This window comes from Bos indicus x Bos taurus, chromosome 5 (genome assembly GCF_003369695.1).
Source record: "Bos indicus x Bos taurus breed Angus x Brahman F1 hybrid chromosome 5, Bos_hybrid_MaternalHap_v2.0, whole genome shotgun sequence".
Lineage (NCBI taxonomy): Eukaryota > Metazoa > Chordata > Mammalia > Artiodactyla > Bovidae > Bos > Bos indicus x Bos taurus.
Genome location: NC_040080.1, coordinates 6,387,399 through 6,530,930, shown reverse-complemented (window position 1 = coordinate 6,530,930; position 143,532 = coordinate 6,387,399). Strand labels below are relative to the sequence as shown.

The 143,532-nt window shown below is 48.4% G+C and overlaps 2 protein-coding genes and 2 pseudogenes across 15 annotated transcripts in view; 1 reads left to right on the top strand and 3 right to left on the bottom strand.

Annotated features, from left to right (window-relative positions):
- Positions 1-24,145, bottom strand: part of A4GALT (alpha 1,4-galactosyltransferase (P blood group)) — a 26,057-nt gene extending 1,912 nt beyond the window's left edge. The window contains exons 1-4 of one of the 13 annotated variants that reach the window (XM_027540596.1): positions 24,027-24,145; positions 18,736-18,813; positions 3,696-3,770; positions 1-2,173 (exon numbers count right to left, since the gene is read on the bottom strand). The exon at positions 1-2,173 is cut by the window's left edge and continues 1,912 nt beyond it. In XM_027540596.1, coding sequence (XP_027396397.1) covers positions 1,066-2,173; positions 3,696-3,770; positions 18,736-18,809 — 1,257 coding nt within the window. In that variant the 5' untranslated portion in view covers positions 18,810-18,813; positions 24,027-24,145 and the 3' untranslated portion in view covers positions 1-1,065. The other 12 variants (XM_027540589.1, XM_027540594.1, XM_027540597.1 and 9 more) reach the window with 12 other exon arrangements.
- Positions 24,146-28,817: 4,672 nt separating this feature from the next.
- On the top strand, positions 28,818-29,452 carry LOC113892143 (annotated as a pseudogene).
- A 52,991-nt stretch (positions 29,453-82,443) lies between these two features.
- On the bottom strand, positions 82,444-132,454 carry ARFGAP3 (ADP ribosylation factor GTPase activating protein 3). Its single transcript, XM_027540586.1, has 16 exons — positions 132,281-132,454; positions 123,921-124,039; positions 118,499-118,571; positions 115,632-115,763; positions 113,958-114,041; positions 112,610-112,694; positions 110,370-110,432; positions 109,014-109,060; positions 108,376-108,518; positions 102,131-102,259; positions 101,040-101,162; positions 94,459-94,590; positions 90,568-90,691; positions 89,497-89,587; positions 84,708-84,829; positions 82,444-83,515 (listed from the first exon to the last, which is right to left on the bottom strand). The coding sequence occupies exons 1-16, from the start codon at positions 132,347-132,349 to the stop codon at positions 83,498-83,500; spliced, it is 1,554 nt and encodes a 517-aa protein (XP_027396387.1). The 5' UTR covers positions 132,350-132,454; the 3' UTR covers positions 82,444-83,497.
- A 1,205-nt stretch (positions 132,455-133,659) lies between these two features.
- On the bottom strand, positions 133,660-134,511 carry LOC113892140 (annotated as a pseudogene). The gene has a single exon (XR_003510974.1). The product of XR_003510974.1 is annotated as a histone deacetylase complex subunit SAP18 pseudogene (transcript).
- Between the last annotated feature and the right edge of the window lie 9,021 nt (positions 134,512-143,532).

Genomic DNA, 143,532 nt, shown 5'->3' with positions numbered 1-143,532 from the left:
TCAGTTCAGGCCAGAACAGAATCAGGCTGATTATGGGGTGGAGGTGGGGGTGCTGGGGGGACCCAACCGAGGCTGTCTGAGCCTTGAAAAATGAGGTGGGAAGACAGTCTCCTCCCCTTGCCCACCGCAGTCACTCTCAGCACCCAGGCCCGGAGCCCACCCAGCAGCCAGGCCCCCAGACCCCTCTGACCAAGGCAGGCTGTGTACGCTCAGGCGAGTCACCACCAACGCCCGCCCAGATGCCTGCCCGCAGCTGCAGGGTGGGGCTCACAAGAGCGATGCGAATGAATGCATTTCAGCCACCAGAAAGCGCTGGATGTGGGTGACTCACTTTATTTGTTTACTGAGGGCAGGGTAGGGGGTGTTTTCTTTAAAATGCTTTTCCTGAGCCAAAAGGACTCCAGGCCCCTTGCCCCTGAGTGGGCAGCTGGCCCGAGTCACTCCTGCAACGTCTCTGGGAGAAAGGACGGGGTGGGCAGGCAGGGCTTTCCCCAAGAGCTCCCCAGGCCAACTCTGCCGGCTGCCCACCCACCCCGGAAAAAAGAAACCAAACCCCAAAGCACCCCACCCCATGGGCTCTTGAAGCTGGGTCTGCTGCCCAGCCCCGCTACCAGCTGCCTCCTCCCCCTCCTTCCTACCCGCTTCTCCGTGCTCCCCCCGCCCCACCCTGACCTCGTGGGCACTTCAGCCTAGCCTGCCACCCTGCAAGGTGCTTTCATATCCACCGGGCTTGCCCATTGTGAACAAGACCCAGGTGTGCTCACCCGGCCCACTCCAGCTCATTCTGTCTGGAGACGCTTCCCCCACCCCTGGTTGTCTCAACCCTGTGACGGTACATGGGCCCAGGGCTCTGGCTCACCAGAGCAGGCCCCAGGGGCCGCAGCGCACCCTCCAGTAACAGCTCTCTGGCCAACAGTTCCCCGTCCTCCCCACCACCTGCCCCAGACCCTGGGGCTGCAGCGGCCCAGCCTCCCCATCTCCAGCCCTCCCATCTCACCTCCCCTTGGAAGGCGGGCCCCAGAGCTCCTCTCTGCCAGGTGCAGGGAGGTGAGCTGGCAGGCCCCCTCACAAGTACATCTTCATGGCCTTGTGCGTCGTCGGGCAGTAGCGGGCATGGAGCTGGGCCAGCAGGGCCTTGGACGTGGCCTCAAAGCGTGTGCCCTGGCTCTTCTTGTTCCACACGTGGACCGCGAAGGTGGCATTGAGTAGCCGGGTCAGCTCCTGGGGGCTGATGTCTTCGAAGTACTTCTTCCAGTTCTGCCAGGGGATAGGGTAGAAGGCCTCGGGGGGCAGTGTGGTGACGCCGCGGCAGGCGCGGCTCTCGCTCAGGCTGCGGATGGAGCACCATTTCTTGAAGACCCGTGTGAGCAGCTGCGGGCCCTGGTGACCCCAGATCCAGCCGTTGTAGTGGGCCACGAAGTCACGCATGCACTGCGCCATGAACTCGTGGTGCTGCTCGAAGGCCAGGAAGGCGCCGTTGAGGACGTAGCGCGACTGGGTGCCCAGCGCGTTGGTCAGGTTCCTCAGGTCCTTGAGGACGATGAAGTCCGTGTCCAGGTAGATGCCGCCGAACTTCCACAGCAGCGCGATCCTGGAGGCGTCCGAGAGCACCGGCAGGAGGTAGGGCTCCCAGCGCCGCTGCACAGCCGCGTACCAGGCGGCCAGGGGCGTGTCCCGGAAGAGCTCCCCCAGGTCCAGGGGGAGCATCTGGACGTTGGGGAAGCAGCCCAGGAGCGAGAGGCCCAGGTGCCGCGGGCGGGAGGCGTTCCCGCCAGGCAGTCCCTTCATCAGGACCACCACTGGGGACTCGGGGTGCGCCCTGGCAGCTGACTCCACGGAGCACATGAACAGGAAGTTGGGGTTCGTCCGGTCAGAGGTCTCCAGGAAGAAGATGTTGCCTGGAGGCGGGATGCCGGAGGGCGGGGGGGTCGGGGGGACCATGTGGGGGCAGGGGACGTCCACAGGCAGGTTAGAGAGTTGTCCTTGGCCCCCCGGCTCTCCCACGACGTGCCAGTAGACCATGACGGAGACGAAGAAGGTGAGCTTGAAGCCAATGATGAACAGGGTGCAGACCCGCTGCCTCGGGGTGTCCCGGAGCAGCCGCAGCAGGCAGTCGGGGGGCGCCGAAGTCATCTCCCCAGATGTCAGGAGCCTCCAGCAGGAATCGGCTGGTCTGTAAGAGATGAGCACCACACTCAGGCAGCCTGCTGGCTTCCCCGACCCAAGAACACTGCCCACAGACACCAGCCATGGCTGACCCGGGCTTCCAGACCCCACGGGCTGGCCAGATGCTCAGGGCCCCCTGTCTGACCTCGGCTGTACAGTGGGAGCAGCAGGCCATGGGCTGAGATCTGGGCAGAGGCCCTTCCACTCTGATATACTGGTGAGTTCCCCAAGGGCTGGGCCAGTGCCACCCACAATGTGAGGCCAGCATGGGCCCAGCGCAGGCTCTGGCCTCTCTCTGCAAGGTCTGTCCCCTTTGAACTGCCAGCCTCTGTTTTGAGACCCAATGCAGGCATCTCTCAGCCCCATTCGGTTCCACCAGCTGGGCCTGGATTTGGTCTAAGAGGAAGGGCTGCCCGCAGCCACAGGGACTTTCAGCAGGAGGCCTGGGGGGCTAGATGCCGGCATGCAAGCTCACTCAGAGGCAGGACAGGCGGACTCTAGGCACGTGGGCATGCTTGCTGGGTCCCCAAGCCCTTGGAGTGGGCATGACAGAGTCTCCTGGGCCCCTGGCTTTCCCAGCCCTCACCTGGAGGGAGGGGGACAGGGAGGTTGTGCTATATAAGCTGTCACTCTGTCACCTAACTAGCACCGCTGCCCTCGGACCCTCACTCTCTCTTGATGCCCAGGCTGTGGCTGGCCGGCAGGAGGAACATTCCTGGGTGTCTTGCAGGAGGCTGGGAGGAACAAGAGAGGCTTGCAGTGGGATCGTGTGAATCCTGGGACACATGGGACCTGTGTCTGCCTGAACCAGCTGCAGGACGGTCACACTGGAGCAAGGATTATATTCATTCACTCAGCGAATACTGACTGCCCACCATGCACATGTCAGGGGGCCTTCTCAGCACTTCAAACATATTAAGTCATTAAACACGGCTACCCTGCGGGGCGGGAATCATCCTTCTTTTACATGGTGAGAACACTGAGGCACAGAGAAGTCCGGTAACTCATGCAGAGTCCTCTGCTTGGCCGGTAGCAGGGCAGGGGGTTTGAACCCAATCCACCTGGCTCCAGGTCTGTGCTCTCACCACTGAGACATGCTGCCCTGCAGAGAGATGGCGCGGCCATGTGAATGTGCTGGTGCCTGGGGACTCGGTACATGTCGACCCGGACAGTCCTATGAACAGAATCCTGGCCAGCGCTTACTGTCCTGAATCCACATCCATCCAGGCCTCAGTAACGCCAGGGCGCAGTTGTGTAGTTTCCACTTTAGAGGCCAGGAAGCTTGGGTGCAAGCGGCAGGGCACTGGGTGCAACCTGGGGAGCCACCGTCAACCCTTCCCCAGGACAGAGGGGTCTTGTGGTCACAGCGGGGTCCCAGGAGGCTGTGACTTGCCCAGTGGGGCCCGTCCCTCCCCAAGGCTGAGGCCAGGAACCACGGCTATGGCATGGGCTGGAAACTGACCAGCCTGGGCGGCCCATGGTGGCGAGATGGGGAACCGGGCAGCCTGGCCGGCCTCCTGGAGACACACCCTGGGTCAGCAGCCAGCCTTCTCTGCCAGCAGGAACCGGGTCCTTCCCCATGCTCTCCATGCCCGCAAATCCATCTGCAAAAGATGGCGAGAGACAGAGTGAGGCTGGTTCCCAGCCACAGGGGCCAGGCAGGCCGGGCCTGCAGCTCACTTGTTCATTCGGTCCTCCACTTGCTTGGCCCCTGGGGGAACATGCTGGGGAGAAGAGAAGAGTTAGGTGTAGCTCTACCGTGGAGGAGTGCTCGGCTTCAAGGGGAGATCACGTGGAGAGAGGCAATGAACCCAATGATGGCGGAACTGACAGCGGAGCGGGAGCAGGCGGCTTCCTGGAGGAGGTGACACTTGATGAGAAGGGAGTCAGCCATGAGCGTGGAGGAGACCTGCACACCTCTCTCCCCAGGGCCCGGCTCAGCGTCGGGTACACAGAAGTCACACAGGAAACGGACTCATGGGCTGATTCACTCACTCAACAGCCAGATAAGAAAAGAAAGAAAGTGAAGTCGTGTCCGACTCTTGCAACCCCCTGGATTGTAAGCTACTATGCTCCTCTGTCAGAGAAGGCAATGGCACCCCACTCCAGTACTCTTGCCTGGAAAATCCTATGGATGGAGGAGCCTGGAAGGCTGCAGTCCATAGGGTTGCTAAGAGTCGGACTTGACTGGGTGACTTCACTTTCACTTTTCAGATTCATGCATTGGAGAAGGAAATGGCAACCCACTCCAGTGTTCTTGCCTGGAGAATCCCAGGGACGGTGGAGCCTGGTGGGCTGCCGTCTATGGGGTCGCACAGAGTTGGACATGACTGAAGTGACTTAGCAGCAGCAGCAGCAGCAGCAGCATGCTCCTCTGTCCATGGGATTTTCCAGGCAACAGCCAGGGGGACGATTTAAAAACACAAGTGTGGCCAGGCTGCTTCTCTGCTCAGATGATGAGTAAGGTGGGAGGCCTAGTTCATGAGGGGGTGGCACGTCCCCCAACCCAGACCTCACACCCGCTTCTCTCCCCATCACCACCTGGCTTCCTGGTTCTTCCTCAAACCCATCCCCCCACACTGCTGACTCTGGGCCTCCGCACCTGCTATTCCCTCTGCTCGGAATGCTCTCCTGCAGATGTTCACAGGGCTGGCTCCTTCATCTTCCCACGTCCTCCCCGCCCTGGCCCCTCTACGTTCCCAGCTTCCCCCCGACCCCACAGCCTCCTCCTCTGGTCTGTTCTCCCTAGTACTTATTCTAATATACGGTACTTTTGTGTACTTGTCAGTTTGGTTATTTATTTGGAACATAACCCCTATGAGGACAGGTATTTTCGTATGTCTGGTGTAGGTTTATTTATTTTTTTAGTGTCTAGAATACTGCCTGGGTCTTGGTATGTAATAAATAAATACTGAGTAAGTGAGTGACTCAGCGTGTGGGTGTGTACCTATGTAAAAGAGCAAGCGAGTGAATGAAGGGGCCAATCAATGAGTGATCAGTGAATGAATGAATCAACAGATGAATGAGTTAGCAAATCAACAAGTGAGGAAATAGTCAGTGAGCACATGAGGGGAGGAAACTGGGGGGTCAGAGAGAGCTGCCTGGGATCCCCCAGCTGGGCTGTGAGTGGCGGAGCCGTTGATGTCAACCCGTAACCTTGTGTTCCCGGGCCCTGGTTTTCCCCTACAGGGAGAGAGGCTATTTTGGTCCTGAGTATTTTTAATCCTCTGTGAACCACACTGCTGAGTGCACACAGACGGGCGGCGGATGGAGCGAGGTCGGGGCTGTGTGGGGGCCCAGAGGGTCCTGGCTCTCCCATGGGGTGTGTTTTCGGGGTGGGGATAGGAGCCTGTCGAGGAGGCAGGATGTGCTGGCTGTGGCTGAGGAGCCAGACTCGAGCAGCAGTACCGTATTTGGTGCCGGAGCCCAAGACTCGGGAATGGAAACCGTTTATGACGCGAAGCTGGCCACAGCCCAGTAGCCGTGTGACCTCAGGCCCAAAGCACTCTCCAGTCCCCGGGAGAGCCTCACAGCCCAAGTCCTGGCCTTTGTCAGTCCTGCCTGGCGCGTTCCTGCCACCTTCTCCTGTCTCCCGGCCGCCACCTCCAGCCCTGCCCTGGGGAGATATTCCCCGTTAGCACTTAACTGCAGTCATGCCCCAGCTCTAAGTCCTTCTGTGGCTCTCCATCATCAAGACCCACTGTGGTCCAGCTCAGGGAGGAAGGAAGGGTAAGAAGTGCAGGGCTGGCAGAGACAGAAGGCTGAAGGTCCGACCAGTCCCCATCTGAGCTGGCCCTTAGCACCAGCTCTGTGGCTCCTACCTCAGGAGCATGGCATCAGGCTCATATGTCTAGAAAAGGCTCTGGGACCTGGTGCTCATCACCCCTGACCATGGCCTACACCCATCTCTGCCCCCTAGTAGGGAGTCTCCACCTCTGACCCTCGCTGGGCTCCTGCGTCCAGCCCATGGCAGAGAAAAGGGTTATAAGTCATGTATAACTGGGGTCCCCAGGGGAGACAGGGTGGCCGTCTGCTGGTCTGGGTGGTCCAGCATCCATTCCCACTTCTGATAACTGCACCCCGATTTCCTTTGGGGAACCGCCCCTGCCCCACAGACTCCACTCCCAACTCTGGGGGTGGACATGGGATTCGGGTCTGGGCACTGGCTGTGCAGTGCTCGCCAGCCACAGTGATGGCCCCACACTCTGCTCCCAGAGTGCGGAAGGCACCATGGATGCTGGTGGCTTGCTCATCGGGGGAAGATGAGGACAAGACCTGGTAAATGCGGGATGGGAGCTCTCTGGCACTTACTGGGCTTAGGAGCCACCGACTGTCCCAAACTAGAGGCGACTCACCCAGCCCCTCACACAAGAGGGGTTGAAATGGAGGCTTAGTGATGCTCAGTCCCACGCAGAGAATCACAGTCGAGGCAGGACTAGAACTCGGCTCTCACACCAGCCCACATGCAACTAGACATCAGGGTTGCAATTTCTCCAGTGTTTCCCTCCCACTGGCCCTGGGAGCCAGGACGCAGCTCTGGACTCAGCAGATGCAAGCGACTACCTGTCCTCCACTTCTGTGACAGTCACTTAATTTAAAAAGAATGATTTAAAAATTTTTAAATACTTTGTTTTGGCCTTGCCGCATGGCCTGCGGGATCTTAGTTCCCCAACCAGGGATCGGACCTGAGCCACCTGCAGTGGAAGTGCAGAGTCTTAACCACCGGACTGCCAGGGAAGTCCTCTCTTCTTTTTATTAATTTATTTTATTCATTTATTCATTTGGCTGTGCTGGGTCTCGGTCTCAGCACGTGGGGTCTTTGATCTTCGCTGTGGCCTGTGAGCTCTAGTTCTATGACCAGGGATCAAACCTGGGCCCCTCTCCACATTCCCTGCATCGGGAATGTGGAGTCTTAGCCACTGGACCACCAGGGAAGTCCCCGACAGGTCACCCTAAGACCAGGGGCCAGCGTGTTTCTCAGTTCAGCCTGATCCCCAGTGAGGGCTGTAGGGTCATTCCAGCTCATTCCTGCACCCGCTCCCCTGTTTAACCCTCAGAAAATGAAAGGGACTTGTCCAAGGGGCCATTCTAGAGGCACTGGGGCGGGAGGGTGCGTGCAGGTCTGCCCAGCCCCGCTCGAATTGCTCTGTGACTTTAGGCAACTCCCCTTCCTTTGTTGGGCGTCAGGTTCCTCCTGCACCATGGGGAGGGGAGAGCCGGACTGACCGAAAGTTCTAACTGTGGGAACACGGGGCCTGTGCTGATCTACCTCCCTGATAAGTTAATGGCTGAGCAGATATGGAGGCTATACACCGAGGGATCCCGGGGCAGGTCACCCAGCTAGGAAATGGAGTATAGAATTCAAACCCAGGTCCCTGCTGACAGCTTCTGTTCCACCACTGATTGGCTCTGTGACCTTGGGCCTGGGCCTGCCCCCATGCCCTTTACATTAATAAAATTGAGGGGGGTGGGCTTTTGGTCTTAGAATTCAGACCCTCCTTGGTGTGAAAAATCAATATCTCCAGCTTCCAAACCCTACTTGGAGGATCTGCTGTCCGGTCCTCCCGCAGACCCCATCCCCACTCTTTCAGGGCATAAATGATTTCTACTCAAGAAGTAAGACTGACAGATACTAAAAGGCAGTGATCCTGGTACAAGTGGCTGTTTTCAGAGCCGAGGTTACAAAGTGTTCCCCCTCCAAAGCCCCTAAATTGTTCCGAGGACAGAAATTCCTGAAGCCAGACTCCAGCAGGCAGCGTCTTGCTCTTGGGGGGTTATGACAGATGGAAAAATAGGAGGAGGAGCCCTCTGTTTCCAAGAGGAACGAGGCACATTCTTAGTTCTGAGTCTTCCCTCTTCTACTGATGTCAGACTGAGCCATGAGGGAAAGGAAAAAAATAAACCACAAGCTACAGCATTAGGGAAAGAAACCAGGAGCAGGACAAACTCATAAACTCCAAGTCACATGTAAGTGTTGCACAAGGCACCCGAGACCAGCAGATATGGCAGTGGGGGTGGGGAGGAGAGTGGTACCGGGGGTGCCCAGTAGTGCTGGGTCATAGCAATCGCCACTTCTAAAAGGAAGACGAGGGCCGCCCCGTTGTCCAGTAGTTAAGACTCTGCTTTCAATGCAGGGGGCATGGGTGTGATCTCTGGTTGGGGAACTAAGATCCCACATGCCATGCGGTGTGACCAAAAAATAAACAAATTAAAAAAAGGAAGACAAATAAGACAGGAGCCAAGGGCTTAATGAACCAGGAGGGTTCAAGGTTGGAGGTGGTGGCCTCTTGAATCAGGCTGGGTTCTGAGAGGCAACAGAAGGGAAGCTGCAGAGGAAGATCGTATATTAAAGGAACAATCCATTCCTGTAAAAACAGAAGGAGTCTTTCAGTAGAGAAATCTAGAGAACGATCCTGGCCTGTCTCCCAATTTCCATCAAAACCTCCTGTTAGTTGCTGGTCCAGGAAAATTCTGCTAATTCAAATAGAGGGAAAAAAAAAACTGTTAAAGGCATAAACACAACATCCATCCAAAGATGCTACGTGAATGAAGAGGGAAAGGAACACTGGTGTTCCCTTATGTAAAAAGATGAGTCACTATAAAAATATCGCCACAAAACAAACAAAAATTCTAATCCAAAATGGCAGCATGAACTGAAAACAATTAAAATAAAAAACCCTGAGAAAAAAGTAGTTCCCACTTGAAGGAAGACCAGAAAGCAGAAATACAAGAACTGGGGAAGTTCTTGAAAAAGATATGAAGACAACAGGTGAGAACTGATAGGCCTCAGGAAAGAACTAGAAGAAAAAGACAAAAACATTTCAGAAATGAAGGCCAAACTACACGAAACCCAGGGAGAGCAGACATGAAGTACAGTAAGAGGCACAGGGCTTAAAATGAGAAAAGGGAACAAAACCAGATAGAAATAAAGAGATGAAAGAATTCAAGAAGATGGAGAAAAGATGTAAAGGAGATACAACAAATGCATAACTAGGGTTTCTAAAGAAGAAGATGAAAACAATGGACCAGAAGAAACATTTAAAATTATAATTCAGGAAAACTTTTCTGAAATAAGGGAAGATTTCATTTCGTGAATCGAAACAGTACTCCATGTAGTACTGGAGATCAGTGACCCAGAATGGTAAGTCTCAAGACATTTTCTAGCAAAATGAATGAGCTTTATAAAGACACAAGAATAAATCTTTGGGCAGCTACCTGTGGCTCAGATGGTAAAGAATCTGCCTGCAACATAGGAGACCCAGGTTCGAACTCTGGGTTGGTAAAACCCCCTGGAGGAGGGAATGGCTACCCACTCCAGTATTCTTGCCTGGAGAATCCCAGGGACAGAGGAGCCTGGTGGGATATAGTCCCGTAGGGTCACAAAGAGTCAGACACGATTGAGTGACGGAGCATGCACACAGAAAGACCTATGAAGGAAACAGAGTCAGGCTGGTATCAGATTTCTCAGCAGACACTCAATGACAGATAGTGGAGCAACACCTACAGGATATCCTCCAGGAAAGAAATTGTGAGCCAAAAAGTAATATATGGCATCCCTTCGTATCCACGAAGGGAAGTGGTTCCAGGACTCCCACAGCCACCAAAATCCACAGATGCTCAAGTCCATGACATAAAATGGTGTAGTATTTGCATATAAGCTAGACACATTTCCTAAATTCTCTAAATCATCTCTAGATTATCTATTATACCCAATATAAAGTGAAAAGTGAAAGTGTCAGTCGCTCAGTAATGTAAATGCTACATTAATAGTTGCAAGTGTGCAGCACAGTCAGGTTTTCCTTTTTGGAATGTTCTGGAATTTTTTTTCCTTTTAAGAATTTAGACCCACAGTTGGTTGAATCTGTGGATGTGGAACCCAGAGATTTGGAGGGTTGAGTGTATAGCCAAGCTGTTCTTTAAATATAAAGGTTACACACCAAGTTTCAAAGTATAAGGACTTGGGCAATAATGTATTATGAGTAATAAGCACAGCAAACCGAATGGTGACTGGGCTAACTTTAGTAACAGCACTGAATATATTTAACTTCAGCTCCTCTCCATCCCCCCAAAAGGCAGGAACAAGGATGCCAGGATGGAACGACAGTGGTGTCTAGTCAGACGATGTAAGAATGTAAAAAAAAATTGGTAGGACAGGCAAAAGGAAGGTGGAAAGTAGAACAAGTTCTGGTTGCCTCATCTCTAACTGCTAGGGGGTAAAAACTAAAGCGGTAAAAGTTTGAGCATATTTAGAGTGCAAAGGTGATACAAAGAAGGATGATACTACCCAATGTTATTGCATCTAATAAGATGAACCGTCATGAACCACTAAAAAATAAAAACGCTGCCAATTAAGCAAAACCACTCTGCTTTCTTATTATGTAGGATTTTTCTTTTGCAAGAATTTTTTTTTTTAAGTTAGATCTTTAAATCACCTATCACATCTGTGTATACATAGGACGGAAGGAAGGAAGGAATGGTATGAAGGAAGGAATTCCAAAGGAAGGAATATAAGTGAAATAAATTGAGTAAGGCGTTACTGGAAGTTCACCACACGTAAAACCCGATTCTTCTGAACGATTTCACCTCAGTGTCACTGTCTGTGCTTTCCCACACGGCAGCATCGGTCCAGTTTACATGATTGAACTTGAGTGGGGGAGCATTTTGGTAGCTGCTGGGGCTCCCTGCATGGATACTAAGGGGCAACCATATATTAATCTTTGGCTCACACTTTCCATCAACTGTGGGCGGCACAACACTTCTTCAGAGCGCTTCACTCGTGCCTCAAGAGGTTTTTTCCGAGCTGCGGACATCTCTTCAGGTGGTCCTGTCACCGAATGAGCAGGAAGTGGCAAATGTCAGGAACACTGCCTGACTGAGAGCTTCCAGAAGCACTGGATGGAAACAACATACGCCTTACTCAGCACAGTATCGGCTGAAATGAGTAGTGACTAGAGAAAGGGGAGGATGGAGAAGAAGCAAGTTAAATGTATTGTTATTCATAGAAGAGAAACAATAGACACCATCTAAAGAAAGAAGGGACTAAGAGGATTATATGAAGGATAAATATAAAAAAATGGAGCCACTCGAACAAATTACAAGCTTTCCCAAATATCAGAAAGATTCCTATTTTTTGTTTTGGGTTGTTTGTTTTCATCAGAATATAGCCCTCCCAGGGGCTTCCCTGGTGGTCCAGTGGCTAAGACTGTGCTCCCAAGGCAGGGGGCCTGGGTTCAGTCCCTGGTTAGGGAACTAGATCCCACATGTCACAACGAAAGATCCCACATGTCACAACGAAAGATCCCACATGCTGCAACGAAGGATCTCACATGCAACTAAGACCCAGTAGGGCCAAACAAGTAAATACATATGTGTATATATTATATACAAAAAGGAATGTAGCCCTCCCGCAAGCACAAAGGCATGCATACATATGGACACAGCATGACTGGGAAGATCATAGACCTAAGCCATATCAATAAATATAAACAGATTTAACTTATCTATACAAAGGAAAAGGTTTTTTTAGTTTAGATCCAAGCAAATTCCAACTCTATCTTGTGTTTGAGAGACATACATCAAAAAAGTGATTTAGAAGGTTAAAAGTAAAAGAATGAGCAAACGTTTAAAGACACATACAAACAAAAACAAAGCTGAAGCCATAATCTTAGTATCTGACAATGGCAGTTAAAGCCAGGAATCTCTAAATGAACCAAAGAAAGGCCACTTATAGTGCTAACTGGTATAATCCACAAGGCGTCAAACATACTGCAGCAATTTTCAGAAGAAATTACAGGGATGTCAGGATAAACAGACGGCAACACACTAGTAACAGACTGTAATTCACCTTTCTGAGTCCAAGAAACAAGTAGATCAAACACAAAATAATTCAGATCTACAAAATAATCAAGAAGTACTACTCTATATCAAATTCTTGATCCTAATAATAAATAATTCACTTTCAAGAGAACATTTATGAAAACTGAAAACCTCAACAAAACCCATAAACATAAAAAATACATTTTATAAATGCAAAGCAGTGTGTGATGAGAAATTAACGTGAAAGTTAGGAACTTTTTTTTAAAAACAAAACCTCTCTCTTGGACAATTCTTGAGCCAAAAGGGAAGTACAAACGGGATCTGTGGCATTTCTAGAAAACAACCATATCAAGATACCAAGAATCTGAATCTACAAGACACAGCTGCAGATTTATCAGAAGAATGTTTATAGCCTCCAATCATGTGACAAGTAACACAGGGCCGATAAGAAGAAAGCAAGCAGCAGGCGAAAAATGGGAGAAAAAGAACCTAAACATTTCCTTAAAATGTTAGAAAATAAACAAGAAGACTAAGGAAAGAAAAATTACAGTAGAAAAAAGTCAGGAAGCAGATAAGCAGTAGAACTAAGACATAAGGCCAAAAAACAGGCTCTTTGGGAAAAAATTCAATGAAATATATAAATCACAATTAACCTAATTAAGAAGACAAGAGAACTGAGGAGATGAGTGAGCACCCAGTGCAAACTAAGTCATGCCAAATGGCAAAGGAACCAAAGAAGCAGAGGAAAACTTTTTTTTTTTTTAATCGTAAGATAGTGCTTTGCAAATAACATCTGAAACCTGAAAAAAATAATTTCTAGACAAATGTAATAAATCAAGACTGCTCCCAGAACAGTCAGTCTAGACAGGCCAACTTTTACATAAGAAATAGAATTATACAAGATCATTAAGAAACAAAGGAACAAGACATTTTTAGAGAGGAATTTTACGAATTTACGTAACAGAAGATCTCAATGCTTTTAAAGGTGTTAAATAGTAAAATATAAGAAAGAACACTTTTAAAAATTTTAAGTATGGTGGTTTATTCACTAAATCATATCGGAGTCTTGCAATCCCATGGACTGTAGCCCGCCAGGCTCCTCCATCCACAGGATTTTCCAGGCAAGAATCCTGGAGTCGATTGTCACTTCCTTCTCCAGGGTACCTTCCTGACCCAGGGATTGAATCCAGGTCTCCTGCATTGCCAGATGGATGGATTCTTTACTAACTGAGCCACCAGAGAAGTCTAAGTTAAGTATAAAGAATTTAAATTAGTATAATATAGACATCAAAACCTGACAAAGATTGCACAAGACACTCTACTGACCAATATCACTTATGAATACTACTGTAAAAATCCTAAATAAAAAAAGCAGACAGAATTCAACAGCACATCAAAACAATGAAAAATCAAAACCATGTGGGTTGGGCCTTCCTAGGTGGTCTAGTGGCTAAGACTCCACACTCCAAACGCAGGGGGCCCTGGGTCAATCCCTGGTCAGGGAACTAGATCCCACGTGCCATAACAAAACAAAACCAAACCAAGTGGGTTTTATTCTTGGAATTCAAGGATGGTTCAATATTAGGATGTCTTTAATATAATTCACCATATTCATAGATCTAAGGAGAAAAACCATACTATCCCCCAGAAATGCTAAAGTAATTTGACAGGGTTTCCAATACTTCCTGCATAAATTAGGAATCAGTGGATACTTCCTTAAGAAAATTATGTATATCAACATCAAAGCCAAGAGCCAGCTTCATACAGGAGTGTGAACACTCAGCTTCATACATACATACAGGAGTGTGAACACTCAGCTAGAGGTAACTCTAGCTGAAGATAGGAAAAGGACAAAGTGTCCAGCACCCTCACAGGCACTGGAGGTGTTCATCAAAGCAACTCAACAAGAGAGAGAAATTAGAGCTATAAAAACTGAATGAAAGTGGAAGTTGCTCAGTTGTGTCCAACTCTTTGCCACCCCATGGACTGCAGCCCGCCAGGCTCCTCTGTCCATGGAATACTGCAGGCAAGAATACTAGAGTGGGTTGCTATGCCCTTTTCCAGGAGATCTTCCTGACCCAGGGATCGAACCTGGGTCTCTGACATTGCAGGCAGATTCTTTACTGTCTGAGCTACCAGTGAAGCTATGATACAAACAGGGGGCAAACCAACCCCCTCACCAAACCTCAAATAGAAAAAGCTAAAATTACTGCTGTTTTTATACAATACTACTATATACCTAGAAAAGTCAAGAGAAACTGTTGAAAAACTCCTGCTAATAAAGAAATACCATAAGGTGATAGGAAACAGACACATACACAAATATAAAAAAGCAGCTAGAAGCAGAAGATACAATGAAGAGACTCCTACTCACAACCACCGTCACAATACTTAGGGTTACACTTAACAAAAGGTGTTCAACATTCATGTGAACAACAATTTAAAGCCGCTGACAGTACAAAGTACACGTGAACAAGTGGAAACTTGCACCATGTTTTTGGACAGAAGATTCAGCTTTTTAAAGATGTCGATGTTATCTTAGCCGATGGATAAACTGCACTCGGTTCTGCAGTTCAACAAACTGATTCTAAAGTTTATCAAAAATAAGCAAGGGACGTCCCTGGTGGTACAGTGGTAAAGAATCTGCCTGCTCTTGTAGGGGACATAGATTCAGTCCCTGGCCTGGGAAGATCACATACCACAGGGCAACTAAGCCCGTGAGCCACAACTTCTGAAGCCCATGTACCTAGAGCCTGTGCTCTGCAACAGGAGAAGCCACTGCAATGAGAAGCCTGAGCCCAGCAACTAGAGAGTAGGCCCCACTCGCTGCAACTAGAGAAACGAAGACTCAGCACAGCCAAATAGAGAAATAAAATAAAATTTAACAAAGAAAAGTAAGCAAAAAACCTACAGGAAAACTCTGAGGAAAGGAAGACATGAAGAAGGACTGGTCTTTCAGAGACTGACAGATGAAGCACCAATAACTAAAAGAACCTAGTTTTTGCATGTAAATAGGGGAATGAAACAAAGCACAGAAAGAGTATGGTATTTGCATATCCAACACAGGCAGCATCTACAAATGCGTCAGTAAAAATGGACCTTTTAACACAGCTGTTGGGCAAGCAGGGAAGCCAGCAGGGAAAAAGAACCAGATGAGTTGATATCTCAGAATATGCCTAGGATAAATCCCAAATGTAATAATAAATGTTTCAGACAAAACACAAGTGAATTCCTTAATAAACAGAGTTGGGACGGTTTTCTTAATTATGCATGAAATCTAGAAGTCATGAAAAGAAAAAATTTCCCTGCAACCTTTCGCCAAATACCGAGAAAGTAAAAAACACAAGTGACAGCTTGGGATGGCTTTTGTTTCTCTCAGATGCCAGACATCTCATTTTTCTAACTTAGAAAGCAATCCCACAAATCAAGGGGAAAAACGAACAATCCAAAAGAAACTGAGCCAAGGTCACATCACACACACCCACCCCCACACACACGCTGATGCTTAAACAGATAAGCAAGATGGGGGAGCTTTTCGTAAGTAAGAAAAATGCAGGTCAAAACAGTCAGATAGCATCTCTCACCCATCAGATTTGCAGGAATCTAAAACTCCCACAACACATCCTTCAGGCAAGGCTCTGAGGAAACAGGCATCCATACAGTGCTGGTAGGGGTGGAGGGTAAGGGACCAACATCCATCAAAATTACACATTCACGTACCCTTTCGCCTCGCAGTCCCACTCTGTGAATTTATCCTACAGATAAGTGATATTTGTACCAGTCACAAGTTTGTTTGCAACCGCAAGTGATTAGAAACAACCGAAGGTCTTCCTTGAAGGAACTGGTTAAGCACACAGTGACCCTGATATCTTGGAAAACAATGTCCGCTCCCAGGGGGCCAGGAACAAGGCCACTCTGACTCATCACATGGCCCGCACAGACCCTAGCACATCAAAGGTGCTTAATGCATATTTTCTGAAAGAATGCATGAATGATCCCTAAACTGCCCAGAAAGCCAGGATCAAATGAGCAACTAATCTAGGGGAGTGGCATCTGCAAACCGGCAAACCCTGAGCCCGCAGAGGACAACGGTCAGGATGTGTAATTGACGTATCCCGCCTCACCATCCAAGGGCACAAAATATGGTTGCATGCCGTGTCCCTTCATATTCAAGTGCCTGAGTATGCACCTGTCCCAGGAGAGAAAGGTGACCTTCCCAACACTACATGGCTAGTACCTGTCGGGGGGAGGGGTCGAGGGGGGTGGCGCCAGGATCTACTCTCAGGTATGTCTGCATCTGAAAGTCTCAGAGGCTTTTTTCTTCCCTGAGGCCATCCCGGCCCCCCAGGGTCACTCTGCAGTAGAGCCTGGGCTCCAGCTCTCAGGATCAGGGTGAAGTCACCTTCTGCTCAGTGCAGGGAATGGTAACTCACCACGGATCTGGACACCCAGACATCTGCTCTTAGAGACCCTGGACTGGGAGGACCAGGGGTGGGGTGCAGGATGGTTATGGTTGGCTTCTCTTGAAAAGCTGACATGTGTGCAGATGCCAGAAGGAGGTGAGGCACCAGCTGGATGGATTTCTGGGGAAAGGGTGCCCAGGGAAGAAAGTCAGCGAGTGCAAAGGCCCTGAGGCATGTGTGCCTCAGGGACTGACCGTGGAGTCACCAAAGTACCAGGAGAGGCCAGAGAGATAGAGGGGACACTGGGCTGGGGTGGGGAGCAGGCTTGAGGGCCACAGGGAGGACTTGACAACTGATTGGCAGGGGGTGCCATTGGGCAATGTTGAAGAGGAAAGGGTTATAGCTTGACTTTTTGGGGGGGTCACCCTGTGTGGCTTGTGGAATCCTAGCTCCCCACCTTGGCAGTGAGAGCCCCAAATCCTAAGCACTGGACTGCCAGGAAATTCCCTAGTGTGACTGATGTCTTAAATAAATCTTTAAGATCTGGCTGCTTTTTGAGTCTAAATCACAGGGGATGTGTAGCAACAGGAATGTGTCACAGGGCTATTGTGATGATCCGGGGAGAGGGAGGTAGAGAGAGGGAAGTGGGGACACAGCTCCGCTAAACAGATTTCCCCTCTACCCCTCTTTCCCTCTCCCCAGCCCAGCCCAGCCCAGCTCTCTCCATCCCAGCCACCTCCCGTGGCCGCCTCCCGCTGCAGCCCCACACAAGCCCGCAGACCCCACAGTGCTGGGATCCTGCAAGCTCTGCCTCCCCAGCCCTGCCCGCTCGGGCGCATGACCTCCAGACTAGCCGAGCTGACGTCTGCCCTATTGCTCAAGCCACCAGGCTCTGGAAATTCCAAGCTTCTGAAACCCACTCTTTCCTCTTCCCAAAACATCCCTCCATGCTCCCCTGCCCAGGAACTTCCTGAGCAGAAAAGGTACGAAGGAAGTTTCGCCATCTGTCTGGAACACACCGCCTACCAGGCACCCCACTGAACACCACGTGCCCTGGGTCTCCATGTCCACCGCAGTGGCCCCTCTTACAAATGAAAAACTCAGGTGCAGAGCAAAGGGGCTGCTGGGCTAGTGAAGCGGGGAGGTGGGATAGGCACCACCCAGGTATGTGTGCCCCCGTCTCTCCTCACCTAGGAAGCCACCCAGACATTGGCGCTTACTGTGGCTGGGCCCCCATTTCTGCACACATCCACACCAGGAGGAGCTCGTGGCTACCTTCCAAAGGAGTGTGAACAGCACTCACCACAAACCCTGTGCTCCCCCATAGCCCAGACCCCTGGCAGACCTTCAGAGCCCCTGAGCAAGTCCTATGGGGGAACCACCGGGGTGAATTTGGTCTTGGAGTGAACTGGGATTGCAGGAAAGTGGGCACCAAGCCAGATGCTGCCCACTCAGCCTGATATTAAATCCTGGAGGGCCTGGCATACAGCAGGTGCACGATAAGTGCGTGATGCCTGACAGTGGTGAGGGATACAGGACAGCCATCCCAATATATCCTCAATGCCTTTGAAAATGATGGTTAAAAACATGCAAGAAAACCCAGCTCTTCTCTATTGCTCAAGGCACCAGGCTCTGGGAACACCAAGTTTCTGAAACAAGCTCTTCCTTCTTCCCAAAATGTCCCTCCACCTTCCCGACCCAGCAACCTCTCAATCATCGTGGGGAAGACTAGCTGCCATTTGCCAAGAATCCATCAAAATACTGTCATGGTTTTCTTCATACCTTTGAGTATTGCCTCTGTGTTTCCACAGCGAGTATACACAGACACTTAGCCAACAGTGGGATCATGGTTGGTGGGGCTCCCAGTTTTTCTAGAGGGATGTGTGTGTATGTGTGTGTGTGCGCGTGCATGCCTGGGGGGCAGAGGAGGGGACGTCCAGTCACCACTCTCAGTGAACAGCTCTTGCTTTGCTCTTTATCTTGAAGGTTTGAGGTGAGGGTATGTGGCACGTCAGCATTTTGGCATATGCGTTCCAGTCCTTTTCTGCCGCCTCCACTCACACGGAGCAGTGTTTACGCAGGCTGTGTCCAGGAGGTGCACAGAAAGTGATCCTTACCCACACTGTTCTACACCTTGTTTTATTTTTCACTTAAAAATATGCGGGGCCCCTGTCTCCTAAAACCAGGTGGTGGTGGTTACACAACCAGACCCATTTCCTAAAACTCATCAAGCTGGACGCACGCAATGGGCTGTAAATTCTACCTCAATTAAACCCTTTGGAAATACACGCTGTTCCTCTATTATGTCAGTAGACACAGCTCCACACCCTACCTCTCCAGGGTTACCCACCTTGACTGCTGGAGGGGCTTCCCCCTGTGAGCCCCTCTGTGGCTGAGCCCCCTGTGGCTCTGCTGGTAAAGCATCCACCTGCAATGCACAGACCCAGGTTAGATCTCTGGGTTGGGAAGATCCCCTGGAGAAGAGAAACACTACCCACTCCAGTAATCTGGCCTGGAGAATTCCATGGACTATGGGGTTGCAGAAAGTCAGGCTCAACTGAGCGACTTTCACTTTGCACTTTGACTGCTGGAAATGTGGCTTCTTTTTGCTTTTACAGACAACACTGTGGTATCTTAGCACTTAGATCTCTCAACACGTCCTTAATTACTTCTGCAGGACCCTTCCTAGAAATGAACTGCTTAGGTCAAAGGAAATGCCAATCTGTTCTCGATACAGGTCATCACTGGTCTCAAGAACTTAAAAAGTCCAAGTTCTCTCCAGTGTCACGGCTGGTCCTCCTTCCCATCCTCTCATCAGAAGAGAGACGGGTGTGGCCGAGTTAGCATTTATTAAAAGCTCCCCGTCAGGAATGGAGCTATGTGGTTTAATAATAACAATGGTGTATATTTCCTGAGGGCTTACCATGCACAGCCACCGGTTAGAGTGGTTTTTCCTTCAGTAACTCACGTAATCTTCCCAGTAGTTGCGTGAGGCAGGTCCTCTTATCATCGATTACAGTTTAAGATTGGAAACCTAGGCCCAGCTGGGACTCAAACACCCTCTACCAGGTGAAATAACTCTGTCTGTAGCCCAGTCCCATTAAGCTGGGACTGCACTGTGGCCAGGGGCTCAGATCTTGCTGTGGTCAAGAGGAGGCAGCTGACATTCAGGTCCTCATCTGTACGATGGGACTGACAGCTCAAGAGGGCTGATGGGGTTTAAAAAAAAGATCAGGTTAACAAAAGCCCTGGAATCAGGTGGGGGCTTGATCAATGGGAAGAAAAGTGAAAGTGTTGGTCGTGTCCGACTCTTTGCAACCTCATAGACTGTAGCCCACCAGGCTCCTCTGTCCATGGGATTCTCCAGGCAAGGATACTGGAGTGGGCTGCCATGCCCTTTTCCAGGGGATATTCTGGATTCAGGGATCGAACCCAGGTCTCCTGCACTGAAGGCGGATTCTTTACTGTCTGAGACAGTAGCCCGCCATCAAATCAGGAGATTGCCTTGGAAGCTTCTGGAAAAAAGCAACTGATGACTACAGACACCCAGGGTGGGGTGGGGGTGTCTCTGGGCTCCATAGCTGCATCTGGGACGATGGTGTCTGCACTTTGAAATCAAGCTGTTCATGGACTGTAAGGACTACTTTTCTGTTTTACCTTCACGTCTACCCAGCAACTCAGACTCTGCACAGGTGTGATATCCAGAAGGCCCTGCTGCCCCTGCAGCACCTGGTTCCTGCTGGGTGAGAGGAGAGTTTGGGGCACTGCCCGGAGTGGAAGGGGCCCTCCTAGTCCCTGTGGCCAGCTCTGCAGAACTGGAAGCTCCTGGCTCCACTGGGGTCTGTCCAGAGGGAAGACAAACAGAGGCAGGCAGGAGAGGAAGGGATGCTCACTCACCAAGCTCTAGACACAGGAAGATGGGAACTGTTTCTCGCTAGCTACTAGAGATGGAGGCTCGGGGAGGACTCTCAAGGGCAGGTGGTGAGTGCAGGGGGAATTCTTCAAGGCACTTCTCCTCCCTCAATGTCGATGGGGGTGATAACACCTCCTACCTCCCAGGGAAACAAGGAGGACTCAAGGGAAATGAGGTTGGCAAACAGCATAGGGTGCTGGGGGCCTCAGGTCCAGAACCCGCCGATGATGCTTTTTTTACTTTCTTCTCTGGGAAGATCAAAGCCGATTCATAAGATGCCCTCCCAGCCCCTCCCTCGCACCCCCTGTCCTCACCCGCTCAGAAGGCCCCCCTCTGGACCAGTTCCAGCCCTCTCCCGCCTCCAGCATCCTCTGGGACTTCATCTCCTGACCTGCCCCTCCCTCTTCAGGGACTTCAGCCACTCCCTCGCCTGGCTCTTTCCCATCAGCTTATAAATGCAGCCAAGTCTCCCTTATCCAAAAGCACAGATACAGTAAAATAAAAATTTTAAATGTGTTGCTCAAATACACACACCATCAGCAGCAAAAATAGTAATAGCTAGTCATAACCTGGGAGAAGATCTTTGCCACCAAGAGACCAGACAAGGGGCAAACGTCTCACTGATGAACTCAAACAAGTGAGCAGGAATCACCCAAAGATACTAGATGTTCATACTCTTTGACCCCAGTAATTTCATTTCCAGGAAATAACAGGAAATGCACGTTCACAGCCTAAGGAAGTACACAACGGCACAGTTCCTCTGGAGAGCCAGCTGATGCGACGCTGACTACCAGGTAATTCCCTCTCCAGAAAAAAATATCTGGCAATGCATAAATTTATCTATGAACTCAATGTAACACAATCTAAAAGAGCCAAATATTAAAAAAACACCCAACAAAACCTAAATGTCAAATGAAACTCATTGACTAAATATGAAGTCACAATGTCTAAGCATTGAAAAATATGAAAAAAGAATTAGAGGAAGACGAGGAATTTGCAACGTTTGTATAAACAAGGTATCCAAATATGTTGTTTAGTCGCTCAGTCGTGTCTGATTCTTTACTACCCCATAAACTGTAGCCCACCAGGCTCCCCTGTCTGTGGGATTTCCCAGGCAAGAGTACTGGAGTGCGTTGCCATTTCCTTCTCCAGGGGATGTTCCTGACCCAGGGATGGAGCCTGAGTCTCCTGCATTGTCAGGCAGATTCTTTATCACTGAGCTACCAGGGAAGCCCATTCAAATATGTACCAATGTGTTTTTTAAAAAGTCTGGCAAATTTTAACAATAGTTATATCCAGGTGATAACTGGTGGCTCAGATGGTCGTTCGATCCCTGGGTTGGAAGATCTCCTGGAGGAGGGCATGGCAACCCACTCCAGTATTCTTGTCTGGAGAATCCCCATGGACAGAGGAGCTTGGCGTATATATGGTCCATGGGGTCACAGAGTCGGACATGACTGAGTGACTAAGCACAGCATATCTCCAAGTGATGTGAATATGGAATTCCCCCCCCTACTTTCAGTTCATTCATTCAAGCAAAAGGCAGTAAACACCTACTATGTCAGGCTTGCAAGTTTCCTCCCTCCAGGAGCTTCCAATCTGGAGAGGAGGAGGAAGGCAACAGAATGCAGGGCAGGTCAGTCAACAGGAGGTAAGGGCGCACCTCTGAGCATAGTAATGAGCACAGCTTTGGTGGCCAGATTGAAGGTGGAACCATCCCCGCCGGGAGGTGCAGCAGCTGGTGGGGTGAGGGGGAGGGGTTCGGGGCGGGGAAGAGCTATTTTCACAGATTAAGCTCCCCTTTTCTCATCCACTCCTCTTCCCATCTGGTTACAAATGCCCCTGGCAGCCACCTTGTCTCACTCTGCCCTGGTACCAACTCAGACCCACAGGGAACAGCATTCTCTGCTGCCCTGGGTCCCTGAAGAGCTGGACCTCCATGGCCCCATGGAAGGGGCTGAAGGGGGCCAACTTGATGATGCGGTGTGTCACAACTTCCTTAAGTTCCAAGTAAGTCACTTTCCCAAGGCAGCTCAGCTGATAAAGAATCAGCCTGCAATGCAGGAGACCCTGGTTCAGTTCCTGGGTTGGGAAGTTCCCCTGGAGAGGGACAGGCTACCCACTCCAGTATTCTTTCTGGAGAATCCCCACGGACAGAGGAGCCTGGTGGGCTACAGTCCATGGTGGTCTCAAAGAATTGGGATCTGGATGAGCAACCAAGCACAATTCACTTTGAAAGACGCTGCCAGCCCTCGCACACAGCAGGAGCAAGTCCACTAGCCTAGGCAGCTCTAGGGCTTCAACGGGTACAAGGAAGCAAAACAAAATGGTAAAGAATTTCCACTTCGGTGTACGGGGCGGCCACAGTGGACAAGCAGGGACAGGCATGAGGGGCACTGGAAACAGGCTTGGAAGGAAAAGGAGCAACTGAGAAGGTTCCATCTTGACTCTCCTTTTTTATTTGGGCCTGATTTGGCTGCTGGGCTCTTTGGCTGTGGGAACAGGGATGCGAGCAGGAGGGGACAGTCGCCGCCAGCCTGGGTCCTGCTTTGTCCCTCTGGGCAGGGTGATTCCCCCATCTTGGGGAGGTGGTAACAAAGGCAGAGTCCTTGGGCAGCTGGGGTGGGGCTGGAGGGGGTGCCAGAGGGGTAGCACACCAGGTGCCCCGGGGGGTTTGATGGAGGAGGGCACGAAGGAGCCCAGAGACCCCCAAAGGGCCACCACGGAGCCGTCGCTCACTCCGTATTTGGCGGAGACCAAAAGGGTGTCCTCCAGAGAGAGGGCAGCGAGGTCAGGGGAGGTCCTAACCCTCTCAGAGCTGGGGGCTCGGCTGCGTCCGGCCGGGAGGTGGGAACCTCTGCCCCGCACGTGTCAGAAGCGGAAACTGAGGCCGGGGACTCGGCTAGAGCCCAGGGGCGTGGACTGAGACTGGACATTCCCGGAAAGAGCCTCTGCCAGGGCACCACAGCTCCCACTGGGACTCGACGTTTCCCATCTGGAGGAGAGAAGCACGCCGGAAAGAGGGGGTGGTTTGCGGATCCGGATCCCCAGGACGGAGCGCTTAGACCCTGCTCTCCCCACTTCCCAGTTCCGACCCGGGTGGTCCCTCCATCTGGAGAGAGCCCTTCCCCCCTTCGCCGTCCAAAGCCTCAGCATCCTCAAAGGCCCAGGGGGACGCCTCTCATCCCCCGGCAGACTACCCCCCGCCCCACTACTCCCTGCCCCGCAGCTGGCCGTTCCCCTTGACCCCTCTCCCCAGCGGCGCCCCTCGGGGCCAAGGGCGATCGCGGCGGGCGGCGAGGCCTCCGGGACTTTTACACGCCCCCAGGCAGAGCGGCGCGGCTCGCCCAAGGGCACAGCGCGGGCCAGGGGAGCCGGCCCTCGGACCCGGGCTTCTCGCCCCCACGGCCACTTTGCTCCTGCCGCGGGGACCACGGCCCGGGAGGCGCTGCCTGGAGGGCTCCCGGGCGGGGCGCGCGCTCCCTTCTCGGGCTGGGCTCCCAGCCCAGCCGCCGCGCTCAACTTCGGGTGCCTCTGGGGCGGAGGCGGCGGTCGGGAACCAGCGCGCACAGTCGGTGTGCACGAGAGCGACCCTCCCGAACAGGTGGTCCCGGCGGGCGGCGGCCGAACCCTCCGCAGCCCCTACCCCTTCCTTCTCTCGGAGCGCGCCTCCCCGCCCGGGCCCGGAGTGGCCCCCGGTCAGTGCCCCGGAGCCCAGCCACTCGTACCTCTGGCTCCTGCGGCTCCGGCCGGCGGACAACGCGGCCCCGCGGGCCCGGCGGGCGGCAGGCGGCGGACGGGCAGGGCAGGGAGGCCTGCGGGAGGAGCGCCGCTCCTCAGTCCCGGGGCTGCGTCAGCGCTGCCCCGCCCCGCCCCGCCCCGAGGGGGTCCTGCGAGTCCACACCGCTCCCAGCGCCCGGGGCTGGACCCCCATCAGCCCGCGGGCCCACAGGTATGGAGCACTCCCCGTGCCTCCCTGCCTTTCCCCCATTTAACAGATGAGCCAAACGAGGCTCAGAGCGGTGACTTCCACGTCAAGCAGCTGGGCAAGGGCAGTAGCGGCATTTGGACTCGGGCCTGCCTGTTGCCTCTGTACCCCCTTCCTCCGCCGTGTGGTCCCTCCAGCAGGATTTGTCCCTGCTGCCCACTCCCTCTTCTCTGATGCACCCTCTTCTCTTGGCTGCCCTAACACCACACTTGCCTGGTTGTCCTCCTCCTCCTCGGTGACCCCCATTCTCCTCTGTAGCAGCCCCCAGCTTCTAAATGTCACCCCAACCAGCGGCTTCTAGCTGCTGAGGACGGACGCCCGGCGGCCTGGCCCTCTTCCGAAGCTCAAAGATCCATGTGCTGGAGACCTCCCTTATCTTGCTCCATCCCACGTCCCTGTCTTCTTTCCCCAGAGTTGGCATCCTGCATCTTCCTCTCAGTTAATGAAAACTCCATTTTCTAGGTGGCGGTTGTCTAATCGCTAAGTTCTGTCCAACTCTTGAGTGACCCAGTGGACTGGAGCCCACCAAGCTCCTCTGTCTATGGGATTCTCCAGGCAAGAATACTGGAGTGGGTTGCCATTTCCCTCTCCAGAGTATCTTCCCAACCCAGGGATTGAACCCACATCTCCAGCATTGACAGGAGGATTCTTTACCCCTGAGCCACCTGGGAAGCCCATTTTCTAGGTACTCCGGCTCCAGGAGATGGAGAAGGATAGGGATGCATGCAGTCCATGGGGTCGCAAAGAATCGGACACGACTGAGCAACTGAACAACAAAACAACTGGCAAAAAAAACCTGGCTTCCTCGCTCTGCCCACCACCACACACCCCACATCCACTCAATAGCGAATCCCATGGGCTCCACCTTGAAAACACACCCAGAAGCTGACATTCTCGCCCCACCCTCTTGTCCAAGCCACCTGCCCCTCCCCAGGCCCAGTGCAGGGGCCTCTTCACACTCCTATACCTGCCTCCCCCAGACCCTGTCCAAACAGCAGCCAGAGGGATGATGGCAGAACCAGATCCAGCTCACATCTCTCCTCTGTCCCACTCCCTCCAGTGAATTCAGTCCACCTCAGGCTCCTCACTGAACTCCGAAGAAGCACCTTACCCCTGTCCTCTAGCCACATCCCCTTCCTCTCCATGGGTCGGGTTAGCCACACTTGCCTCCCTGCTGGCTCTCTCCCCTCCAGGGCCTTTGCTATTGCCACTCCTCTGCCTGGAACAGCCTTGACCACATATCCTTGCAGCTACTTCTCTCCATGTTCAAGCTTCGTGTTCAGCTCCTTTGTGAGACTTCCTTGACCTCCAGACACACCTATCTTGCACTCCCCACTGCCTTCTTCCTTGACTCCCCCCCACCACACATATCAGCATCACCACCGTGTGACACTTGTTTCCTGTTTCTCTCCTGCACTTATTTTATTGCCAACCCCGTGCCCTAGAATGTGAGTTCCCAGGGCAGGGGGTTCCTGCTGACTTATTATACTTGTTCCCTGCTGTGATTTCCTCCTGAAACGGTGTCTGGAACAGTAACTGGGCAACTCAGCAAATGTCTGTGGAATGGATCAACCTGTACCCCCTCACCGCTGCTATTATAATACTTTTCCTTTATGTTGGCTTTGTGTGTGTGCTGAGTTGCTTCAGTTGTGTCTGACTCTTTGCAACCCCATGGACTATAGCCGCCAGGCTCCTCTGTCCATGGGGATTCTCCAGGCAAGAATACTGGAGTGGGTGGCCATGCCCTCCTCCAGGGGATCTTCCTGAACCAAGGATAGAATCTGCTGTGTTTCTTATGTCTCCTGCAAGTTCTTTACCATTAGCGCCACCTGGAAAGCCCCTTTTGATTCTAATAAACGTATTTTAAAAGGAAACTTTATGTTACTGCCCTAGGTGGAGCACCACTGCTGCTGCTGCTAAATCGCTTCAGTCGTGTCCGACTCTGTGCGACCCCATAGACGGCAGCCCACCAGGCTCCCCAGTCCCTGGGATTCTCCAGGCAAGAACACTGGGGTGGGTTGCCATTTCCTCCTCCAACGCATGAAAGTGAAAAGTGAAAGTGAAGTCGCTCAGTCATGTCCGACCCTCAGCGATCCCATGGACTGCAGCCTACCAGGCTCCTTCATCCATGGGATCTTCCAGGCAAGAGTACTGGAGTGGGGTGCCAATGCTTTCTATCACTAGCTTAAACATGAGAATAACAGTGTTCTAAGGCTCTTGGGGTCCCATCGCCTGTCTAAGGGCTGAGCCACTTCCTGGCCTCTTCCTGTGAAAAAATGAGGTTCACAAGGTGTAGAAAGGCGGTGAAGGCAGGCCAGCACCTAGTAGACACCAACTCTGGACCTGGACCTTAGCAGAGAATTAAAAAAAAAAAATCCAGACTCGAGAAGGCAATGGCTTTCTCCTGGAAGCCATCTCCAGTGCTGTGCTCAGATGTCCCCAGGGAATCTACCGCCTTGCAGCTTGACTAATTGAACAACAGCCCTCTGAGATCATGCCGTCATCACCCCCCTCATCTTATAGAGGAGAACGCTGAGGTCGAGGTGGAAGCCAGCCCAAGCTCACAGAGCATATTAAGGTGGACAGAGACTAGAATTTGAGTTTGCCAGATCCCAAGTCCTCAGTGGCCTCGAAGGCCAAGTCTCTTCTCATTTGATCTGACCTGGCTGCTGGGGCAGCTGTTGGGGGAGTTTGAGAGGGCTGGCTACAGTTTACCCATCTATAAAGTGCTACCTGAGAAGTACAGCCTGGCCCCCCAGGGGCTTTTGTTGAAGTCTGGGAGAGAAGGGTATCCTTTCTTCTGTGTGGGTGTGGGGTGTACTCTCTTTCTTCTGGAGAAGGAGTGGGGAGACCACAGCTGTGCTGCTGCCTGGCCACCACAAGAAGGGAGGGTCCATCTCAGAACAGAGCCCATCCCCAGGGAGGCTAGACACAGGCCGGGGAACATCCCTGAAGCCTCTGCGTCCTTCAGGGCTCGATCTGATTGGCCCTCGGCTTCCCCTTTATACAGCTTGGTTTAGCCAGATGGGCTGGATTCTTTCCCACTTGAACACAGAAGAATCCTAACTGATACAGCTCTCAATTAGGAGAGCTCTTAATTGCAGCACATTCCGCTCCACCTGGAGCCTCTCCCATTTTAATAAAAAGGACAAGAAAACAAAAAGCCAAGTCTGCCCCCGCCCCTTACCCCATTACCTCCAGTTCTCTGCCGCCTCCAACCAGGTTTGTCCAGAGTCACCTCCACGTGCTGTTTCTGATCCTGCCCTTCCCAGTCTCCCTTGCTTGTTTTCTGCTTCCTCTCCTACTGACAGAATGTGGTCCACTGGAGAAGGGAATGGAAAACCACTTCAGTATTCTTGCCTTGAGAACCCCATGAACAGTATGAAAAGGCAAAATGATAGGATACTGAAAGAGGAACTCCCCAGGTCAGTAGGTGCCCAATATGCTACTGGAGATCAGTGGAGAAATAACTCCAGAAAGAATGAAGGGATGGAGCCAAAGCAAAAACAATACCCAGATGTGGATGTGGCTGGTGATAGAAGCAAGGTCCGATGCTGTAAAGAGCAGTATTGCATAGGAACCTGGAATGTCAGGTCCATGAATCAAGGCAAATTGGAAGTGGTCAAACAGGAGATGTCAAGAGTGAACGTCGACATTCTAGGAATCAGTGAACTAAAATGGACTGGAAAGGGTGAATTTAACTCAGATGACCATTATGTCTACTACTGTGGACAGGAATTCCTTAGAAGAAATGGAGTAGCCATCATAGTCAACAAAAGAGTCCAAAATGCAGTACTTGGATGCAATCTCAAAAATGACAGAATGATCTCTGTTTGTTTCCAAGGCAAACCATTCTATATGACAGTAATCCAAGCCTATGCCCCAACCAGTAACGCTGAAGAAGCTGAAGTAGAACGGTTCTATGAAGACCTACAAAACCTTTTAGAACTAACACCCAAAAAAGATGTCCTTTTCATTACAGGGGACTGGAATGCAAAAGTAGGAAGTTGAGAAACACCTGGAGTAACAGGCAAATTTGGCCTTGGAATACGGAATGAAGCAGGGCAAAGGCTAATAGAGTTTTGCCAAGAAAATTCACTGGTCATAACAAACACCCTCTTCCAACAACACAAGAGAAGACTCTATACATGGACATCACCAGATGGTCAACACCGAAATCAGATTGATTATATCCTTTGGAGCCAAAGATGGAGAAGCTCTATACAGTCAGCAAAAACAAGACCAGGAGCTGACTGTGGCTCAGATCATGAACTCCTTATTGCCAAATTCAGACTTAAATTGAAGAAAGTAGGGAAAACCACTAGACCATTCAGGTATGACCTAAATCAAATCCCTTATGATTATACAGTGGAAGTGAGAAATAGATTTAAGGGACTAGATCTGATAGACAGAGTGCCTGATGAACTACGGACAGAGGTTCATGACATTGTACAGCAGACAGGGCTCAAGACCATCCCCATGGAAAAGAAATGCAAAAAAGCAAAATGGCTGTCTGGGAAGGCCTTACAAATAGCTGTGAGAAGAAGAAAAGCAGCCTTTTCCGGTAAGCGGCCTGAGGTGACCCCTAAAAATGGTGCGCTATTCACTTGATCCAGAAAACCCCACAAAATCATGCAAATCCAGAGGTTTAAATCTTCGTGTTCACTTTAAGAACACTCGTGAAACTGCCCAGGCCATAAAGGGTAGGCATATCCGAAAAGCCACCAAGTATCCGAAGGATGCCACTTTAAAGAAGCAATGTGTGCCATTCTGTCGCTACAACGGTGGAGTTGGTGGGTGTGCACAGGCCAAACAGCGGGGCTGGACGCAGGGTCGGTGGCTCAAAAAGAGTGCTGAATTTTTACTACGCATGCTCAAAAATGCAGAGAGTAATGCTGAACTTAAGGGCTTAGATGTAGATTCTCTGGTCATTGAGCACATCCAAGTGAACAAAGCCCCCAGGATGCGGCGCAGGACTTACAGAGCTCATGGTCGGATTAACCCCTACAGGAGCTCTCCCTGCCACATTGAGATGATCCTTCCTGAAAAAGAACAGATTGTTCCTAAACCAGAAGAGGAGGTTGCACAGAAGAAAAAGACATCCCAGAAGAAACTGAAGAAACAAACACTTACGGCCGGGAATAAATGCCGCAAAAAATAAATGCAAATAAAAGTAAAAACAAAAGAAGAGAAGAGAAGCGAAAAGCAAAGGAGAAAAGGAAAGATATAAGCATCTGAATGCGGAGTTCCAAAGAATAGCAAGGAGAGATAAGAAAGCCTTCCTCACCGATCAATGCAAAGAAATAGAGGAAAACAACAGAATGGGAAAGACTAGAGATCTCTTCAAGAAAATTAGAGATACCAAGGGAGCATTTCATGCAAAGATGGGCTCGATAAAGGACAGAAATGGTATGGACCTACAGAAGCAGAAGATATTAAGAAGAGGTAGCAAGAATACATAGAAAAACTGTACAAAAAAAATTTTCATGACCCAGATAATCATGATGGTGTGATCACTCACCTAGAGCCAGACATCCTGGAATGTGAAGTCAAGTGGGCCTTAGAAAGCATCACTACGAACAAAGCTAGTGGAGGTGATGAAATTCCAGTGGAGCTATTTCAAATCCTACAAGATGATGCTTTGAAAGTGCTGCACTCAATATGCCAGCAAATTTGGAAAACTCAGCAGTGGCCACAGAACTGGAAAAGTTTTCATTGCAATCCCAAAGAAAGGCAATGCCAAAGAATGCTCAAACTACCGCACAATTGCTCTCATCTCACACGCTAGTAAAATAATGGTCAAAATCTCCAAGCCAGGCTTCAGCAATATGTGAACTGTGAACTTCCAGAGGTTCAAGCTGGTTTTTGAAAAGGCAGAGGAACCAGAGATCAAACGGCCAACATCCGCTGGATCATCAAAAAAGCAAGAGAGTTCCAGAAAAACATCTATTTCTCCTTTATTGACTATGCCAAAGCCTTTGACTCTGTGGATCACAATAAACTGTGGATAATTCTGAAAGAGATTGGAATACCAGACCACCTGACCTGCCTCTTGAGAAACCTGTATGCAGGTCAGGAAGGAACAATGAGAACTGGACATGGAACAACAGACTGGCTCCAAATAGGAAAAGGAGTATGTCAAGGCTGTATGTTGTCACCCTGCTTATTTAACTTCTATGCAGAGTACATCATGAGAAACGCTGGGCTGGAAGAAGCACAAGCTAGAATCAAGATTGCCGGGAGAAATATCAATAACCTCAGATATGCAGATGACACCACCCTTATGGCAGAAAGTGAAGAGGTACTAAAAAGCCTCTTGATGAAAGTGAAAGTAGAGAGTGAAAAAGTTGGCTTAAAGCTCAACATTCAGAAAACGAAGATCATGGCATCTGGTCCCATCACTTCATGGGAAATAGATGGGGAAACAGTGTCAGACTTTCTTTTTCTGGGCTCCAAAATCACTGCAGATGGTGACTGCAGCCATGAAATTAAAAGACACTTACTCCTTGGAAGGAAAGTTATGACCAACCTAGATAGCATATTCAAAAGCCGAGACATTACTTTGCCAACAAAGGTCTGTCTAGTCAAAGCTGTGGTTTTTCCAGTGGTCATGTATGGATGTGAGAGTTGGACTGTGAAGAAAGCTGAGCGCTGAAGAATTGATGCTTTTGAACTGTGGTGTTGGAGAAGACTCTTGAGAGTCCCTTGGACTGCAAGGAGATCCAACCAGTCCATTCTAAAGGAGATCAGTCCTGGGTGTTCATTGGAAGGACTGATGCTAAAGCTGAAACTCTAATACTTTGGCCACCTCATGTGAAGAGTTGACTCATTGGAAAAGACTCTGATGCTGGGAGGGATTGGGGGCAGGAGGAGAAGGGGACAACAGAGGGTGAGATGGCTGGATGGCATCACCGACTCGATGGACATGAATTTAAGTAGACTCCGGGAGTTGGTGATGGACAGGGAGGCCTGGCGTGCTGTGATTCATGGGGTTGCAAAGAGTCGGACACAACTGAGCGACTGAACTGAACTGAATTCCTACTAAGGATGGAGGTTCCTGCTTGTAGCCCAGTCCCATCAAGATAGGATCAACAACAGTATCCTTAACTTTTGTTCACAAAACAACAAGCTGAAAGAATTGACTGTCAAATTAGATCTCAAAATTAAAAAATATTTCCAGGCTTATTTCTGACAAGAATGACCCAAAAGCCACAGTAGCCTCTGGTCTGCCACCCCCAAGTCTCAGGGGGCACCCCAATGGTGAGACTTTGGTTTCTAAGACCTTCTCCACCAAAGGAAAATGGATTCCTTGGAACATAAATAAATATATGAAAGTGAAAGTCACTCAGTCATGTCCGACCCTTTGCAACCCCATGGACTATACAGTCCATGGAATTCTCTAGGCCAGAATACTGGAGTGGGTAGCCTTTTCCTTCTCCAGGGGATATTCCCAACCCATTGATTGAACCCAGGTCTCATGCATTGCAGGAGGATTTTTTACCAGCTGAGCCACAAGCGAAGCCCAAATAAATAAATATATACATATATATATGTATATATTAATGATCCAGAATGCCCTGTTGTGGCAGGAAGGAAGGCCACTCTCAGAAATATTAGGGAAGCAACGGAAAGATGAGGGAACAATTAGAAGTCTCCCCCAGTGCTAGTCAACCCATAGCAATACAGGCATCAAAGTTGTTAATGGAAATAATTATAGTTAATTTGAATAAATTCACTCCTTGAAAAGCCAGGACTATAATGACACTTTAAAGTGAAACATGACTGTAACACTGCTGTATGACTTGTTTGGATTTTTATGGAGCTTATTAAGTTGGGATGTGTTACTTTGTGTATCTTCTTTCTTTTATTAGTGTTAACTAATTGGAGAGATATGTTTACTTTGTATGTGCAATTACAAGGTAATTGTAATTATCTTGAAGGAGTAGGGGAGGCAGGAACTGTACCACAGAAACAGGGGTAACTCATGTGACCGCACAGAACCTCAGACAGGTGAGGCTCCTTTAGGTTCACAACATGGGGTCAGTCTCAGTTGCCCCGGGAAAGAAAGGTTCACAGAAAATATCCACAATGATTAATTAGCCAAGTGTCACTCTGAGGAGAAGAATTGACGCTTTTGAATTCTAGAGAAGATTCTCGAGAGTCCCTTGGGCAGCAAGGAGATCAAACCAGCTGATCCTAAAGGAAATCAACCCTCAGTACTCATTGAAAGGGCTGATGCTGAAGCTGAAGCTCCGATACTTTGGCCACCTATTGCAAACAGCCAACTCATTAGAAAAGACCCTGATACTGGGAAAGATTGATGGCAGAAGGAGAAGAGGGCGACAGAGGATGAGATGATTGGATGACATCACCAACTCAATGGACATGAACTTGGGCAAACTCCAGGAGATGGTAAGGGACAGGGAGGGCTGGCATATTGCAGTCCATGGGGTCGCAAAGAGTCGTACATGACTTGGCAACTGAACACAAACACACACACACACACACACACACACACACATGCACACTCTCCAGGAAAGGCAGTCAAGCCCTAGTGTCCCAGCCAAAGACCAAGGTCAAACATCTGGGTACAGTGACCTCAGTTAGTTTTGGAAGATTATCACAAACATGAGAGGGTATCCAGATTTCATCAACAAAGCCCTGGAGAGAAACCACAAGTATGGCAAAATCCCTAGGAAGAAATAAAAGCCAGGATGGAAATGATGCTCGTGGTCTTGACATTTTACAAGAGTTTTAAGTATAATTGTTATAACAGTGTTGTTCTTGGATGCAGCCATAAAAAATTGTGTAATTGCACTTTAAATCGACAGAGGGTTACTTACTCGAGTTTGTAATCATATTTGATACCCAAGAAAAATTGGATTTTTAAATTTTATTTGTGAGATAGAAGAGCTTTCACGTCTGCCTAGATCTGGGGAATGAGACGTCTTGATAGCAACAATTGCATCAATAAATGCAGTGGGTGGTTTATAGGCTGCCTCTCTGATTCTCCTGGTGGCATTTGATAGCTGACCATGAATTTTCTGTACCCTTGGCCTCCTGCCCCTTGGACTGGTCATCTTCTGGTGGACTTTTCTTTCTCAATCTACCCCTGCCACACACCGGAGCCCCTGGGCCCTTTTCTGGCCCCTTCTCCCTTGGCCTTGCGCATTGGCCAGGTGTCTCCTACAGCTGTGGCCGGACCTCCATCTCACCCTGGCCTCCTTCCAAAGCTGAAACCTTGTTCAGACCGCAAAGGAGTTGTAGGTACTCAGAGCATCCGCTTGGTCAGCCTCGTGAAAAGGCAGCATCAACCCCCTGGGCCCTCGTCTCTCACTCAGTCTCGCTGAACTCACCTTCTCACTCTTTCAAACAAGCCTTCTCCTTTCTGTCCCCCTACAACAGCCCTCAGACAGCTGTCAGTCCATCCCTCAGTACTCTGTGAGCCCTCACAGTGTTTAAGGTCCTAGAAACACAAGATGGACCAGGTCCTGCCATTCGGAGCCTATGCCAGCCCTTCTCAAACTTCGCTGAGCACACCAGTTCCTGGGGACGGTTAAAATGCAAATTTTGGTGCTACAGGTCTGAGTTGGGGCCTGTGACTCTGCATTTCTAAGAGGCTCCCAGGTACTGCTGCTGCTGCTAGTGATTCCAGACCTATTCTTTGACTAACAAGGTCCCGGGTTACACAGGGGTTTTGAGTCTTGCCAAAGAGTGTAGGCAGAGGGCCATGGAGGGCCCAGGGTGGAGAGTTCTTCTGACCCAGTTAAGGTCTCCAGGACAAATGCAGTCATCTGGGTTCTTTCATCAAATGATCTTCCCTAGGACAGGGTTCTTCTCCTATTCCTGGCTGGGTAGGGGAATTTCCCATGATGCTCAGTGAGCCTCTTGCCTCCTGAACTTGATAACTAAGATGTGCGAGGCCTTTACCCCATTTCCGGAGAAGAAAAAGCGCAGCGGCCTCAACCCCTTTCCCTCTCATGGCATTTACCCCAACCTCTGAAAGGGCCTTGGCCTGGCCAGCCCCGTGCCCCTCGCCCACCTGCAGCTCCCGAATGGTCTCCTGCTTCTAAGACGGCCGATTTAATTTTCTTCTGAGCTTCCCAAAGCTCCCAGGGCTGAGGATGAATCCCAGCCCCTTTACACTGCCCTCCAAAGACCACCCTCCCAGGCTTCCCCACTGCCTTCCCACCCAGGGTTCCCAGGTCGGCTCCAACTAAGATAGTACATCCTGCTTCTCTGCTCTCCTGCAGGGCGTCACCCCCTGAATGTCCCTCCCTATTCCTCGACTGACCCTCTAACTTCTTAGGATTTTACGTGTTTACATTCATTTAATTTCTATACAGGTTTAGGAAGAGCATGTTATGTTGTCCATTTTATAGACAACAAATCTGAGGCTCAGAGAGGCTTGGTCACTTACCTCTGGTCACACAGCCAGGAAGGCATTGAGTGGGGATTAGAGCTAGGCCTTTCGACCTGTCCTTCTGTTGGACCACCAGAGTTTTTGTTTTTGAGCATTTTCTTGTGAGCCATACTTTGTGTGTGTGTGTGTGTGTGTGTGTGTGTGTGTGTGTATTCCTGCCTGGAGAATCCCATCGACAGAGAATCCCATCGACAACCTTTCCACAGGGTTGCAAAGAGTCGGACACGACTGAGCGACTTAGCACGCATGTATGTTCATTTGCTCAGCCGTGTCTGACTCTTTGCGACCCTATGAACTGTAACCTGCGAGGGTCCTCTGTCCGTGGGATTCTCCAGGCAAGAAAACAAGTGGGTTGTCATACCTTCCTCCAGGGGATCTTCCCAACCCAGGGATGGAACCAGGGTCTCCTACACTGCAGGAGGATTCTTTACCACTGAGCCACTGGGGAAGCCGGTGAGCCCTACTTTGATGGAGGGTTATACAAGGTGTGATGTGAACCCCCAAGAGGCTTATCCACCTGGTACGAGCTTGAGCTGACGGATGTCAGCATCTCTTCCCAGCTCAAGTTCAGTGACACCACATTGGTAGCGTGAAATTGGCTATGCTGGGAATATTTACACCACGGAAATTGGCAAACGCTGCAAATCAGCACTCCCTGCAGAGCAAGTGGTTAACACGCGGCTGCAGCTCACCCAGGTCTGGGAGATGGAGACAGCCTCCTGGAGGAGACAACTTCCTAGCTGACCCTGGCAGAATGAGTGGGGGGAGAGGTGGGTGAATGTTAGCTTCATCTGGAACATTCGACCTGCCTTCTGCTTACAGCTCACTCAAAAGTGAGCAAGAACCCTTGGTCTATCCTAGAAAGGAAGTAAGAGGTTTCAGAGGAGAAGAATGCTGGGAGTGCAGAAGGGATTCTGGTGGGAGGACCGAGCAGGTGCAAGGGTCACCTGACCTTGTGTGGCCAGCCAGGAGAAACAGAGCTCATCCCGCATACACTTGGAGGCCACTGGCTGTGCGCAGGCAGGAGAGGCTCCCAGTGAACACTGTGGGGGGCAGATCTACCCTGAAAATCTCCCCTCTCTGAAGGGAGCAGTGAGTAGCAGTAGAGGATGTCTGAGAGGGGTCGATGAGGAGGTGTCTGAGACGACCCACTGAAGAGGCGTTGAGGACTCTAAGAGAGCCACCTGGGGGTGGCTGGGGGCGAACCAGCCTCTGCAAACTCCATGAAACCCGGTGGCTCACAGGTACTGTGGGGGTGGGGAGAGACGAGCATCCAAAAGGAAGCTGGGATTTGTGCCGGCTGCTTGAGACAGGAATCCCGAGCTGTGGATTAGTTTGGGGGAGAGAGCTGGTGAATTTGAGTTAACGCGTGTGTGAGGCGTGTTTGAGGCACCGGTGCCATCCAGGTGGGGGGCAAAGGCAGAAGAACATTGGTGTAGAGCCCCACGCATGGGTCTGGGCTGTCAGAGGTCACTGGCTTAGAGTGATGGACATCTGGGCCTAACCCTAAGGGACATCAGGTTCAAGGTCCGTCAGGAGAGTTGCCAGATGTTTGCCATCAGGGTGGTAACTTGTTTTTTTTTTTTTTCTCTCTTAGAAATAATGAGAACTTCCAGTTTGGGGGTCAAGCATGTAAAGAACTTGGAAGTCATCATTCCCATTCTCACAATAAGAAGAAATATCTGAACAAGCTGAAAATCAGTAACTCTTCTCAGATCCGTCAGAGAACTGAGGTCGCAGGGCAAAGCAGCAGCCTGAAAACCGGAGGGAGAGGTGGATACAGAGGATCACAGCTGTATCTGAACAGAAGCCCGCAGCTGGAGCCAGACAATTACACTGCAGGCAGCTCAGCGTAGCCGAGCCTGGGAGTTAAAGACTCAAAGGAACTCACACGGCGCTTTGGGTAGGGAGAGAGGAAACCAACCATTTTGAAACACATTCTGAAATACACGAGCCATGTTGAAATACATTCCGTCTGTAGTGTAGGGAAAGTAAGAATGGCCCATCTACCCTCTTAAGGTTGCCAGCTGAACTGACATAAAACAGTAACAGTAGCAAAGCAGACGAGTTTTATTTACATAGAAGTGGGAGCCCTCACAGCAAAAAGGCCCAGAGAAGCGATGAGACCCAAGTGCTCTACATACTCAGTCAAAGAAAGAGCAGCAGTTGTGGACAAGTAACCCAGTAACTCTTGCCTGAAGAATCTCCATGGACAGAGGAGCCTGGCGGGCTATCGTCCTTGGGGTCGCAAAGAGTTGGATACGACTGAGCAACAAAGCACAGCGAAATTACACGGGAGGACTATGCCGCTGCCGCCGCCACCGCCGAGTCGATTCAGTCGTGTCCGACTCTCTGCGACCCCGTAGACGGCAGCCCACCAGGCTCCCCCGTCCCTGGGATTCTCCAGACAAGAACACTGGAGTGGGTTGCCGTTTCCTTCTCCAATGCATGAAAGTGAAAAGTCAAAGTGAAGTCGCTCAGTCATGTCTGACTCCTAGCGACCCCATGGACTGCAGCCTACCAGGCTCCTCTGTCCATGGGATTTTCCAGGCAAGAGTACTGGAGTGGGGTGCCATTGCCTTCTCCGGTCATCTGCTTAGTCATGTCCAACTCTTAAGCGACCTCATGGACTGCAGCCCGTCAGGCTCTTCTGTCCATAGGATTCTCCAAGCAAGAATAGTGGAGTGGGTTTCCATTTCCCTCTCCAGGGGATCTTCCCAACCCTGGGATCGAACCTGCATCTCCTGCATTGCAGGAGGATATCAACTGCCGAGTCATCGGAGAAGGCCTCGTTTCCCTCGAGTATTGTTTAAACTTTTCTGAAAGGACCTTTGAGGGATGTGATTTACTGTCCCCCAAGGCAATGGAAATAAAACCAAAAATAAACAAATGGGATCTAAGTAAACTTACAAGCTTTTGAGCAGCAAAGGAAACCATTAAAAAAAAAAAAAAAAAAAGAAAAGGAAAGAAATGGGAGAAAACATTTGCAAATGATGTGACTCAGTTCAGTTCAGTTCAGTATCTCAGTCATGTCCGACTCTTTGCGACCCCATGAATCGCAGCATGCCAGGCCTCCCTGTCCATCACCAACTCCCGGAGTTCACTCAAACTCACGTCCATCGAGTCGGTGATGCCATCCAGCCATCTCATCCTCTGTCGTCCCCTTCTCCTCCTGCCCCCAATCCCTCCCAGCATCAGGGTCTTTTCCAATGATGTGACTAACAAGGGCTTAATCTCCAAAATATGCAGTCCACTCATACAACTCAACAATAATAACAAAAGAAACCAACCAATTCAATTGAAAAGTGGGTAGAAGACTTTAATGGACATTTCTCCAAAGAAGACACACATGAAAAGATGCTCAGTATCACTAATTATTAGAGAAATGCAAATGACAACCACAGTGAGGTGCCAGCTCACACTGGTCAGCATGGCCATCCTTGTATGGCTGAGTTCCCTTGCTGTTCACCTAGAACTATCACGACATTGTTAATCGACTATGTCCCAATACAGAATAAAAAGTTAAAAATGAAAAAGAATGGCCATCACTAAAAAGTCTACATATAACAAATGTTGGAGAGGGTGTGGAAAAGAGGAAATGCTCCTATACTCTTGGTGGGAATGTGAGTTGTTGCAGCCACTATGGAAAACAATATGGAGGTTCCGCAGAAAACTAAAAATGGAATTGTCATATGATCCAGCAACTCCACCCCTGGGCATATACTGGGACATGTATGTATTACACAGAATTAAAACTGTAATCCAAAAAGATGCACACACCTCCAGGCTCACAGCAGTACTATTCACAACAGCCAAGACATGCGAGCAACTCAAATGTCCATCGTTGGGGGAACGGATAAAGAAGATGTGGTACATGCATACAATGGAACACTGAATCATCAAGACAAAAAAGAAGAAATAATGCCATTTGCACAAACGTGGATGCCACTAGAGATTACCGTACTAAGTGAACTAAGTCAGAAAGAGAAAGACAAATACCGCATGATATCGCTTATAGGTAGAATCTAAAACACGGCACAAACGAACGTGCCTACAAAACAGAAACAGACCCACACTCATAGAGATCAGGCAGAAGGAGAAGGGGGTGGCAGAGGATGAGGTGGTGAGATAGCATCACTGACTCCATAGGCTTGAATTTAAGCAAACTCCAGGAGGTAGTGGAGGGCAGAGGAGCCTGGCATGCCACAGTCCATGGGGTCGCAAAGAGTCAGACACAACTTAGTGACTTAATAACAACAGCAACATAGAGATCAGATGTGTGGTTGCCACGGGGAAGGGAGGAGGGAGAGGGATGGACCTGGAGTTTGGGGTTGGTGGATGCAAGCTATTACATTTAGAATGGATAAACAACAAGGTCCTGCGATATAGCCCAGGGAACTATATCAAATCTCCTGGGATATATCATAATGGAAAAAAATATTTAAGAAGAATCTATATATGTGTATAACTGAGTCAATTTGCTGTACGGCAGAGACTGACCCAACATTGTAAATCAACTTTACTTCAATAAACAACATACACACTCACACAAGAAGAGACCATGGAAACCATATTCCTTGCATTCTAGCATGCTTCAGAATATGTGTCCATGGCCTTTACACTTTAAATCACTCAGGCTGGCTATAATATTATTGGATCCTGCTTTCTTTCCTGGAGGACAGCGTCAGCTCACTCCAGCACCAGATGTTGCTATGGAGAATTCTGAGGTCATCCTTATGGATGACATTAGCCTTTTGCCAGGATGTTCAAAGAATTCTTTTATTAAACTTCAGTAACTTTAGTAAGATGAGAATTCTGCATCAGTTTTTCCCAGGACACAATTTACTCTTTCTTTTGTGTGTGTGCATGTGTGCGTGTGTGCCCTTTCTTTTGTGAAATTTAATTTTCATTTTTTAAGTTACATGTTACATACATAAGTTACATGTATACATAGCTTAAAGGAAACTAGTCCTATAAGACTTATAATTTAAAACACCAGTCATCTGTAGTCGCTCCCCAGAAGCAGACATTTTCAACTGTTTCCTTTGGTATTTATCTCTGTGGCTCTGTGGTAAATACTGTGGCCAGCCCACCCAACTCCCATTTCTAACTCTCTTTTCTTTCACAGCACTCCAGCTAGGGTGGGCAAGTGGCCAGCAGACACAGAGAGAAGTCTTGCCATGACGTTCCTGAAAAGATGGTTTATTTCCTGATACAGATGTTACCTCTCTCCTTTCTTCCTGCTGGAATATGGATGTGGTGGCTGGAGCTGCACCTGTCATTTTGTAACTCGAGGTATCAAGCTTAAAGGGCAAGGAGAATCTCAAGACATTGGCTGTCACAGCATCGAGCCTCTAAACTAATCCTAGCAGCTACATACTTCCGTAATTCTTGTTATATGGAGCAGAGAAAGAAAGAGAAACAGTTTAAGCCTTTGAAATTAGCGTTTATGATTTTGTTGTTACAGTTTTTTTTTAAAGGCAAAGGTCTTTCTAACTGATACATCCCTTATAACTTAAAATTATAAATAAATACTGCCATTTTTTAAGTTACAGATAACTTTTGGAAGCTGAGGATTTAGCTCTCTTCCTTACTCCCCCCCAATACCCAGTCTCCTTTCCCCTGCCTACCCAACCTCTGCTCTGTTTATCAGAGGTTCTCCACCTCATATCCTGTATGCAGAATTCTGCAAATATTTGGGGGAGATAGGGGATGTTGGGCTCAGTTCTCTATCCTTCCCTTCTCTCTGAGATCCTAGCCCTTGTGGCTCTAAGTTTTGCTCACCAGCCTCACAAGATGGTCAGAAGCTTTGCTGTCTTCTCTGTAGCCCTCTGCCGAGGCCGTCTGTTCCAGCTGTCCCAATTCCCAGCTTCTAGCCAGACTCCCAAATGAGCAGATGGCCAGAGGGCAAAGCTTCTCTCGGAGGTGGTTCCCCTGCACCTAAGAGCATGCAGGATCTTCGCTCCCTGGCCAGGAACTGAACCTGAGCCCCTTGCACTGGAAGACAAAATCTTACCCCCTGGACTGCCAGGGAAGTCCCCCTTAAACTTGATTTCTTCCAAAGCTTTTAATGCCTTCAAACACATTGCTTTTGTGGTTCTGTTGTTTGACTGGGCATTACATCCGGCTTTTCCAGATCACAGATCTTGGTAGTATCACTGATGCTCTGTAAACTTCCCTATCAGAGCTAGAGAGAGAAATCCCCACAACTCCTTGTCAAGTGGACATCCAACCACTGTCCCCTAAGTTTTTTCTGAGGTGTCAATCTCTCTGGATTCTGCAGCTTCTGGACCTGGCCACATCCGCTTAGGGTTCATCTTCTCTGGGTCTGTTCGATGAGTTCCTCTCATCTATCTGCCATTCAGCTTCCAAAGTGTTATCACCATCTCTTTCCTATTTTCCCTTCTGTCCTTGAGAATTAACGCCTCTAAAAACTTCTGTTTTCTGTCATTTTGGTTGAGATTTGTAAGAAGGGAGAGGTGGTTCTTCAACATAAGATCTCAACCTCGCTGCCAGGCTGTGTAGGAAGGATTAGCATCTTGTTTTACAGATAAAGAAATTGAACCTCAAAGAAATTGCTGGACATGTTGAGGTCAGTGTACCAGTTCAGTTCAGTTCATTTCAGCCGCTCAGTCGTGTCTGACTCTTTGCGACCCCATGAATTGCCTCCCTGTCCATCACCAACTCCCGGAGTTCACTCAAACTCATGTCCATTGAGTCGGTGATGCCATCCAGCCATCTCATCCTCTGTCGTCCCCTTCTCCTCCTGCCCCCAATCTCTCCCAGCATCAGGGTCTTTTCCAATGAGTCAACTCTTCGCTGCAGGTGGCCAAAGTATTGGAGTTTCAGCTTTAGCATCATTCCTTCCAAAGAACACCCAGGACTGATTTCCTTTAGGATGGACCGGTTGGACCTCCTTGCAGTCCAAGGGACTCTCAAGAGTCTTCTCCAACACCACAGTTCAAAAGCATCAATTTTTCGGCACTCAGCTTTCTTCACAGTCCAACTCTCACATCCATACATGACCACTGGAAAAACCATAGTCTTGACTAGATGGACCTTTGTTGGCAAAGTAATGTCTCTGCTTTTCAATATGCTACCTAGGTTGGTCATAACTTTCCTTCCAAGGAGTAAGCGACTTTTAATTTCATGGCTGCAATCACCATCTGCAGTGATTTTGGAGCCCAGAAAAAGAAAGTCAGCCACTGTTTCCCCATCTATTTCCCATGAAGTGATGGGACCAGATGCCATGATCTTCGTTTTCTGAATGTTGAGCTTTAAGCCAACTTTTTCACTCTCTACTTTCACTTTCATCAAGAGGCTTTTTAGTTCCTCTTCACTTTCTGCCATAAGGGTGGTATCATCTGCATATCTGAGGTTATTGATATTTCTCCCGGCAATCTTGATTCCAGCTTGTGCTTCTTCCAGCCCAGCATTTCTCATGATGTACTCTGCATAGAAGTTAAATAAGCAGGGTGACAATATACAGCCTTGACGTACTCCTTTTCCTGTTTGGAACCAGTCTGTTGTTCCATGCCCAGTTCTAACTGTTGCTTCCTGACCTGCGTATAGGTTTCTCAAGAGGCAGGTCAGGTGGTCTGGTATTCCCATCTCTTTCAGAATTTTCCACAGTTTATTGTGATCCACACAGTCAAAGGTTTTGGCATAGTCAATAAAGGAGAAATAGATGTTTTTCTGGAACTCTCTTGCTTTTTCCATGATCCAGCGGATGTTGGCAATTTGATCTCTGGTTCCTCTGCCTTTTCTAAAACCAGCTTGAACATCAGGAAGTTCATGGTTCACGTATTGCTGAAGCCTGGCTTGCAGAATTTTGAGCATTACTTTACTAGCATGTGAGATGAGTGCAATTCTGCGGTGGTTTGAGCATTCTTTGGCATTGCCTTTCTTTGGGATTGCAATGAAAACTGACCTTTTCCAACCCTGTGGCCACTGCTGAGTTTTCCAAATTTGCTGGCATATGGAGTGCAGCACTTTCACAGCATCATCTTTCAGGATTTGAAAGAGCTCAACTGGAATTCCATCACCTCCATTAGCTTTGTTCGTAGTGATGCTTTCTAAGGCCCACTTGACTTTACATTCCAGGATGTCTGGCTCTAGGTGATTGATCACACCATCGTGATTATCTTGGTCGTGAAGATCTTTTTTGTACAGTTCTTCTGTGTATTCTTGCCACCTCTTCTTAATATCTTCTGCTTCTGTTAGGTCCATACCATTTCTGTCCTTTATCGAGCCCAGCTTTGCATGAAATGCTCCCTTGGTATCTCTAATTTTCTTGAAGAGATCTCTAGTCTTTCCCATTCTGTTGTTTTCCTCTATTTCTTTGCATTGATCAGTGAGGAAGGCTTTCTTATCTCTCCTTGCTATTCTTTGGAACTCTGCATTCAGATGCTTATATCTTTCCTTTTATCCTTTGCTTTTCACTTCTCTTCTTTTCACAGCTATTTGTAAGGCCTCCCCAGACAGCCATTTTGCTATTTTGCATTTCTTTTCCATGGGGATGGTCTTGAGCCCTGTCTGCTGTACAATGTCATGAACCTCTGTCCGTAGTTCATCAGGCACTCTGTCTATCAGATCTAGTCCCTTAAATCTATTTCTCACTTCCACTGTATAATCATAAGGGATTGATTTAGGTAATACCTGAATGGTCTAGTGGTTTTCCCTACTTTCTTCAATTTAAGTCTGAATTTGGCAATAAGGAGTTCATGATCTGAGCCACAATCAGCTCCCAGTCTTGCTTTTGCTGACTGTATAGAGCTTCTCCATCTTTGGCTGCAAAGAACATAATCAATCTGATTTCGCTGTTGACCATCTGGTGATGTCCATGTATAGAGTCTTCTCTTGTGTTGTTGGAAGAGGGTGTTTGCTATGACGAGTGCATCCTCTTGGCAAAACTCTATTAGCCTTTGCCCTGCTTCATTCCGTATTCCAAGGCCAAATTTGCCTGTTACTCCAGGTGTTTCTTGACTTCCTACTTTTGCATTGCAGACCCCTATAATGGAAAGGACGTCTTTTTTGGGTGTTAGTTCTAAAAGGTCTTGTAGGTCTTCATAGAACTGTTCAACTTCAGCTTCTTCAGCGTTACTGGTTGGGGCATAGGCTTGGATTACTGTCATATCGAATGGTTTGCCTTGGGAACGAACAGAGATCATTCTGTGGTTTTGAGATTGCACAGTGTACCAGATACAGTACCAAATTTATCTGCCTTCCTTTTTTGAGTTTGCTCAGCAGCCCCTAGTTAGGACTAATTTGTTAACCAACCCAGCAGAGCATAGAGGTGTCTGCCTCGCTGGAGCACCTAGAGGTGTTGGGAACAGCAGCAGAGGCATGCAAAGGGCCTTTGCAAGCCTGCCCATTGCTGCGTGCATGTTGAGTCCTGCACAGAGTTTGGTCTGGTAGTTGAAGCCACCAGCCACCTGACTTGAGTGATCACACAGCCCTGGGCTGACTACGTGACTCTCCCCAGCCTCTGCGGGCCATGCTGGAGGCCACACACGGCCCCTCTGCGTGTGTTGTCGGAGGAGTTGTCTGAGATAACGCAGGCAGAGCACCCAGCACGTGCCAGACATTGATTACCATCTCCATGGACAGTCCTGTGGACTCTAGGACGAGAGGGCACCAGGATCCCTGGGTGGGCTTGTAACAACACAGGTGGCTGGACTCCATCCCTGGAGTTTCTGACAGGTCTGGGGTGGGGCCTGAGTACCTGCATTTCCCACAGGAGGTGCTGCTGCTGCTGATCTGAGAAGCCGACTTTGAGAAGCCCTGGGGAGGATCTTTTGGTTCGTACCGGCATCAGCGGCCTGGCACTGGGCAATGCTGGGCTCTGGCCTGGGGCTTCCGAGGTGGCTCAGTGGGCAAAGAATCCACCTGCAATGCAGGAGACACAGGAGATGTGGGTTTGATCCCTGGGTCGGAAAGATCCCCTAGACAAGGGCATGGCAACCCACTTCAGCATTTTTGCCTGGAGAATTGCCATGGACAGAGGAGCCTGGCAGGCTACAGTCTGTAGGGTCACAAAGTGTCAGACATGACTGAAGTGACTGAGTGCCCATGCATGAACTCTGGTCTCAAAAGCCTGCCCTCAGCTCACGATGACCTTGGCCACCCCAGAAATAGAGATGAGGATGGGGCCCATTCCTGGGGCACCTGTTTGCTCTGTCCGAGGAGGGTAGTGGGCAACACACGGGACTGGCAGCTTCCACCCTTACCCTGTCCTGGCTGCTGCCTGGTGTGGATGCTTCCCCATCAGATGGGTCCCGGAAGCTTGAATCCTCTTCTGCTGTAACCTTGAGGCCTTGTAGCCTCGTGATCCTCTTCTGCCTAGAGAGCTCCTGGCCCCAGGAGATGGGCCGCTGCTGGACAGTGCTGAGGAGGCCCCTGCCTCGGGCAGCTCTGGGTCAGGAGGTGAAGCTTGGCTCTGTGTTCCGGCTCTGCCTCCCAATATGCGGATGGCAGTGGGCCAGCACCCAAGTTCTTGGGATGCCTGGGGGTTTTTGTTCTCTGCCCTGCCTGGCCTCTACCTGCCCCAACTCGGCCTGGTGACAAGGTAGGGATTTAGTCCGCTTTTCTCCCTCTTGGCCCCACTGACCAAGGGCTTCTGGAGGGCAGGCCCAGGCTTCATTCAAACCCAGGGCCTGGAAGGTGCTGGACACTCAGGCAGTGTTGGATGACCGAATAATAAATGAATGAATGAGTGAATAAATGAAGTGAGGCTTCTCCAAAAATCTCAGCTCAAAGTGCCTTTTTACCTCTAAGTGGTTTGGTTTTGACCCCCGTTACAGTGTCCAACTGGAGAAAGAAATGGCAACCCACTCCAGTACTCTTGCCTGGAAAATCCCATGGGCAGAGGAGCCTGGTAGGCTACAGTCCATGGGGTTGCAAAGAGTCAGACATGACTGAACGACTTCGCTTCACTTGAAGGTGTCCAAGAAAGAGAAACCACGCTGCTCCTATGAAATGATGGAGTCTTACCTCTCACCTGACCTGCAGGTCAGCCCAGGAGGCAGGTGAGCTGGAGGTCACTGTCTCCGCGCTACAGACTGTCCCAGGATGGAGGTGGGGATGGGGTGTGACTGACTCAGGCCTGCGGGGTTCCTGCCACTCCCTGCACTCGGCTTCTCCAGCTCCCACAAAAGCCTGGCCTGAGTTGGTGAATTCCAGCAATGCTGAAATCCGAACGATAACAAAGGAAGGAGTGACCATCTTTCCTCTAGGACCGGTTTCGAAGCATGAAAGGCGTTTCATCTTGAGGGGCCAGAGTGGCAAGGATGCGCCTGGCAGAGGGGACAGCCAGTCCAGAGGCCCGGAGGCAGGGCTCTGGGGAAGGAATGAGCTCGGTCTTGACATGTCACACCTGGGGTACCTCCTGTGGGAGAGGTCCACGGAGGTCAGCAGAGTCACTGGGCTGGAGACAAGGACGTGGGGATGCTGTTGCCCTGGAAATGGTGTGGAGCAGTTCTCCCTGTGAAGATGAGAGGTTGGACTGAGCTCCAGGGCCCTGCAACATTCCGGGCCAGGCCAGGCTGGGGGAGCTGACAGCCCTCCTGTGATGCAGAAACAGACCAGGGGAGAGGTCTGCGGAAAAGAGGCGGCAAGGAGGCTGTGGGCAGCATCGGACCCTACAGGGGTCCAGGAGGGATCCCAGAAGCATGGGACCCAAGATGAGAGGCTGGAGGGAGGAAGAGGGGACAGGAAGTGTAGACCACAGCTCTCCTGAAAAGTGTGGCTAGCAAAGGGGAGTAGGGATGACCTGGAGCCAGAAGGGGATGAGCAAGCTTTGTTTCTTTGGTTTGTTTTCAGGTTGATTTTTGGGTTCTAAGTGTCAGAAACCCAATTCACATTCCCATAGACACAGGGGCTTTGTTGGCTGGTGGAATAGGTTACTGTGCTGTTGTTTAGTTGCTAAGTTGTGTCCCACTCTTTGCGACCCTGTAGACTGTAGCCCACTGGGATCCTCTGTCCGTGGGTTTTCCCAGCCAGAATATTGGAGTGGGTTGCCATTTCCATCTTCAGGAGATCTTCTCGACCAAGAGATTGAGCCCGAGTCCCCTGCTTGGCAGGCAGATTGTTTGCCGCTGACTCACCGGGAAAACCAATGGAGTAGGTAGAAGATTCCAAATTGTAGGGAAGGAAAAATATCTTGGTTCCCTCTTAGGCTCTGTGGCTGGCCTGAGAATTAAACTGACCAATGGCAGATCAATAGGAGAGAAGCACTCATGCTTTGTTTAATATTTTTACATGTTCACAGGAGTTTTCAAAAGGAAAATGATGACCCCAGGAAGATCTTAGGTCCCAAAGCTTATATATCTTTTTACATGAACTTTATGGAGATGTGATGGGATGAAGGGGCTGGGGCTGGGGCAGTAAACTGTGGGTCAGTGACTAGGAAATACGTGGGAGAAACTAATAGAAAATCAGGATAGTTTTAGCAGCTTGCTTGTACAGATCCCTTTCAGCATTACCCCCCTCTCTTCTCTCCACCCAGTCTCTGGTGACAAGATGCTCTCTTCCTGGTGCAGAAGGGCACGCTTCTCTTGGGAAATGTGTGACTTGCCTTTAGGTGGGAAGGGGAGAGCCCTTCCTGCATCTTCTATTTCTCAAATATCTTCAGCTCAGAGTAATCAATGTTCCAAAGCAGTGTATTTGGGGGTAGCATGTTCTGAACCCCTTCAAAACCAAATCTTTTCAAGGATAACCTCTTATTTAACCTTTTCTTGCTTTTGTAATTTATCATGTATGCTTTCCATCTGTACACAGCAACTATAATACTTGGTTGTAACGAAATAGATTTGTGGGGACATAGCATTTGTTTGATATACCAAATTTTAAAAATTCTATATCTGTAATTACCTATAATAGGACACCACTGCCAAGATAATAAAAATCACTTTCATAAAACAAAACAAAACAAAACAAAACAAAACAAAAACAAATCTTGGGGAAGGCAAAAATGCCCTGAGCCTGGGGCTCACGTGCCGCCCCATGCCACCCCCTGCCCATCAGGAGCAGAGGGCTCTCCCCCAACCCCTCTGACTTTTCTCTCATCCCCCACCCCACACTCCCCGTCCTGTAGATCAAGTCCTTTCATGTGGTCAGAAACGGCCCTGCCAAAGGCTTCCATTTCCACCTGGGACATTTCTTGCCCCAGGGAAACATTGCATTCTCTTCCTTGGCTCCAGTTTGCAAAATCCCCGATGCAGGTCCTGACTGGTCCTCCTGGCCAGTTGTCTGTGGTTTGGACACACGATGGCTGATCAGAGTGTCCCCTCCTTCTGGGAAGACCCTCCCCATCAGTGACCATCTAGTGTGGCAGGAAGTGGAAAAGCCGTAAGGGTCTCGGGCAGGGACCCTCAGATGGTGCTGGGGCCAGAATGACCTCAGTCCCAGGCTGCTGACCAACCTCTCAGAGGACAGACACTCATTTTTGGTTATGTCAGTGCCTCCAGGGAACTCCAGCTCTGCCCCCTGACCTGCTGCCTCTCACTTCTCCTACTGGGGTTCCACAGGGATTGGGGAGGGCACTGGGGCCCCTTGACTGATACAGACCCCCAGAGGCTGGGGTAGGAAGCCCCTGGTGAGGTGGGGGGCAGACATCTGGAGCCAGGCTCAGGCCTGGCCCCGGGAAACAGCCTGGCTGGAGACCCACCTGGCCCCTCCACTCTTGGGGCCCCTCTTCTTTCTGTCATTTGGTCTTTGTTTGCTCCCCCAGAAAGATCTCTGGTAGGGGAAGATCCCATGAGCCTCAGAGCAACTAAGTCTATACGCCACAACTACTGAAGCCCTGGGTCCTAGAGCCTGTTGTCCACAGCAAGAGAAGCCCCTGCAATGAGAAGCCCACTTGCTGCAGCTAGAGAAAAAGCCCACGCAGCAATGAAGACCCAGCACAGCCAAAAATAAATAAACAGTTTAAAAAAAAAAAACAAAACAAAAAATCAACAGCAACAAAGGCCCTTAAAGCTGGGCTTTTCAAAGGGCACTGAAGTCCCAGGTTAGTGACGATCCAAGAACCCGGCTCCTGGCAGAAGCAGGCACACGTCCTCTTTAGAGGGAAAAGTCCCAGTGTGAGCTCTCTGGATTTCCAGATTAAGTTCAACAACATGTGACTTTAAACCACACACACACGCACACACTCTGAGAACTGAAATGTTCAGTCACTCAGTCGTGTCCAACTCTTTGCAACTCCATGGGCTGCAGCATGCCAGGCTTCTCTGTCCTTCACTATCTCCCAGAGCTTGCTCAAACTCATGTCCACTGAGTCAGTGATGCCATCCAATCATCTCGTCCTCTGTTGTCCCCTTCTCCTCCTGCCTTCAATCTTTACTAGCATCAGGGTCTTTTCTAAGGAGTCAGTTCTTTGCATCAGGTGGCCAAAGTATTGGAACTTCAGCTTCAGCATCAGTCTTTCCAATGAATACTCAGGGTTGATTTCCTTTAAGATTGACTGGTTGGATATCCTTGCAGACCTAGGGACTCTCAAGAGTCTTCTCCAACACCACAGTTCAAAAGCATCAATTCTTTGGCACTCAGCCTTCTTCACAGTCCAACTCTCAAATCCATACATGACCACTGGAAAAACCATAGCTTTGACTAGACGGACCTTTGTTGGCAAAGTAATGTCTCTTCTTTTCAATATGCTATCTAGGTTGATCATACCTTTTCTTCCAAGGAGCAAGCGTCTTTTAATTTCACGGGTATAGTCACCATCTGCAGTGATTTTGGAACCCAAGAAAATAAGGTCTGTCACTGTTACCATTGAGAACTGAAATAACAAGTGAGAAATGTAGCCATGCTGCTAAGTCACTTCAGTCGTGTCCGACTCTGTGTGACCCCATAGACGGCAGCCCATCAGGCTCCCCCGTCCCTGGGATTCTCCAGACAAGAACACTGGAGTGGGTTGCCATTTCCTTCTCCAATGCATGAAAGTGAAAAGTGAAAGTGAAGTCGCTCAGTCGTGTCTGACTCTTAGCAACCCCATGGACTGCAGCCTACCAGCCTCCTCCGTCCATGGGATTTTCCAGGCAAGAGTACTGGAGTGGGGTGCCATTGCCTTCTCCAATGTAGTCATAATTCCCCCCAAATCAACGACTATGGTTAGTGGATATCAGATTCAGACTATAAAACTAATGTTTATTTATTTATTTATTTCTAATGTTTAGAGATAGAGAAGATGGAGCAAAAATAGTGAGCAGGGAACAAGAGACCATCCAAAGCAGTCCAGCTGATTTAAAATTAAGCCAAATAGACCATGCAAACCTTAAAAAAATTTTAAATTAAATTCTCAATGTGGAGGAGCTTAAACAGCACATTAGACGCAGAGAAAAATTTGCTGGATATGAAGACACTGTTCAGGACGCAGCACAGAGAGACAGAAGCAAAAAGACAGAGAGCAGATTTAACCTGAGTCCTAGAGGGTGGGGGCAGCCAAAGAAGAGATAATGGCTGAGAATATTCCAGAAATGATGCAAGTCATGGATCTACAAATACGGGAATCTCAGCATATATCAAGCAGAATAAATAAAAATAATCTAAACCTAGGTATTTTTAGAAATAATTTTATTTATCAATTATTTTTGGTTGTGCTGGATCTTTGTTGCTTTGAAGGCTTTTTTCCAGTTGCAGCAAGCAGGGGCTACTCTCTGCAGGGTTCTCACTGTGGTGGCTCTTCTTGTTGGGGAGCACAGGCTGTAGGGCATGCGGGCTTCAATAGTCGTGGTGCTTGGACTCCTGATTCGCAGCTCCCAGACTCTAGAGCACAGGCTCAGGGGTGGTTTAGTCACTAAGTCATGTCTGACTCTTGTGACCCCATGGATTGTAGCCTGCCAGACTCCTCTGTCCACAGGATTCTCCAGGCAAGACTACTGGAGTAGGTTGCTGTTTTCCTTCTCCAGGGGGTCTTCCCGACAGGCTTAGTAGTCATGGCTTATGGGCTTAGTTGCTCCGAGGCATTTGGGATCTTCCTGGACCAGTGTCTCCTGTGTCAGGAAGGCAGATTCTTTGCCACTGAGCCACCTAGGAAAGCCCCTAAACCTTGATATGTTTTTGATGCTGAAAGCTCAACTTCTCTGTACACTGGTGCTGAATTGAATCTCAAAGTTTTGGGTGAAGTAGAAAAAGATAGCTTTATTGCTTTGTCAGGAAAAGGGGGACCCTGTGGGCTCCTGCCTTTGAAACTGAATGTCCCAACCCACTAGAGTTTGGTGAGAAGTTTTATGGCAATGGCTCAAGGGTGGGGTTGCTGATAAGATTAGGCTCTGTCCTCCTTTAATCTTGTTTCAGGTCTCAGGTAATCTTTTTTTAATCTTAGTTTGGCCAGGCTACATTTGGGGAGTTTAGTTCCCTGACCAGGGATCAAACCCACATTCCCTCAGTGGAAGCATGGAGTCTTAACCACTGGATCACCAGTGAAGTCCTTCAGCTTATCTTGATGAGCTTCTCTGGTTTCTTTGGTCTGGACTCAGGAGGTTTCTGGGTTACTCCTCCCTTAATTATCAACTGTTTGAATCTGCCTTTGGGAACTCAGGAAATAGCATGGAGACTGGAGTCTTGTCTGCAAGAAATGGGGGACAAAAAAGGCCTCTGTGCCTGGCAGCCCCATAGGGCTCCACTCAGTTTCACTTTTACAAAATTGAAATAGGAGGGAAGGGGGCAGGGCACAACATTTAAAAGAATGGCATAGCCCAAGGATACAACGGAGACTGATTAGAACCAAATGGGTCCAGTGTGGTTGATAAGTTGACTTCCACCAGACCTGGTGGCTCAGTTGGTGAAGAGTCTGCCTGCAACACGGGAGACCCAGGTTCAATCCCCGAGTCAGGAAGATCTGGAGAAGGAAATGGCAACCCGCTCCAATATTCTTGCCTGGAGAATTCCATGGACAGAGGAGCCTGGTGGGCTATAGTCCATGGGGTCACAAAGAGTCGGACACCACTGAGTGACTAACAAACACTCTTACTTTCTTCTTTCAACACATCAGTAGGCTAAATGAAATACCCAAATGTGCCACTACAGTTTCAAGAACAAAAGGTGGGCAGTGACCCAATTCTTGGAAATCCTCACCCCTTTCCCAAAATAACTGCAATACTCCTCCCACTTTTCTGCCAGTATAATTACCCACTTCTATAAAAACTGACAGTATAAAAAAATAAGATCAAGGCATCCAGTCCTATCACTTCATGGCAAACAGAAGGGGAAAAAGTGGAAGCAGTGTCAGATTTTATATTCTTGGGCTCCAAAATCAGTGCAGTCATGAAGTTAAAAGATGTTTGCTCCTTGAAAGGGAAAACTATGAAAAACCTAGACAGCATATTAAAAAGCAGAAACATCACTTTGCCAGGAAAGGTCCATATAGTCAAAGCTATGGTTTTCTAGTAGTCATGTATGGATGTGAGCATTGGACCATAAAGAAAGCTGAGTGCTGAAGAATTGATGCTTTTGAACTGTGGGGTTCAAAAGACTCCTGAGAGTCCCTTGGACAGCAAGGAGATCAAACCAGTTAATCCTTACGGAAATTAACTGTGAATATTCATTGGAAAGACTGTTGCTAAAGCTGAAGCTCCAATACTTTGGTCGCCTGGTGTGAAGAGCTGACTATTGGAAAAGACCGGGATTCTGGGAAAGATTAAAGGCAGAAGAAGAAGAGGGCAACAGAGGATGAGATGGTTGGATGGCATCACCAACTTGATAGACATGAATTTGAACAAACTCTGGGAGATGGCGAAGGACAGAGGAGCCTGGTGTGCTGCCGTCCACGAGGTCACAGAGTCGGACAGGACTGAGCGACTGAACAACAGCAACAAAATAAGAACTGACAACCCCATACCCTGGGGTTGCTCCACCTTCAGAGATGGCCACACTCTGTCTGGAGTGTATGCTATGCTATGCTAAGTCACTTCAGTCGTGTCCAACTCTGTGTGACCCCATAGACGGCAGCCCCCCAGGCTCCGCAGTCCCTGGGATTCTCCAGGCAAAAACACTGGAGTGGGGTGCCATTTCCTTCTCCAATGCATGAAAGTGAAAAGTGAAAGTGAAGTCGCTCAGTCATGTCCGACTCTTAGCGACCCCATGGACTGCAGCCTACCAGGTTCCTCTGTCCATGGGATTTTCCAGGCAAGAGTACTGGAGTTGGGTGCCATTGGCTTCTCTGCACACTGAGTAAAGACGCATCAAAGCCAGAGTTAAAAGCTCAAGGCAGGAGCTGTGATACTGGGTTTGCTACTGCGGCTCAAAGCAAGCACTCATAGAGTGAGGAAGAGTGTTCTGAAAATGTGATCACACACAGGGAAGTACTGTATCTAACAAGTGGGGGCAGATCAAACCACCTGGTGACTCCCTAGGAAACCTTCACTATGGCCAACCTCCAATAACAGCCATCGTGACTGACTCTGCTGAATGTCACCCTAGAGCTAAAACAACACTTAAATTTAATAAAATGATTACATTAGATTCAAACTCCTAACAGGAGACTACTACCCACAAATTCTTCAGATGATATATCTACAACTGAAGTCATACCGACTACAACTACAACTAAGGGCCTTTCCTAATGGCTGTTATTTCAGGGTTCCACACCTAAAGTCAAACCATCAGTTCCCTCTCCACATTAATAGCCTCTTCCTGTAAGAACCTGATGTCTGAACATGGAGATAAACAGATGTTTAAACAAAGCAACATCTTCAACACGCCTCATCTTACCAACAATAATGTCAAAGGGGAAAAAAACCCCAACATACTCAGTTATATTCCCAAACAACAAATAACCAATATAAATATTCAAATAATTCAAAGTTTTAACTTTGCTGTGAAGGCATTCACAAATGCATATATCAAAGTTTAACTTTTCTTCAATTCTCTCCATTTGCCAATTCCCTTTCAGTAAGGCAAAACATTCAATCGTTTTGCCAAGGTTCCATTAGAAACTTGAATAGCCAAATAGAGTTCTAAGGGGCTTTGGTCTAAAGCAAGACCACAAAGATACCCAAAAAATATCCAACAAGCCGATCTTCTGAACAATGGACAGAAACACAAACATAAAACGGTTACAAACAATAGGGTCAGACAAACTATGCTTACACTTTTCCCAACACCATATAGCTTTGTAACAGCTACAAATCTAAGTAAGACACCTTACCATTTCCTGTTCTCACCGCCCTCTTTTTGCTTTTTTCTCCCTCAAATGATTTCCTTCCTTCTGAGTTTCAAATGATCTGGTGCTCACATCATAAATACCAACTACGGTGGGCAGTTCTGGAGGACCCTGGCCTTGGTTTTCCCGCTCTGGGGCTGTCCTCTTAGCTGTCAACTGTAAATTGGCACTTGCCAAGAGCATTTGCCAGAGGCTGAATAACAACAAGGGCAACTGTCATCTGCCTCCTTGGAGACTGAACCCTGGGCTTCGGCAGTTGCCAACCTTCAACTCTCCTTGAGGGGAATCTGGTGGAACAGGTCTTTATATAGTTAGATACTTTCAGGAACTGGTTTCATGATCCTAATCCTTGTATCTCTTCCATCTAGACGAGCACTAAATCCCTTCGTGGTGACATCAGCTCCTCATGACTAGCAGCACACCTTTCGTAAAGTGAGTGCTTGATTGCATTGAACTCTCCCTTCATCAAAACCTTCTATCTTGACCTTCCGCCGCTGCCTCTTTGGAGCAGTATCTTAGAGCTCTCTGAGGTGCTGTCTCCCGGACTGCAGTCCTTCAGTTCAGTTCAGTTCAGTCACTCAGTCGTGTCCGACTCTTTGCGACCCCATGAATCGCAGCATGCCAGGCCTCCCTGTCCATCACCAACTCCTGGAGTTCACTCAGACTCACGTCCATCCAGTCGGTGATGTCTTCCAGCCATCTCATCCTCTGTCGTCCCCTTCTCTTCCTGCCCCCAATCCCTCCCAGCATCAGAGTCTTTTCCAATGAGTCAACTCTTTGCATGAGGTGGCCAAAGTACTGGAGTTTCAGCTTTAGCATCATTCCTTCCAAAGAAATCCCAGGGCTGATCTCCTTCAGAATGGACTGGTTGGATCTCCTTGCAGTCCAAGGGACTCTCAAGAGTCTTCTCCAACACCACACTTCAAAAGCATCAATTCTTCGGAGCTCAGCCTTCTTCACAGTCCAACTCTCACATCCATACATGACCACAGGAAAAAACCATAGCCTTGACTAGATGGACCTTTGTTGGCAAAGTAATGTCTCTGCTTTTGAATATGCTGTCTAGGTTGGACATAACTTTCCTTCCAAGGAGTAAGCGTCTTTGAATTTCATGGCTGCAGTCACCATCTGCAGTGATTGTGGAGCAGTCCTTATTTGGCCCCAAATAGAGCTTAACTTGAAACTCTCAAGTTGTGCATCTTTTTAGTCAGCAGTGGCATCACCGACTCAATGGACGTGAATTTGAGCAAACTCTGAGGATAGTGAAGACAGGGAAGCCTGGTGTGCTGCAGTCCATGGGGTCACAAAGAGTCAGACATGACTTAGCGACTGAACAGCAACAACAAAATAAAAACCGACAACCCCATTCCCCAGGGCCACTCTCACTCTGTCTGTGGAGTGTGCGTCTCTTTAAATAAATCTACTTCTTTCCTATCGCTTTGTCTTTCACTGAATTCTTTCTGTGATGAGACGTCAAGAACCTGAGCTTCCTGAAGCCCTGAAACCAGGTATGCGGTCTCAGTTAAAAGACTGTGGGTTCAAGTCCCAATCTGAGTTACACAGTTTCAAGACTGCAAACTTCAGATACCTCCTCTGAGCTCCCATGGCCCCTGAACACAACATGCTGTTCTTTTGGTGACAGCCCGCTCCCCTGGCTTCACGGCTGGGCAGAACGCGATCTCAGAGTCTTCCGGGGTCACTCTCTGCTCCCCCAGCTCCATCCTCTCCTGAGAGCCTCGTGGGCCAGGTGCCTGCCCCTTACCACCCCTCAGTCCAGGTAGGAATGCTCTTGCATCACTGCCTGGTCCCCAGGCCTGGCTGGGCCCACTCCTACAGCTTCTCCATCCTCAGCCTCAGGAGGCCTGGGTCCAAGTCCTGCCGCGGAGTCTTTGTGGTCCTGGCCAAGCCCCTTGCCCACTCTGGACCTCAGCATTTTCCTCTTGAAGATGGAATGAGGTTCCCTGCCCCACTACTGGCCTTGGTGGCTGCAGGGTACGGCTCACCCTGGAGGGAGGTTTGGATTCGTCAGTGGGAGTGGAAGAAAGAGCTGCCTCCTGTGGGGCTCAAAGCATCTCCCTACCTGCCCTGCGCTGTCCTGAGTTCTCATACGCTGGGGCTTGGCTGTGGGAGGAATGTCTGGCCTGGGTCCCCTTCCAGTGTCCCCGGGGCCCCGGCCTTCCCTGTGGGACCTCGGGTGGATCACTTCAGCTCTCTGAAGCAGAAATAAGCATAATGACTGCTGCACAGCACGTTCTCAGGGTGGATGGAGTGCCTGCTCACAGCAGGAACTCAGCACCAGGCAGAGCTTGTGTGGTTTCCTTGCTTCCTTGTTTTTTAGTCACGAAGTTGTGTCTGACTCTCTGCAGCCATATGGACTGCAGCCCTACAGGCTCCTCTGTCCATGGGGTTTCCCAGACAAGAATACTGGAGTGGGTTGCCATTTCCTTTTGCAGGGGATCTTCCCAACCCAGGGATCGAATCCACATCTCTTGTATCTCCTGCATTGGCAGGCGGGTTCTTTACCACTGAACCACCTGGGAAGCCCTTCGAGCATATGTACCTCATAGTAATTGTTCCTAACAAGATGGGATCTGGGACTTCCCTGGTGGCCCAGTGGTTAAGACTCCAATGCAGGGGATGCAGGTACAATCCCTAGTCAGGGAACTAAGATCCCATATGCTGCGTGGCACAGTGGGGGAAAAAAAATCTAAAGGAAAACATAAGAAGGGAGCATCTTGTAAGGCTCAGATGCTGGGTGACAGCCCACAGGGACAACCCAAGTGTCCCCACAGGTGTTATATCCGGGTCCCTCATATGGAGGTGATGTGGGGACCAGGAGTGATGGTGAGTGTCCTGGGCACCGAGGTCCCTGCCCCTTCCCCTCTCTTTGGATGACCAGTGAGTCCCCAGCATGTCCCATCTTGCAGGCTGGTTTCTCCAGGTGCTTGACTGCTCCTGTCAAAGGCTAGGCACAGGCCCAGCCAAGCCCCTCTTGGGCGCCCTGAGGCTAGGCCTGTGGGTGGCCGGTGACCAATGGCCTCTGCCCAGACCCAGGTCCTTCATCACTATTGTTGATGAAAAATCAATCAATAGTCCATCGAAGAAAGAAATGGAAAAGGTTATTGGAGGCAACCTGAAGATTTTAGAGCTTCCTAGGTGGCACAGTGGTAAAAAAAACCTGCCTGTTAATGCAGGAGATGCTGGTTTGATCCCTGGGTCCGTGAAGATCTGCTGGAGTAGGAAATGGTAACCCACTCCAGTGTTCTTGCCTGGGAAATCCCATGGACAGAGGAGCCTGTCGGGCTACATTCCATGGGGTCTCAAAGAGTCGGACATGACTGAGCAAATGAGCACGCGGGCACATATACACACACACACATGCAGAGGATTATAACACAGGAAACATCTTACAAAAAGCTCTGAGGACTGTTCTTCCCCTTAGAGGTCAAAGCACAGTGATACACATGTTTGAGACAAAGAGGGTTATACGTCAGATGACGTGTTGACTGTTTGCTTAATCTAGGTCTACATGTGGAAAGCAAATGTGAGTCCTGGGTCACTGTGGCCTCTTAGGAGATTAAGAAGAAAGGTTATCTCCAAGGGAGCTGTGACCTTTAGTGAGATTAAGAAGGAATGCTATCTCGATACTAAGAAGGCCTGGTTAAGGTGGACGCAGAACATACACTGAATGGGAGGGAGGAAGTCCAAATGGGCAAAGAAAATGTTTATGTTTAAATGTGTCTCCTTTTGCCATAAAATAAGAATTTCATGTCATCACTACCAACTACAGCCCCGAGAGTTCTGCCGTCAGCCAGATTCTTAACTGTTGTGCAGTCGCTCAGTCATGTCCAACTTTGTGATTCTGTGGACTGCAGCCGCCAGACTCCTCTGTCCTGCACTATCTCCCTGAGTTCACTCAAATTCGAATACTCAGTAATACTATCTCACCATCTCATCCTCTGCCGCCCCCTTCTCCTTTTGCCTTCACTCTTTCCCAGCATCAGGGGCTTGTCCAATGAGTCGGCTCTTCAGGTCAGGTGGCTGGGCTCCAAGGCCTTCTGGGCCTCTGTTTTCCAAACAAATGAGTCTCCGGGAGGCAAAATCAAGAACATACCGGATGAGGGAGCATGATGACCAGGTCGCTTTGCCCTCACAGAGCCTCAGGAGGTGGGACCGGACAACGGTCTCCAGGCTGCAGATGAGGAAGAGAAAGGGGGGCTAGCAACTGGGGCTGAGTCAGGCTTTGGGCCCAGGGCTCTGAGAAAGCCAAGGGCCAGAGCTGCTTCTTCACCTTCTTCCTTGTGCAGTGGGGCCCAGATTCCGCAGGACTGAGACCAGATCCCCCACAGCCAGCACTCATATTAGGAAACTGCTCCCATGGGGGTGGGGCCTCCCAAAGGGTGAAGCCAGCAGGAGTGGAGAGTGGGGACCAGGCCAGCCATGGGCACCGCTGGCCCCAGGCCTGCTGTCCGGGCTCAGAACCCCGTTAGTCTTTGTGGGGGGCCTCACACAGAGCCCACAGCTCCGCGGGGCCGCCACTGTCTCCTCCGTCCACAGAATTAGGCTGCCCCAGGTCACATCTGATTCTCTGACTACCACACTCAGAGGTGCTTTGACCTGTCAGTTGAAATAAAACAAAACAGGATATAAAAACAGACCCCTAGGGAGTCCCCTAGTGGCCTCGTGGTTAGGATTCTGGGCTTTCAGTGCTGCGGCCTGGGTTCAGTCCCTGGTCAGGAAACCGAGATCCGGCTAACTCTGAGGCATGGCCAAAAAAAGAAAGAAAGAAAAAGTCCCTTGTTGTTCCGTCCCTAAGTTGTGTCTGACTCTTTGCAACCCCATGGACTGCAGCACACCAGGCTACTCTGTCCCTTAACCAGCTTAAAAATAGCTCCCCCAAAAGCTAGACAGTTGTGGCAACAATATAGGAACAAAGAGAGGACTTTAAATTGTCCCCGGGGACTTCCCTGGTGATCCAGTGGTAAAGAATCCAACTGCCCGTGCAGGGGACACGGGATCAATCCCTGGTCTGGGAAGATTCCACACGCTGTGGGGTGACTAAATCCGTGTGCCACAGCCACAGAAGCTCCTGCACCCAGAGCTTATGCTGTGCGACAGGAGAAGCCTCTGCAATGAGAAGCCTGTGCACCTCAATCAGAGCAGCCCCCGCTTGCTACAACTAGAGAAAGCCCATGCGCAGCAACCAGGATCCAGCGCAGCCAAAAATAAATAAATAAAAATTTAAAGTAAAATAAATTGTCCCCAGAATCACAAATACACGTGGGAGGGGGTGACAGGCATGCCCTGTACTCAGGCAGCATTGAGAGGCAGGTTCCCTGTGCCTGAACCTGTCCTGGGTCCTCTGGGTGGGGCGTGAGGGCAAAGGGAGAGAGGGAGAGCAGAAATGCTAGGGCCCCTCCGTCCCTCTAGGCCAGAGGAGGAAGGGGCTGGCAGCCCTGGCAGACTCCTCATCACCCACCACAGTCCTCCCTACCCTGGGCTTGTCCGGGCGTCTCATCCCTCAGCTGTTCATCCTCCAGGAGACTGTGGACCACTTGGAGCCTCAGGTTCTTCATTGTAAAACCAGAAATAAAACTCATCCTTCCCTCCCAAGTTCAGGGTGAAGAGTTGGCTACCTGCGGGCCTGTGCTGGGGACGGGGGCACCATGGAAGCGGATCTCATGACTCCCTTGCCATGAGAGTTCGTGCCTCTGTGGCCCGTGCCTCCCTCCCTCGGTCCTCCCAGGACACTTGTCAGGCCATCTGTCCACACAGCCTTGGCGCTAACCAAATTATCCCGGCATCTGGCTCCAGGTCTGGCAGATTTCCTCGCTGCTCCACCCTCTCCAAATGGACAAGGCCAGCAGATTAAATCCCAATTAGGTCCCCACAATCCATCACTAGGTTTTCCTGGCCTGATGTGATTTCTGAGTGAGAGGAAGAACTCGAAGAGGCAGACTCCTGCAATTTCCGAAGTACTGTCTGTGTTCTGGGTGAGTTCCAGGAAGATTCTCTCCCCACATCCCACCCCAAACCCTGTCTACATCTCCTCCAGGAAGCCCCAGGAATGTCTCAGCTACAGCCATCCTGGAGTACACCCCTTCCTCAGGTGGGCTTGTCCTTTCGTCCGAGACCCTCTCCTCCAGCTGGGGCCAACCAGCAACAATGGACCAGAGTCACAGCCCCTCTCTGGATGCAGGATGCCCTGAACTGTAGTCACCCCAAAGGCTCAGCATTGTCATCACCATCATCAATCACCATCGCCACCATTTTCCTTCAAAACAGCCTTAGAGCTGGATCTGTCTGGATTTGAATTCTGGCTCTGCTGTGTGGGCACCACCTGTGTGCTGTGGGCAGGCCTCTGGGCTCCTGAGCCTCAGTCTTCTCCCCTGCGGAACGGGGACAGTAGTCGGCCATAGGCAAGGTGAGCTTTTAATAGGAAGGCGAGCGCACAGCCCGAGCAGTGCCAGCCACACACAACAACACACGTCTCTAATAAATGGTGTTAAGTCAGTGGGATATCCGTATGGATGTAACTGAATTTCTACCCCATTCCCAATGTAATGGAGCAAGACCCTATGGTGCCTCCCCAGCATAAAATGCCCCCTTCCCCAGTCCAGCCCCTGCCTTCATGTCCTCTGCCTGCCTTTTGTATGTAGAAAAATCTTAGTCAGATAATACATTTAATCAGAAAAAGGAGAAAAACACAGAAGCAAAGGGAAATAGTCAAACAAGACAAATAGTAAGTTAGTCTTTAAACAAAGTCAAGGAGCTTTAGTTTTCCTTCAAGGACTATAGATAATATTCTGGGGTGTCCTTTGAGCTGTTTTGCAGGTACTGAAACCCTCACCAAGTGGAAGAAGTTAACTACATGATGACCAGATTGTAGCCATGACATATTGTGTTCCATCTTACACAGTTCAGGGAGCTGGCCTCAAGGAAATGGGAACAAACTGACCTTGGAACCAAAGATTAACTGTACTTAAAACAATCAAGATGATGCTGGTCAGACCACCACATAGCTGATTTCAAGATGATTGTCAGAGCTGACTGTGCTGTTCTGTACATACCCACCCCCCCTCCCCCACCTAAGCACCCCAGAAATTCCCCTTTAAAAACTTGTCCCTTGATCAGCAACAGGAAGTTGGTTCTTTGGGGCACGAGTCCACCTTCTCCCCAGGATTGCCAGGTTCCTCGATAAAGCTGTCTTTCCTTTTACCTAACACTTGTCTCTCAGGATTGGATTTTTTTTTTTTATACAGAATTTAAAATTTTTTTTCATTTATTTATTTATTTCTATGTTTGGCTATGATAGGTCTTCACTGATGCACTCAGGGTTTCTGTAGTTGTAACAGGCTTAGGCTATGCTTCATTGCAATGTGAAGCTTCTTATTGGCACAGAGTACAGGTTCTATGCATGGGCTTCAGTTGTTGTTCCAAAGCGTGTGGGATCTTCCTTGACCAGGGATTGAACCCATGTCCCCTGCCTTGGTAAGTGGATTCTTATCTGTTAGACCACTAAGGCAGTCCCCAGTATTGGATTATTGAGAGAGGAGCAACCAAACATGAATTTGGTAACACCCACACAATACAAATATATTTCTCAGGGTACTGAGAATCAAACAGTGAGAAAGACAAACAAAGCTTCTAAAAGAAAACAAGGGAATATTTTCATTGGGTTATGCAAAACCTTCTTAAAGGGGATACAAACTGTGCTGACCATAAAGGAAAAGATTGATAGGTTAGGCAAGACTAAAATTAAGAATTTTAGTGTTCTCTATTCATTAAGAGAGAGAAAGGAGCTTCCCAGGTGGTGTTAGTGGTAAAGAATCCACCTGTCAAGGCAGAAGATGCAAGATCCCTTGGTCAGGAATATCCCCTAAAGGAGGAAATAGAAACCCACTCCAGTATTCTTGTCTGGGAAATCCCACGGACAGAAGAACCTGGTAGGCTATATGTAGCCCATGGGGTTGCAAAGAGTTGGACATGACTGAACAATTGAGTACACAAGAAAGAGAAAAAGGTAACCCACAGAGTGGGGAAAAGACATTTGAAATATAAATTTATAACAAAGGTTTGTATCTAGAATATATAGGAAATTCCTATACATTAATACATAAAGAGGATCCAAACAGGAATGAATGACTTCACAGAAGAGGATCTGGAAATGGTCAGTAATAAAAGCGTAGACACACAGGTGTGTTAGTCACCAGGGAAGGAGATTAAAGGCCAGCCGCCGCCAGCAGGGCTCCTGAAGCGACAGGCACCCCTCACTGCCGGCGAGATGGTGGAGGGAATGTGATCCCACTGCGGGTACCTGTGCTCTTGGTTACAGCCTCTTTGGAAAACCTTTTGACGATATCTTCCGAAGACACACGTCCTAGCAATTCCTTCCCTGAGCACATACAACACAAAGCGCACAGGTGTTGCCCCCAAATCTTGCACCTGAGTGTTCATAGCACCTTCGTTCATAATAACCCTAAATCAGAAACCACCCCAAAGTCTCAGCAAGAGAACGGATACACACCTGTGGTGTATCCACAGAATGGAAGGACAGACCGCACTGCCAATGAGCAAGTCACAGCATCACCACAGCAGTGTGGACAGAGCCCACCCACCGAGACAATATTGACTGAGAAGAACTAGACACACAGGAAAGAACAAAGCCGGCAATGCTGATGGGAGTCTGAGAAGACCTCACGATGGGAGACAGCCACTGCGGAAGGGGCCAAGCAGGCTTTCTGGTGCTGGTTTTATGGGAGCATCCCGTGGACAGAGGATGGGGTCACAAAGAACCGGACAGGACTGAGCATCTGAGCACACACAGCCCATTGGGATTGACTGCGACCTGTGGTGCTCAGTTTTATGTCCACGTGGCCAGGCTACAGAACCCAGTTATCCGATCAAATACTAATCCAGGTGCTGCTATGAAGGTATTTTGCAGATTATGATTAATGTCAGTGATCAGTTAACTTTCTATAAAGGAGATTATCTTGTATAAAGTGGGTGGGGCTGATCCTACCAATCAAAAGGCCTGAAGAGCCAAACTGGGGTTTCCCCCAGGAAGAAGCAAATCTGCCTGTGGGCAGCAGTGTCAGCCCCATCCCTGAGAGTCTCCTGCTTGTCCTCCTTGGAGACCTGCCCTGTAGATTTCACACAGGGCCCTCTGTTTGAACATTTCATACAGAGCCATCTGGGCATTCAGGTCAAATCTGGGCTCAGAAACTGGGGATCTTTCCCCTGGAGGCTGCAGCGAGTCCCCAGACACATTGGTGACACATTACCCTCTGGACCTGGGAGGTCTCTGGCAAATGTCTCTCTGCTGGCATTTGGCTTCAGCGAAGATTGTGCAAATTCTGACAGCATATTTAGAGACAGCTCTTGACGCGTCATTGACTTAATCCTCGGCTCAATGAACAAAAGGAAGAGGTCTCACTCCTGCTGGTGGAGCCGGACAGCCAGGGTGCTGTCCTGGTCCCCACTTCACTGTGTACCTCTGTGGCCTTTGCATCCTGTCCCGGAAATCCAGATAAGAGTATCTGCCTCAGAACTCAGTGTAAGGCTTAGAGTGTGAAATGGAAGGTGCGTAAGACAGTGTGCGGCACACAGGAAGGGAGGCTTTGCTAAATGTGAGCTGAAATGCTTATTTATTTTGTTTCTACTGCACTAGTCCCCCTTATCCATGGGATTGCATTTCCACAAGCCCCAGTGAGTCCCTGAGGCCGAAACTGTGCAACTCAGGTCGGGACTCGCACTTGTGGTCTTTTAGCTGAGATCACAGCTGGTCTCCGGCCTTAATGAGGTTCAGGTTCTTGATGTTTCACTGCAGAAAGAATTCAGTGAGAAGCAAAGCAACAGGTAAGAAGTGGATTTATTTAGAGAGAAACACACTCCGCAGACAGAGTGTGGGCCATCCCAGAAGAGGGCAGCCACAAGATATGGGGGTTGTCAGTTTTTTTCATAGCCTAATTGAGTTGTTATTTAGGTGGTAAGTCGCGTCTGACTCTTTCACAACCCTCATGGACTGTAGCCCACCAGGCTCCTCTGTCCACAGGATTTCCCAGGCAAGAATACTGGAGTGGTTGCTATTTCCTTCTCCAGGGGATCTTACTGCAGGGGTCAAAATTGCACCTTCTGCTTGGCAGGTGGGTTCTTTACCACTGAGCCACTTGGGAAGCCTTTCAGTTTTTATAGGAGTGGGTAATTTTATAGAATAATTTCATAGGCTAATAAGTGGGAGAGTTCCATATACTTATGAAAGGGCTGGGGATTTCTTGGAGTTGGACCATCACCCACTTTTTGACCCTTAAGATTGGCCTTGGAGCTGTCATAGTACCTGTGGGTGTGTATTAAGCTTGCTAATGTGTGGAAAAAACTCTTAAAGAGGCGAGAATATCAGACCACCTTACCTGTCCCCTGAGAAACCTGTATGCAGGACAAGAAGCAACAGTTAGAACTGGACATAGAACAACAGACTGGTCCCAAATCAGGAAAGGAATAAGTCCAGGCTGTATATTGCCACCCTGCTTATTTAACTTATACACAGAGTACATTATGCAAAATGCTGGGCTGGAAGACTCACAAGCTGGAATCAATATTGCCGGGAGTAATATCAACAACCTCAAACATGCAGATACCACTCCAATGACGGAAGGTGAAGAGGAATTAAAGAGCCTCTTGATGAGGTGAAAGAGGAGAGTGAAAAAGCTGGTTTAAAACTCAATATTCAAAAAACAAAGACCATGACAACTGGTCTCATCATTTCATGGCAAATAGATGGGGAAAAAGTGGAAAGGGTGGCCGATTTTATTTGCTTGGGCAAATAAATCCAAAATCACTGTGGATGGTGACTGCAGCCATGAAATTAAAAGATGCTGATTCCTTGGAAGGAAAGCTATGACAAACCTAGACAGCATATTCAAAGCAGAGCCATTTCTTTGCCAACAGAGGTCCATATAGTCAAAGCTATGGTTTTTCCAGTAGTCATGTATGGATGTGAGAGTTGGACCATAAAGAAGACTGAGTGCTGAAGAATTGATGCCTTCGAACTGTGGTGCTGGAGAAGACTCTTGAGAATCCCTTGGACTGCAAGGAGATCAAACCAGTCAATTTTAAAGGAAATCAACCCTGAATATTCATTGGAAGGATTGATGCTGAAGATGAAGCTCCAGTACATTGGTTACCTGATGAGAGCCAACTCACTGGGAAAGACCCTGATGCTGAAAAAGATTGAGGGCAGAAGGAGAAGGGGAGACAGAAGATGAGATGGTTGGATGGCATCACTGACTCAGTGGACATGAGTTGAGCAAACTCCAGGAGATGGTGAAGGACAGGGAAGCATGATGTGCTGCAGTTCATGGGGTCACAAAGAATCGGATATAACTTAGTGACTGAACAAGAGTGTGTTGCAATGAATATATAATGACGTTCAAGGTCTGGTGGAAGTTGATTCATCTGCCATCTTGGACCTATTTGGTTCTACGTCAGTTTTTGTCATGTCCTTGGGCCACGTCATTCTTTTGAAGGTTGTGCCCTGCCCCTTTCCCTGCTGTTTCAAAACCACAGAAAGTAAGAATATGTATGCTGTGTTTTTCCCTATCCATACGTACACACCTGTCATAAGTTATGAATTGAGCAGAGTAAGAGTTTAACAACAATACTACTAAAAGAGAACAATTATAACAATATTCTGCAGTAAAACTTATGTGACTGTGGTCTCTCTCAAAATACCTGGTTGTACAAATGTAGTGCCTTTTCCAGCCTAACTAAGCGTGCATGCACTGTGGGCATACATTTTGCAGTTTGAGGTGGGACAGCAAAACTAACACAAATGTCTTTTTCCTTCTTTGCAATTTCATGTGTAGTAGACTTTTTTTCACACTGGAGATGTTAGCAACCTCAGCATATAATTTTTTTTTTCTCTCTTTACTAAGTTGAGAACTGAATTAGATTTCATTCTTAATGTTCCCCATCTCATTCTTCACCAAATCAAAGCAAGGAACACTCTGTTGACCCCCAGTAGGTCTCTGAGTGATGGAAAGGGCGGAGAGGCATTTGTGGACAAACTCTGCTACCGCATGGATGCCACGCATACATCGGTGTTCGCTCAAAAGTGACATCAATACGCTTTTCCTCTCCATGTTCAAAAAGCAATGGGGTGATAGGGTGGTCACACACACACACACACACACACACACGCACAATACCACACAGCATCTCTTCTCTCGAGCTTGGATTTTCACTGATAAACAGGACAAAGAATGAATGAGCATTCTTCCTCAGGCACGGATTGCCTGGAGAAAGACATCAACGGTTTTGTTCGAACATCAAAAATAGCTACAAGTCTCTTCATGTGGGTTTCACCCTGGTATGAAACCTGCCTACATGCTGGTGTGCAGCTTCTATTCTCTGACTGCCAACCTGGTCTGTTGATCAAGCCATCCTGCCAACTGCATATTGTACTTTCTGACCACAATGTCTTGGGCAGTATACTCATGTCCTGGGGCTGCCTAAGCAAGATACCATAAAACAGGAAGCTTAAACAACAGAAATTTATATTCTTTTTTTTAAAAAAAGACTTGCCTATTTTTGGCTGCATGGAGCCTTTGTGGCATGTACGATCTTTCGTTGCTGCACACAGGCTTCTCTAGCTGTGGTGCAGGGGCTCACTAGTTACAGCACACTCGCTCAGTTGTTCCGTGACATCTGGGATCTTAGTTCCTGGGCCAGGTTTGAGCCCGTGTCCCCTGCATTGGAAAGCAGGTTCTTAACCACTGGACCACCAGGGAAGTCCCAGAAATTTATATTCCTACAGTGCTAGAGGCCAGGAGTTGAAGATCAATGTGTTGGCAAGGGTGGTTTCTCCTGAGGCCTCTCTCCTTGGCTGGCAGACAGCCACCCTTCTGGTCTCCCTCTGTGCCTGTCTGTGCCCTAATCTCCTCTTCTTGTAAGGACAACAGGTCATATCGGATTAGGGTGCGCCCCATGACTTCATTTAACTTAATCACCTCGTTCAACACCCTGTCTCACATTACAATCTCATACTAAGGTACTGGGGTTAGGAATTCAACTTACCACTTTTGAGGTGGGTGGGGACAATTCAACCTAAAGCAGGCAGGTCTTCCTACCTTCTCAGCAGCAATGTGACCTGCTTCTCTTTTCTTCTTGGAAGGAAGGGAGTGTTGAATGATGTCTCTATGGTTTGGAGATCTTTCCTGCCTTTAGTGTCAAAATTAAACATTTTGGGGCTTCCCTGGTGGTCCAGTGGTTGAAACTCTGTGCTTCCACTGCTGGGGTCATGATCCCTGGTCAGGGAAGTTCCAACATGCTGCGTGGTATGCAAAAAAAAAAAAAAGTCAGTTTTCTGCTTGAAAGAATTATTTTTCTTGTTCCAGAAATAACCTGTGGTTTTACCTAGTGATGCTGTGATGTTCTCTCTGAAAAGGAGCTCTCGCCCCACTGACTGGCAAAGTTGCATCAGTCACTGCACTGGAGCCATGGCTAGATGGAGCCAATGGAACCATGTCAGGCCCTCAGGGTCATGCCTTCTTGCTCGTCCTTTTCCAGCTTCTTTGTGGTGACATCACACCTGCAGAGTTGCTGGTCGGGAACGGGCAGATCCACTCTCTGCATCTGCGTTGCTCTCTTGCTCCCGTGAGGGCCTCCCTCGTAGCTCAGTGGGTAAAGAACCTGCCTGCAATGCAGGAGACCCAGGTTTGATTCCTGGGCTGGGAAGATCCCATGGAGAAGGAAATGGCAGCCCACTCCAGTATTCTTGCCTGGAGAATCCCATAGACAGAGGAGCCTGGCAAGCTACAGTCCATGAGGGTTGCAAGAGTCGAACACGACTTAGTGACTAAACCAGCACCACCACCTGCTCCCATATTTATGTTTACAACATCATTCTGCATGTTTACATATCTCCTTGCAGCCCCACTGCTGCTGCTGCTGCTAAGTCGCTTCAGTCGTGTCCCACTCTGTGCGACCCCATAGACAGCAGCCCACCAGGCTCCCCAGTCCCTGGGATTCTCCAGGCAAGAACACTGGAGTGGGTTGCCATTTCCTTTTCCAATGCATGAAAGTGAAAAGTGAAAGGGAAGTTGCTCAGTTGTGTCCGACTCTTAGCGACCCCATGGACTGCAACCTACCAGGCTCCTCCGCCCATGGGATTTTCCAGGCAAGAGTACTGGAGTGGGGTGCCCCACACTTATGCCTTAATGAGTCGCTTTGAGTCATGGATTCCAGCTCTGAGTTGGGGGGCTACAATGCAATGCCATGGTAACAAAGAAAACGCAAATTTAACACATGTGAACTCTAACAGGTAAATGATATGAAAATGTGTCACCCGAGGTGATCTGCCTTGGACTGTCCTCGTGGCTCATGTGCAACCTTTGAGGTCATGATGATGGTTAAGAAATGGGGAGGACTTCCCTGGTGGTCCAGTGGTTAAGAACCACCTGCCAATGCAGGGGACACGGGTTTGATCCCTGATCCGGGAAGATTCCACACACAGCAGGGCAACCAAGGCCGTACTCTGACTCCTGAGCCCGTGCACCCTACTGCCTGCGCTCTCCAACAAGAGCAGTGAGAAGCCCATGTACTCGCAAGTAGAGAGTAGCCCCTGATCACTGCAAATGGAGAAAGCCTGAGGCCCAGTGCAGCCAAAAATAAATAAATAATTTTAAAAGAAAAAAGAAAGAACATGGGGAGAGTCATCATTGTGTCTAACTGTGTCCTAATCTGGGCCACCTGAAGCGAAGAACTGACTCATTTGAAAAGACCTTGATGCTGGGAAAGATTGAAGGTGGGAGGAGGAGGGGACGACAGAGGATGAGATGGTTGGATGGCATCGCAGACACAATGGACATGAGTCTGAGTAAACTCCGGGAGTTGGTGTTGGACAGGGAGGCCTGGTGTGCTGCAGTCCATGGGGTCGCAAAGAGTTGGATACGACTGAGCGACTGAACTGAACTGAATTGAACTGAATCTCCTCTTTGAGTCCTAATCTCCTCCTCTTGTAAAGACACTGGTCATACTGGATTAGGGCACACCCCATGGCTTCATTTAATTTAACCACCTCGTTCAACACCCTGTCTTGCATTACAGTCTCATTCTAAGGTACTGGGGTTAGGAGTGCCAACAACCCAGCCTCACACATTTGTGAAATTTATGTAACAAATGAATTCATTGCTCTCTTTTCTATCAGCACAAACTCCTCCCACCCCCACCCAAATCCCTGGATGAGCAACCAGCGATCTTCCCAGATTCAACTTGGAGAAACGCTGTGCTCTGACGATGGGAGAAACTTGGTCTCTGCCTTCAGAGCCTTACTATCTATCATGAAGGTGTGCAGCACTGCAAGAGGGCGGCCGTAAAGATGAGCCCCTGAAAAAAAAAAAAAAATGATGAGCCCCTGGTGCAAGGCGTTGGGCCCAGGTTTTGGCACCCCAAGACCTGGGTTCTAATCCCAGCTCCACCATTTACTAGCTGTGTCATGTACCCCTCCCATCAGACTCTCTGGTTCGCATCTGAGCCCTAGTTCTTCTGGGACTACCCTCAGGCTGCCCCTGATGGGTCAAGAAGGCTGGTCCTGACCAGAGAAAAGCCAATCAGAGCCCTTTCCTGGGAGCTTATTCCAGCCTGGAGCCAGTCCTGTAGAAGGAGATGCAGTGTTCGGAGCCTTTGGGCGTCTTACTCCTATCTAGTGAACAAGCCATCTGTGATCAAAGAGGATGGAGCCGCGTGGAGGGTGACCTGGGGAGGATATGCTGCTGGTGCTGAGGTTTCACTGCCCACCCCTTCCGTGGGCTCTCACAGGACCCTCTGACATCCTCTGTTCTCACTCACCCCACCTGCGGGTCACTCAGCATTCATCGCAATCTTCCTCCCCAACCCTGTTAACAAAGCAAACACTTTGGTGAATGCTGTTGGTTTTGCAGGAGAGTCACAAAGTGAGATGCCCCCCAGCACGTCTCCAACTTCCTCTTCTCTTTCTCGTTCCGACACCCGCAGTCCCCAGCCCACAACCTCACCAAGCCCTGTCTCAAACTCACTGCCTGTGTCCACAGGCAGCAATCTGTCTGCACAAACCCAGAGTGCTCACAGTGACCCTCTGTGGTTCTGCAAAAGGTCCCTGGGGTCCCCATCGTACTCAAACCTGGAGGAACTTGGGAGGCTCTGTGAGCCGCAGCGTAGAGGGTTCCCGGAGGAAGAGAACCAGGCCTGGCTTTGCTGGCAGAAGAGAAGCCATCTTATGCTTGAGCTGTTTTGTGATCTAAGCTTGGCTGCAGCGCTTGCCCTTGATCAGGTCCAGTAATGATAGTCTTAAAGTGGAAGCTGGCTCCATAAGGGAATGAACAAAAGAAAGCAGGAACAAGTGACCCTCGTCAGACAGAAGTAATACCAGGAAAAAGCAAAAGTAAAGTAGTGTTCGTCGCTCAGTCATGCCCCACTCTTTGAGACCCTGTGGGCTGTAACTCACCAGGTCCATGGAATTCTCCAGGCAAGAATACTGGAGGGAACTGGAGTGGGCAGCCATTCCCTTCTTTAGGGGATCTTCCCAACCCAGTGATCCAACCCAGATCCCCTGCACTGTAGGCAGATTCTTTACCGTCTGAGCCCACCAGGGAAGCCCACAGAAGTAACAGTAGCAGAGGAAATAGGTCAGTTGTATAAAGGTAATAAGTTCTGTTTCAATATAAAGATTAGCCTGAAACACTTTCTTAAGCTGTGGATCCAATCACCCTCAAGAAATCAACTACCAGATCAACTGGAACCTAAGGAATGATGATGTTGACTTTTTCTGACTCTGTTAAAGCTTGGACTCTGTTGACCTTTGTCCCGATTCTAGGCTGAACTCTTTGCTCAAGCCCCTCCATGAATATGCATATACCCACCAAACCCACGTCATGAACATGTCCCTGCAACTTAGCTTAAAAGTTCCCCAGTTTTGCTGTTTGAGGAGACACTGCTTTGGGAGAGATCCTGGGTTTTTCATACTTGTTGCAAATATGAATAACACATCCTTCCTTCACCAGATCTTTGGCTTGGTTGTGTCTTCAGTGGAATCCAGTTTGGGGGTGTTGGCTCCACCCAGGGAGACTGCAGTGCTCCTTCCAGCACCGGTGGCCCTCCCGCTCTGATAGCTAGAGCTGTGCTGATGCTGAGTCTTCTAGGGAAGACTCGTGGGGGAAGGGCTGGCCACCAGAGAACAGAAGCCAGGCCTCTGTTGGGGAGTCAAGTGCAGTTGGACTCAGTCTTGGCCCCACATCCTGGCAGCTCGAGCCCTTTCTTGTCCTTGAGTTTGTTTCTCGCCTGCCAGAGCCTGGGAAGGTGAGAGGAGAAGGGGACGACAGAGGATGAGATGGTTGGATGGCATCATCAACTCGATGGACATGAGTTTGAGTAAACTCCGGGAGTTGGTGATGGACAGAGAAGCCTGGTGTGCTGCAGTCCTTGGGGTCACAAAGAGTTGGACAGGACTGAGCGACTGAACTGAACAGAAGAGCCTGGGAAGTCTCTGTAGGTGGTGCCCCGGCTCCTGCTGTGGGCAGCTCAAGACAGAAAGAAAAACCCATGCATCCGATTAACTCCAACGCAGGTGTGTCTTTTCAAGGGCTGTCAGGCATGGGGCCCCAGGGACAGGGCTTCGTGACTTTGAGTCCCCAGAGACCCCAGTCCTTCCCAGAGGCTGTTGACTGGAAACACACACATACACATACACACACACACACACAACGTGAGCGTTGAGAGTTAACCGTTTGTTTGTTTTACATTTATACCCTATATTCTTTTTTTAAAAAAAATGTTTATTTATTTATTTGGCTATTCCAGGTCTCAGTTGCAGCATGTGGGATCTATTTCCCTGAGCAGGGCTCAAACCTGGGCCCTCTGCACTGAGAGTGCAGAATCTTAGCCACTGGACCACCAGGAAGCCCTAAGAGTTACATTTTATTTGGGACAAAATGAGGACTCTAGCTTGGGGGGACAGCATTTTGGATAGCTCTGAGAAACTGTTCCAAAGAGGTAGTGGGTAAGGTCAGTATATAAGTGATTTTGGTGAGAGGGGAACACATGCGATCAAGCAATTATTTTACGTCTTTAATTTTTAATTAATTAATGATTTTGTTGCAACAGAGCCTAACTAGGTCTTAGTCGCAGCACGTGGGATCTTCAATCTTCCCTGTGGTGTGTGGGTCTTTAATTGAGGCATGCAAACTCTCAGTTCTGACATGTGGGATCTAGTTCCCTGAACGAGGATCAAACGGGGGCCCCTGCGTTGGGAGTGCAGTCTTAGCCACTGGACCACCAGGGAAGCCCTCCAGCACATTTGTTTTTACACAAAGAGACCAAAAATTAAATAACCATAATCACACCAATTGTGCCTCATCTAAATATATAGAGCCTGTGTATTTCATCTATCGGATAGTGTCATACAACAGGTTCCAGAATACCGAGTCATTAAATCCACTAAACGCTTGAAATATTCCATTAGATACATAAATCATAACTCATAGCTTACTTCTTTCTTTATTAATGGGCAATTAAATTACTATTTGAAATCATGCTTTTAGAAAAACATCTTAGCCCAAGCACATTTATTTTTCTGCAGAAAGTTTCTGCTCGTCTTGTGAAGGTTACTCTTGTTACATCTTCCTATATCTAGAATTACACTGTTACAATCTTTGATCTCATGTAAAGCTATATACTTTTGTCAGAGACTCAGTCACACATTTGGTAATGCAAGAAACAGCAATCTTGTGAAACAGGCAAAATACAAATAATATAGGTAGCAGTATTATCAATGTCGTAAGAATTAAGCCGAGAACTTCCTTCAGGTGCAGCCCAGTACATCCTCACGTGGCCGGACTACATCTGTTCTGTCCAAATCCTTATCTTTCAGGGAAATTATACATTGGCACTGTCCGTAAGGCTCCCAATCCACTTTTCTAGAGTTACTAGAATAGTTGTCCTTAGCATAATTTAATTGTTCCTAAGATAAAGAGGGGGGAGCGGCTTAAAACAAATGACTGGGACTTCCCCGGTGGTCCAGTGGTTAAGAATCCTCCTTACTATGCAGAGAACGTGGGTTCGATCCCCGGTCCGGGAACTAAGATCCCACTGGCCGTGGGGCAACAAAGTCCATGTGCCATAACTAGAGTGAAGCCTGGGCACCGCGACAAAGATCCTGTGTGCCTAAACTAAGACCTGGTGCAGCCAAATAAATAAATATTAAAAAAAAAAAACAACTTAAATGACCATAGCCTAGTGTTGACCACCTAAATCTATCCCCTAATTGTAGGAAGTTTTATTCCTTGGCTGAAATTTGGCTTGTTGCTCTAATTAAGCTTGAGTAACTTTAGAGGAAAATTCATATTTACGGCCAGGGTCAGAGCAGGTATTATTAGTTGGCAATTTGAGGGGATCCCATCTAAGATACCAGTAGTAGCCTAAACAGGACTACAATTTCTTTCTTTTAGAATAAATTTTCTAAGGACCTCCCAGTTATACCCTTGGAGTGGAGAAACCCACCGAGGTAATCCAGAAGTACTAGACACAGGTAATTGGCCACAAACACAGCAATTGGATTGATTTTTAAAACTTGTATAGGATCATGCTCGTGACAGAAAAACATTGATTCATATGCAAAGGTCCAAGAAGTCAAGAAAGCATTATACAGGGCTATGTGAGATCTTAGGTTAGCTGTCTACTTCTGATGTCTGCTCTCCCTACTGTGAATGCAGTTTCTCCTCTGAGCACTGTTTTTTAATAATTTTATTTGTTTACTGGTTGTGCTGGGTCTTCGCTGCGGCACTTGGGCTTTGCTCTAGCTGTGGTGTGCGGTCCCCTCGTTGCGGTGGCTTCTCTAGCGACAGGGGCCCCAGGGCATGTGGACTCAGTCGTTGTGGCTCCCGGGTTCTAGAGCACTGGCCAGCGGTTGTGGTGTGTGGGTTTAGTTGCTCCATGGCATGTGGAATCTTTCGGGATCAGGAATCGAACCTCTGTCTCCTGCACTGGCAGACGAATTCTTTACCACTGAGTCACCAGGAAAGCCCTTGGGATTGTTTTAAGGTGAGTTTGAGGTTAGACATGCTCTGTATAGACCAGTCTAGTGTGGAGGCCCTTTGTAAGTGGTAATTAACCTAATAGTCAATTCCCTTCAATTTTGCAGTTCATGAGTAGTCAAGAGTATCTGATAAGGATCCTTCCTTTTAGGTTGGAGACAGTCCTTTAAATTATGTCTTTTCCAGTATGTATAATCCCCTGGTTGCTGGTCATGGGACATCTGATCTTCACCCAAAGATATATTACTGAGATGAGTTTCAGAAACTTTGAGTCTCCGTTTAATAATCCAGTTAAACTTTATATTAAGGTAATGTAACAGCAAGGAACTATCCGGGAGGTGAGACTTAGTATATACAGACCACCATTAATAAAGGATGAGCTTCCCTGGTGGCTCAGCTGGTAAAAAAAATCAGCCCGCAATGAGGGAGACCTGGGTTCAGTCCCTGGGTTGGGAAGAGCCCCTGGAGAAGGGAACACCTACCCACTCCAGTATTCAGGCCTGCAGAATTCCATGGACTGTGTAATCCATGGGGTCACAAAGAGTCAGACATGACTAAGTGACTTTCACTTCCACTTCCATTAACAAAGGTGGGCTTTAACAATCATTGAAATATAATCTTTTTTCTCTAAAATTACCCTGCTGCTGCTGCTGCTAAGTCGCTTCAGTCGTGTCGGACTCTGTGTGACCCCGTAGACGGCAGCCCACCGGGCTCCCCCATCCCTGGGATTCTCCAGGCAAGAACACTGGAGTGGGTTGTCATTTCCTTCTCCAATGCATGAAAGTGAAAAGTGAGAGTGAAGTTGCTCAGTCATGTCCAACTCTTAGTGACACCATGGACTGCAGCCTACCAGGCTCCTCCATCCATGGGATTTTCCAGGCAAGAGTACTGGAGTAGGGCCATTTCCTTCTTCAGAGGATCTTCCTGGACCAGGGATCAAACCCGGGTCTCCTGAATTGGCAGGAGGACTCTTTACCACTGAGCCTATTGGGGAAGCCCTGTTCGGAGGTAGTTTTCCTGATAAATATTTTATCTGATAGAGCTGCTGGGAACCTATGAGTTTCCAATGTTTTCAGGGAGCAGATCAAAAGAAAAGATAAATATTTTAATTCTGCTTCAGTTCAGTTCAGTTCAGTTCAGTCGCTCAGTCGTCTCCGACTCTTTGCGACCCCATGAATTGCAGCACTCCAGGCCTCCCTGTCCATCACCAACTCCCAGAGTTCACTCAAACTCACATCCATCGAGTCGGTGATGCCATCCAGCCATCTCATCCTCTGTCGTCCCCTTCTCCTCCTGCCCCGAATCCCTCCCAGCATCAGTCTTTTCCAATGAGTCAGCTCTTCGCTGCAGGTGGCCAAAGTACTGGAGTTTCAGCTTTAGCATCATTCCTTCCAAAGAAATTCCAGGGCTGATCTCCTTTAGAATGGACTGGTTGGATCTCCTTGCAGTCCAAGGGACTTTCAAGAGTCTTCTCCAACACCACAGTTCAAAAGCATCAATTCTTTAGTGCTCAGCTTTCTTCACAATCCAACTCTCACATCCATACATGACCACTGGAAAAACCATAGCCTTGACTAGACGGACCTTTGTTGGCAAAGTAATGTCTCTGCTTTTTAATATGCTTTCTAGTTTGGTCATAACTTTCCTTCCAAGGAGTAAGCGTCTTTTAATTTCATGGCTGCAATCACCATCTGCAGTGATTTTTGAGCCCCAAAATATAAAGTCTGACACTGTTTCCACTGTTTCCCCATCTATTTGCCATGAAATGATGGGACCAGATGTCATGATCTTCATTTTCTGAATGTTGAGCTTTAAGCCAACTTTTTCACTCTCCACTTTCACTTTCATCAAGAGGCTTTTTAGTTCCTCTTCACTTTCTGCCATAAGGGTGGTGTCATCTGCATATCTGAGGTTATTGAGATTTCTCCTGGCAATCTTGATTCCAGTTTGTGTTTCTTCCAGTCCAGCGTTTCTCATGATGTACTCTGCATAGAAGATAAATAAGCAGGGTGACAATATACAGCCTTGATGTACTCCTTTTCCTATTTGGAACCAGTCTGTTGTTCCATGTCCAGTTCTAACTGTTGCTTCCTGACCTGCATACAGATTTCTCAAGAGGCACGTCAGGTGGTCTGGTATTCCCATCTCTTTCAGAATTTTCCACAGTTTATTGTGATCCACACAGTCAAAGGCTTTGGCATAGTCAATAAAGCAGAAATAGATGTTCTTCTGGAACTCTCTTGCTTTTTCCATGATCCAGCAGATGTTGGCAATTTGATCTCTGGTTCCTCTGCCTTTTCAAAAACCAGCTTAAACATCAGGAAGTTCATGGTTCACGTATTGCTGAAGCCTGGCTTGGAGAATTTTGAGCATTACTTTACTAGCGTGTGAGATGAGTGCAATTCTGTGGTGGTTTGAGCATTCTTTAGCACTGCTGTTCTTTGGGATTGGAATGAAAACTGACCTTTTCCAGTCCTGTGGCCAATGCTGAGTTTTCCAAATTTGCTGGCATATTGAGTGCAGCACTTTCACAGCATCATCTTTCAGGATTTGAAAGAGCTCAACTGGAATTCCATCACCTCCATTAGCTTTGTTCGTAGTGATGCTTTCTAAGGCCCACTTGACTTCACATTCCAGGATGTCTGGCTCTAGGTCAGTGATCACACCATCGTGATTATCTGGGTCGTGAAGATCTTTTTTGTACAGTTCTTCTGTGTATTCTTGCCACCTCTTCTTAATATCTTCTGCTTCTGTTAGGTCCATACCATTTCTGTCCTTTATCAAGCCCAGCTTTGCATGAAATGCTCCCTTGGTATCTCTAATTTTCTTGAAGAGATCTCTAGTCTTTCCCATTCTGTTGTTTTCCTCTATTTTTTTGCATTGATCACTGAGGAAGGCTTTCTTATCTCTCTTTGCTATTCTTTGGAACTCTGCATTCAGACGCTTATATCTTTCCTTTTCTCCTTTGCTTTTCTCTTCTCTTCTTCTCACAGCTATTTGTAAGGTCTCCCCAGACAGCCATTTTGCTTTTTTGCATTTCTTTTCTATGGGGATGGTCTTGATCCCTGTCTCCTATACAATGTCAGGAACCTCCATCCATAGTTCATCAGGCACTCTGTCTATCAGATCTAGTCCCTTAAGTCTATTTCTCACTTCCACTGTATAATCATAAGGGATTTGATTTAGGTCATACTTGAATGGTCTAGTGGTTTTCCCTACTTTCTTCAATTTAAGTCTGAATTTGGCAATAAGGAGTTCATGGTCTGAGCCACAGTCAGCTCCTGGTCTTGTTTTTGCTGACTGTATAGAGCTTTTCCATCTTTGGCTGCAAAGAATATAATCACTCTGATATCGGTGTTGACTTTCTGGTGATGTCCATGTGTAGAGTCTTCTCTTGTGTTCTTGGAAGATGGTGTTTGCTATGACCAGTGCGTTCTCTTGGCAAAACTCTATTAGCCTTTGCCCTGCTTCATTCCATATTCCAAGGCCAAATTTGCCTGTTACTCCAAGTGTTTCTTGAGTTCCTACTTTTGCATTCCAGTCCTCTATAATGAAAAGGACATCTGTTTTGGGTGTTAGTTCTAAAAGGTCTTGTAGGTCTTCATAGAACCGTTCAACTTCAGCTTTACTGGTTAACCGTTCAACTTCAGCTTCTTCAGCGTTACTGGTTGGGGCATAGACTTGGATTACTGGTTGGATTACTTGGATTACTGGTTAACAGTTCAACTTCAGCTTTACTGGTTAACCGTTCAACTTCAGCTTCTTCAGCGTTACTGGTTGGGGCATAGACTTGGATTCCTGGTTGGATTACTTGGATTACTGGTTGGATTACTTGGATTACTGGTTGGATTACTTGGATTACTGGTTAACCGTTCAACTTCAGCTTCTTCAGCGCTACTGGTTGGGGCATAGACTTGGAACTATAGGCTCCATAGTTGTGGCAAACGGATTTAGTTGCTCCAAGGCATGTGGCATCTTCCACGACCAGGGATCGAACCCGTGTCCCCCCTGCACTGGTGGGTGGATTTTAAACCACTGGACCACCAGGGAAGTCCTCCCCTTCCTTTGTCTTGTCACTTCTCTGAGGATTTAGTATACTTTTGTTAAGATGCTACAGAAGCCCGGTTCTAACCACACCTGCTCCCATGCGTATGCGCAATGTACATGTCAGTACTTGTTTGTTTTTCTCATGTTAGTCTGCCTTTAGTTACTCTAATTTTACAGGGCCTGGGCCAGCGAACCTAGGAGGGTAGAAGGAAAAAGAATTTTTCTTCCCCTACACTGACTGCACTGAAGCCAGGTTGGGCTTCTCAGGACCTCCCCTCTGGAGCCTCAGATGAGCAGGACAGAGGCCAGGAAGGGGACAGGACAGCCGCAGGGAGCCTGCTGGAGGATGGTCGTACGGGGGTGTATTGAGAGCACATGCAGAAGCTTCAGTGAGACCGCTACAGCGAGGCCGCCCTGAACGTGGGGCCCCAGGCTGGCACCCCTCCGTTTACCTGTGTGAGCTGACACTGCCTGCCTCTGTGCTCTCTCTGTGAAAGCCTGCCTGCAGGGGGCCTCACCCTGCCTCACTCGAAGGCCCAAGCCCCAGGCCTGCGGTGTGCCGGGGGCCCCACTAGGCACCTCCTGCCCTTCCCATGGTTCCCTTCATCCCCTGTGAGATGATGGACCCTGCTCTTTTACTTAAAAAAAAAAAAACAAGCATTATTTGTCTGCCCTGGATCTTTAGTTGCAGCATGTGGGATTTAAGTTCCCGGACAAGGGTTTGAACCCTGGCCTCCTGCACTGAGAAAGCAGTCTTAGCCACTGGGCCACCAGGGAAGTCCCCTCCTCTCCCCATTTCCACAACGACGCCATGAGACTGTCATCGCCCCTCGTAGCCCTGAACTAGCTCTCAACCACCACCCGTGAGGGCTCCTTCCTGGCAGAAACGACCTCTGGGGAAAGGCCTGGAGGAGAGACGAGCCTGGCAGCCCTGGGGCCCGCAAAGGGCTGACGGGGAGGAGACCTGCGGGGTCTGTGGGCCACTCTGCGTCCAGGACTCAGAGGAGCAGAAAGCAGCTGTAGAGGCTGTGGGCTGGGTGGACAGGAGCCCCTCTGCGTGTGGGGGCTGCATAGGAGGGATCCTGGGCTGCAGCATCCCCCTGAAACTGGAGACAGCAGGGCCTCAGGGTGGGAGGCTGTGTCGGGGGGAACACCCAGGAAGAAGCCTCTGCAGGCCCACCGGCTCTTCGCATGCTGAAGGTGGGGGCCAAAGGGTGGCCTGAGTCACTGGGCAGGGGCCTGGCGGGTGCTGCTCTCCCTAAGGCCCCGGTGGTCCTTGGAGGACCAGGAAGGGGTGAGGTGGGGAGGCCAAGGAAGAGGCTGCCTGCACGTGTGAGGTCTCGGGGGAATGTGTTTGAGGGAAGGGCGTTCTGGACGTTCCACAGGAACCTCCAGAGCTGGACTTGAATGCCCGGCAGTGATGACCGGGTGCCTGAGCCCCACGCACGGCTGCTGTCTCCAGCCTGGGGGGACTCTGAAGCCTGGGGACCCCTCCTCCAGCTGCCCGCTCACGCAGAGGGGCTCCTGTCCTCCCAGTCCACACCTTCCACAGCTCCTTTCTGCTCCTCTTGAGTCCTGGACTCAGTGGCCCCTTGCAGGCCTTAGCTCTGTCTCTCTTCCCGGCCTTTCCAGGCCACCGGCACCTGCCCGGGGTACAGCCCCTAGGGAGGCCAGCGCCCACGCCTGAGGTGTGTGGTGAGACATGGGCACTGCTCACCAGCAGGTAGGAGGATCAGAGGCTGTGAGAGAGGCACTGGGGGCTCAGGCGACCAAGGTCAAGTCTGGGGCAGGCGGCAGGGCTGGATGGGGTAGGAGGTGGGTGATCAGGTGCAGGGAGGGGGCACCAAGCCTCAGGGTGAAGCTGGGACACTCAGCAGGCAGAGGGGCTCCAGGACCCCGCACCTCGGTTCCTGGAGAGGGACCTGCACAAGAGGGACCCTGGTGTCTCCTTCTGTCTGTCCATCCATCTGTCTGTGCCAGGCCCACAGCTGGCGTTCCTGCCACTGTGCTCTTGTTTTCGTGAGACAAAGGACCTGGCAAGCAGATGATAAGAACTACAAACAGAGGAAAACGGGCCTGGGATGGAGGGGACGGGAGAAAGCACAGGTGCCTTTGTAAATGGATCACGTGACTCAGTGCAAACAAGGGTGTCTGAGCGCACCACCAGGAGAGCAGGGCAGTTTTTGGGTCTGGGAGGGAGGTCAGTGACCCCACATCCTGAGCACAGAAGCACCTCTGGGATGACAGGAGAAGCCACTGAAGCAGGAGCTGGGTGGGGCCTCGGGCAGGACCCTGGGGAAAGCAAAAGGAGAGCAGGACTGGGGCACAGAAGTGCCTGGCAGTGGGCTGCAAGTTTTATTTTTATTTTTTTAAATATTTATTTGGCTGCACCATCTTGGCTGCGGCACACAGGCTCTTCAGTCTTCGCGGTGGCACATGGGATCTAGTTCCCTAACCAGGGATCCAACCGGGTCCCCTGCATTGGGAGTGCAGGCTTAGCCGTTGGACCACCAGGGAAGTCCCTGCAATTTTTAGAAGGGAGGTCAGGGTCATTGAGAAGGGAAGCGACCTGATGGGGGTGGGCAGGAGGTGGGAGTGAGGGGCTCCCTGGCCAGCACCCAGGAGGCCCACCCACGTCAGAAAAGCATCCTGCAGAGTGGAGGTCCAGGCAGAGGCACTGACAGATGGAAGGGGCCAGCAAGGAGACCCAGGATCCCGAGGTGCCGCCCCAGGATTTTGGGGCAGGGTCATATTTGCACTAGGTGTTCAGGCTGAGCATCCAGAGGTAAGGACACAGGTGTCCTAGACCCTCAAACTGCCCGTGTGCAAGTGGGGGTGGGCAGGTTTCAGCCCAAGTCCTGGCATCCATCTAAGGCCTTCAAGTCGGCTCTGCTTGGCCCCCAGCATCACCCAGCACCCTCCGCCCCCGCCGAGCCCCGTGGTCTCACCGTCCACATCCATATACCTACATTTCCAATAGCTCTCGAAGTGATCAAAAAGTACTGCATTTTCAAAGAGAACCTGTTCTGGTAAAACACTCCCCACTTCCCGTCCCCACATGCCTCCTTTGTTTTCTGTTTCACAGAAATACCTGGTCCTCACAGGCTTTGCTCTCAGGAGCAAAAGCATAATAAACACCTTTTCCAAAGCCCCACTGCTTGACCCTTCAGACCGGTCTTAGCCAGTTTCCTCCGGGTCCCTGGGTCGTCATAGCACCATTTTTTTTTAATCAATAGATCCCAAATGTGATTTGTTAGAACAATTATTAACTCACATCTTTACTATTTGAGGCACTCATGCAAACTGATTCCAAAACAAAACACCAAGTCCCAAGGGTAAGTGGACAAGGAACACAAACTCAAGTGTCTCTCGCGCACACACACACACAGACACACACACATGCTGGGGTGAGGTGGGGTGGGGTGGGGTGAGCCCACCAGAGGGGGCTCCTCCAGCCTGGCCCTGCAGTCCCGGGCCCTTCCACGTGCAGAGGGTCAGTGACGGGGAGAAGCATGGCCAGAGTCGAGGGAGGCCCTTCTGCTAAGTCTCATTCGCCTCCTCTGTAAAATGGGACCATAATCTGTTCGGAGGGTCTCCTGGAGGTGTTTGAGCCCTGGCCCTGGCCTGGAGAGGGTTGACCCAGTGTGGGAGCATCTCATGAACTGTTACGGACTGAACTGTGTCTCCCTAGAGTTTAACATGACTGCATTCGGAGGTGGGGCCTTTAAGGAGGCAATTAAGCTTAAAGGGGCCCAGATCCTTATTATAATGGCGCAAGTCCCTTTATAATAGGACTGGTGCATTATAATAAGAGGGAGAGACAGCAGAGTGGGGCGGTGGGAGCGGGGGGTGCAGCCGTCTACAAGCCCACCCACGACGCCACCTTGATCCTCCACGTCTCGCTTTCAGAAGTGTGAGAAAGTACACTCTGTTGTCTAAGCCGCCCTGGCTGTGGCACTGTGTTAGGGCAGCACCTTGTTAGGGCAGCGCCTTGGGCTTGAAAGCGCCACTCTGCACACCCTCGCTTTCAACAAGGGCTCCTGCCCTGCTCCTGCACTCTGGACAACACCCCAGTGCAGGGAAGGCACACCTTGGGCCCCAGTCAAGTCAAGAAAGTCAAGAAAGTGAAAGCTGCTCAGTTGTGTCCGACTCTTTGCGACCCCATGGACTGTAGCCCACCAGGCTCCTCTGTCCATGGAAATCTCCAGGCCAGACTACTGGAGTGGGCAGCCATTCCCTTCTCCAGGGGATCTTCCCAACCCAGGGATCGAACCCAGGTCTTCCACATTGCAGGCAGATTCTATACCATCTGAGCCCCCAGGGTAGCCCCAGACCCACACAGGAAAAACAGATCCATCTGGAATTACATCCTAATCAAATGCACACTAATGTTATACCACGAGCCCTGACTCTAGACTCATCACAAAAACTTTTGTAAAAAAACAAAAAGTAGGGAACGCAATCTGCTGCAACTGTTTATTATATTCAGAAGTCTACAAATTTGAGCTTTTAAGAAAAATTCACAAAATACTCAGTTGAAACCACATATCTGGTTCATCAAATTTCGAATATATTTTACTGTGCTGAACAATATATTCTAATGCTGTCTAAAACACAGCCAAATTATTTTTCATTCATTTGTACACATTCTGTCATTTTTTGAAAACCAAAATTAAGATAAAAAATATTAAGAAAACTATCCAATTACAACTACTGTTTCCCCATAAACTGAAATATTTTCTGTGGGTGTATCTTCTCACCTTATTCATTTTTTACTTCTGTATACCATATTGATTTATAAATGCACTTAGGGAGTTCTCATCTTCCATTTCTCATAAATTCAAACAGTGACACCTTGTCAAAAGATTAATTTGCTTGGCAACGCAGAAGCTTGGGCTGTTAAAAGCACTCACTGAAAATTATTTTTAAATTTATAGATCATATAAAACAAACAATTTCAAAGGGACAGACGTCTTCAGACATTATTTGAAATTACCTTAAGATGTGGAAGTATCGATGAATCAATCTATCAAATTAGACACCAGCTATTTTTGGTCTTTTATTTTTATTCTTTGTTCCCTTTTTAATGAAGTGTGTGTTGTAAGTTTTGTTTCTCCAGGCCCTTCTCATATCAGCTGATTCGGGCAGCCTTTAGCCCATGAGTCTCACCGCAGTGAGACACCCTCCCCTCCCCCAGTGAAGAGAGGCCGAGGAGCCCTCGACTCCAGACCTCCTGCTCTTAGAACCAGAGTCCAAGGAAATAAAGCAGGGGTGTGCATGGATGTGCCAGACAGAAGTAACACAAAACCGAAATTACAATGAAGCTTCTACTATATCAAAAATGAGAATTTCTCAAAAGAAATATTAAAAATCAGCCATGAATACATATATACCACGAGAAAAAGTAGCAAAACAATCTGCCCAAAGCCAGCTGGTCTTCACTGCAGCCTGTGATGTGGTCACTGGTTCACGAAAAGAGGAATTTCTCCAGGAAACACGCACCGAAAACATCAGTGTTAGGAACCGTAGCGATCCTGCAGAGAAAACCAACACGGGAGTCCATCGGCGTCGGCATCGGCTCCGCATTCTCAGTATCAGCGAAACAGATGCCTCGGTGACAGGGGCCCGCGGCCGAGGAAGCGGGAACCGGAGCCCCTGGGCGGCGGGAGGGGCCGTGAGGGGCGCGAGGCCGCGCGGGGGGACAGAGGCACACACGTGGAGTCTGAACCCCGAAATTCTGGGTCAGCTGAGTGGTCTCACCAGGAGCAGCTTAACCTCTGTGCCTCTGTTTCTTCATCTACAAAATGGGGATGATCATCTATAAAGAGGGATGTCACTTCCTTGGAAGGACTGAGGTGGGCCCGGCTGACCTAAGGGACATGTAAGAGCTCTGGGAATTCTAACCCAAGCTTGTGCCGACAGCAGCTGCTGGCCCAGGGCGGAGGAAGCTTCCATAGCAGGGGTGCCTCCCCACCTGGAAGACCCCCCCTTAGAGGCATCAGTTCACGCCTATCAGGTCCTGCTCTCTGTGGCTGCGTTTCCCGTTCATGAGTGTCCTAAAATAACTTGATGTAAGCAGGAAGGTTCACGGAATAGCCTTCAGATAATTAGAGCTGGCCTTCAAGTGTTATACACAAGTGTGTTCCACCCTCGCCTCGTTTAAAAGATTGAAACACACAATCTAAATGCTCAACTTGGGGAATAGTTAAATAAATTACATGCATTTTTGCTCAACAGAATGTACTGAATAGCTTCCAAAGAATTTTGAATTACATGCAAATGCTCATAACAAAACATCAGGAAGAAAAAGAGGATATAAAATCACATATACAATATAATCCTTTAACGTTTTTAAACAGGTATGCATAGAAATCTAGAATTAGAATAAACCAAAATATTAATGAACGTTTTCCTTGGGAGGTGGGTGGGGTTATGGGCAATTTTTAACTTTGTTCTTATTTATTTTTGTTTTTTAACATAAGAGAAAAGTAGTAATGATCATGACAATTCCTGTAACAATTCCTCTGGAGTCATAAACTAGAAAATTTAAACAAATATGAAATTACAAGTTCTGGTTTTCATGATGTCCTGGGTTACACTGTAGCAAACACATAAATCGAGAATATAAAACCTAATTTTCTAGCAATTAAAGAGTGGTCCAAATCTCATTTTCGAAATTACGAACCCACCACCAAACTCAGTTACCGCAGTCCCCATCTCACTGACCTGAATGGAAGTCATGACTCCGTTAGCAAAGACGGAGAGCTTTCCGGCAACCGACCTCACTCCCTGCTTGAACTGGGCCATGTCGGGAGCTGTGGGCAGCACACTGGTGAGGTTGTAGCTTCCTGCACACAGAGCAGATGGTGGCTTGTCACTCGTCACTCCACCGCAGCAACAGTGCAGCCAGCGTCCAGGGACTGGAGAGCTTGGGGGATGCGCCCCCCGCCCCCAATGCCCACGGGCAGCAGCTGTGGTTAAGGGACAGGACCCGGGGATGGGTTTCAGTGCCAGCCCCACCATGAACCAGCTGCAAGACCCCACAGTGAGAGAGGATGTGGCATTAGGTCTTAGGACCATTAGGGGCTCAAATACTGGCACTGACACTTCCAAGCTGTGTGTCTTTGGAGAGATTCCTTAGCCTCTCTGGGCCCCCGTTTCCTCCAGGCACTTAACACAAGATCTGACAGGTAAGAACTCGGTACGTGGCAGATGGGCGGACATCAGTAGGTTTTTCGGGCTCAGCATCAGTTCCCCCTCTGGTGAAAGCCCTCCTCCCTTCTTTGCGAGGTCTCTCCCCTGATCCCTCCCGAAACTACGGTGGATACGTGACCCAGACCTGGCCAATCAGAGGGATTCCCATCTACTCAAGGGAGGGGACCGTCTGCTTGCTCTGGGGTTACTGGTGGGACAGTGAGCTGCTCTAGCTGTCTGTGGCAAGGGCTGCCCCCCTCCCACCCACCCCTCAAGGAGGAGGAGGAGGAAGCCTGTCTCAGAGCAACAAAAGGAGGCTGCCAGACGGGGAAGGCTCCTGATGGCCAGCTCCCAGGCAGAGGCTGACCCCTCACCTTCACTGAGGCCCGGGTCAGCTGGGTCTCTCTGCTGCCTAGGTTTTGGTTCGTCCCAGCACAGACACGCACACGTGGCCACCAGCCCAAGTGACGCACGTCCGAGTCATCAGCCATCAAGGGTCTCCGAGCCAACAAGTAGGCTTTGGTGGCGTGCTCTTGCCACTCAGTTGAGATCGGGCGCTGGAGGGGCTCAGAGACTGAGTGACCCCAAACCTGGGGTCCCCCAGGGAGCCAGCCCAGCTGCCCTTGGCTCCACATGTGACCCGTCTACACCCGCCTGCCCCTTAAGCAGAAGCCAGGTATCTTGCCAGGAACTAAATGGAAGATACACGTTTACCTCCAGCACAGGGGCCACCGGGAGAGACCTTGTGTTTCCCACAGTACTGCTCCCACACTGACCACTGGGGGATGGGCCCAGGGGCGGCCACCTCCCCCTCTCTGCCTCCAGGTGATTTTTTAAAATTTGGTGGCCCTTTGCCATGTCTTCCCATGTGGCTCAGCTAGTAAAGAATCTGCCCACAATGCGGGAGACCTGGGTTCGATCCTTGGGTTGGGAAGATCCCCTGGAGAAGGGAAAGGCTACCCACTCCAATATTCTGGCCTGGAGAATTCCATGGACTGTATAGTCCATGGGGTCGCAAACAGCTGGACACGACTGAGCGACTTGCACTCACTTTACTTGCCGATGACAGAGCGGCAGCCTAGCCCAGGGGCAGGACTTGGGTTCGAAACCCAGCACGGCAGGGCTGTCAGCCTGTGGGATGAGTCTTAGGAGAAGCAAAGAGCTCGTGCGAGACCTGGAGCCCAAAGGGCCCAAGTCACAGCCGCTTTCCAGAGGTCAGCGGAGGTGACCTTGGCACCAGAGCCTCCAGTTACAAGTTTCCTACTCAGCAGCGTTTAAAGGGGAGGGCAAGGCCAAGGTGGGAGGTTTAAGCTGGAACCAGAGCCCCTTGGGTGCACGGACTTCCCTTCGCTCAGGCTGGCGTGACTCCAGTTTGTGCAGCTGAACTTGCCAGTGACCCCACCGCACAGCTGTGACGTGTGACACACACGTTCAGCAAGTCGCCAAGCAAAACCTCCCGACGGCCAACTGAGGTCCGTGCTTTGGAGGCTGGCAGACCCCAAGAGGCCAGGTTCCTGGGCTCGGTGAGCCAGAGCCAGGACAGGGGAGGGTGGCTGAGGGGCCTTGCAGGAGCCTCAAGATCCGGGGCAAGGGCAAACACACTGGGGGTCCCCCTGTGATGCCGGGCAAGTGCGCACAGAGCCTGGACACAGGGTCCGCAGTGCCCTGGCAGTCCCACGGGGCCCTATTCAGACTCAGATGATGGGAATCATTTCTGGAAAGAAATACCCTAGAGGGGCAGGCTGGGTTTGCAGTTTCTTTTGTTCCAGCACTGCTCTCACAGAGCCACCTCTGCTCTGTCATCTGTGTGCTGAGCGGCGACCTCCGAGGCAGTGCCCGGGGATGGCGGGCCCCGGCTGACCCTGCTCTAGAGTGACCACCGTGGCTGCTTGTGTGTGTTCCTCAGCCAGTCCCTCCAAGATCCTGGAAGGGAATGGTGCCCCTGCAAATGCCAGGGTTAAGCCACACCCCCAGGAAGTATTTTTGCTTCACAAGGAGGCATTTCCAGTCTGGAACTGTCTTTCCCTGAACGCTGAAGAGATTATAAATGTGACTGTGACCCACCCCGTGTGCTGATACTTCACAGACGGGGAAACAGTCTAAGATAAGGAGCACAGAACACGCTCTTAAAACCAGCGTTTGCCCTTTGTTGAAATGCACTCTAAATAAAGGGGTAAATATTTAATGAGAGTTGTTCAATGAGCTCCCATTTAGAGCAGTTATTAAAGGCATCTGATGAGAGATGCAGAGATGAGAGGGGATTCGTGGTCTGAACCATCTGGGGGATCTGGAATGGAGAGGGGAGTAGGCCCTTGGCCACTGGGGAGGGGATGGGGTCCCTGGGCGGCCTTGCATAACCCCAGGGCACCCCCACGGTGACTTCGAGTCCTCAGCGCGGGAGTTGTCTTGGATCCACAAGGGCCAAGAAAATTAATGGACCTTTGTTCTCTGAAAGGGGACAGGAAGGTAAACATAGGCTGGCCAGAGCCCGCCTTCAACAACTGGAAAAGGCTGCTCATTTGATCTCTGAAGGCTTTTTTTTTTTTTAACAAACAATGTTTCAGAGTGAGACTTCCAGTAACTAAAATTACAAAAACACATACAGCTGGGGGTGATTTTCAAACCTGATAGGTTCTCTGGCTGCCCTACCTCCGTGCCAGGGCGCCTGCAAGGAGGCAGGCCTGACCCATGGGTCAGCCGAGCACCCCTCTGCCGGAGGGTGGGGGGTGGGGCGGCCACACAAGGAAATCTCCCGGAAGAGAGGCCGGGACACCGGAAGTTCACAGATGAGAACGCAGCTTCTCCTGCTGGAGGCCAGAGGGCGGCCCTGCTCTGCCTGTTTCCGGGTCGGTGCTTGGGGGGTAGACTTGGGGGACAGCTAGAACCCTCTCTCCCCTCTCGCCATAGCACAGCAGCCTGGCAGTGCCCGCTGCACCCAGAGGGCCACAGTGGCTCTTGATACGCCCCCCAAACCCCATCGCAGAAGGTCCGAGGTACTGGGGTCTCCGGCCATGACCTTCTCCCCCCATGGCCTTCTCTATGGCTGCAGGGCCGCCCGTGTGGGTCCCTCCCTGCCCGCGCCCAGCTCCTCCAGGGCTGGAAACGAGGGTGTAGGCAGTGCTGGGCCCTGAAGGCCTTAGAGAGCCCCCTCCCCTGGGCGTTCCTGCTGATGAATGGGCTCCTGAAAGGACCTCAGAGGACCCTGCCCCTGGAAGGTTGGCTGTGACTCAAGAGGGACACTGGCCCTTTCCCTGCCCCCAAGGCCTGACTGAGCAGGACTGGAGCAGACTGACAGCTCAGGGTCAGAGGCCCAAGCAGAGGCGCGTGCTTCTCAATGTTCGTGACGGGCCTGTGCACTGAGGCTCACTACCTGGGGTGCCCAGACATCTCCTCATCTGGGTCTGGACCCTCCTCTCCACCTCCCTGGTTCCAAAGTCCATCTGTCTCCAGGGAAGGCCGAGGCTGGTGGAGTCACCTGTTCCATCTGCCCTGCCTACTCCTGGGGCCTGGGAGGGGCCCCTGGGGGTCTGCCGTGTCCAGATCCCAGGGGGCTCCCATTGATATCTGTCCCAGTGCTTAGGGGGCACTTGATAAAAAGTACCCCACTTATGCCCCAGTACATGCTTGTGAGGCAGGTATTACCCACCCACTTTACAGAGGAGGAGACTGAGGCCGAAGGCAACCTGAAATACTCCAGGATTCACAGTTAGGGAGTGGGTCACGTCACACAAGAGCCCAGGGCTGTCCCCTCCAAGGCTGTAACACCATACAAACTAGATCTCATGTTCACACTATGCTAGGAAACCCACCCATCCCCCCACACCCCCTGCTGCCATGACAACACTTCAGGAAGACAACTTCCTGAAACTGCAGGTAACTTTGGGAAGGTTGCTTAAATGTGATGACCTGACCTCTTCACATGCAAAGCCTGGAACAACAACTTCTGCTCTGCCTCACTGATAGGGGCCGTGTGTGTGTGTGTGTGCGCACGCATGCGTGCTCAGTCCCTTAGTCGTGTCTGACTTCCCGAGACTCCCACAGCCTGCCAGGCTCCTCTGTCCATGAGATTTCCCAGGCAAGAATACTGGAGTGGATTGGATCCACTCCAGGGGATTTTCCTGACCCAGGGATTGAACCCATGACATCTCTTGCATCTCCTACATCGGCAGGCAGGTTCTTTACAACTGCGCCACCTGGGAAGCCCTGGGAGCATCAAATAATGGCTGCCAACAGTCTTGGAAAGGTAAGAAGTCCTATGCAGAGAAGACGGAGGCGCGATGGAGACCAGCCTCATCTCCCACCCGCCTGCCCTGCCTATTACCTGCCGTCTGCTTCCTCTGCTCATCGAACAGGTCAGCTGAGCTGATGGAAGAACTTGCCGAAAGCCTCTCCAGCCGAGCCCTGGCTTCGTACTAGAGGAGAGCAGCAAGAAAAGGAAAATCAGGCTCCAAAATCATGAGCAATTCTGCAGAAAGGATCACTGAGGAGCTATCACGGCGCTGGGGTTCCGCAGTCACAAGTAGACAGATAAATGCCCAAAGCCATGGCCAAGGTCGGTCAGTGGGGGGGGCCCAGAGGGAGGGTGACAGTGACGGCTCTGTCTCGGTGCTGCCGCCACCCAGCTGCCAGGAAAGGCCGCTCCACGAGCCTCTCTCCCGACAGCCTTCTGTTATTCGCTGACTGAACTTGAGTGCTGTCCACTTTAAGACAAGGCCACATTTAGGGGGTGGAGAACAACCAGATGTCGGGTCTAAATACTCTCAAAATGCTGGTGGAATTTCTATTGCTACAAAATAAACTCAGTACACCTCAGGAAATAATTCTCTGCGTTATGCAAGAAGCCTAGTGATAACCCGCATCGCTAAGAATTTCATGTAAGCACACAACTACTCCACAAGGAGAAGGGACATTTCAGGCTCCCCATTTCCATTTGAGTCTTACTGTTTAGCCAGACTCCACTGAGATAAGCTCATTAACATCTCTGAGAAAAGAGGCAACAATCTCTCTTCTGAAAATAAATATACCTACCTTCGAGAAACAGCTATATACTACATTTAGCTATGGTTAAGAAAACTACTAAGGACATTACAGGTGTATCAAAAATTCCTGAAATTTATTCAAAAGATATTGAATGGACAGCTATTCAAAGCACTGGGAAAGGAATAAGAGGAAATATAACACAGGCCCTACCTTTCCATCACTCTTCTAGCTGGAGCAGCCAAGTGGGACCACTAGGCAGAAGGACGTGGGTTCGAGTCCTGCCCTGGGGACAGGGGAACCTTGCAGCCTGAGTCCATCTCACTTAGTACCCAGTACCTCCTCCCACTCCTTCCATGCCCCTGGCTTGCTTTCTGCTCTGTGGGGACCACACAGAACCTCTCTGGACACTTACATCAGCTTTGGCTTGCCTTCCAAAGTACATATCTGAAGAAATGGCTTTGACGTTGCCAAACTTCTTCTGGGCCTCATCTGTATTTTCAGCTGGCTCAGAGTCTGGCTTGCGGCGAGTGGTAGGTCTACAGTTAGAAACAGCCAAGGCAGGAATGACGTCAGCAAGGTGGTGGAGCAGGAGTTTTTCACATTATCCCCCAGAGAACACTGGTGTGTGTGTGTGTGTGTGTGTGTGTGTGTGTGTGTGTGTGTGTGTAATTTGGTTGATTTTTGTTTTTATTTATTTGGCTGCACCAGGTCTTAGGTGCAGCGTGCGAGATCTAGTTCCCCAACCAGGGATTGAACCCACACCCTCAGCAATGAAAGTGCAGAATCCTAACCACTGGATCACCAGGGAATTCCTGAGAATACTGGTTCTGACAATCACCCACAGATGAGCATGCCTTTGTGGGAGTCCAGGAGTCCAGCAGCGAGGTTCCAACACGCTGTTGGAGCAAAAAGAATCCAAGACTGGTTGCACCGAAGAGGTAAGAGGAAGAGTTTCACTTGCTCACGCTATTCCTCCTCCCAGGCAGCGCTGCTCAGGGCCAGGTGGGGTCCACTCGGCCTGCCGTCTCTCCCAGGGGGAAAGGCGCGAGGCGGGTGGCAGGGTGCCCGGTTTCCAAGGATGCCTAGGGCTTCCTCATCCACCCGGAACAGTGAGGGGATCTACCTGGCTGAGGCGCTGGGAGGGGCTGCCAGGGCTGAGAACTCAAAGGCATGCGGATTCTACTAACCACTTCCTGGGCTCCACGGCAGGCCTGCTCACAAACCACTGGGTGCACTTTGCCTGTGGAGCCCCCAGTGGCCCATGGGGCCGCCAGGGCTGACCCATGAACCCTCCCTCCTGCACACGCCCTGGTAAGCGTGCCTGACTCTGGGCTGGCAGAAAAGTACACTGACTTCAACCTTCCAGGGCACCATCCTAGGGGAAGCAAGCAGGAGGCTCTCATCCCTGTGTGTGGGACGGAGAGAAGACAGGCCATCTTAAGACTTCACCCCCCAAAAGGGGTAAGCGGGGAGGAGAGAGTGCATCCATAGAAAAGGCCTGAGAACACCCCAGAGTCTCCAGCAGGGTGGACAGTTGATGGCATTTCTCATCCAAAGCTGAGCAGGAAAGACTGGAAGACGACGTGATTCCTCCTTCAAATGCAAAGACAGCAACACGACTCCAAGGAACACGAAATGTAATACCACAAGAGGAAACTAATTTTCTAGTAACCGACCCCAAATAATTTCCTGACAAAGAATTCAAAATAATTGCTTTAAGGAAGCTGATCAACCTTCTAGCTTCAAGCACAAGCTGGAATCAAGACTGCCGGGGTTTGGGCGGGTGGGTGGGGTGAGGGGGGGTGGGGGAGTTGGGGGGGGGAGGTGGGAAATAACAATAACCTCAGATATGCAGATGACACCACCCTATGGCAGAAAGTGAAGAGGAACTAAAGAGCCTCTTGATGAAAGTGAAAGAGGAGAGTGAAAAAGCTGGCTTAAAGCTCAACACTCAGAAAACTAAGATCATAGCATCTGGTCCCATCACTTCATGGGAAATAGATGGGGAAACAGTGGAAACAGTGACAGACTTTATTTTCTTGGGCTATAAAATCACTGCGGATGGTGATTGCAGCCATGAAATTAAAAGACACTTGCTTCTTGGAAGAAAAGCTAAGACCAACCTAGACAGCATATTAAAAATCAGAGACCTTACTTTACTAACAAAGGTCCGTAGAGTCAAAGGCTATGGTTTTTCCAGCAGTCACATACGGATGTGAGAATTAAAGCTGTGCGCCGAAGAACTGATGCTTTTGAACTGTTGAGTTGGAGAGTCCCTTGGACTGAGAGGAGATCAAACCAGTCAATCCTAAAAGAAATCATCCCTGAATATTCACTGGAAGGACTGATGCTGAAGCTGAAGCTCCAATAATTTGGCCACCTGATGCAAAGAACTGACTCATTGGAAAAGACCCTGATTCTGGGAAAGATTGAAGGCAGAAGGAGAAGGGGATGACAGATGACAAGATGATTGGATGGCATCACCAACTCAATGGACATGAGTTTGAGCAAGCTCCGGGAGTTGGTGATGGACAGGGAGGCCTGATGTACTGCAGCCCATGGGGTCGCAAAGAGTTAGACACAACAGAGTGACTCAACAACAACAACTATGTGTGTGTGTGTGTGTGTGTATCTGAATCACTTTGGTGTACACCAGAAACTAACACCACATCATAAATCAACTGTACTTCAATTTAAAAAAAAGAAGGAAAGAATATCTTGAAACAAATGAAAATGGAAACACTTATGGGATACAGCAAAAGCAATACTAAGAAGGAAGTTTAATGCCAACAGGTGTATGAGGGGTGATCAACATCAGTAATCATCAGGGAAAGGCAAATCAAAACCTCACACCTGTTAGAACAGCCATTGTCAAGAAGATATGAGATAGGCGCTGGTAAAGACTGGAGAACAGGGAAACTTGGTACAGCAATGGTGGGAAAGGAGATCAGCACAGCCACACGGAAACAGCACAGAAGTTCATCAGAAAGTTAAAATTGGAACTGCCATCTGCTCCCACTTCTGGGTATAAATCTGAAGGAAACAAAGTCGGTAGCATGAAGAGATCTCTGCAGCCCATGTTCATGGCCAAGGTTTCCAGAGCAGTCAAGTCGTGGAAACAATCTGTGTATTTGTCAGTGGGTGAATGGCTAGAGAAAATATTATCCCACACACACAATGGGATAACATTCTGCTATAAAACAGAAGGAAATCCTGCCACTAAACGACAGTAGGGATGAACCTGGGGGACATTACACGAAGTCAGACAGAGAAAGACAGATACTGCATGTTCTCACTTGTGGGTAGAATCTAAAATTTTTTAAAAAAGGTTGAACTCAAAGAAACAGAAACTAGAACAGTGGTTTCCAAGGAGGTGGGGGAAATGGGTAGACGCTGGTCAGAGGGTACAAACTCTTCATCATTTACAATAAGAAGAGTAAGTTCTGGGGACCCAACATCCTGACTAGTTAATAACCTGTAGTGTTACTTGAACTGTGGGAAGACAGTAGATCTGAAGTGTGCTCAGCACAAAGAACAAAAACAGCCAAAATAGGTTGAACTAATTTGAGGTAAGGCAAATGTATTTCTCATGTATAATGTAAGCACATGCCATTTTACTTTTTAAAAAGCCAACAGCAGTAATTCTGTAAAGGGATTTTAGGCCACTTTAAAAAGCCTGTAAATTCTATTTAGAAAAAAATGAATAAATATCCAAACCACACAACATTTGAAGGAATTCTGCTCCTTAAAATAGGCCTGTAATTTGACTTCAGTTCCACGGATCAATCAGTAAATACTGAGTACGTTGTGACACACACAAAGCACCGCTCCATGCTGCACAGGATACAAATGAGCAGGGCGGCAGTACATCCCAGTCACCAAGGACAATGCCAGGCCACACTTATTGTCCCAGCGTGCTAGGACTGTCCCCCTACACTCCCAGCACTTCCCTGGTTTAGACGACACGTCATTCAGCCCTTCATTCATGATCACCAGAAGCTGGAGACAGTTCTTCGACAGGTAAATGGATAAACAGACTCAATGATAAAGAGGGGTGAACACAGCAACACACACGAGTCTCAAGCGCGCTATGGACTGTTAAAGAAGTCTAACAAAGCCAGGTACTGCTCAACTCCAGGAGACGACCTTCTGGGAAAGGCAAAGCTGTAAGTTCAGGAGACAGACCAGGATACAAAGAATATTCTTGAAATAGTACAACACATTCATTTACTAGGGTTAGAGAATGTCCCTGGAGACGCATGTCGAGTCACAGTTTACAGTCCCACCCCTCTGGGGTCCGTACCTGTCTGTATAGCCTGTGTTTTTCGGAATTGGGTCAGTGTCTTTGATGGTCTCTTTCTTCCAATAGGAATCTGAACTGTCATCCCAGCTAGAGAAAGAACTGCTCCTCAGCTCCATGGGCTCGTCAAAGAACCTGTATGGGAGAGAGCAGAAGAGACTTTGGAGGACCTTACTGATGTCCACTCACATTGGGTACATGGGGACTGCACTTCCCAGACCCCCCCCCCTTGAAGCTGGGGGCGGCCGTGTGCAACAGGAGCAGACACGAGGCGAATCACTCCCAAGGCCTTTCGGGTGCCCAGTCCTCTCTTCCCTCCCGAGTGGAAGGGGTAGTGTTTTCCAGGTGCTGTAGCTTCAGACAGGTGACACCACCATCCAGCTGGACAATCAAGGTGCCACCAGAAGGACAGATCATCTATATCCTTAGCTGACTTCAGTGAACAAAGAAATAAACCATCACTGCGCTAAACCCTTAAGATCTGGGGTTGAGGGGGGCGGCGGTTGGTATTTATCACTGCAGCATAACCTAGCCTATCCCAACAGCCCAGGACATCCTTGAGGGTTACCTGACTATAGGCTGGTCATGCATGATGCTTCAGGAGGGTTTCCCCGGTGGTTCAGTAGGTAAAGAATCTGCCTGCAATGCAGGAGACCCAGGTTCAATCCCTGGGTGGAGAAGATCTGGAGAAGGAAACAGTGACCCACTCCAGTATTCTTGCCTGGAAAACCCCATGGAAAGAGGAGCCTGGCAGGCTATAGTCCATGGGGTTATAAAGAGTTGGACATGATTTAGCAAGTAAACCACCATCAATGCTTCAGGACCTGGAGAACTGACCCCATTCTAGGAGTCCCTTGTTGGTAACCCTGCCATGTGAGCCCTGGATAAGACATCACTCCTAACAGAAATCACCACTTAGTATTAGTCAGTCAGTTCAGTCACTCAGTCGTGTCCGACTCTTTGCGACCCCATGAATCGAAGCACGCCAGGCCTCCCTGTCCATCACCAACTCCCGGAGTTCACTCAGACTCATGTCCATCGAGTCGGTGATGCCATCCAGCCATCTCATCCTCTGTCGTCCCCTTTTCCTTCTGCCCCCAATCCCTCCCAGCATCAGAGTCTTTTCCAATGAGTCAACTCTTTGCATGAGGTGGCCAAAGTATTGGAGTTTCAGCTTCAGCATCAGTCCTTCCAATGAACACCCATGACTGATCTCCTTTAGGATGGACTGATTGGATCTCCTTGCAGTCCAAGGGACTCTCAGGAGTCTTCTCCAACACCACAGTTCAAAAGCATCAATTCTTCGGCGCTCAGCCTTCTTCACAGTCCAACTCTCACATCCATACATGACCACTGGAAAAACCATAGTCTTGACTAGACGGACCTTTGTTGGCAAAGTAATGTTTCTGCTTTTTAATATGCTATCTAGGTTGGTCATAACTTTCCTTCCAAGGAGTAAGCATCTTTTAATTTCATGGCATAAGTGATGCTAATTGGCCTCATTCTGGAGTCAGATGCAGAGCTACGATTGTTGATCACCGGACCATCACGCAGATGCTCTTTCAGACTGGAGCCGGAAGTGGACTTGGTAAGCGTCTCAAAGGGGACGCTGGCCTGCTGGGTCAGTTTACACTCTCGTTAGCTGATCATCATTGAGCAGGGAGTGGCTCAGAGAGCAAAACTCAATGGCAGATTCAGGTCCTATGTCGGGGGAGAAAGATCTTTGACGGAGAGCAGCAGGCTCTGCCTGGGACAGGACAGAAATAGACTGGTGAGGGGATGTGCCAGAGACGTACTCAGAAGTGACTGGGCCATCTCAGAATTAGTGACAGCTTAGGATGGAAAAAAGCCCAGCCAGACCCGCACTCCTCATAAAGGTGGTTCAAGAAGTTCAGAAGAGAGATGCAGATTCTAATGCTTAGGTCTCAGGAAAGGAAGGAGGATGAAGGAGGATGCAGAGACTTTAGAGATGTTGCCAAGATGTTTCTGGAGGGTAAGAACAGGAGCGCGCATGGGAGGCAAGTGAGGGCCAAACTCCGAGGGCATGAGGAGTCATCCAGAGATGAGCTAAGATGGGAGGGTGGTGGTGGAATAAAACTGAATGTACTCTTTTTTCCTTGCAGGAAACGAACAAACAAACAACAATAACAACAAAAGGAGGGTGGATAAATCTGCTGTTTGAAGCAGTTGGTATGGCCTTATATGAATGATTGAAAAAAAAAAGCAGAATTTCCAAACGTGGTTTCCGCATTCTCTGGCAAGGAGGTCATTAACAACAAATCTTGTTACACCAGCCTTCTCTCTCCAGGAAGGAAAACCTGCTGTGTTCAAAGTGTATCTGGATTTCAGCTAGAAGCTGAGCAGGCTCTGCTCGGAGGAACAGGAACAACCAACCCCTCCTCACCTGGAAAAGTGAAGTCGCTCAGTCGCGTCCGACTCTTTGCAATCCCCTGGACTGTAGCCCACCAGGCTCCTCCCTCCATGGGATTCTCCAGGCAAGAGTACTGGAGTGGGTTGCCATTTCCTTCTCCAGGGGATCTTCCCAACCCAGGGATGTAACCCGCGTCTCCCGCATTCCAGGCAGACGCTTTAACCTCTGAGCCACCAGGGAAGCCCTCCAAATGTTCAAGGACATATTTGTGAGGGTCCCAGTGAAAGAATGAAGACTGATCCAATCAGGAATTTAAAACTACTTAATAAGCATCTGTGAGGGACCAGGCCCTGGTGGAGGGAGGAGACATGCTCAGTCCCTGCCCGGATGGGGCTGGCCGATCTGAGCTCAGAAACCCGATCTGAGCTCAGAAACCCAGGGCGACAACGTGGACGCCCAAGGCAGTGTTTCTCAGGGAGCGGCCCTGGGACTGAAGGACGAGGAATGCCGAGGGGCTGCATGGTCCCCCAGAGGCTCTGGGCTTGGGGGTGGGGGTGAGGACTGAATGGCGGTGGGTAGAACTTCCAGGCCCTTCACAAGTCTTAGGTACTGGGACTTGGGGTTTTTTGAATTTAGTGTCACTCTAAGGAAACATTCTTCATCCATGTAAGCCAAAGTGCTTATCCTGGAATATAGGGGCATCAGATTTTTTTTGTTTTTAATGGCTGGATAATTCAAGAATCAGAAGGAGAGAGAAAGCCATTCTGCTAGCTCCCTGCTGATCAGCCACTGGATCTACATGTTCTACTGTGTTCTCCAAGCTAGGGAGGGGGTGGGGGGCAGGGAGGGTGGTGGGGGCTCTTCCCACGGTTCACCAGTGAGGCTCCCTGAGCTCTGACCCAGGGCACAGTGTGGGTTCTGTCACCCCATCCTCCCCCAGCAAGTTGCTACCTGCTTCCCACAGCTTCCTCAGAAACGCAAGTCCCCCCGGATCCCCAAGGCCTGATTGACTTTTTTTTTTTTTTTGGCCACATGACTTACGGGATCTCAGTTCCCCAGCCAAGGACTGAATCCAGGGCCACGGCAGTGAAAGCACTGAGTCCTAACCACTGGCTCGCCAGGGAATTGCTTTTATTGATTTTCTAATGTTTTGACTTCTAGATCCCAATTCTTAATGCTTTTCACTTATGTTTTTCTCCCTCTCACTCTGGTTTCACTCAACCTGAAAACATTCCTTACATAGGCTTCCCCGGGGGCACTAGTGGGAGAGAACCTGCGATGTAGGAGACATTGGTTGGATCCTTACTCAATTTAGGATAGGCAGCTGTAGACAGCTGCCTCTTCCACTGAAGGCCACGCTGGCTTTGTAAGGCTGAACTAATTGTTCTAGTTTCATTATTTTGTACTCAGTATATAATTACATTGTTTATATCCTGGAAATAATGGAACTCAAAAAAAAAAAAAAGCCCAAAGATACAGCTGGACTCATTTTTAATAGAAACAGCACTCTTTTATAATTCAATAGTATTCAAGTTCTAATGGGGTAATGAATAATTTGGAAGCAGTGAGAGCTCTTCATGGAAATGCCCGCTTTCCCAGAGGCCATGTTTACCCGGCTTCATCTGCCAAAGTAAGGATTGTTCTACCTGCAGTGGTTATGACCGAGGAGGACCAGCTTTGACGTTCCCATCAGCCAAGCTGCAGGTGAAGACAAACAACACCGAGGTCTCTGGCAGGAATCCAGCCAGTGTGGTCAATATAAAAACACCATCTGCTCCCCGGTTTCAAACCGTAAATAACTGCTCTGTAGAAACGGAGGCCTTTCGGGCTGACTCTCAGGACTAAGCTTGCGGAGAGAAAGGCTGACGGGATTCCTGAAGCTCCTGACAGGTGGATGGAGCCCCCCAGGAAGGAGCCAGGCAGTGGCCTGGGGTGGGCGAGGCTCCCCAACAGCTTCCCAGGGGGCATCCTCAGTCGCAGCCCCCTCTCCTTCCAACTCCGCGCCACTGGTGGAGCTGGAAACCCTACAGTCTCTGCAGGAGCTATAATGAGCAGTGAAAGAATCAAACAGGCTTTTGTGGAGAAGCCACGTGGGTGAGCGTAGACCCTGCACCACCGGGAGTTTCCCCAACACAGATGTACTCCCTCATCTAAAGTGATCTGACACGTAGGCAGCCTTCAAATCAAGCTAGAGGTTTAATTCTATCTTGTAGAAAATGTATTTAAGTATTTTAAAAGGCATGATTTGGGGGGCTGCCCTGGCGGTCCAGTGGCTAAGACTCCGCAATCCCAGTGCAGGGGGCCTGGGTTCGATCCCTGCTTGGGGAACTAGATCCCGCATGCCACACCTATTAATAAAAGATCCTGCAGGCTGCAGCTAAGACCTGGCACTGCCAAATTAATTAATTAATTATTTTAAAACGGCATGATTTGGGAGTTACCTCCAATTAACCTGAAATACAGGTTACTCACAGGGAAAGTGAAAGTGAAAGTCACTGAGTCATGTCCAACTCTTTGTGACCCCACGGACTATGCAGTCCATGGAATTCTCTAGGCCAGGATACTGGAGTGGGTAGCCTTTCCCTTCTCCAGGGGATCTTCCCAATCCAGGGATCGAACCCAGGTTTCCCACTTTGCAGGCGGATTCTTTACCAGCTGAGCCACAAGGGAAGCCCAAGAATACTGGAGTGGGTAGCCTATCCCTTTTCCAGCTGGTCTTCCCGACCCAGGAATCGAACCAGGGTCTTCTGCATTGCAGGCAGATTCTTTACCAACTGAGCTCCCAGGAAAGCCTGAGAGGCAAACACAAAATCACCCTGTCTGTGAAAGCACTGATGGGGAACACCTCTAAACTACTTTTTTTCTGGTAAAAATCTGGACTTGAAGCAATTTGAAGTGACGCTAACTGAATGATTTAAAGACAGTTCTCTGTGTTATAATTCCTTACCTGTGAACTTTGATAGGAAAATACAGAATTTCAGAATTAGAGCCTAATTAGTTAACATACATTTCTATCTGTTATGCATATGCAACTGCTTCTAAGCTGTGTAATTGCCAGTCGACAGTGATGCCCTCTGAGATGTGAGTGAGGGGGCCTCCTGTAAGGACTGCCCACACTGACGGGCACACGGTCGACCTTCCCAAAGCCCACACCTGAAGGTGGCCCTCCACATGGTTAACTTAAGTGTACGACAATAGTAATTAAGCATTCAGATTGAGTCACTTGAACTGAGTCTCCTGAACTGAGTTTCTATATAAAAATAACAGCTAAACATGACGTGAATAACAGTGAAGCCACAATGCCCCGTGTGCGTTCATTCATTAAGCCCTCACGCCACACTGAGAGGCTGCCACTGCTGGTGTCGCTCCCTCACAGATAAGAGGCGGCGGCACGGGAGGCTGGATGGGCAGCCAAGGTCACACGGTCATTAAGTGGTGGGGCCAGGACCCACGTCCAGGCCGCCCGCGTCCCAGCCGGTGCCCACTTCCTGACGCCCCTGGTTTACCTGGTGGCTGTTCAGCAGGCCTCCCCCGCCCTGGTGCTGATCAGGTTCTTGGAGGAACCGCACAGAGTGAGTCAATTCAAGTTAAACTTGTTCTCGGTCTCTGCGGGCGGCTTGAACCTGAACCTCGGCCTCTCCACGGTCGCTTCACACTGGAGTTAGGTAACCTGTCCTTGTCGGAGGGTGAGGGCTGAAGGATGGGGCCTAGGCTTTATCCTGGGAACCCCTCAGACGGCAACAGTGTTTTTCATTCATACATAAACACACACAAATAGCATTCATTTAAAATTCTATATCCTGCCAATCGGGGACTCCAGAAGCCAGTGGTATGAAAACAAAAGAATCTGCGAAAGGCGCAGCTGGGAAATATTCCAACTGTTGGAATAAGACTAAACGACTTAACATATATCTTTGGGGTTTTGTGTATTTCTCCAATTTCACATTTTAGATAAATACAACTTTCCCACCTCTGATTTTAATTCCTGGCTGCTGATTTTATTTTCAAACATTTCAATGTTAGCAAATATCATCCACTAAAGAAGGGCACCCCAATTTTTTCCCAAAGGACATCCTTGACTCCAGCTGAAGCTGAAGAAAAACAATGAAGAAAACTTAATTGTATTTGCTCCTAATGTAAAAACCCCTAAAACTAGTAAGTCTGTATCGATCTTTTCAAAACAATACTTTCAGGATGATTTTTAACAGGTTACCTGGAGCTGGATGTAAAATACGAGTCATCACTGTCATCACCATACTTTTTTCTCGGTTTCGCTGTGATTGGTGTTTCCTGTTCAATGGTCTGCATGTCTGAAGTCACTGAATGTGAAATACCACTTTAGAAAATAGAGAATAAGATGGAAAAAAAAAATATTAGTTCATGAAGATACGTGTGTTCATCAAAGAATGCCTTTAATTTATACTCTCAACAAAAATATACTTTATTTGGGGGGTTACAAACATGAACAACAGAAAAATATTTTTGTGGTACAAGTGCTAAAAAATACTGGACCTTAGTGGGGGCTGTAACTAATTATAGAAAATACAGTCATATATGAAAGTTACGTTTATGGCATCCACTTAATGACAATCAGACCTACTTCATTTAATCTAATACTCAAATTTGGAATTTTCTGTAGTGTCGTAAACACAGCTGTCCCTTGGTATCTGAGGGCGACTGGTTCCATGACCCCAGCCAACAAAAACAATCCTCAGGGACACATAATGTTTCAAGGCAGAGGCCCGACACACAATCCTCAGGGACACATAAATCCTCAGGGACACATAATGTTTCAAGGCAGAGGCCCGACGTGTTCCCCTTTGCTTGGCAAAGTAAGGAAGCTATCCTTCTCTACTTCACCCCTGCAAAAAATCCTTACTATTCCTTTGTATTTTAAATCATTTCTAGTTACTAATAACACCAAACTCAATGTAAGTGCTACACCTGTTGTTATTTAGTTGCTAAGTTGTGTCTCTTTGCTGATCCCACAGAAATGCTATATAAATAATTGTAAAAACAATGTAAATCATTGTCCTTAAGTATAGTACATGCAGAAAATTTTGTTTTGCTTCCTGGAACTTTCTGGAATTCTCCCTATCCCAGTATATTCAAATCCCAGATTGGTTGAGTCTGCAAAGGCAGAACCCCTAGACAGAGAGCGCTGAGGGCCGACTGTATTAGAGCACAACAACTGAAGGACGTGAACAAGGAGAAGACATTCCTGAAATGGAAATTAACAAGGAAAGTCCACGTGTGATTAGCAAATTAGCTTAAATTGTGAAATCCAAGAAAGCAGAGTCTTACCTTCTGCTATTTCCGAATCCCATGCCAAGTCTCTCTGATTCTGCCTTTTTCTTGCCACTCATGTTCATCTTTTCATCTTTCTTCATCTGAATTTCAAGATCTTTATAGGCTAATCGTAATGATGAAACGCTGCCAGGAAAACCGAATGCTCCTTAACTTAGCGCTAATTCTGTGCTCTTAAGTTAAAATACCAACAGTGTTAAACATGTCACATGCTGTTAGCTTGCTGCGGCTTTCCATGATTAATGATTATAAAGGCAAGCTGGCACTTTTTGCATAAAGATTTCTTTTGAGTAGATGCTCAAGAAAAGGTGCATGCCGCTATTGCTGCTGCTAAGTCAATTCAGTTGTGTCCGACTCTGTGCAACCCATGGACAGCAGCCCACCAGACTCCTCTGTCCATGGGATTCTCCAGGCAAGAATACTGGAGTGGGTTGCCATGCCCTCTTCCAGGGGATCTTCCCAACCCAGGGATCAAACCCAGGCCTCCAGCATTGCAGGCGGATTCTTTACCATCTGAACCACCAGGGAAGCTCAAGAATACTGGAGTGGGTAGCCCATCCAGTTTTCCAGGGGATCTTTCCGACCCAGGGATCAAACCCGAGTCTCCCAAATTGCAGGCGGATTCTTTACTGGCTGAGCTACCAGGGAAGTCCAAATATATAGGGAATGACTCCAATATTCTTGCCTGGAGAATTCCATGCACAGAGGAGCCTGGCGGGCTACAGTCCATGGGGTCGCAAAGAGTTGGACATGACTGAGTGACTAACACTTTCACTTTTCATATATATATATAAATATATTTGACTTAACAGATACATTAAGAAGGCATTACTGCATTGCAAAAGAATTCTTCAGTTTACAAGAAAATTTCCCATAGGGTTTCTCTCTCTTTTTTAAAAAACTATTTATTTGGCTGCAATGGGTCTTAGCTGCGGCACACAGGATCTCTAGCTGCGGCGTGTGGGATCTAGTTCCCTGACCAGGGATCGAACCCAGGCTGCCTAGCACTGAGAACACGGAGTCTCAGCCACTGGACCATTAGGGAAGTCCCCCACAAGGTCTCTTTATGGAACCAGGCTCTGAGAGAATTCAAAATGGAGCTGCCATTCCTGTCAACAGTTTCCTCTGCACCACCAGATACTCATCACCCATCTACAGATACGTGTGACAAATAACGCACCCAGCGGGGGGGAGGGAGGGGAGAGGAATGAAACACTGTCCCTTACTTCTACGTTTCCAAAAATGCTATATATACTTACTTTCTTATGAAGAAAACCAGGCCTATATTCACAAGAGTATATTATCATATTAGTAAATAGCAACAAAATTTTAGGGACTTGAAAAATGATATACCTACATTATCAAGATTTCTAAGATACTGTCCATTTCAGAAAATTATATAAAATGTCACAAATTCCTCATGAGAAAGGTACTATATAAACTCCCTAATAATATAAATACATTTCTCTGTAGTGAAAGGAAGTGATAACAGAACTTCTTACTAGAAGATAATCTTGCTTTTGCTGTTTCCCTTCTTAATGAGTCACGCAGGATTCCTATTCTGGTTTTTTTGTTGCTTGTACATATGCTGCTCCCGCTAGACATTTCTTTACAGCAAGAACATTGTTTAACACAAGCTGGCATTAAAGAAATGGATGCCTTCATTCTTTTTATATTTAATTTGGCGGTGCCAGGTCTTAGTAGCGGCACACAGGATCCGCAGTTGCCATACGTGAATTCTTAGTTGCGGCGTGTGAGATCTAGTTCTCTGACCAGGGATCGAACTCAGGCCGCTTTCATTGGCAACTTGGAGTCTTAACTGCTGGACCACCAGGGAAGTCCCTCTATTCTGGTTTAATGCGGCCATTTGCTTTCTTTACTGTTATTCCGTCAGATCAGGGAATGGTAACACATCTACTGTTTCCCCCCCACCCCCACCCCCAGCCAAATTGTACTCGAAGGAGGAAAATAAGCAATCTTCTTTCAAATATAATTTTGGGGAGAAAACAGTAGATCTGTTTAAAATCACAAAAAGCTATAACTGTGGTAACAGTCTTCTGGAGATGAATGGATTGGGATGAAGAATTTCAAGAGAGTATGAGATGGGGAAGTTTTCCCTTTTGGGGTACCTGCCATGGAACTGGTGCTATCACTCATTAAAAGCGTGCACTTCAGCATGCAGGCTCTGGAAGCACTAACAGAACAAAGAAGCTGGGACTCCCCGCTTCTCAGACCTAGAGGAGCCCTTCCAGGACCGGCATGGAGGAGGGCTGGCCACGACCTCAGGACTCAGGGAGAGCCCAGGAGCAGCTCCTGGCTCCTCTCTCTCTCCTACCAGCTGTGCGCACAGACCTCTCTGAGGACGAAATGCCCGGTAAGGATGAGGCTGCGGCCCGGATAGTTTAGTTCACACTCAGAACACACAGGAATAATCGATACTGCTCCTGACAGCTGATTGAACTAACTTTATTACGGCCATTTTAAGAAATGAAGTTGCAGAAGACTAGCATAAAGTGCGGGCACTCTTGGGGACTTCCCTGGTGGTCCAGCGGCTAAGACTCTGCACTCCTAATGCAGGTGGCCTGGGCTCGATCTCTGGTTGAGGAACTAAGATCCCATGTGCCGCAGCTAAGACCCAGTGCAGACAAATAAATACATTGTTGTTTAGCCGCTAAGTTGTCTCAACTGTTTTGCAACCCCATGGACTGTAGCCCACCAGGCTCCTCTATCCATGGGATTCTCCAGGCAAAATACTGGAGTGGGTTGCCATTTCCTTCTCCGGGCGATCTTCCAGACCCAGTGTCTGAACCTGCATCTCCAGCATTGCAGGAAGATTCTTTACCACTGAGCCACCAGGGAAGCCCCAAATAAATGAGTAAATATTAAAAAGTAAACAAACAAACAAAGCCTGGCTACTTTCTCACAGCTGGCACAGCACTGGTTTGGTGAAACTGAGCTGTGATGTGTCTGAGCACAGGGTGGTGGTCAGGGCCTGGAGTGCAGCTCTTCTGAACAAAGGGATTCATTGGGTTTATAAACACCAGTTCATAAACACCCCACAATCTGCATGTTTGCATTTAGCTGTATCGAGCAGTCCTGATTAAGGCTGGTGCTGTCTCTAATATTAACGCACTAGTCCCTGTCCCCCCTGACCTGCAGAGAGGAGATTGCTGCTTTCTGATTCCCTATCTCCTGTTCTCATCAGGCGAGGATTTTACTGGTTCTCTGGGAAAACCTCACGCACGAGTGATCTGCATGGAGTCCACTCCTAAACACACTCAGATTGAACCTTCCCCCTTTCTCAGTGTCAAGAAAGCTAGCAAAGTCAGAGACATCAAAGTGAAGTCTGTGACAGCTCAGAGTGAGTCTTACACAGAGCATCTCAAATCACTCAGTATGCCAGCGAATTTGGAAAACTCAGCAGTGGCCTCAGGACTGAAAAAGGTCAGTTTTCATTCCAATCCCAAAGAAAGGCAATGCCAAAGAATGCTCAAACTACCACACAATTGCACTCATCTCATATGCTAGCGAAGTAACGCTCAAAATTCTCCAAGCCAGGCTTCAACAGCACATGAACAGAGAACTTCCAGATGTTTAAGCTGGATTTAGAAAAGGCAGAGACACCAGAAATCAAATTGCCAACATCCACTAGGTCATAGAAAAAGCAAGAGAATTCCAGAAAAACATCTGCTTCACTGACTACGCTAAAGCTTTTGGCTGTGTGGATCACAACCAACTGTAGTATTGACTCTTTGTGACCCCATGGACTGTAACCCGCTAGGGGGATTCTCCAGGCAAGAATGGGTTGCCATGCCCTTCTCCAGTGGGTCTTCCCAACCCAGAGACTGAACCCAGGTCTCACGCATTGCAGGCGGATTCTTTACCATCTGAGCCACCAGGGAAGCCCCTTTGATATTGCAAATATTTAACCTAAATAACAGTTTAGTGCTGCCCCCTAGGTGCTGTGAGTTGAATGACAATGAGAAGTAACCACGCGTTTCAAATGATCCAGGCTTTTCGTAGGAAGCCCACTGAGGAAAGTGTGAGCTTGAATAGCAAGAAGCTACACTGACTGAGCACCTACCCTGCGCCAGGCACTGTCCGATGCACTCTACTGAGCATTAACTAAATGAATCCCCTAACAATCTTGTAAAGTAAGTAGCAGTGTTTTCTTCATTATACAGCCTGTAGTAATGAAGCCACGCTAAAAGAGATAGGGGCTTCCCTGGTGGCTCAGATCCTAAAGAATTGGCCTGCAATGCGGGAGACCCAGGTTCAGTCCCTGGGTCGGGAAGATCCCCTGGAGGAGGGCGTGGCAACCCACTCCAGTGTTCTTGCCTGGAGAGTCCCCACGGACAGAGGAGCCTGGTAGGCTACAGTCTATGCGATCACAAAGACTCAGATATGACTGAGTGACTAACACACACACACACACACGAGATACTCATGACAACAAGAGAAAACACCATATAAATAAAACGCACACGTGTACAGAATGGGAATCCAAGACACCTTTCCTCTCTTCTCTCCTTATGACCTGGACCCTTATGCTCAGTCACCAGCCTTTCCAGACAGCCGTGTGTCCCTTCTGTTGTCAACACAATGACATCCTCTCAAGAACCTTAAGGAGCTACTTAAAACAAGTCCCTGGTCTGGCCTCCTGGCTTCCAGTTTTTCCCCCATTCTTTTGGCCCTGGATATCATGACCAAACGCACTTTCCAAAACACACCCCTGCTTCATGGCACTCTCCTCAGATGTGATGCAAAACCCCCGGCTGGTCTGACTTCAGGGCGACCCATGCCATCACTCCAACGTCTCCAATCCAGGCAGGACCCCAGAGCCACCGCCTGGATTCCCTCTTCCTCATGCTCCTAGGCTCTTCCTTCCTCTCTCTGCCACCACCCTCAAGTCTGACTCTGAGACCTCTTCAAGATCCAGGCTCAGTACCTCCGGAGATACCACCGTACCCAAAACCTTCCATCGTACAATTAGAATTTAGTCGCCAGGTCCAATGGGGCTTCACGTTATAAACACCATTTTCATTACTGAGATAAAATTCACGTATCATAAAATTCACCTTTTTAAAATGCACAATTCAGTTTAGCATATTCACAAGGCTGTCACCATCACCTCTACTAATTCCAGAACATTTTCACCACCCCAGAAGAAATCCCACCCAGCCACAGTCCACCCTATTCTCCCCTCTGCCCTTGCCCCTGGAAACCACCAGTCCACTTCTGTCTCTTGATTTGCCTGATTTGGACAGCCCACATCTAAGCAATCATAAAATATGTGGTCTTTTGTGGCCAGTGTCTTTCTCAGCACAAATTTTTCAAGATTTGTGCATGCTGCATCATGTACCAGTACCTTATCCCTTTTCATGGCTAAATAATATTCTGCTGTATGGACACTACATTTTGTTCATCTGTTCACTAGTTGGTGGAGATCTGGGTTGTTTCTACTTTTCAGCTATAGGGATTAATACTGCTATGAACATGTGTACAAGTTTTTGTCTGGCTTTGTGGGCATATACATTACTTTTCTCTGAGAATATACTGTGGAGTGGAACTGCTGGGTCATATGGTAACTTTGCCACCAGCAAAGCATGAGGGCTCCAGTTTCTTAATTCTCACCAACACTTGTTTTCCTTCTTCTTGATCACAGCTCCCTGAGAGTGAGGAGGTGTCTCCCTGTGGCTTTTCCCTGATGACTAACGATGCCGAGCGTCTTTCCTGTGGCAGTACCTCCTGACACATCTCTGTCCTTCCCTTCTTGTTGACCCCACCCAAAGCCTGTCCACACAACTTCAACTGGAAACGGTGGCTGCCCTCCCTAAATACTGGTCTCTCTCCTTCTCATCTACACGTCCGTGTGGTATTAACTCTCATAAAACCAAAATTTGCATTTCCCTCCTCACACACAGATGTAAAAATAAATGGCATTTGGAAAGCAAATCTCAGAGTCACTTAGTTAACAGCTTTGCGTGTTACATGCGTGCTAAGTCACCTCAGTCCTGTCTGACTCTTTGCGACCCCATGGACTGTGGCCCGCCAGGCTCCTCTGTCCATGGGACAGTCTCCAGGCAAGAATACTGGAGTGGGTTGCATGCCCTCCTCCAGGGGATCTTCCTGACCCAGGGATCCTGCATTGGCAGGCGGGTTCTTTACCCCTAGTGCCACCTTGGGAAGCCCAGTTAATAACTGTCGTCACTAGAATCGTATTATGATTTGATCACACTTACATGGATTCTTCCTTAGGTGCTGCCCGGGACAGAAGGTCTTCCTGGGCATTCATTTTATCGACGGCTTGGGCTTGCTTTTCAATTTCATTAAAACACGTATTTGATAGTTTCTGGGCTCCCAAACTTCCTTTTTTGGCCCCAAGCTGGAGGATACAGTAGAAGATTACGTTTTACCCAAACTGTTTGAAAACACTTGCAACGACAGCTGGCAGTTACTGAGGGTTATCACTTAGTCCTCACGCCTCTGTGAGGCCGGCGCGGTCATCGTCTCCAGGTGACGGAGGAGGACCTGAGCTCTTGTCAGTAAAGAGACTTGACCAAGGTCACACAGCTGGCAAGTGACGAGGTCAGGATTCAGGGCTGACAACCCTCCCAGCCTCGCTGCGTGACAGAGATCCCAGGGAGTCTCGGCTGATTTTTTTTCAGAGTTTTAACGCCGACAGAGAAATGTGAAACACTGCAGAAAATTTTCACCACGTATAACGTCACCCCATTGAACAAAACGAACTTTTTATCAGAGCCACATTTATCAGATTGTGGCTCAAAAACAATAGAAATAAAAATGACAAAGGGGGCTTCCTCAAGCCCATAAGCCATTTCAGAGCTCAATCAGCAGACAGTTTATACGTAATACTCACTCCTCTTTTAGCTTGATTTGGTTTCTTTTTTATGATAGAAGAAACCTCTGTCAAAAGACAAAAGGTAGAAAGTCAGACCACTGGAAATACATAATTTTCCTATTTTTAGTGTATTTTTTAAAAAATCTTAAGATACTGCATTTTATTATTTAAGGGACGATCACATTTTCCACATTAGTTCGTCATCCAGAGGCTCAAGAACCTCAATGTGTTTTCGATGAACAGAGCTTCACCATAATAGAGTACTCAGTGTTTTCAGGTTGCATCCACACTCAGAGAGTATATGTATTTTGGGGAGAGTGGGGGAAACACCATATTGCAGAGAAATAAACAGCCTGAGCTTGCCTCATTCACCACTGTCTTCAGGAGCATTTTGTATATTAGAACAAACTCGCCTAGTAATCTCTACTCTTCAAAAACTTGCAAAATTGTTTTAAAATATAAAGTTAGCCAGGCATTATGTATACAACTAAAGCACCCAGTGAAGTGCTTTTCCACCCTGATTTATGTACAGATTTTATCATACTAACTAATCAGAAATAGAAAACTTTCTATAATTTTGGTAGCATTACTTACTAAATTGTACAAAAATATATGACGCTTTTAGATACAGTTTCTTAAAAATTGTTTTCTGGGTAAATTTTAACCATAGATTATATACTCTGTTTAGAATTATGTGTAAGAGACCCAATAACAATAAAATCTTATTTTTTTTCTTACAAACATGAGAATGTGACTTAACAGGAAAAGATAGCATAAAACCACAAAGATTAAAAATTTTTAGTCCTTAATGGGAGAATAACATTATTATATTTTGAGTACAAAAAAAAGACATTCATGGAAATCCTCCTTTTCTTCACTTTCTTTTAGATATGCACTGGAGTAGTCATATAACCTGCTTCCAGCTTCCCACACTTCTATTAATGCATGATGGAAATACCTGGAACATGTCTAATAGTTCGGTTATTTTTCACCAAAGCTGTTGCTTTCCAATTAATGCAGTGTGATATGCACTAATTTCAGATTACATTTCCCTGATACTGAAAACTTAGAGATTAAGTTCACCTACAATAAACTCAGAAAGAACACGCTAAGAGTTCTTGAGTAACCAGGACTGACGTGGCTGCTCTGCCCTCTGCCTATGCCGGGACATAAACCAGCAAATCCAAAAGCATCAAGAGCAGCCTTGGCCAGGTGCACAGGCCAATGCGTTTCCCAGCCACCAAGCGGCCAAAAGTGAACAGCACTTTTCGTTTAAATAGATCTCATTACACGGTAAGTTCTAGGCACAATGTACACACAGGATTCATTTTTTTCTTAATTAACCTCTAAAGCAGACTACAGGGTAACACATACCACCTACAGCAGCCTTTGTTGGTACATTAAGACCTTCCACACTTGGTCCTTGCTCTGGTACACCTGAAAGTTAAAAATATTGGTATCAGTGCAGAAAACAGATTCATCAAATGTGCTTTTGAATATGTAACACATCCAACTTGTTCAGTAGTACAAATTTTATCCAGGTAGATCAATGATTGTCTTTTCTTTTTAGCTCCATATTTTATCACTCTAAGAATTTTAATTTAAAAGTCCATTAAAATAGAAGTGTATTTTGTATCCAGTTGCTTTGTTAGTGGTCTCCCTAATCATTATAATCTGGAATCCTACCTTATGGTCTGGTGTTTTAAAGTAAACCGTTCTGAGATACCTAGTACATATGTGTACTATACCCCAACAGATGTTAACATTTGGCAAGTCTAATGTGAATCACATCAATGATAGAAAACCTAAATTTTCACTTGCCAAGAAATCTGCTGAGTTTTCTAGTTGATCTAAAACACTGATCCTGGTTAGGAATTCCATTAAGGCTTCTCAGGACCATCACCTGATCTTGAGGTTGCTGACTCTATTTAGTCCTTCCTGTTACACTAAATTCCTTAAAGCAGTTCCAGGCTTGACTCTCACAGACCAGCACGACTGAGGGGCCCACCCGCCAGCAGTTCACTGATTAGGTGAAAAATGATTCCTTGTTGTTGCTAATTTACACTAATTTTCTGGCTACAAAAAATGCTCAATTTTAAAACAGAAAATGTTGATGTTTTCATCCACGGTTGTTTTTTTTTTTAAACATAAGCAAGGGATGTAAGTAGATTTACAATAAATATAATCCTAAAACAAAATCACCAAACGTGAATTATTAGACACCAACCATTGACAGAACATGTGCACGTGTGCTCAGCTGCGTCAGTCGTGTCCACGTGTGCTCAGCTGCATCAGTCGTGTCCAGCTCTTTGCAGCTCCATAGACCAGTCCACCAGGCTCCTCTGTCCACGGGATTCTCCAGTCAAGAATACTGAAATGGGTTGCCATTTTCTCCTCCAGGGATCTTCTTGATCCCGGGATTGAACCCATGTCTCCCATGTCTCCTGCATTGCAGGTTGATTCTTTACTGCTGAGCCACTGGGGAAGCCCATAGTTTTCTAAATTGGAATCTTTTTTTTTTGTTTTTTTTTTTGATTATAAGATAGCTCAGTTGGTAAAGAATCCGCCTGCAATGCAGGAGACTCCAGTTTGATTCCTGGGTTGGGAAGATCCTCTGGAGAAGGGTTAGGCTACCCACCCCAGCATTCTTGGGCTTCCCTTGTGGCTCAGCTGGTAAAGAATTCGCCTGCAACGCAGGAGACCTGGGTTCGATCCCTGGGTTGGGAAGATCCTCTGGAGAAGGGAACGGCTACCCACTCCAGTACTCTCATCTGGAGGATTCCATGGACTGTATAGTCCATGGGGTTGTAAAGAGTGGGACATGACTGAGCGACTTTTACTTTCACTTTTATGATTATAAAAGTAACATATACTCATGATAAAAGTTCAGTCACTTCAAAATTGTATCAAGTTGAAAGTAAAACTCCTCAGTTCAGTTCAGTTCAGTCGCTCAGTCGTGTCTGACTCTTTGCGACCCCATGAATCACAGCACGCCAGGCCTCCCTGTCCATCACCAACTCCCAGAGTTCACTCAGACTCACGCCCATCGAGTCAGTGATGCCATCCAGCCATCTCATCCTATGTCGTCCCCTTCTCCTCCTGCCCCGAATCCCTCCCAGCATCAGAGTCTTGTCCAGTGAGTCAACTCTTTGCATGAGGTGGCCAAAGTTTCAGCTTCAGCATCATTCCCTCCAAAGAAATCCCAGGGCTGACCTCCTTCAGAATGGACTGGTTGGATCTCCTTGCAGTCCAAGGGACTCTCAAGAGTCTTCTCCAACACCACAGTTCAAAAGCATCCATTCTTTGGCGCTCAGCCTTCTTCACAGTCCAACTCTCATATCCATACGTGACCACAGGAAAAACCATAGCCTTGACTAGACGAACCTTTAGCAATTTCATTTTCTAGTATTAACTGAATATGTGAATTTGGCTACTTGTTTTTTACAAAAGTGAGGTCATACATACTCCATGTTCAGTAATCCTCTCTCCCCGTTTTATACTGGACCATGGGCATCTCTCCCTATTCTTGGTAAATGCAGGGGCCTCATTTTCTAGGAGTTCTGCAGAGGCCCGGGGCACACGGGCCGGCACTGCAACACGAGTCTCAGTCTTACCTTCACTGCTTGCTGCAGGTGCGTCCACGTTCCTCGGCGTTAAAGAAGGTTCTGGCTGTGCTGATGTCCACCCTGTGCTGCTCACCTGAAGCCAGGGGAGAAAAGTCGTTAACAGCAAAGCAAGGAAAGTCATAAAAAACAAACTTCAAAAAAAAGTAAGTCACCAAGTCCAGTCCACATGCCGGGGGAGCGGGTTAAGCCCCACGTCCTGAAGGGTGGAAAGTATACGTGTGATTTAGAATTTTCTGTAAGGAAGACTGTCCCTTCCCTGCATTCCTTTAGGCAATCATCCATTTACATCAGTAACGGACTCACGGCTATTGGTCAGTGCTTTGTGTTACAGCTCAGTACTATCTTATTTCTTTTGTTGTTCAAATGGATCCAGGTCTGACCACCTCCAGCCACATCCTCATCCAATCCCCCGCCCTGGCCTCCTAGCGCTCCCTTACTTCCAGCACCTCTGGTTGCCCATGCAACTCCAGTCCTAGAATCGGCCGCCTCTCCAAAGGTAGCCCTGGTTCCTTTTATTGGAGAACAGCATTTAGAAATGAGGGTGTGGGTGCGGGGTGTGCCTGTCGCCCTGGGGCGTCTCTGTCTCTAGGCCTCACAGTGGACAGAGCTAGGTCATATACCCCGTGTGTGTACACCAACCCACACGTGCACACAGACCTACAGCTAGTTCTCCATCACATGTTCATTCTCTCAACAGCCTTGAGAGGTGCTCTATGTACACAGCTAACAGGGGCAATGCGATTCAAATCCCTTTTCAAATCTGGGTTTAAACAAATGTCTTCATTCTTTTGGTTACACTGTGCAGCTTGTGGGATCTTAGTTCCTTGACCAGGGATCAAACTTGCACTCCCCCCATGGGAAGCGCAGAGTTATAACCACTGGACAGCCAGGGAGGTTCCCCAAACTGTCTTTGTTCTTTGTCAATTGCAAAGCTCTGAAATGCACTGGGCAGGCCCCTGGTAAGACCTCCTCTGCCTCCCAGGAAGCTGGGTACAGGGCGTGGGACTGAATTCTAGATGGCAGGATGTGAGCAGAAGCAATGCTACCTCTATAGACTGTAAAAGGCCGGGGCACTGCTTCCCTGGATGTGGATGTCTGTCCTCCTCCCACTGGCCGGGAAAGGTCATGGACTGGAGCGGAGCCACACAATGAGATGAGCAGCCCTGGATGACCCTGAACTACTGCTGGGAAATTTATTTCTCCCGTAAGTGACTGTGTCAGGGCTGTTGGTTACAGCAGCTTAGACGCTGTCCTAACTGAAACACTTTAAATACGTGCCCTTTAAAATTTATGTCAGAGGAGCACACTTTAAAACTATGTAAAGCATAACACATACCTCAGGAGAAGCATGAGACGCAAAAAAATCTTCCTCCTTCGGTGGCGGGGACGAAGGCGGGACCACACAGCTATCAAGCCAGAGCTGGAACAGAACACACGCACAGCTCAGCGCTTCACCTGCTTTCGAGGGTTTATTTAATACAGTTCCCTCCCTTTCCAGAGGCCTGTCGCTAAAGATCCGTACTTTCCAGTATTGTAAAGTCAGGGCTCCTGAGCACATTTTAGCAATGCACTGATTTAGTAACTTGTGCTGCCAAGCCCCGTGGAAGACAAAAGGCAGTTCCCCAAGCCATTTCTAAAAGGGGAAGATCGAGGACTTCACGTCTAGGCGCACGTTCCATGCTTTGTGGATTCCACATTTGTGAATTCGCCTACTCTGCAATTAACTTGTGACCCTAGATCTGCCGCCCTGCCTGAACACGTGCAGAAATGCAGAGAACGTGTCAGCCACGGTGCGATGCTCGGGTCCCTGTTTCAGCTCCAGTTGCAAGCACGGGTGCTTTTCACGGTCTATTGACTGACATGCTTTTGTGCTTTGCATTAGCGTATGTCATTTATGACGCCCCGATCTCAGTGCTAAGTGCCACCTCGTGTAACTAAGCACAGAGACGCAGTTAGATGAGCTTCACTCAGCTCAAGCCACAGTGCCCTTGGCCACGGGCTCAGAGTCAATGCGTCAACAATATCCAGTAAGAAGCTATCTTCATTTTTTTAAGAATTTTTTTTTTTAATGTGGACCATTTTTAAAGTCTTTATTTAATCTGATTACAATATTGCTTCTGTTTCATGTTTTGGTCAAAGGATGTGGGATCTTAACTCCCCAAACAGGGATTGAACCCACGTCCTCCCCTGCAATGGAAGGTGAAGTCTCAACTAACGGAAGTGAAGTGAAAGTTGCTCAGTCGTATCCGACTCTTTGCAACCCTCTGGCCTATACAGTCCATGGAATTCTCCAGGCCAGAATACTGGAGTGGGTAGCCTTTCCCTTCTCCAGAGGATCTTCCCAACCCAGGGATTGAACCCAGGTCTCCCACACGGTGGGCGGATTCTTTACCAGCTGAGCCACAGGGAAGCCCAACAAAGTGGTAATAATTAAGAATGATGCCCACATTTCTGACTTAGGCAACCTGGTAGATTATGATGATGCCAATTATTAGAGCTAGGAAATGCTGGAAAGGGGGCATGATGGAAGGGAAGATAATGAACATATATATTTAGTCATAATATAAAAATGTTAGGTCATATGATACAGCTAGCTCTTTTTTATAAATATTTGTTATATCTTGAACATATAATTCTTATAATGTTAAACAGCTTTCAACTTTTCACTTTATGGATTATTTTCTTCCTAAGTCGATTGGCACACTTTTATAATTAGAAATAGATATAAAGAACAATCGAAAGCCAGGGAATTCCCTGAAAGAGGTGTCTTTCAACAAAAAGCATGTAAAACGAGGTCAGTGTTGATCAGCTGACAAATAAAAGCGATGCTGCGGGACTGTTGTGTAGTGTTCACGGCAACGTTTTTGAGCAGGACGGTGAATAATGACAACCCGCTCCATGCTGCTTCCTTGGAAGAGAATCTGGCCAGGAAGTTCTGCGGTTTGGGGTATAAAGGGCTTTTCTGTTGAAACGAACGTTCGCAGGATGGAGACCCGCCCCCCGTGCTTACGTCAGTGCCGTGCTTCCGGGTGGCCTGGGAGGCCAGCGCCTTGATCCTCTCCCGGTACAGCTGGGCGGCACGGCTGTTGTACTTGGCGTTGGTGTCGTTGGTGTCACACCCGTGCTGATGGAAAAAGGAAGACTGCGGAGGAGAGGACTCGGGTTAACGGCAGGGCTCCGCTAAATCCAACGGGGTGACCAAAACCATTATTGCACGCCATGAGGGGCCCTTTTGAAAATACTAGTGAAATCCAAAACAGTTTAAACCATGAAAGATTTTTATAAAATTTTTCCTTGTAGAAGGAGTAATACCTTCCACAGACGTAACATTAATATTCTGGTAAAAGTAGACACGAGACGTGCCTCACAGAATGAAATAACTGGGCCCTCGCTGCTCCACTGGAGCATCTCCATCGCTCTGAACGTTATCTGAGTGCACACTTTCAACTAAGGACTGCGTCTAACTTGAGCAATCGACCTTAGCTTAGAGTCCTACTAAGTTGGAACTTTCTTGTCTTTGCATCTATATGAGATGATTTATTTATGTGTTTAGGCTCTGCCGTGTGGCTTGCAGGATCTCAGTTCCCCACCCAGGGACTGAACCTGGGCCATAGCAGGAAGCACTCAGAATCCTAACCACGGGGGCCGCCTAAGTTGGAATGTCTGATAAACCAGTTAAGTAAGAGCCAAGCTAACCCTCTCCTTGTTGAGCACTATTTCCTCATGGGTGGAGACCACAGCACAGACAAGGTGCTGAAGCAGGTACTTGGACAGTTAGAGGACTCTGCTTGCAGCACCTCTGAAGGATCTCTGTACAGAAGGGAATTACAGCATTCACAGCTTAATTAAAGCGAGTGTTTTAAAAGCCTGTGTGAGTGATCCTTTTGTGAATTCAGCGAGCACCCACATGTACCGGGTCCTGTCTAAGTTCTTGGTGGATACCATCGCATCAAACGCTCATGGTCACACTCTCAGACACATGCTGTTTACAGACGAGCCAGAAGCAGAGAGGTCCAACAAGCTGCCCAGTGTGTGAATGGGGGCAGAGCTGACTAGCAAGGGGCAGAGCTGACTAGCAAGGCGCAGAGCTGGCATTCACACCCAAGCTTCTGCTTGAGCTGAGCGACCACCAACTGACCTGCCCGCTCCACTCCCCCACATCAGCTGGCTGGGACAGGAAACTGCTCTCTGGAGCTGGGTGGGGACCATCCTTACGAAGTAAGAAATAAGGACAGAGACTATCGAATCCACAGTATTAACGTGAAGAACAAGTTTGCGGACATAATGAACATGGGCATGGTTTTCTAATCACATGCTTGAAATACTGAAGGCTTACATTCTCAACAGGGGAATGTTTCTTGGAAACTGAAAAAAAAAAAACCCAACTTAGTCATTACCATACTTTGTAGCCTTCCAAAGATCACCCCTACCTGTCAAAAATCATAGTCCTTGGTATTTAATTTCTCTCACTAGGGAAAACTAAATCCAATTTAAATTTAAAACAAGCTAACTGATGAATTTAAATTTCATTTTTCTGCTTGCTGCTGCTGCTGCTACTGCTGCTAAGTCACTTCAGTCGTGTCCGACTCTTCGCGACCCCATGGACTGCAGCCTACCAGGCTCCTCCATCCCTGGGATTTTCCAGGCAAGAGTACTGGAGTGGGGTGCCATTGCCTTCTCCATTTTTCTGCTTAGGGAACAGTAATTAAGAAAAAGGCTGACATACTGATCCAAAGGAAACCGGTATTTTGAAAATTATTCTTTTAGATTTACTATTTTAATTTTGAATATTTAATTGAAGCTCAATATAAATTGTACTTGAAATGGATACCAACTTGATTTCTAATACTTTGAGTATTTATTTTTATTTATTTACTTGGCTACACCAGGACTTAGTTGCCGCACACGGGAGCTTCCCTGGAGCATGCGGGATCTAGTTCCTGGACCTGTGATCACACCTGGGACCCCCAGCATTAGGAGCAAGGAATCTTAGCCACTGGACCACCAGGGAAGTCCCTTTCTAAAAAAAAATGCATATACATTTATTTGTATTTATTGATTTCTAATGCTTTGAACATTTAATGGTATGTCTCAGGGAATTCTACTTACTCAACCTATATCATTTTGGCATACCGCTATAAACATATAATGGTATTTTATATAAAGGGAGATTTTGCTGGCTAGATTTGTAAGGCTGCCAGTTTAGTGTTTTAGAAATCAGATATACTGAATTTGTAAATGAAATTTAAAATGCTTGAGGATCCTTAGCTAGGTTTGTAAGTGGGGTTAAGGAAACTTGCTCTTTTATTACAAGTTAATTGAACACTTCAAAAGCTACTTTTACAGAGAAATTACTAAGTTTATAAATTGACACATGATATTTACGTACTATATTTGAAGATTTGGAAAATGGCTTTTTCTAATTTGTAGATTTAATAAATAAAATTGAGATAAAAGAACCTCGAAGCATTCCATCCGAGTACAAAAGACACCCTCAGATATTAAAAAACTGTATTATCACAAAGAAGCCTCCCAGTTCCTCTGCATCATCACTCCTGTTTTCTTTTTCTTCAAAGCACTACCACCTGTTACTTTCTTGGCTTTTTACTTCTTCACTTGCTCTCTGTCTCTGACGGTAAGGGAGGAGTCTCAGTCATCTTGTCCATCATTGTATCCTAGCCCAGGGCTTCTTGTTTCACAGGTTTCTAATAGATTTCTGGATAAACAAGCCATCTGGGTCATCCAGCTCATAAGCCCACCATGTCTTCCCACCGTCCAGCAGAGCCTCCTGAACTCTTGCATGCAAATGCTGGACTTCTTTACGAGTGCAACACACATGTGTACAAGAAGAAAACGAGAAACCTAAGATGGACTTACTGCATTAGCATTTCCTCCAACTTGCATGCATCGCAATTGAAACCAAGACCAGTTAGAATCCAACTCTGTAGATCTAAATGGAAAAAAATATTTTGAAATGTTAATACTGTTCGTCCCCAGAATCAAGCCACTTGTCTCTTGAGGATAAGATTTCCTCAATCTGCAGGACCCTGAAGAAGTCTAAGTTTCCGTTAACAGTGACACATGCTTCTGGGATGCTGGGGCTCCCGGGTGAAGGACAGTCGGTACAAGCTGCTTCTGGACCCTCTCACCCTTCCTAGAAGCCAAGGCTCGGAAAAGCGATGTACTGTTTGGAGTTTTTCCAGGTCAGCTATTGATTTGTCCAGTTTGACCCTTAACAGCAGCCTGGAGGATGCTCACAGTCTTATCAAGTAGAAGGGACCCACTCAACATCACGACCATCAGGGAGGGGAGAAAACCCAGGATTTAATGTTGCTGAAGCGAAAACTGTGTGCCTCCTATCGCCACCGTACGTTGTACCTGACGTGTTTATAATCTAAGAGCAAGGCAAAAGCAGGAACTATAGGCCCTAACTATAAGAATTTACCAAGTGATCACTGTAGACAATATGAGAAATCTTCCTATTGAATCCATAGACATGAGCAAAAAAACAGGCCGTCCCCACATTCAACACCAGCTTTTCCCGCACTAACTGGTAAGGAACGTGGGCATTTTGAAACGGGTACAGGTTGAACCTCCATCCTTTACTAAATGGGCAAGGTAGAAAGAAAAGAAGCTCCATATTCATCAGAAAATATCCTTTTATGCTGCCTTTCCTGTTTCTCTTATTTCTCTGCCTATTGGTATCATTTAACTTTTGTAAATATTAGGATGTTATTTTGAAGCCAATGGCTACCTTAAGATTAATACTAATACATATTATTATTAAATATGCATAGGACAAACTGACTTCATGGTAACATATGAAAAGTAAAAAATTAAACCCTACTTTATAAGAAACAGATTTCTTATAAAGACAAAAAAAATCTTTGGAATCTGAATACCAAGCAAGGTGATTAAATTATGTATATTGTTCTGAAATTCTTTCTCTGAAAGATCTTGCTTAGTCACCACATTTTCATGAATTCCCCCAGGTTGAGTTAGGTGCCATCCCCACCTCCTGGGACGCAAGGTGGCAGTCAACAGCACAACCTCTGGAGGGAGCTTTAAAGTGCAAATCTCTACTCTGTCATTACAAGCTGCATGGCCTTGGGGAAATCACTCAACCTCTGCATCTTACTTTCCTCATCTGTACAGTAGGGATAATTATAGTAGTATCTATTTCACTCTTATAGAAATTAAATAAGCTAATATTGGAAAGGTGCTGGCTCATGGTCAATACCACATGGCTAAAATTCTCATGCCACCATCATTATAGTCACAGCATCGCTGTCACCACCATCACCACCATCATCACCATCACCACCAGCATCACGAGCACCACCATCACCAGCACCACCATCACCACCACCATCACTGTGGTGACTCTGTCACGCTGTTATAAGCAGCAAGCTCCAGAGGACAGGAACACCCCATATTTTTCTCTCAACTCCTAGCACAGGCACATAATAGGTACCTCGCTTTACATATTTTTAAAAGTCCTAAAATTGAGGCTATAAGTACTCAGATTTGCTAACCTGCCTCACAACTTTTAATCGTAAACTATCTTTAAAAAAAAAACACCAAGTATTTCATTTTTTTTATACAAAGGTGTTTGTATTTTATTTATCTATTTTTTGCTGCACCTCATAGCATGTGGGATCTTAGTTCCTGGACCAGGAATCAAACCCGCACCCCTTGCACTGGAAACTCGGAGTTTTAACCACTGAACCACCAGGGAAGTCCCCAAGCCAAATATTTCTATATCTATATTTCTTAGAAATAAAAGTAAGAATTGATTGTGTTTAAACTGACCTGACAGAGATTTTCTCTGCTAACATTGGAATTTCAAAATAAAAGGTTGATGGTACTGGACTCTGAATATAGTCAACCTTAAGAGGCCGCTCGAACTGCTTGTCGGTTCCCATTCCTATAGGAGGAGATGACTCCCTGTAGGCTGTATCTCACCTTTAATTTAGATTAAGAGAAGTGGAAAAGAGTCTATGACAGTGCTAATAAAAAGGAAAGCAAGGAAAGCAAGAGAAGTTGGAGAATTAGTGTCACTTCAACAAAATAGCTTCTGTTAACAAATCAGGTCAGTGAAAAAACAGGTTTCCCACAACTTCTGTAATCCTCATATGTCAACATAACTGCCTTAAAAACTGCATGAATTAGCTTCACTGATGCCTGCTGTAGCCAGTGTTCTTTTTTTTTTTTTTTGTAAGTAGAGCATTTAAATGGATTTCAGAACCTTATGAAATCAGAATGAATCTCACAAATAAACATGACAAAGTTATCATGGAATCAAAAATTTTAAGTGGAGTAAATTACACCATAACTAGTAATCTAGACTCTCACAGACAAGCCCAGCAACGGCTTTCAGGCAGCCATTTGTTTATAACTGGCTTGATGGGCTAATTCAAGGTCATGAGAGGTGTTGCTTTTCTAAGCTAACATCATAAAAAGGTTCTCCTCTTGCGTCCACTAAGCCGGCACCCAGATAATTCAGATCTGATCACTGTCAACAAGCTGGCGGCTTGCCACATGCCAGGATCCCTGCGAGTTCATTTGCTCACTCCTGCCAAAGCCCTAGGAAGACTATAAGCCTTCTTGTCTCCACTTTCAAGGGAAGGAGATGGAGACACAGAGAGGTAAGGAGCACACCCGGAGCTTGTAAGGGATGGCAGCAGGATTCAGACCCCCGGCAGCCAAGCTCCAGCATCCTCACTCTCAGGGCCCACCCAGCACTGCCTCGTGAACCTCGGGGGCGCCCACTGTGCCCAGGCCCACGTCACTCTTCCCCTCCCGAGTGCACCCCTCATGGGCCTCAGGAGTATCAAGTTTCAGCTCCCAGCCTGGCAGTCAATCAAGACCTTGCCAAGGTCACAGAGACCTTCCCCTCTGAATCTAACGTCTCTTCATTTTCCTATGCTTTAAAAACTAGCTACCAGACATTTCACTTTTTTCCCGTCTCTACACTTTTTCTTTTGCTTATTTATTTGGCTGCTATGGGTCTTAGTTGCAGTGGCGGCGGTGGTGATTTAGTCGCTAACTCACATCCGACTCTTGCGACCCCATGAACTGCAGCCGGTCAGGCTCTCCTGTCCGTGGGACTTCCCAGGCAAGAATACTGCAGTGGGTTGCCATTTCTCTTCTCCAGAGGATCTTCCTGACCCTGGGATCCAGCCCATGTCTCCTGCATTGCAGGCCGATTCTTTACCACCGAGCCACCAGGGAAGCCTCTTAGCTGTGACCTGTGGGATCCAGTTCCCGGCAGGGGTTGAACCTGGGCCCCCTGCACTGGGAGCACAGTCTTGGCCGCCGGACCACCAGAGAAGTCCCTCTAGACTTTTTCTTACTGTCCGAGTGCTGCCCTCCTTGTCTCTCCGTTACCAAAACTGGACCAGGCCTTTGAAGTTCGCTGCGACTGCTACCTTCTGCTTAAACTTTGCCGAATTTTCCAAGCAGAAGGAGACGCTGTTTCTGTCAGTGCTCTGTACAGACCATCTTACTATTTACGTTGTATTTGTAGCCCCAGCCCAACAACGGGGACTTAAGGCTGAGACCCCCTGCACCTCTCATGGCTTGTCAAACACTTGATGGTGAACTAGAGAAGAAACAGAGCCAGAGAGGAGCTCGGGGAGACTTGGTGTCGCAGGCCCTGGGGGGAGAGCTCTGGGGCAGGGCCACACCGCCAGGTCCATTCTGCTGGTGGCTCCCGGAGCAGTTGGCCACTTCCGCAGATGCCTAACCTCCCTTTCCCTTTTTGCTTGGCAAAAGCCAGAGTTCATGATTTTTTCCTTTGCAAATGTATTGACTTGAAATTCTACTTTAAAAAAACCCAAAACACAGCTCTTATTAAACATTCCACCCATGCCAAACTGTTAATATGTTCATGCCCAGGAAATGGGACTTTGTGTGTGTGTGTGTGTGTGTGTGTGTGTGTGTGTGCGCGTGTGCGCACGCATGTGATGTGTGGCCGGTTTGCAGAGGGAGAGAAAGAGGGAAGGGAGTTCTAGAGGAGGGACTTTCACTTCCCACTCTAGGACTGTTTGGATTCTTTTTCCCCAATGAACTAATGTTTGTAATTTTTTTTTTAAATCAATGAAAAATGTTTAAAGAGCAGCCCTCCACCTCTGAAAAAAAACATCCTTAAATACCCTTATCATCCTTGACTTTCTCCTGCCCAAACCCTCGACTGCTGCCCTCAGTTATATATACAGAGATTTTTTTTTTCCCTTAATGGCTGTTTTTGAATCATGTACAAGCATTGTGATTCACCCGGTTATATTTATCTAACTTTTCCAAGGGTGGTGATTAAACCTGCAACAGCCCAAAGAGACCCTGCTGCCCAGTCTCATCAGGCTCTCAGTCAGCCCTTCCCTCAGCTGGGGACACGTCAGAAAGCCACCTCGTTTCCTGGGATGGTTTACAGTGGCAGTGTGCTGGGTGGTGGGGAAAAGGGAGGGCCCGCTCCGCTGGGCAGGGCCGAGCAGAGAGGAAGACAGCCAATTGCACACAGAGTCTGGGCATCTCGAGCTCTGGGCAGAGTAGGTCACCATGTGTTACCTGGTGACAATCGACCCGGGGGGAAAAGTACACGCAGATAAACTTGCCCTGGCAACCACATCCCTCCACATTTAAAAAAGATACGAGGACCGGAGAGTGTGTTAAAAATATCCTGCGTCTAAGGAAAAAGAAAAGACAAGACGGGAAACTGATAGATGCTCTGAAATTATGTGCTCCCTGACTTAAGTAACTAAAGCTGAAGGAGTGATGGACAGACAGAACCCCCCTTCTCCCAGGAGGGGTCAGAGCAAGACTCCCATGTGCTGCTCATTATCAGAAGACAAAAAAGGAAAGTGGGGCAACAGAGGATGAGATGGTTGGATGGTATCACCGACTCGATGGACATGAGCTTGAGCAAACTCCAGGAGAGGATGAAGGACAGGGAGGCCTGGCGTGCTGCAGTCCGTGGGGTCGCAGAGTCGGACACGACTGAGAGACTCAACAAGAGCAGCAAAGGAAAAGGACCCCAGACCCTGAGACGCTGCCTCAGACCCTAGACACTGACTGTGTCTTCAACACCACTGCCTCGGCTCTTGGGCCGGGGTCTACAGAACAGCAACTGAATAGAAAATTACGCATTTCCCCAGTGTACTCAGTTACCCATAGACTTAAATCTCCGTGATTCAATCTACTCTCTTGTTACTTGATGGCAAAGCAAACATAAAGGAAACGGGGAGAGAGGCCCGTGGAATGTTGTACTCACCCCCGCCCCCCAGGAGAGAGGCCGCCTTACCGGATGAAACTCAGGTGGACGCCCAGGGACCGGTGGCTCCCTGAGCAGTCGATGCACAGGAATACCCCGTAGGTGATGCTGGCCCAGCTGGGGTTCTTGGCACCACAGTCAAAACACACCTGAAAGAAAAGTTCAACACTCAGTCACCAATTGATTCTTATTTGCCAGATCAGCCATCCTATAGGACGATAACAGGATTTGGCTTGAAAACTGCTTAAGCCTCACAATTTAAACTGATTATTAGAGGGAATTCCTTGGTGGTGCAGTGATAAGGACTCAGTGCTTTCACTACTGGGGCCTGGGTTCAAGCCCTGGTCAGAGAACTAAGACCCCACAAGCAGTGCGGTACAGCCAAAAATAAATAAATAAACAAACTGGCTATTAGAAAATATCTCACCTCGATTTTTTTTAAAAAGGCTCAAATTTCTACTTCATTTATGATATTATTATATTACACATACTATATATAAATATAAATATTAATACAATGCATTAATTACATAATAAATTACGTATTACTGTATATCTATTATAACACGTCCCTGGTGGCTCAGTGGTAAAGCATCTGCCTGTAGGGTGGGAGATGCAGGAGACACGAATTCCACCTCCGGGTCGGGAAGATCCCCTGGAGGAGGAAATGGCAACCCACTCTGGTATTTCTTGCTGGGAAAATCCCATGGACAGAGGAGCCTGGTGGACTACGGTCCATTGGGTCACAAAGAGTTGAAGCACACATACAGGTTATTATAACACTCGGCGGTATGTGTAGTGAACTCAGATGTGTTTATCATCTCAAATATGACGCATGCACGAAGCGTCAACAGGGCTCCTGCCCCATCGCATGAACAAACGCTAGACAGGAACATCCTGGGGAAACACCCAACGCCTTATGGTCCCCTGCTCTCCACTAGATGGCAGGCGTTCATGCATGTTTCTTTCCTCCTCAGCCACAGGAGGCCGAGAGCGTGGTAGCCAGACTCCAAGATGCCCCTGGGATCCTGCCCTCCTGGTCCTAACTGAAGTGAAGTCACTCAGTTGTGTCCGACTCTTTGCAACCCTATGGACTGTAGCCCACCAGGCCTCCTCCATCCATGGAATTTTCTAGGCAAGAGTACTGGAGTGGGTTGCCATTTCCTTCTCCAGGGCGGGGCTTCCCTTGTGGCTCAGCTGGTAAAGAATCCATTTGCAATGTGGGAGACCTAGGTTCAATCCCTGGGTTGGGAAGATCCCCTGGAGAAGGGAAAGGCTACTCACTCCAGTATTCTGGATTAGAGAATTCCATGGACCATATAGTCCATGGGATCGCAAAGTCAGTCAGACACGACTGAGCGACTTTCACTTCACTTCACTTCTCCAGGGGATCTTTCTGACCCAGGGATCGAACCCAGGTCTCTCGCATTGCGGGCAGATGCTTTGGCAGATGCTTTACCATCTGAGCCACCAGGGAATCCCAAATCCTGGTCCTAAACCCTCATGTAATCTCCAGCCTCACTCAGCTCAGGAGACTTGTGTGACCAATGATACGGCAAATGACATGCTACTGCGTCATTTCCCAGTTCGGTCCTAAAAGGCCCTGCGGCTTCCTTTCTCTCTCCAGCTCCCTCTCCCCTGGATCCCTGGCTCTGGGGGACAGCAGCTGCCATGTCCAGAGGTCACTGGGCAGCCTAGTGGAGAGACCCACGTGGGGAGGAACCGAGGCCTTCAGTCCAACAGCCAGCCAGTGGGAAGCGGAGGCCGGCTGCCCGCCAAGTGGGTGAGCCTGGAGTAGAGGCCCCGGCCTTCAGTGGCTGCAGCCTCGTGAGAGGCCCTGAACCTGCCAGCCTCAATGATGACGCAAGTCAACATTCCTTATCTGATAACAGGAGCACAGACACAGTGCTTGTCATGGAAATTAACACTACTGATTAGAGTCGCAACAACAGGACTGTTAAGAATTCCACTAATAATAGAATTGTTTTCCAGGAAAGAAAAAAAGAAACCCATATTTTCCTGGCCTTCAAAAGCTGTGTGAGACAAGTTGTGCTTGTTGTTTTAAGATGCTGAGTTCTGCAGTGGACACTGATCCAGAGAGCTATCGCTGCGTGGAACGCTGTGTCCTTCACCACCTCCGCCCCCTCCACTCTCTGCAGGCCACTTTTATAACAGACACACAGCTCACGCCCATGGAGCATGCCCCCTCCTGCACAGAGGGTGCCTGGCACTCCTACGGGGTCCTAGGGACCCCTCCTCCCTCATCAGCACACAGCCCAGAATGGTGAGAGCTCAATCAATGTTTTCTGTGTATTTTTTTATCTCCCACTGAGCCTGAAAAATAGTGACATACCCACACTAAGCATTCAGTAAATATATTAATCAAATGACCAATTTGTAGAAAATAGCACCAGCTCAAAAATTATTGCCAGCCCTCTCAACACTGACTGGAGTCAAACATTCTTCATCTAATAATGAGACATAAGAGTATTCTAAAATACACAGTGCTTGTCATGGAATTAATATTTGTAATGAATTAAAACCAGAACAACAGAACAGTAAAAACTCCATGAATAGGAGGTTTTTTTAAAAGCTCCCAAATTTCAGATATGCTTGTCAGGCAGAGCCCCCTCTGTGAAGGTTGGTCCAACTTTAACCAAGAAGACAGATCTGGCTTCTGGCCTCTTGAGGGCAATACATGAAAACACACGTGGATTTTCCAAAGCCCTTCAGGGTGACAGGCTCACATGAAGCCTATGGGAATAGTGGTGGAGGGTAACAGCTGACATGAGAGACACCAGTCATCCACTTCGGTGTTTGTTGATTGCCTGCTGTATGCCAGACGCCGCGGCAGAGCCTAAGGTATTAAGAAATGGACGGTGGCATTGAGTCCACAAACACTTGCTGAGTCCCTCCCCCTTCCCCCCAACAGGCCACTAATGTAGGACAAACTCGTGCACGTTAAGCCGCTTCAGTCCTGTCTGGCTCTTTGCGATCCCATGGACTGGAGCCTGCCAGGCTCTTCTGTCCATGGAGATTCTCCAGGCAGGAATACCAGAGTGGGCCGCCAGGCCCTCCTCCAGGGGATCTTCCTGACCCAAGGATCAAACTCAAGTCTCCTATGTCTCCAGCATTGGCAGGCAGAATCCTTACCACTAGGACCACCCATGGAGAAGGCAAGGCACCCCACTCCAGTACTTTTGCCTAGAGAATCCCATGGATGGAGGAGCCTGGTGGGCTGCAGTCCATGGGGTCTCGAAGAGTCGGACACGACTGAGCAACTTCACTTTCAATTTTCACTTTCATGCATTGGAGAAGGAAATGGCAACCCACTCCAGTGTTCTTGCCTGGAGAATCCCAGGGACGGGGAAGCCTGGTGGGCTGCCGTCTATGGGTTCGTACAGAGTCGGACACAACTGAAGCGACTTAGCAGCAGCAGGACCACCCAGGACATGAAAATGAAGATGCCCCAGGGTAACGGCCATTAGAGTAAGGAATCCCCTCTAGTGGGCTGCCATACAGTGGGACTGACTCTGCCAAAGGTGCCATCCCCCTGCAAGAGGCCACTGTAATTCCTCATTCACTCAGCCAACAGCTGCCACTATGGGGAAGCCCCCGGCACACGTGGAGTGACGCACAAAGGTGGCCTGTGAAGCTCACAGCAGTCTAGGAGTCCTAGCGGGGAAGACAGCACCAGTTACAATGCTGAACCTCAGAACGCAAGGATAGGATGCAAAGTTTTCTAGACAGGGTACAAGTGGCATTTGGGACATCAAGAATAGTCTAAAAGGGCAGTAAGTGGCAAAAGCCTCTGCGGGAAATGGCCCTGTGCAGGGAGAGGACCCAGAGGCTGGGAGCACACAGCCCAGAGCAGGCAAGGCCGAAAACCACTCCCAAGGTAGTTGCAAGGCTGGCTGTGAAAAGACAGCATCAGGGCTTCTAACAAGAGGCCTCAGCATCTTTCTGACCTACCAACTAAGAATGTAGCTCCATGAGAGCTGGGGCCTTGCTCGCTTGAGCTGAGCTCTGAGCGTTGAGCCTGATACAAAGCACGGACCAAATGCAAACACAGGTGGTCGAAGAGCTCCTGAGCCAAGACTGTGACCTAGGGAGGCTGAAGTCAGAGGGCAGCTAGAAATCCCAGCCTGGCTCTCGCAAGTGCTGCCTTGGTTCTCCTGCTGGAACGGGGACTCCACTGTCCTTTGATATGCAACCGTAAACCAAAATGCCAAAGAATCGATGCTTTTGAATTGTGGTCTTGGAGAAAACTCTTGAGAGTCCTTTGGACAGCAAGGAGATCAGACCGGTCAATCCTAAAGGAAATCAACCCTGAATTTTCATTGGAAGGACTTGATGCTGAAGCTGAAGCTCCAATACTTTGGCCACCTGATGCAAAGAGCCAACGCATTGGAAAAGACCCTGATTCTGGGAAAGATCGAAGGCAGGAGGAGAAGGGGACGACAGGATGGACAGTTGAATGGCACTACTGACTCAACGGACATGAATTTGAGCAAACTCTGGGAGATGGTGGAGGACAGGGAAGCCTGGAGTGCTGCAGTCCATGGGGTCACAAAGAGTTGGACATGACTTAGCGACTGAACAACAGTAACAAACCAAAGTGGACATGTGGTTTTCTAAACAAAATATCAGCTTTCGTGGTAATAAAACTAATTTTGGACTAGCAGTTCGTTTTGCCTTGTGTGAGAAGAATAATTACTATAGAAATCACAGCTAATACGTTCCATGCCAGGCATTGTTGCTGGTCAACGGAATCTTTCTAACAACTGTATAAGAAGGCACTTTTCTTATCCCCATCAGGGCCAGCTTCTGGGCGTGTGTGTGATCCATGCATTCACTCACACGGGGCCCTGCATGGCACGCAGAAGGGCCCATGAGTGGTTAATGCTCTGCTGTGCCATCTTGAAATTCTTAATACTTTTCCAACAAGAGCCCTCCATGTTCACTTCGCATGTTTCAAGTTCCCTGCAAAGTTTATAAAGCCAGTCTTATCCCCATGTTAGAGAAAACTAAGGAAATATGAAGTGAAGGGCCATAGCCAGGAAGTAGTATCCCAGGGATGAGAGCCCGGACAGGCAGTCTGCCCTCGAGCGCAGTCTTCATCCCTTCACTGTGCTGCCTCTCTCCAGGCCAGGCAGCCCTTGATCTGTCCTCTAGACACTGGGCCACTAGCTCCAAACAGGCAGCAACCTGTGCCTTTCCCGTCGGCGCATCCTCAGTGCTTTGCAGTGCCCGGCACGCACACTGCAGGTGCTTAACTGGTATTTGTTGAATGAATAACTCAAACAATCAATGTAACATCAAGGAACAGCTGAGATGGGAAGGATTTCACAAACTAGAAAACTGACCCTTTGAGGCAAACCTTTGATCCAGAGTAAATATTCACCATACACAGAGAGGGAGCAGTTGGATGCCGCATTCTAAAAATAAACCAAAGTGTTTTTAAGTGCCTTTCCTGTAGAGCTCTTTTTAACCTTCTCATTTTAAAAATGCTTATTAATTCTTCCACATCATTATAACTAGTTTCCATCTTTGCTTAGGTAAAGGTTTATTGTGCGTGTGTGCATGCTGAGTCGCTTCAGTTGTGTTCAACTCTGTGCAACCCGATGGACCATAGCCCACCAGGCTCCTCTGTCCATGGGCTTCTCCAGGCAAGAACACTGGAGTGGGTTGCCATGCTCTCCTCCAGGGGATCTTCCTGACCCAGGGATGGAAACTGCGTCTTTTATGTCTTCTGCCTTGGCAGGTAGTTCTTTACCACTAGCGCCACCTGGGAAGTCCTATGGTTTATTCTCTTTGCCACCCCGTGGTCTATACAGTCCATGGAATTCTCCAGGCCAGAATGCTGGAGTGGGTAGCCTTTCCCTTCTCCAGGGGATCTTCCCAACCCAGGGATTGAACCCAGGTCTCCCGCATTGCAGGCGCATTCTTTACCAGCTGAGCCACAAGAGAAGCCCAACGGTTTATTCAGTTCAGTTCAGTTCAGTCACTCAGTCGTGTCCGACTCTTTGTGACCCCGTGAATCGCAGCACACCAGGCCTTCCTGTCCATCACCAACTCCTGGAGTTCACTCAAACTCACATCCACTGAGTCAGTGATGCAATCCAGCCATCTCATCCTCTGTCGTCCCCTTCTCCTCTTGCCCCCAATCCCTCCCAGCATCAGGGTCTTTTCCAATGAGTCAACTCTTCGCATGAGGTGGCCAAAGTACTGGAGTTTCAGCTTTAGCATCATTCCTTCCAAAGAACACCCAGGGCTGATCTCCTTCAGAATGGACTGGTTGGATCTCCTTGCAGTCCAAGGGACTCTCAAGAGTCTTCTCCAACACCACAGTTCAAAAGCATCAATTCTTCGGCGCTCAGCTTTCTTCACAGTCCCACTCTCACATCCATACATGACCACTGGAAAAACCATAGCCTTGACTAGATGGACATTTGTTGGCAAAGTAATGTCTCTGCTTTTCAATATGCTATCTAGGTTAGCCATAACTTTTCTTCCAAGGAGTAAGCGTCTTTTAATTTCATGGCTGCAGTCACCATCTGCAGTGATTTTGGAGCCCAAAAACATAAAGTCTGACACTGTTTATTACTAACACTCAAATAAATAAAAAGTCTTAGTCAAGGAACATAGCATCATACTGTGGAACACTACCACAAACTAATTTTGCTCAATACTTTTATTAACCCTACTACAGAATATAAATTTTTTACAGGTGTGTTGTTCATAATTAAATAATAACAAAAGTAGCTGATATATATCAATGGCCAATATATACAGGTACTACTCTAAGGGTTTTTCTTGGATTTTCTTATTTAATCCTCACAATAACTCTCTGAATTAGACCCGGCTCATGCCCCACTTTCAGATGAGGAAAAAAGGCACACAAAATGGTCAAGTAATCTGCCCAAAGTGACAGGAAGTCATGGGGTCTGGACAACAATTTATAGGCAAGCCCACACGTGTCCTTCAAAAGTGTTCTTGGTATAAAGACACTGACTTCTTATTTAAAAGGGGCACCTTCCTGTTGATGAGTTCAGTCAATGAGAACATATGTTGTGTTTCTGAGATAAAGCAGACAAAAATATATGGTTTCTACTCTGCTAACTCTAGATCCTTATCTCGTCTAGTTTACAGCAACCACTCTTTATAAACAGATTCACGGAAATTTGAAAATCAAGAAAACAGCAAAGAAATTGGCACTGGAGAATTCCTGGAACCTTTCTCCTCCAGTCTTTCTTACATTCATCAGATACCACCTCCAATAAATGGCTTCCTTTCGTATTTCTCTCAGGCTGTAAAAATACTGGCTCCCCTCCACCTGGACTGAAAGACATCTACATGTTGTAAAACTCTGGGACTTTCTGTGCCACCCTGTCGAGGCTCATGACCATGCTGCTTAACAGCTGTTCACTCTGGAGGTGGCAGTGGGGGCCAGGCAGAACAGTCACGGAGAAGAGGGGAGAGTCCATGCTGACATGACCGCCCTTTGCACTGGCCAGGTTCCACGCCAACCTGTGATCCTCACCGAGGTATCACTTTAGCCTGATGTGTCATCCATCTCTAGCCAGTCGCAATAAGTGCTAAGAGTCATAGGGGTGGGAAACGGCCCCTGAGATGAAGAAAAAAAGGAAAACCCCAATCTCCAAGGACACCCAAAGGGAAGGAAGGGAAAGGGTCTGTGCTGGGCTTTCTTAGCAAGAGTTAAGAGCTCCAAGTCACTTAGCAGCAACTACTTAGCAGCTTCATGAGACACGGAGATTGAGGCTCCCACCAAAGGACACAGCACCAACCAGCCTCCAACTGGAGCCTCTGGGGAGACTCAGAGGTGAGCTCGAAGGTGGGGAGGGGGCATGCTCAGCTTGCCCAGAGCTACCAGCTGGAGTTTCTGACCCGGTGCATGCTTCCTGGCTGGGTCACAGGTGGCCTGCGGGGTCCGCCCCCAATCGCGGGAGCCCCCCTCCCCTCCAGCCCTCTCTCAGGTCCCCAAGCTCGCCCCTAGTTCTCTCAGGAACTCAAGTGTCCACTCTGCAGCCCCCTCAAAGCCCCCTTTGCCTCCCCGTAAGCTCCCAGGCCCCATACGCCCCTGGGACCCCCAGATGCTCCCGCCTCCCGCCCCCAGGACTTCCCAGGTGTCCACCCAGCCTTGGACCTAAGCGTGCGCCCCCTGCCCCCCTCTCCCTTGCTGAAGCGGGGAGGGCAGCGCACCGACGGGACCCAGGCCAGGCCCAGCCTTTGCGGCCGTACAGTGCGACGTGTCACACAGGCCGGGCCGGCTCCTCCTCCCCGCGGCCGCGGCCACTGGCGCCGTAGGGGCCGCCCGCGGGATCCCGCAGGGATGCCAGGCGAGCCTGAACACTCCTGGCGGCCGTTACCTTGTTGGTGGGCACCGAGCGGAGGCGCTTGAAGATGGTCAGGATGTCTTGCTTGCTGGGGTCCCCCATGATCACCCAAGAACCGGGGCGCAGCTGGCCCCGCCAACCGGGAAGGGCAGAGCTGCAGCGGTTGCAGCCTCCCGGGGGTAGACGCCGACCGAGGGGCGGGGCTGCCCGGGAAGATCAGACCCCGCCTCTCGACGGCCCCGCCCTGGCCCCGCCCACCGCCGCAGCGCACGCGCCGCTCGCTTAAGCCCCGCCCCGGAGCGGCACGCGCATGCGCAGGGAAGCTCGCAAGCCTCCAGGGCCCTACCTGGTTTTGTCTCTGGGCGGTGCTTGTCTCAGGCCGACCTGGGCCGAGTTTATGCGGGCGCTCACGGCTGCCCGAGGCACCACCGCCTCGGATGACGCACTCCTTCCTCGGCCACAGTCAGGCGGCAGAACCTGCCACTCCAAGTGGCAAAGGAGAAAACTTGCAGGGCGAGGGCCTCCCTTCCGTCTCCCGATGCCCGAGGGCAGGATTTTCTCTAGTCGCCTTTTAACATATTTATTTATTTTGCCCCAAGCTAAAGCTGAGGCCTGGGTGGGAAACGTCCGGTAGCGAAACTGGTACTGATACTTTAAGAAAAGCAGTTTTGCCACAGGACGCTTCCCACCCAGGCCTCAGCTTTAGCTTGGGGCAAAATAATTATGTTAAAAGGCGACTAGAGAAAATCCTGCCCTCGGGCATCGGGAGACGGAAGGGAGGCCCTCGCCCTGCAAGTTTTCTCCTTTGCCACTTGCCTCCAGTACTCTTGCCTGGAAAATCCCATGGACAGAGGAGCCTGGCAGGCTACAGTCCATGGGGTCGCAAAAAGTCGGACACGACTGAGCGACTTCACTTTGGGTATATCAGTTATTGTTCAGTAGCTAAGTCGTGTCCGACTCTCTGCAACCCCATGGACTGCAGCACGGGCAGGCTTCCCTGTCCTTCACGCTTTCCTGGAATTTGCTCAGACTCATGTCCACTGAGTTGGCGATGCCATGCAACCATCTCATCCTCTGCTGCCCCCTTCTCCTCCTACCTTCAATCTTTTCCAGCATCAGGGTCTTTTCTAATGAGTCAGCGCTTCTCATCAGGTGGCCAAAGTATTGGAGCTTCAGTCCTTCTAATGAATATTCAGTGTTGATTTCCTTTAGGATTGACTGGTTTGATCTCCTTGCTGTCCAAGGGACTCTCAAGAGTCTTCTTCAACACCACAGTTCGAAAGCATCAGTTCTTCAGCATTCAGCCTTATTTATGGTCCAACTCTCAAACCCATACATGACTATTGGAAAAACCATACCTTTGACTGTGTAGACCTTTGTTGGGAAAGTAATGTCTCTTTTTTTTTTTTCCAGGATGATTGCAACATATATTTAACAATACAGTTTTACATAGAATGCTAAGAGCACTTCTCATATTTTACAGAAGAACTTGAAATATTTGGATTTTCTATTAATATACCATAGCAAAGCCAAATCTAATTCCTAAATGGATGCATTACAATTTGTTTATAGAGTTTAAAGGCTTAATGGCAATAAGGAGGGGAGGAAGAAGTGAAAGTTTATTTTATATAACTGACTGGAAAATAAATTCAAGAAAAAGCAAGTACAATTTAATGCGGTCTCATGCGCCCTGAAGGAGGTGGTGCCTGATTTGGAGGAGTGACCACTATGTCCAGATAGTCTCCTATTTGGAACTTCTGCGACTGCAGGGTCGTGGAGTCATCAGTCCCCTTTGTCCCAGACATGGTGCTGCCAATCTCCTTTACTCGATAGCCAGGCCTTTTAAGATCCGTAAAAACAATTGCAAAATTGAAGTGTGTGCCTTTTTTTCTGGCTTCTGGATAGACTTCTTTTACTAAACTAGTCGATTCTTTTAAGGTTGCATCCATCCAAGTGTAGATCTGCAGCTCGCTGGACGGCAGGTTTCTGCGGGAGAACTCGTCCATGCGGTGGTGGCGGCCGTTGTTGGTGGTGAAGACGCACAGGAGCAGCGGGCAGGTCTTCTGATCGATGGGCTTCTCCGGCTCCTTCTTAATTTCCTCCTGCATAACGCTCGACTGCACCACCATCTTCCTTCTCCAGCCTGCGAGACACTCACTCTGACCTCCGACCCCGGCAGCGAGCATGAGAACAAAGCCTGTCTCTGCTTTTTAATACTCTGTGTTTGTCATAGCTTCTCTTCCAAGGAGCAAGCATCTTTTAATTTCATGGCTGCAGTCACCATCCTCAGTGATTTTGGAGCCCAAGAAAATGGTCTGTCACTGTTTCCATTTTTCCCAATCTATTTGCCATGAAGTAATGGGACCAGATGCCATGATCTTAGTTTTCTGAATGTTGAGTTTTAAGCCAACTTTTTCACTCTTCTCTTTCACTTTCATCAAGAGACTTTTTAGTTCCTCTTCACTTTCTGCCATAAGGGTGGTGTCATCTGAATATCTGAGGTTATTCATATTTCTCCTGGCAATCTTGATTCCAGTTTGTGCTTTATCCAGCCTGGCATTTCACATGATGTACTCTGCATGTACATCACTGGTTTTTCCAGTGGTCACGTATGGATGTGAGAGTTGGACTGTGAAGTGCCGGGAGCCGGCATATTGCATATTGAGTGCATATTGCGTATTGAGTGCAGCACTTTCCACAGCATCATCTTTCAGGATCTGGAATAGCTCAACTGGAATTCTATCACTGCCGGGAGCCAGCGTGAGGAACTCCGCCCATGACAAAGGTCATGAGGAAGGAGGCTCGGCATATGCAAAGGCGGGATCGAGCCTCAGGAGTCCCCCTGGAAATTCTCGAGCATCTACCCCCAAAACCAGAGTCTGCCTACTTTCTGCTTTGTGCTTTCACCTACACCTCTGACTTTACGGGGGGCTGTCCCCCACTACCTCTCTCTGAAAAAAGAGTTAGCTTACAGCTCCAGTTAATAATTCCTGGGTGTGACAGTGTTTCAACCTACAAACTCCTTTGGAAATCCTCTAGCCTGCCTGAATAGGTTTTTCCAGCCACATGTGATTGCTCAGAGCCTCCCAACTGTGAGAGGCGGGAGATGTTCTAAACTGTCTAAACACAGATTCCTTTGAGTAGTTAAAAGATTGATTAGAAATTGTATTGGTGAAGGGTTTTTCACTTGTTGGGCCAATGTTTGCTGCTAAGTCTCCATATCCCTTACCTGCTGTGTCCCTGGCAGTGTATTGATTAATATAATTGGTGTAAGTAGTAGCTTTAATGTTTGTAACCTTGGACCCTTGAGTTAATTCTTTTCTTGATTGAGCCCACCACACCTTTGCCCTATAGGAATGCAACTTTGTCTAATGCTTTTGGTGGGTGGCTCCTGACTTTGGAATAATCACCTTTAGAGAAAGATAAGTTTCTTAAAATGTTAACAGGCCTCCTGGCCGAAGATGATGTAAATCACCTGAACTTTTGTATATGATAAGTTTGAAAGTCTGGCTTTGATTAGGATCAGGAACTGCTGTCCTTGCATGACTCTACTCCTTCCCCCATTATCCTCTATGCACAACTTAAGGTATAAAAACTACTTTGGAAAATAAAGTGCGGGCCTTGTTCACCGAAACTTGGTCTCCCCATGTCGCTGTCTCTCACTTCGGCTGAGTTTCCATCTGGAGCGCAGAACCCACCATGCTTACTAATTATGCCTGGGCTTCTAAGATCCGACCGGGGAGGCCTCAGTGTCTCCTCTCCTTCGGGAGAACGGAAGGACGCCTGCGGCCTACGTAAGTGGTGCAAACTTCTTGTCTTGAAGTTTTATTGGTCTCCCGCGTAAACCAAGCTACTCAGCCTCTTTTCTCCACTGAATTTCCTCACTGAGCTATCCTCATTCTATTACTTTTTATATCCTTAATTAACGTTTAATTAAGCACTTGTTTCCTGATCCTCGCTGACGCTGTCCCCGCTTCGAATACCCTGGATCAGCCGGGGCTGGTCCCCGGCAGTGAAGAAAGCTGAATGCCGAAGAATTGATGCTTTTGAACTGTGCTGTTGGAGAAGACTCTTAAAAGTCCCTTGGACTGCAAGGAGATCCAACCAGTCCATTCTGAAGGAGATCAGCCCTGGGATTTCTTTGGAAGGAATGATGCTAAAGCTGAAACTCCAGTACTTTGGCCACCTCATGCAAAGAGTTGACTCATTGGAAAAGACTCTGATGCTGGGAGGGATTGGGGGCAGGAGGAGAAGGGGACGACAGAGGATGAGATGGCTGGATGGCATCACTGACTCGATGGACATGAGTCTGAGTGAACTCTGGGAGTTGGTGATGGACAGGGAGGCCTGGCGTGCTGCGATTCATAGGGTTGCAAAGAGTTGGACACGACTGAGCGACTGAACTGAACTGACTGACTCTGCATGTATAGTCGTGTACGGATGTGAGAGTTGGAATGTAAAGAAAGCTGAGCGCTGAAGAATTGATGCTTTTGAAGTGTGGTGTTGGAGAAGACTTTTGAGAGTCCCTTGGACTGCAAGGAGATCAAACTAGTCCATCCTAACGGAAATCAGTCCTGAATATTCATTGGAAGGACTGATGCTGAAGCTGAAACTCCAATACTTTGGCCACCTGATGCGAAGAACTGACTCACTGGAAAAGACCCTGATGCTGGGAAAGATTGAAGGCAGGAGGAGAAGGGGAGGACAGAGGATGAGATGGTTAGATGGCATCACCGACTCGATGGACATGAGTTTGAGCAAGCTCCAGGAGTTGGTGACGGACAGGGAAGCCTGGTGTGCGGTAGTACATGGGGTCGTAAAGAGTTGGACACGACTGAGTGACTGAACTGAACTCTGCAGATAAGTTGGATAAGCAGAGTGACAATATCCAGCCTTGTTGTACTCCCTTCCTGATTTTGAACCAGTTCATTATTCCGTGTCAGGGTAAATCAGTGAGAGATAACAATTCTCCTGAGGCAAAAGATGCTTATTGGTCTTATATGATGAAAGCAGACAAGAAGAGAAGCTGGCTTTTCCCTACCCTTTGGCTGACATTACTACCTGGAGGGTTTAAGCGCTGGGGGAAGGGCATCTCTTTGGCTTAGTGGGTTGGAGCCACTAGGTAAGTGTCGCCCACGGGTCAGGACAAAGATAACAGGTTTTGGAGTCCAGGCCCGGTTCAGCCAGCTCCCTCCCAGCTTTGCGATCTTGGTCAGATCACTTCTCTGAAGCTGGGATGCTCCTCCCTACCATGGGGTTAGGGCTGGGGAATCAGTGCTGGGCAGTGCAGGAAAGCAGCCTCCCAGTGAACCCAGGGAAAGGCTTGAGCAGTTGTCTTTCTGCTTTTGAGGCTCCGTGAGGTGTGTTCTCTCAGCCAGTCTGGTTAGATACCCTCAGGGAAGTTGGAAGCTTTCAGGGCTGGAAGTATTCCAAGGAAGGGAAATATATCACCTTCCAGAACAGTAAGTTACTTTTGCAGTAAGTTTCAGCTCTGACTGAAAGTTCTTCCTTGTATTGAATCGAAGTATTACTTCCCTGGTGGCTCAGTGGTAAAGAATCTGCCTGTCAATGCAGGAGACAAGTTTGATCCCTGGGTCGGGAAGATCTCCTGGAGGAGAAAATGGCAACCCACTCCAGGATTCTTACTGGAGAATCCCATGGACCGAGGACCTGGCGGGCTCCAGTCAGACACAACTTAATAACTGAACAACAACACTGCTGAAGCCCCTGAACTTTGTGTCCTTAGGTACTGGTTTGGCCCGACACAGAATACCCTTTCTGATGAGAATAACTTCTTACCAAGTTATGTATCAGATTCAGGGTATTGTCTACTCTGAGAAGAAAAAAATGTACAATGAAATGTAGACAGTATCTACACTAACTGAGGCATAAAAGGACTAAGGGAAAAAAAAATATCATCAGTGTTTTTTCTCATCCGCTTAAGTGTTCATTCATTATTACACCTTATGCCTTAATATGTCATACTCCTCTCAACTGAGTGTAAGTTTTTGAGATCAGATGTATTGTGTCTATCTTTCTATCCCCAGCACCTAAAACAAAGCCTGACACACAGAATATATTCAGTAAGGATGTGTGGAAAAGGCTTAGAATGTAGAAAGCTGAGAAGAATGTGATTCAGCATAATAATGAGAAACAGCTGGATAACGTTTAAAATTATAACTTGAGCCCATCAGAGAACTAGGGTTGCAAAGCAAGCAAGCACACAGAATTCCAAAGAGAGACGCACCTCCCCAAGACAGAGGGAACACAGAATGCTGTCACCTTTGGCGAAGAACAGGGGAAAGAGGTGGCTGCCATACAGGTGGGCAAAAGGAAATCAGTGAAAAGTTTAATGAATTCTTCGAGGCCAAGCGTGCACTAGCATGTCAGTTTAGAATAGCTAGGGGCCTCAGAAACAAAGAGAGCTTACTGTCTTCATTCACGTCTTTTCTATAAAACCTCCATCAGAAGTCTTTCTTCACAAGAAAGATGGAGACAAGAGAGACGGAAAGAAACCCCTTGCTGGGCAAGGATCCAACTTTTGGTGCATGGACGTAGAAGCCCACCCACTTCCTTCTCTCCTAGAAAGCAAAAGCATCAAATTCAGTTTTCCTTGGGCTATAGGCAAAGAGCCACGGCTGCCAGGGGTAGAAGCCGAATTCAGTAATCCCAAATCCTGAAGAGGATAGGAAGTCCTCCTGCTCTCAAAAGAGTCTAGGCAGAAATTCATTGCTTCAGATCTGAGAGAAATAGAAGGGCCCAGTCAATAGACAGGTCCACATTGCCTTCTGGGTACTGTCCTTGCTCTCTACCTTTTATGAAGAGAGCCTGGTATGCCATGGTATACCAGATGTTCACATCTGGTTTACTCACAGGTAACGTAACAGCCATGTTACCTGTAGCCAGGTAATATCTTATGGAAAAACTCCAATGATCTTTTTGGCCAGGGGCTTTCCAGGTGGTGTAGTTGGTAAAGGTTCGATCCCTGGGTCAGGAAGATCCTGTGGAGAAGGGAATGGCTATGCACTCTAGTATTCTTGCCTGGAGAATCCCATGGACAGAGGAGACTGGCAGGCTACAGTCCATGGGCTCACAAAGAGTTGCACATGGCTGAGTGACTTAGGCTTCAACTTCAACTTCCCAGGTGGCACAGTTGGTGAAGAATCTGCCTGCTCAATGCAGGAGACACAAAAGATGCGGGTTCAATCCCTGAGGTTGCAGAGTCAGGCATGGATGAGCGTGCATGCATGCTTTTTGGCCAACCCAATATTCCGTTTATTCCGTTGAACAGGACCTTGCTGAAAGCCCAGTGCCACTCTAGGAAAAACTAGACATGCTTAGACAGTCATATGATGGATCACAAAGTGAGAATAAACACAGACCTTATCATTGCCCCTGTGGACTTTCGTTTGTGCTGAGAACAAATCGCTGACTTACAAAGGCACAACATAAGAGCTGCGAGTGGCGTTTGTTCAGTGCCTTACTGAGGACGGGAGCCCAGGAGACAACCTCTCACATTACCTTGAGGTACTGTTTCAAAGAGGTAAGGGAGGAGCCTGGATATATATGATTTTTTTTTTTTCCCGGAAAAAGTGGTCATTGAACATCCAAAGATCATTGCAAATCACAAATAACAGACATCTCAATGATTTTAGCACTTTTCTCTTTATGGGAAGACACAAGAATCTGCAGTCTCTGAAGTGTTTCCTTACTTGTGTATCTTAACTATCTAGGGGCCAGTATCCAAAGCACATGCTTTCTGCTGGTCTCCATTCTGAATCCCCCTCAGTGCACTGTCAGAGGGTGACCGCAGTGGGTACTGGCTTGAGCCTTGTAGCACTGGAATGGCAGGCAGCGTATTTTTTCTTTACAAAGCGAACACTGGCTCTTCGACATGCCATTTCTGTACAGGGCAGATACTTTTGAACATGACTTCATGGAATCAGGAGCAGCCTTATCTGATTTCCACCAACCTCTATATGCTCAGGCAGTGCACTTGTTACTGAAGAGACTTTAGTCTGCTTGCCTGCCATGGCAAACTGATACTGGGCTGTGGTGAAGGAAAGCACAGCCTTTATTGCAGGCACCAAGCAAGGAGAATGGGCAGCTCATGCTCAAAGACCCAGACTCTTCAATGGCTTTCAGGGAATGTTTGTTTGTTTAATTAATAAACTCATTTATTTTTAATTGGAGGATCATTGCTTTACAATATCGTGTTAGTTTCTGCCGTACATCGACATGAATCAATCGTAGGTATACAAATCTTTCCCTCCCTCTTGAACCTCCTTCCCACCTACCACCCCACCCCACCCCTCTAAGTTGTCACAGATCACTGGGTTTAGCTCCCTGTGTCGCAGAGTAACAGGGGAATAATAGGTTTTAAAGACAACATTCAGGTGAAGGTTTCAGCTCATGGGCTTCCTTCTGATTGGTTGGTGGTGAGTTAACAGGGTGATGTTTCAGGAACCTTCTTCCAACCAGTCTGGGGTCAGCATGTCATCAACATCCTCCACCTGGGGTGGGTGGGGAGAGGGGCCAGGTCTTAGTTTCTGCAGAACAACTCAAAGATATGCATCAGATTGTTATGATAATTGTTGTGAGGAGGAACTAGGTCTCTGCTTTATTGATGAGTTAGTTTTCTGACTGCTTCTCCTTTGTTTCTGCATTCCCTCATCTCCTTAATGACTAAATGCTTGAGTCTGGTCTTTGGAACTCAGGGAAGTCCTGGGAAACTAAACTTGTTTTTCACAAACAAGAAACAGGGGACACGGAGGGGCTTTTGTACCCAGGAGGACCCTGTAGGGTCCTTCTTGATTTCACACTTTTGGAAATTCACAGAAGTGTCCTTTTGGGTTTTTTTTTTTTTTTTTTTGCCACACTGCACAGCTTACAGGATCTTAGTTCCCACATCAGGGATGGAACCTGTGCTGTCTTCAGTAGAAGCACAGGTTCCTATCGAATAGATTGCCAGGGGATTCCCCTTGATTGATTATTTTTTTAAATAAAAATTTAAGCTGATGCCATTACCTCTTTAATGGGTTAAATGATTTGAAATCCTCAGTCAGTTCAGTCACTCAGTCGTGTCTGACTCTGTGTGACCCCATGGACTGTAGCACACCAGGCTTCCCTGTCGATCACCAACTCCCGAAGCTTACTCAAACTCATGTCTGTCGAGTCAGTGATGCCATCCAATCATCTCATCCTCTGTCCTCTCCTTCTCCTCCTGCCCCCAATCCTCCCAGCATCAGAGTCTTTTCCAATGAGTCAGTTCTTCACATCAGGTAGCCAAAGTATTGGAGTTTCAGCTTTAACATCAGTCCTTCCAATGAATATTCAGGACTGATTTCCTTTAGGATGGACTGGTTGGATCTCCTTGCAGTCCAAGGGACTCTCAAGAGTTCTCCAACACCACAGTTTAAAAGCATCAATTCTTTGGTGCTCAGCTCTCATTATAGTCCAACTCTCACATCCATACATGACTACTGGAAAAACCATGGCTTTGACTAGGTGGACCTTTGTTGGCAAAGCAATGTCTCTGCTTTTTAATATGCTGTCTAAGTTGGTCATAACTTTCCTTCCAAGGAGTAAGCGTCTTTTAATTTCATGGCTTCAATCACCACCTGCAGTGATTTTAGAGCCCAAGAAAATAAAGTCTGTCACTGTTTCCATTGCTTCTCCATCTATTTGCCATGAAGTGATAGGACCGGATGTCATGATCTTAGTTGTCTGAGTGTTGAGTTTTAAGCCAGCTTTTTCACTCTCCTCTTTCACTTTCATCAAGAGGCTCTTCAGTTCCTCTTCACTTTCTGCCATAAGGGTGGTGTCATCTGCACATCTGAGATGTGCTTCATCCAGCCCAGCATTCCACATGATGTATTCTGCATACGAGTTAAATAAGCAGGGTGACAATATACAGCCTCATTACTGTAATATTTATAACATTACAATATTATAGAAAATAATTGAAAAGTGAAATGAAAACTTACGTTAACACAAAAACCTATACTTGCAAACCTATACATGAACGTTTATAACACATTTATTTGTAATCATCAGAAACTAGAGAAACAGCCAAATATCCTTCAGTTGGACTGGCAAACCATGGCACATCCACTCAATGGGAACTGCTCACAGTAAGTAGAAATAAAGTATCGATCCATGTAACCATGCAGATGGATTTCAGATGAATCATGTGAAGTGAAAGATAAGACAATCTCAAAAGGCTATATGTTGTATGATTCTATTCATATGACGTTCTGGAAAAGTCAAAACTATGTAAATAAAACATCAGTGGTTTCCAGGGGCTGGAAATACAAGGAGGGGTTGATTACAGTGGAGCAGGGAGAAATCTGAGGGGTGAGGGGACAGTTCTACGTCTTGATTGTGGTGATGGTTACATGACTAGATGAATTTGTCAAATTATACACTAAACAGAGTGCATTTTACTGTGTGTAAATTATGCCTTAAAAAAGGAAAAAAAATGGGAAAGAAGTGCTCAGTGATATGGGACTTATAACACATGAAATAAAGAAGGCTGAGAGCCGAAGAATTGATGCTTTTGTGCTGCTGAAAGAAGACTCTTGAGAGTCCCTTGGACTGCAGGGAGATCAAACCAGTCAATCCTAAATCCTAAAGGAAATCAACCTTGAATATTCATTGGAAGGACTGATGCTGAAGCTGAAACTCCAATACTTTGGCCACCTGAAGCGAATAGCTGATTCACTGGAAAATATCCTGATGCTGGGAAAGATTGAAGGCAGGAGAAGGGGATGACAGAGGACGAGATGCCTGGATGGCATCACTGACTCGATGGACATGAGTTTGAGAAAGCTCCGGGAGCTGGTGAAGGACAGAGAAACCTGGCGTGCTGCAGTTCATGGGGTCACAGAGAGTCGGACACGACCGAGTGACTGAACGACAACACAGGAAATATCACGCAGCCATGAAGCATGTTTTTGTGTTAGTCACTCAGTCTTGTCTGACTCTTTGTGACCCACGGACCATAGCCCACCAGGCTCCTCTGTCCATGGAAATCTCCAGGCAAGAATACTGGAGAGGGTTGCCACTTCCTCCTCCAGGGGATCTTCCCAACCCAGGGATGGAACCCACGTCTCCTGTGTCTCCTGCACTGCAAGTGGATTCTTTACCTGCTGAGCCACTGGGGAGGATCCCCAAACAAGTTTTTAGTGGAAGTATATTTAGGGACATGAGGAAAGTTCATGATCAAATATTAAAAGATTGAAGCAGGGTACCAAACCACATGTAGAGTACGATCCCAATTCTGT

Bases quoted from the DNA above. Each gene is read 5' to 3' on its own strand.
- ARFGAP3 (XM_027540586.1), bottom strand. From the start codon at position 132,349: ATGGGGGACCCCAGCAAGCAAGACATCCTGACCATCTTCAAGCGCCTC. The intron at 110,433-112,609 runs GTAAGACTGAGA...TTTAACTTTCAG, and splicing joins ACCTGCAGCAAGCAGTGAAG to GTGTACCAGAGCAAGGACCA. The intron at 84,830-89,496 runs GTAATAGGCAGG...CTCTGTGTGCAG, and splicing joins GCAGAGGAAGCAGACGGCAG to GAAGCTACAACCTCACCAGT.